The 144179-nt window shown below is 43.5% G+C and overlaps 6 protein-coding genes and 1 pseudogene across 9 annotated transcripts in view; 4 read left to right on the top strand and 3 right to left on the bottom strand.

The window, feature by feature from the left end:
* Positions 1–29410: 29410 nt before the first annotated feature.
* Positions 29411–32502, top strand: LOC139367623 (lysophosphatidic acid receptor 6-like). Its single transcript, XM_071105888.1, has one exon. It carries the CDS (start codon positions 29411–29413, stop codon positions 30545–30547), a length of 1137 nt encoding a protein of 378 aa, XP_070961989.1. The 3' UTR covers positions 30548–32502.
* On the bottom strand, positions 32245–36423 carry LOC139367313 (integrator complex subunit 11-like; annotated as a pseudogene).
* A 12833-nt stretch (positions 36424–49256) lies between these two features.
* LOC139368496 (ceramide-1-phosphate transfer protein-like) lies at positions 49257–58177 on the top strand. The gene is made up of 2 exons (XM_071107464.1): positions 49257–50371; positions 53754–58177. Exons 1-2 carry the CDS (start codon positions 50238–50240, stop codon positions 54274–54276), a joined length of 657 nt encoding a protein of 218 aa, XP_070963565.1. The 5' UTR covers positions 49257–50237; the 3' UTR covers positions 54277–58177.
* A 481-nt stretch (positions 58178–58658) lies between these two features.
* LOC139367624 (UBX domain-containing protein 10-like) lies at positions 58659–60036 on the top strand. The gene is made up of 2 exons (XM_071105889.1): positions 58659–58727; positions 59156–60036. Exon 2 carries the CDS (start codon positions 59194–59196, stop codon positions 60034–60036), a length of 843 nt encoding a protein of 280 aa, XP_070961990.1. The 5' UTR covers positions 58659–58727; positions 59156–59193.
* Positions 60037–60248: 212 nt separating this feature from the next.
* Positions 60249–65250, bottom strand: LOC139368498 (ATP-dependent RNA helicase DDX19A-like). 2 transcript variants are annotated; one of them, XM_071107466.1, is made up of 12 exons: positions 65013–65250; positions 64591–64660; positions 64435–64485; positions 64203–64338; positions 63910–64002; positions 63548–63650; positions 63159–63273; positions 62719–62896; positions 62248–62485; positions 61974–62136; positions 61625–61816; positions 60249–61532 (listed from the first exon to the last, which is right to left on the bottom strand). In XM_071107466.1, the coding sequence occupies exons 1-12, from the start codon at positions 65067–65069 to the stop codon at positions 61471–61473; spliced, it is 1458 nt and encodes a 485-aa protein (XP_070963567.1). In that variant the 5' UTR covers positions 65070–65250; the 3' UTR covers positions 60249–61470. The 2 variants fall into 2 exon arrangements, with proteins under 2 accessions (XP_070963567.1, XP_070963566.1); XM_071107465.1 differs by having other exon boundaries at positions 60251–61532; positions 63548–63674; positions 65013–65237.
* Positions 65251–70580: 5330 nt separating this feature from the next.
* Positions 70581–110649, top strand: LOC139367625 (von Willebrand factor A domain-containing protein 5B1-like). The gene is made up of 21 exons (XM_071105891.1): positions 70581–70764; positions 71015–71176; positions 71478–71700; positions 72037–72191; positions 73653–73784; positions 74977–75101; positions 80828–81004; positions 82559–82669; positions 83167–83369; positions 89362–89476; positions 89958–90143; positions 90465–90672; positions 90849–91051; positions 97705–97972; positions 98093–98401; positions 104117–104254; positions 105552–105674; positions 106899–106970; positions 107333–107402; positions 109690–109813; positions 109903–110649. Exons 1-21 carry the CDS (start codon positions 70581–70583, stop codon positions 110647–110649), a joined length of 4035 nt encoding a protein of 1344 aa, XP_070961992.1.
* A 32862-nt stretch (positions 110650–143511) lies between these two features.
* The window catches only part of LOC139367626 (mitochondrial ubiquitin ligase activator of NFKB 1-like), a 6990-nt gene continuing 6322 nt past the window's right edge, over positions 143512–144179 (bottom strand). For 2 of the 3 annotated variants that reach the window (XM_071105893.1, XM_071105892.1), the window contains exon 5: positions 143512–144179. This exon is cut by the window's right edge and continues 359 nt beyond it. In XM_071105893.1, the coding sequence (XP_070961994.1) occupies positions 144021–144179 (159 nt within the window). In that variant the 3' untranslated portion in view covers positions 143512–144020. The other variant, XM_071105894.1, reaches the window with a different exon arrangement.

The raw sequence follows: 144179 nt of genomic DNA on the forward strand, positions 1-144179 counted from the left end.
AAATACAATCCACCTGTGTGTAATCAAGTCTCCGTATAAATGCACCTGCAATGTGATAGTCTCAGAGGTCCGTCAAAAGCGCAGAGAGCATCATGAAGAACAAGGAACACACCAGGCAGGTCCGAGATACTGTTGTGAAGAAGTTTAAAGCCGGATTTGGATACAAAAAGATTTCCCAAGCTTTAAACATCCCAAGGAGCACTGTGCAAGCGATAATATTGAAATGGAAGGAGTATCAGACCACTGCAAATCTACCAAGACCTGGCCGTCCCTCTAAACTTTCAGCTCATACAAGGAAAAGACTGATCAGAGATGCAGCCAAGAGGCCCATGATCACTCTGGATGAACTGCAGAGATCTACAGCTGAGGTGGGAGACTCTGTCCATAGGACAACAATCAGTCGTATATTGCACAAATCTGGCCTTTATGGAAGAGTGACAAGAAGAAAGCCATTTCTTAAAGATATCCATAAAAAGTGTCGTTTAAAGTTTGCCACAAGCTACCTGGGAGACACACCAAACATGTGGAAGAAGGTGCTCTGGTCAGATGAAACCAAAATTGAACTTTTTGGCAACAATGCAAAACGTTATGTTTGGCGTAAAAGCAACACAGCTGAACACACCATCCCCACTGTCAAACATGGTGGTGGCAGCATCATGGTTCGGGCCTGCTTTTCTTCAGCAGGGACAGGGAAGATGGTTAAAATTGATGGGAAGATGGATGGAGCCAAATACAGGACCATTCTGGAAGAAAACCTGATGGAGTCTGCAAAAGACCTGAGACTGGGACGGAGATTTGTCTTCCAACAAGACAATGATCCAAAACATAAAGCAAAATCTACAATGGAATGGTTCAAAAATAAACATATCCAGGTGTTAGAATGGCCAAGTCAAAGTCCAGACCTGAATCCAATCGAGAATCTGTGGAAAGAACTAAAAACTGCTGTTCACAAATGCTCTCCATCCAACCTCACTGAGCTCAAGCTGTTTTGCAAGGAGGAATGGGAAAACATTTCAGTCTCTCGATGTGCAAAACTGATAGAGACATACCCCAAGCGACTTACAGCTGTAATCGCAGCAAAAGGTGGCGCTACAAAGTATTAACTTAAGGGGGCTGAATAATTTTGCACGCCCAATTTTTCAGTTTTTGATTTGTTAAAAAAGTTTGAAATATCCAATAAATGTCGTTCCACTTCATGATTGTGTCCCACTTGTTGTTGATTCTTCACAAAAAAATACAGTTTTATATCTTTATGTTTGAAGCCTGAAATGTGGCAAAAGGTCGCAAAGTTCAAGGAGGCCGAATACTTTCGCAAGGCACTGTACTTCCAAGAGAACAACATCTTAAATGGAATGCAATCAGGTTTTAGGTCTGGCCACAGCACTGTTTCAGCAACATTGAAGGTTTTAAATGACATCCACTGTGCTCTTGATAAGAAGTTACATTGTGTGTCTGTTTTTATTGACTTGTCGAAGGCTTTTGACACCGTGGACCATGCTGTGTTTGTACAAAGGTTAAAATGTTGTGGAATTACTGGTCATGCTCTAGATTGGTTTATAAATCACCTGTCAAATCATACACAATGTGTAATGGCAGATGGTTGTAAATCTGAGTCCATAGAGGTGTGCTCAGGTGTTCCGCAAGGTTCTATTTTGGGCCCACTATTGTTCATTTTGTATATCAACAACATTGGGGGTCTTATTGAAACAGAGGATGTGTCACGTTCTGACCTTAGTTCCTTTGTTTTGTCTTTTGTTTTAGTAGGGTGGTTATTTTCAGTCTTTGTGTGTCTGCACCAGACAGAACTGTTTCGGTTGTTTCTTTGTTGTTGGTTATTCAGTGTTCAGGTTTTTCATTAAATAAGATGAGCACTTACCACGCGGCGCTTTGGTCTTCACCTACTTCCCAAGACAGCCATTACAGAACCACCCACCAACAAAGGACCAAGCAGCGTGGTAACGGGCAACAGCAGCAGCAGCAGAGAGGTGGTCGGTCGACCCAGGGAGAGTGCCGGAGCCCGCCTGGGATTCTCTGGAACAATGTGAGGAGGGTTGCCGGAGAATGGAGTTGGCACGGCGGTCAAGGAAGCCCGAGAGGCAGAGACACGAGGAGTGTGGGAAGTCAGGTAGGAGACCTGCGCCAACTTCCCGTGCTTACCGGAGAGAGAGAGGGACCGGGCAGGCACTGTGTTATACCGTGAGGCGTACGGTGTCCCCGATGCGTGTGCATAGCCCGGTGCGGTACATTGCAGCACCTCATATCGGCCGGGCCAGAGTGGGCATCGAGCCAGGTGCCATGAAGCCGGCTCAGCGCATCTGGTCTCCAGTGCGTCTCCTCGACCCGGTGTACATGGCACCAGCCCTACGCATGATGTCCCGGGTTCGCCAGCACAGCCCAGTGCGGGCTATTCCACCTCGCCGCACTGGCCTGGCTACGAGGAGCATTCAACCAGGTAGGGTTGGGCAGGCTCGGTGCTCGAGATCTCCAGTGCGCCTCCACGGTCTGGTCTATCCGGTGCCGCCTCCACGCACCAGCCCTCCGGTGGCAGCCCCCCGCACCAGGCTGTCTCCTCCCTACAGGTGCTCCCGCCTGTCCAGCGCTGCCAGAGCCTTCCTCCTGCACAGCGCTGCCAGAGTCTCCCGTCTGTCCGGAGATGCCGTAGTCTCCCGTCTGTCCGGAGCTGCCGGAGTCTCCCGTCTGTCCCGAGCTGCCGGAGTTTCCCGCCTGTCCGGCGCTGCCGGAGTCTCCAGCCTGTCCGGCGCTGCCGGAGTCTCCCGCCTGTCCGGCGCTGCCGGAGTCCCCAGTCTGAGGGGGACCTGGTCCAGTCCCCAGTCCCCTGGGCCCCAGTCTGATGCTAGGGTCCCAAGCCCCCCGCACCAGGCTGTCTCCTCCCTACAGGTGCTCCCGCCTGTCCAGCGCTGCCAGAGCCTTCCTCCTGCCCAGCGCTGCCAGAGTCTCCCGTCTGTCCGGAGATGCCAGAGTCTCCCGTCTGTCCGGAGCTGCCGGAGTCCCTCGTCTCTCCGGAGCTGCCGGAGTCCCTCGTCTCTCCGGAGCTGCCGGAGTCTGTTACGTTCTGACCTTAGTTCCTTTGTTATGTCTTTGTTTTAGTATGGGCAGGGCGTGAGTTGGGTGGACTGTCTATGTTAGTTTGTCTATGATTTTCGATTTCTGTGTTTGGCCTGGTATGGTTCTCAATCAGAGGCAGCTGTCAATCCTTGTCCCTGATTGAGAACCATATTTAGGTAGCCTGTTTTCCATTGTGTTTTGTGGGTGGTTATTTTCAGTCTTTGTGTGTCTGCACCAGTCAGAACTGTTTCGGTTGCGTCTTTTGTTGTTTGTTATTCAGTGTTCAGTTTTTTCATTAAATAAGATGAACACTTACCACGCTGCGCTTTGGTCCTCACCTTCTTCCCAAGACAGCCGTTACAGGATGTTCATTTTTATGCAGATGATAGTGTTCTTTATTCAAGTGGTAGTAGTTTATCTTTAGCTTTTGAAAATGTCCAAAGAGCATTTAACATCATTCAACATAATCTGTTTGATTAAAAGCTGATTCTAAATTTGGGTAAAACAAAATGTATGGTATTTTCAAATGCCAGGCATGTTACAAATCATGTCATTGCTATATTGGCTGGACATACTATAGAGCAAGTTAAAGTGTACAAATATTTGGGTGTGTGGGTTGATGATGAGCTGAGATTTACTGTGCATGTAGAGAACATGATAAGGAAGCTCAAGCTGAAAATAGGATTTTATTACCGGCATGAGGCTTGTTTTTCTTTTGATGCCAAGAAGGAGCTGGTACGATGTACATTACTGTCGGTTTTAGATTTGAGTAATGTTATATATATGCAGGCCTCAGCCACTACCATGAGAGCACTTGATTCAGTGTATCGTGCAGCCCTCAGGTTCATTACAAATCAGAAACTTCTAACACATCATTGTGATCTCTACAGCGCTGTTGGCTGGTCGTCATTGACCCCTGCGTAGGCTTAAACACTGGTATACACTGATATTGGGTAAAATGCCATTTTATGTAATTGTCTTTAGGCCAGCTGTTTTTAGTCAAGATGTTTGTGTTTTTAATGTAATATGGGATTGTTGTACTGTATGTGCGTTTATAGTTTTGTTTAATGTTGTGTTAGTGTATGTAAGTTGTTTTTTCTGAAGCGTTGTTCCCCCTGCTGCTATTGGACCAGGTCTCTCTTGGAAAATAGATATTATCTCAATGAGAAAAACCTGTATAAATAAAGGTAAAATAAAAAAATATATATATTTTTAGGAGTTTCTCCCATTCTTCTCTGCAGATCCTTTCAAGCTCTGTCAGGTTGGATGGGGAGTTGCTGCACAGCTATTTTCAGGTCTCTCCAGAGATGTTCGATCGGATTCATCTCTGGCTGGGCCACTCAAGGACATTCAGAGACTTGTCCCGACGCCACTCCTGCGTTGTCTTGGCAATGTGGTTAGGGTCGTTGTCCTGTTGCAAGATGAATCTTCGCCCCAGTCTGGGGTCCTGAGCGCTCTGGACCAGGTTTTCATCAAGGATCTCTCTGTACTTTGCTTGGTTCTTCTTTCCTTCGATCCTGACTAGTCTCCCGGTCCCTGCCGCTGAAAAACATCCTCACAGCATGATCCTGCCACCACCATGCTTCACCATACAGATGGTGCCAGGTTTCCTCCAGACGTGAGGCTTGGCATTCAGGCCAAAGAGTTCAATCCTGGTTTCATCAGGCCAGATAATTTTGTTTCTCATGGTCTGAGAGTCCTTTAGGTGTCTCCAAGCGGGCTGCCATGTGTCTTTTACTGAGGAGTGGCTTCCGTCTGGCCACTCTACCATAAAGATCTGATTGGTGGAGTGTTTCAGAGATGAGTCTTGATGGTTCCAAAGTTCTTCCATTTAAGAATGATGGAGGCCACTGTGCTCGCTCTCGCTCCCGCTCTCTGTCTCTTGCAGTGCATGCTGGGAGATTTTTGGAGTTTGAGATTTGGTGTGGAGGGCTCCGTCCTAACTTGTTTTCTGGACTCTGTCTTGGACTTTTCTTTCAATTTTTATTTTATATGGTGGAGGGTTAATGCACTATTTGTTGTAGCGGTATCCACAATGTTTTTCAAAGTTAGGGTGGAAGAGGACAGAGTTAGTTTCCTGGGGTTTGGAAGGTGTGGTGTGCGCGATGGCTTCTAAGCCTAGCTCGGAGGAGACGCTGCCGTTATGGCATGTATTCAGGTGTGTTCCTGAGAATGGAGTTAAGGTGGAGGAGGTTCTACTCGCAGTCCGTGAACAGGTAGGAGCTGAATTTATACATTCCGCTTCCAGAATGAACAAAGCTGTCATTGTGGTCATGAAAAGAGCAAATTTGGTTGGTAGGCTAATTGCTAGTGGAATATTTGTAAGTGCTGTGTTGGTGCCAATTTCGCCTCTTTCTACCCCTTCGACATGGGTAGTAGTTGAAAATTGTCCTCCATTTAGTACGGATGATCAAATCAGGAAAGAGCTGAGTCGTTTTGTTAAGTTTGCTAGCGGTTTTCGTGTACCGTCGGCAGGTTTTCAGGCAGATGCCATTAAGCATGTTGTTTCATTCCAGAGGCAAGTGTTCATGTTTCTGAATAACAATGAGCAACAGCTAAATGTGCATTTTAAAGTGAAGCATGGAGAGGGGCTCTACTCAGGGTTTGCCACCACAGATAGTCTACGGTGTTTTGAGTGTGGGGATTTGGGGCATAAGAGCTTTGCATGCCCACATAAAGGCCGTAGACAAGGTGAGGGTACAAGCGCCAGTGGGGAAGATCGAGGTCAACGTGCAGGGGGAAATGAGACGCAGACAGCGGAGGCTGGGCCTAGTTATGCCAGGGATGGTGGTGTGGATGAGGCTGGGCCTAGTCATGCCAGAGATGGTGGGGTATCTGAGGCTAGGACCAGGCATGCCCGAGATGGTTTGGTAGCTGATGCTGGGCCTAGTCATGCTATGGATGGTGGTGTAGCTGAGGCTGGGACTAGTCAAGCTATAGATGGTGGGGTAGCTGAGGCTGGGCCTAGTCATGCTATGGAGGGTGGTGTAGATGAGACTGAGTCTAGTCAGGTTATGTTAGTGGATGAGGAGAGTATAGTGGGGAAGTGTAAGAGACTGGGGGGGAGTCAAGCTGAAAAGGAAAAAGGGGGAGAAGAAAGGAGGTGGGAGGGGAGAGGATTGTGTGGTCAAAGGCACCAAGGAACCTTTGCCTGGTGATGGGGGGGAGGCCCTGACCAGAGAGGAAGGGCAGGTGGTCAGGATGGGAGATGGAGATGAGGAGGAAAGTGAGTCTAAGGAAAAGCATGATGAGGAGGCTTTTTTCCCGACTACGCTTCAATGGGTCCGGAGCTGACAGCCAGTCAAGCAGAGAGGTCAAAGTACACATTGAGAGAACTGACAAGGTTCCTGAATGAGACCAAGGGGGAAAAAGTTAATCTTGAGCCTTTTTTCTGATCCGAGAAAGTTTGTAAGATCAGTACAACATGCTATGGAAAATGACAGGCATGGTGTTCTCTCACCCAGGAAACGGTTTAGGTTGAGGAAGTGGGTCACAACAGTGCGTATAGATCTACCTTCAGACACTGTTTAGATGTATAGTTTATTTTTGGGGCTTTTTGAGCTGTGCTATTGGTCTCTTTCTTTGTTGGCTTTTCTCCCACTTCTTATGGAGACTCTTCAGGTAGGCTCGCTCAATATAAATGGCGCCAGAGATGCGGAGAAAGAGGAGTGTGTTGGGTGAATATGTAAAACAAAAAAAAGTACAGGTGTTGTTTCTGCAGGAGATGCATAGTGATGTGGTGAATGAAGTCGATTGGGGGCTCTGGTGGAAAGTGGCAAGTATGTTGAGCCATGGGACAAATTTTAGTGCAGGGGTGGCAGTCATTTTTGTACCGGGTCTGTCTGTAAAAATCTGCTCCTCAAAGGAAGTGTGTAGGGCTAGGCTGCTTGTTGTAAAAGTAGAAATTAACAACATGGGTTTTGTCTTTATAAATGTGTATGCGCCTAAACAGGGAGAGAGACGGGTGTTCTGTTTGGGTGTCTTAGACAGGAACTCTCACATGTAGCGGCTGAGGAGATGCTGGTGGTAGGCGGGGACTGGAACTGTACAATGGATTTTACGAAAGACAGAAATGGGGAAGAGCCTCATTCAGGGTCAGTGGGAGTGTTAAGGGACATCATTAATCAGTTCGACTTAGTGGATGTTTGGAGAACAAAACATCCCAACACAAGACAGTATACATGGGTGAAGGTTTTGTCCAAGAATCAGAGCAAAAGGCTGTTGGGCGCTACCATTCTCCCTGTGGGTTTTGGGAGCACTTGTAAGAGCTAGGTTCTCCATGCTCAAGGAAATGGATGCTCCCAGCTCCTTCTTCTTTGGTTTGGAAAGACAGAGCGGTGAAGCCAAGGGTATGCATTGTCTACGGCTGTCTGATGGGCGGGTGACCTCTGTGGTGGGGGAGGTGCGAGAGTGAACTGTGGAGTTTTATACTGAGTTGTATAGGGCAGAAATGTGTAATCCTACGTGTGCTAAGGTCTTGTTCGCAGAACTCCCTAAGCTCTCTCTGGCACAGAGGGATATAATGGACATTCCACTGTTGTCCCATGAACTGGCAGAGGCCATAACCCAGATGTCCCCCGGTCGTGCACCGGGGGTCGATGGACTCCCAGTGAGGTTCTATAAAAAATGATGGGGAATAATTGGACTGGACTTCATTTGCGTGTTGCATGAATGCGTCGGGGTAGGAGAGTTGCCGATGAGCTGCCGTCGGGCGGCTTTGACTCTCCTGCCCAAAGAAGGGGACTTGTGTGAACTTAAGTACTGGAGGCCTGTGGCATTGCTCTGTGCGGACTGCAAGATATTGCCAAAGTCCTCTCTAACAGACTGAAGTTCCATCTGGACTCGATAGTACATAAGGATCTAACATACTGTGTACCGGGACGCTCAATCACGGATAACTTGTTCTTTATCAGGGACATGTTGGACTTGTCAAGAGGTTCTAATGTGAACTTTGGACTGGTCTCTTTAGATCAATAGAATGCTTTTGTTGGAGTGGACCATGAGTATCTGTTTAATGTGATGTCTTTGTTTGGGTTTGGGAAGAGTTTTTTGACCTGTGTGAAGATGTTGTATGCTGGGGCATCATGTATGGTCAAGGTGGGAGGGAGGCTCAGTAGGCCAGTCTGGGTGAGACGGGGCATTTAGACAAGGATGCCCTCTATCGGGGCAGTTATATACACTAGCCATTGAGCATGCAGGGAGTGTGCTGGACAGGCATGGGTGTATTGACAGGCATGTGCTTCCTGGGGGTTTGCAGTGGGGTTGTGAAGGGCTCAAAATGTTGGGGGTGTACCTGGGCTCGGAGAGGTGGGTCAGGAAGAACTGGGAGGGGCTGTCACCGGCAGTGGTGTCAAGACTGGCCAGGTGGAGGTGGCTCCTGTCCCAAGTGTCATATAGGGAGGAGCCTGGGTGTGGGAGGAGCCTATCTTCCAAAACCCAGCCATCCCTTTGAGATCGGTTCAGTCGGCCACCCTGCAGAGGCGACTGATGGCAGTGGGTTTACTAAGGCTGGGTGACCTGCGACTGCTGGGAGAGGAGGGGTGGAAAACCCTGGCAGTCCTGGCACAACAAACAGGAATAACGTCTCTTAGGCTGCTGGAGAGGTTCCTGGAGGAGGTCCAGGAGGCACTGGGGGTGTTTGAGCGGCCAAAGGGGGAGGGGCCACCAATGTTTCCGCCATTGCAGGTGACGGCAGAGACTGGGGACTGGCAAGGGGGTTTGGAGGACTTGTTCGATTTTAACACTCCGAGACTGGGGGAGTTTGAGGGGGTGGGAGGCAAAGCCCTCTACAACCTCTACGTTAAGGTGAGGAACATTAGGAGCCTAACAGGAGTGAATGTGGTTATGTGGGGAGGAGAGTATGGTGGGTTTTAGATGGAGGGAGCTCTACAAACCCCCAGCACCAAAGAGGTCAGGGGACTTCAGATGGAGGGATCTACATGTTGCCCTGGCCACTAACAGCTGGTTGGCACGGGTTGAACCGGGAGTCGGGCAGGGGTGTCTTTTCTGTGTTATGAGAGAAACTGTGATTCATGTGTTTTCTGTGTGCACCAGGTTAATGCCATTAATGTCTCGGTTGGAATGTCTGTGTGAGAGGTTGGGGGTGTTTTTTTTACTGTTGGGATGTTTATAATGGGGTACAGGTATTCAGGTAATCTCTCTCTCTCTCTCTCTCTCTCTCTCTCTCTCTCTCTCTCTCTCTCGCTGTTTCACGCTGATGGGAGGACACTAGGGTATGGAGAAAACCACATGAGTACATGCATTCATCATGCTGCTTGTCAACATTGCAGGCTGGTGGTTGTGTGATGGTGTGCGGTGTGTTTTCGTGGCACACATTGGGCCCCTTGATAAAAGTGGAGCAGCATTTGAATGCCACAGTATATCTGAAAATCACTGCCAATCAGGTGCATCCCTTCATGGCAGCAATGTTTCCATCTGTGAATGGATTTTTTCACCAGGAAAATGCCCCATTCCACAAGGCTAGGATTGTCTAGGAATGGTTCCACGAACATGACAGTGAATTCAGTTTACTGCAGTGGGCTGCCCAGTCACCAGATCTCAATCCAATTTATCATCAGTGGGATGAGATGAAACTAGCTATTCGGAGTAGAGATCCACTACCAGCCAACTTGACACAACCGTGGGAAGCATTGGAGTCAACATGGGTCAGCATCTCTGTGGAAGGCTTTTGACACTTTGTAGAGTCCATGCCCTGATGAATTGAGGCTGTTCTGGGGACAAAAGGGAGTGCATCTCAATATTAGGAAGGTGTTCCTAATGTTTTGTACACTCAGTGTAGATCCATAGGCCCTTCCTTAAAACAATGACAAATGATCAAAGTGAGCCGTCATTAGGTCCTTTTATTCAGACAATAGTAAGACAAAGTGGTCAAACATCAACCAGTTAAAGGCAGATATTCATCATGAAATCTTGGCCTCAGAGTGCGGTGGAAGACTGATACAGTATGTGCAAATGTCTAAGCATGGGTTGACTGCCACTAGCCTATACTGCCCTACTCATGACCTGTCCCCTGCTGCGTGGCATCCACCACAGAGAGTGCAGATGTAAAATGTCAGCCTCTGAATCGTGAGAAGAGGGTGTTGATGCTGTCGGCTCCGATTTCTGGGACAGCCCTTTCACGGCAAACACAAGCACTGCTGCAGAAGCGTGGAAATATCGGGAGAGGTGGGTCTCTAGGAAGGTGACCTAGTTTTGCTCCCTTCCACTTATCCTAGTATGCATTCCACTCTCTCCCTTTCTTGGTCTGCTGGTGCGAGGGGCGAGCTTCGAGTGAGTCACATCACTGAGCACAAAGCTGTAACATTATCCCATCTGACTGCTGTTGCAGGGGTTGACGAAGAACCTCTGGAGTGGCTCGGGTGTTGTTATGAACATTTCATATTATGTGTGTGTGTGTGTGTGTGTGTGTGTGTGTGTGTGTGTGTGTGTGTGTGTGTGTGTGTGTGTGTGTGTGTGTGTGTGTGTGTGTGTGTGTGTGTGTGTGTGTGTGTGTGTGTGCGTGCGTGCGTGCGTGCGCGTGCGTGCGCGTGTGTGTGTGTTCGCACTACTTCCCTACTCAAACATTTATTCCCCATTATGTCAGCTTTTTTACCTAACCGATTTTTATCTCCTACAGAGTGAAAGGGAGTGTGAAGAATAACGGAGTACTAAAATGATGATTGGCTGCCTTCATTATCCATTCACGGTTCATTGGAGCAGAGTAGACTCTAATTCCTCTTCAAGGAATAATGAGTCATTGTTTGACCTTTCAACTGTCAACTTTCAACTATCAAATGTCAAAACGGAAGTTTCCAAGTGCACCACAGTGTGAAGGATCAAGACACCATTGCATGCCAGATGTTACACTCTACTCTTTGCATAACAGAGGGAATCTCTCCAAGGACGATCAATGGCTGGAACGGAGCAAATGGAATGGCATTAACCACATGGAAACCGTGTGTTTGATGTATTTAAGACCATTCCACCTATTCCGCTCCAGCCATTACCTTGAACCCGTCCTCCCCAATTACGGTGCCACCAACCTCCTGTGCCTCAGACAGCCGACAGCATCTAGCTTGGTGAATGCTGTGTAAAACTTAATGGGGTTACTGAGGATGCTACAGATAATACATGTTGCTGTTCTAATGGGAGGTGCTTTCCCACTGGGCACAGACGTCAGCTCAACATACTCGTTTTTTTCACATTTGGTTGAGTTGTCAACTAACCATAGCCGCGGGAAGTAGTTTGGGGGTGGGGGTGCTACGATTTTTTTGCTGATGGGTAATGCAGAATTTTTTGTTGTTGCCTGAACTGAAGATGGCTATATCGGTCCACTAATACAGGACTAGTAAAGGCCCAGTGCACTACTTTTGTGATTTAAATAAAAAACTAAATATATTTTAGTGTTTACCAGCGTTTGTACCTTGAGTCTGATAATTATCTGTACAAAACAGTTCATCTGATAACACTTGTGGAATATAAAAATACTTGTCTGATATATGTTTTTCAGTTTCTTGAAATACTTTGCAAACAACTTATTCCTATGTGAAAACTGAAATGGTCTAGTCATTCCATTTCCATTTTTGAGGACGCTCTTATACAAAACAACTTACAGTAGTGAGTGTAAACATTTTCATACTGGTCCCCCATGGGAATCAAACCCACAACCAGAGCATTGCAAGTACCATGCTCTACCAACTGCGCCACATCATCACATCATATCATCACAAACCACTTGATGTCTCAGTGTACTTAATTACTGTATTGTGCATTGTTTTCCTTCATGTGATGGAAAATCTACAGGTACAAACCTAGATGACCACCCTATGTACAATACAGTAATGTATGTTTACATTAAGTGGTTTGTAAGGATGGTAAATTAATACTGCAACATTTTTATTTAAAAAAAACATGCTTTTTGATGTTTTGAGTCTTTGCTCATAACTTTGCACCTTTTGATGTAAATGTTTGAGGACAGGGTTTTGTTCTTTCTGGACTAAATTAGAATAACAATTGCAGAGAAAGGGTAACAAGTCTTACAATTCCAACTATTGAATCCTTATTTTATGAGGTAAGTTGACTGATAACACATTCTCATTCACAGCAACAACCTGGGGAATAGTTATAGGGGATGAATGAGCCAATTGGAAGCTAGGGATGACTAGGTGGCCATGATGGTATGAGGGCCAGATTGGGAACTTAACCAGGACACAGCGGTTAACACCCCTAGTCTTATGACAGGTGCCATGGGATCTTTAGTGACCACAGAGAGTCAGGACTCCAGTTCAACATCCCAACCAAAAGACAACACCCTACACAGGGCAATGTCCCCAACCACTCCCCTGGGATATTCTTTTTAGACCACAGGAAAGTGTACCTCCTACCGACCCTCTAACAGTACTTCCAGCAATAGCTAGACTCCCATCCAGGACCTACCCTGCTTAGCTTCAGAGGCAAGCCAGCAGTAGGATGCAGGGTGGTATGCTGCTGGTTCGTAATTCTACAATATATATATATATATATACAGTGGGGCAAAAAAGTATTTAGTCAGCCACCAATTGTGCAAGTTCTCCCACTTAAAAAGATGAGAGAGGCCTGTAATTTTCATCATAGGTACACTTCAACTATGACAGACAAAATGAGAAAAAAAATCCAGAAAATCACATTGTAGGATTTTAATGAATTTATTTGCAAATTATGGTGGAAAATAAGTATTTGGTCAATAACAAAAGTTTATCTCAATACTTTGTTATATACCCTTTGTTGGCAATGACAGATCAAACGTCAAAGTCTTCACAAGGTTTTCACACACTGTTGCTGGTATTTTGGCCCATTCCTCCATGCAGATCTCCTCTAGAGCAGTGATGTTTTGGGGCTGTTGCTGGGCAACACGGACTTTCAACTCTCTCCAAAGATTATCTATGGGGTTGAGATCTGGAGACTGGCTAGGCCACTCCAGGACCTTGAAATGCTTCTTACGAAGCCACTCCTTCATTGCCCGGGCGGTGTGTTTGGGATCATTGCCATGCTGAAAGACCCAGCCACGTTTCATCTTCAATGCCCTTGCTGATGGAAGGTTTTCACTCAAAACCTCACGATACATGGCCCCATTCACTCTTTCCTTTACACGGATCAGTCGTCCGGGTCCCTTTGCAGAAAAACAGCCCCAAAGCATGATGTTTCCACCCCCATGCTTCACAGTAGGTATGGAGTTCTTTGGATGCAACTCAGCATTATTTGTCCTCCTTAACACGACGAGTTGAGTTTTTACCAAAAAGTTATATTTTGGTTTCATCTGACCATATGACATTCTCCCAATCTTCTTCTGGATCATCCAAATGCTCTCTAGCAAACTTCAGAAGGGCCTGGACATGTACTGGCTTAAGCAGGGGGACACGTCTGGCACTGCAGTATTTGAGTCCCTGGCGGCGTAGTGTGTTACTGATGATAGGCTTTGTTACTTTGGTCCCAGCTCTCTGCAGGTCATTCACTAGGTCCCCCGTGTGGTTCTGGGATTTTTGCTCACCGTTCTTGTGATCATTTTGACCCCACGGGGTGAGATCTTGCGTGGAGCCCCAGATCGAGGGAAATTATCAGTTGTCTTGTATGTCTTCCATTTCCTAATAATTGCTCCCACAGTTGATTTCTTCAAACCAAGCTGCTTACCTATTGCAGATTCAGTCTTCCCAGCCTGGTGCAGATCTACAATTTTGTTTCTGGTGTCCTTTGACAGCTCTTTGGTCTTGGCCATAGTGGAGTTTGGAGTGTGACTGTTTGAGGTTGTATTTTATACTGATAACAAGTTCAAACACGTGCCATTAATACAGGTAACGAGTGGAGGACAGAGGAGCCTCTTAAAGAAGAAGTTACAGGTCTGTGAGAGCCAGAAATCTTGCTTGTTTGTAGGTGACCAAATACTTATGTTCCACCATAATTTGCAAATAAATTCATTAAAAATCCTACAATGTGATTTTCTGGAATTTTTTTCCTCATTTTGTCTGTCATAGTTGAAGTGTACCAATGATGAAAATTACAGGCCTCCCATCTTTTTAAGTGGGAGAACTTGCACAAATACTTTTTTGCCCCATTGTATATATATATATAAGTCTATATATATATATACACATACATACATACATACATACATACACATGTATGTATAAAAAAAATACTAAATTCCCTTAAGTTTACTTTTTGCAAATCCAATCAGTATCGGCATTGTTTCAACGTCATCACGTTTCTCCCGGTGGGTTCTTTGTAGTGGTTCATTATTTATCATCACACAATACAGTTACTCTGAAATTATAATGATTAGTGAGACTTTACTACGAAGACTCAGCATCCGACTACATTAGAGAATAACCTGAGAGTGAGCACCTTATCAATAATTGAAATGGTTCATGATAAACATCATCACACATACACATTGGGGTATACAACATTTGTACAAGATGTGTCTCATGCCCTCGTGGCCTTTGTAGGTCAAGCTCGTACGATGCTGTTTCCTTTGCCAGAGAGGTATGAGACCAGCCCGAGGCACTTAGCCAACATGCTAACAGCAGCCATGATTAATTCAAGAGCCCCTGTTAACGTTGATTACCAAGTCTTTCAGCCCCACTGCTCCCTCCATTCTATCTGCAGCCGAGGGCACTAGCTGTAGCATTGGCTACTGGAGGCAAGCCAGCAAAGAGCCTTCCCTATGCGAAGAATACGTATCTCACTGAGATACATCAAGGCCAGCATCTATAGGGACTAAATGAAAACATCAGACAACTTTGGGAATTGCTGGTCGTGTCTTATTGTGTGCTCTCTCAATTCCTGGGTGCTGCAATGAACTGACATGAAGCTATTTCTTGTGTGATCGATCTACACTACATCGCTACCGACACTGTAAGCTAGTACAAGGTAGTGCCAATCAAATGTGAAATCAATAAGTCGTGTTGAAGAGAGCGGGTGATAAATTATACTTTAGTTAGATTTCCGTCACGGTCCTTCATGTACATTTTATAATATGTTCACTCAGGCCTTTGCATTAAATATGACTCTGTCAAAACATGTTGATGATGTTGGGTGACAAGTAAATGTGATGATCATCTCGTGCGTGTGACTCATATGCAGTGCTGGTTCTGTAATGCCCTTCTTCGGGGTACATGTAATGTAGTGTCTCTTTAAATATATGTTTAAAGGGGCAATCTGCAGTTGCTACAGCCATATTTTTCAATATTTATTGAACTAGGCAAGTCAGTTAAGAACAAATTCTTATTTTCGATGAAGGCCTAGGAACAGTGGGTTAACTTCCTGTTCAGGGGCAGAACGACAGATTTGTACCTTGTCAGCTCAGGGGTTTGAACTTGCAACCTTCTGGTTACTAGTCCAACGCTCTAACCACTAGGCTACCCTGCCACCCATGAACGACATGTACCCATTGATTCTTGAAGAATATAACTTCTAAATGCCTCGTGCTTAGTTCCACTGTCGTACCCATTAATTAGCTTTTGTTTTTACTCCGTTTGCAAACCAAGTTAATTTAAAACAAACAATATTTAGCCTCAATACATGGTTCAACTGTCATTTTGATATCATGCATGGTAAGTCTCTGAATTTGAGAGTGGTTACATTTCTTCAGACCCATCCCTAGGCTTTTTACCGAAACAGGGGCAGGAAGAACGCTATGTTTTTGTTTCACCTGCTGCCCCTTTAAATGGATTTTCATCCATATATTTAACCTAGAAAGTAGTTTACATTATATAAACCCAGGGAGGGATCCAGACATTAATCACAACTCTGCTGAGGAGCCTTCAGTATGTCAACATTCATTAAGAAAAGTATGTAAAAGCAACCAGGCTTAAATATGTTCAGTAGTAAGAGTCATTCAAAGCTTTGACCTTGGCTCCATTGTGTGTTAATCGTGTTAGCCTGGGTAAGCCTAATTACTTAAAAAGCCTCGGACTGACAGTCAAAGCCAGGCAGGCAAAGCCTCTTTGCTTCCGACAAGGTCTTTGTGCTGTAGAGGAAGCACTGTTTCAAAGTCAATAGCAGCCTGAGTGCTGTCGTAATCATAATTGAAGTCTTCAGCCAAGACAACATGGCTGGCTAACATGAATCAGGGTCATAGTCAGACCCGCTGGTACAGGTACAAAGGAAAGTACTGTTCATATCAAACTGCCAGCTGCTCTGACTGAAGAAGAAGGATACAGAACATCAAACCCCAAGTGGAAGGTCTTGGAATGCCATTTTTTATGACACTGGAATGTAACAGTTCTTCACAAAATTTGATTATCATACTCAGAGATGGGCAAAACAACGAAATACAAGGACACACTGGGCTTTGTGAAAGTACATAGATATATAGCATTGAATGTATGATTTCTGGGACATTCTTAAGACCTGAACTAATAGTTAGTTGCTGAGCATCTTCCATGATACTGTAAACAAATCTTTCCTTATCTCTAGACCAGGGGTGTCAAAGTCAAATGGACGGAGGGCCAAATAAAAAAATCAGCTACAAGACGAGGGCCGGACTGTTCGAATGTTCATTGAAAAATTTTTAAATGACGCATATAGTCTAGTGAACCTAATTGAACCTACTGAAAACCTAACAAATATATTACAATATGATCAGATAAATAAAGCAATATTTTCTTATGGCTCTGTCAGTAATCTTTAATTTTCAACAGACACAAAAGACAAATTTCCTTTATATAAATATCCCCATAACATGAACATTAAATGAAAGAAACCGGTATTCAAGGCACCATCAGTAGACTATATTTTCTATTTTAGCAAAAGTGGGCTAAATTTACTTCAAAGAAAAAACAATAATAGCAATTTTCTATCATCCACTCAACTGAAATATTTTTAAAATATAATTGGATTGAAATACAAAAAAATAAAGTGCAAAAATCTATTAATCAAAAACAACACTTTGTTTAAGGAGAAGTAACATGCAGTGAAAACAAATATTAAATTTTAACTTTTAAACTTGAACTGAGTAAAAACTCTAAATATGTGATTGCACAGTAATGTTCACTTGTTTGAGGTTGAGGGTGATACTTGGTGGTGTCCCATCTTTTCCACAAGTTCATCAATGTTCGGGGTAAGGCTCTGAGCTGAAGAAATCCTCAGAATTGAGTGGAGGTGTTCAGCAGTAAGTCGACTTCTGTGTGATGTTTTGTTCAGGTTCATCAAAGAAAACAGTTGTTCACACAGGTATGTGCTGCCAAACATAGACAACGTTTGAGCAGCCTGGATGCGCAGCTGGGGCATTGTGCCGGGGAGGAAACGGGCGAACTCCGCAGCACCCACTGCCGCATATTTTGCCCTCAGTGCATCATTGCATTGGAGGTCAATCAACTCCATTTGGAGGTTTGGTGGTGAGCTTTCCACGTCAACAGCAAATGGGTTACCGAGCAGTTCCAACCTGCTTTTTTGTGCTTCAAAGTCAGCAAATCGGCGTCGAAAGTCAGCGGCAAGCATACCTATTTTATCAGCCAACTGTGTGCTCGGGAACGCACTGGTAGAGAGCTTCTCTTTCATGGTCTGGCAGCTGGGAAAGTGGCTCAAATTTTCTTTCCGCATCTGCGTCTCCCACAGAGTCAGTTTGGTTTTAAATGCCTTCACTGTACTGTACATATCAGAGATGACACGATCCCGACCCTGCAGCTGCAAGTTTATTGCATTCAGATGACTCGTAATGTCACACAGAAAAGCCATTTCACACAGAAACATTTCGTCTCGGAGTTGTGTTGTGTCTTTCCCTTTGCTGTCCAAGAACAGACAAATCTCCTCACGAAGCTCGAAACATCTTTGAAGCACCTTTCCCTGGCTTAGCCATCGCACCTCTGTGTGATAAGGCAAATCACCATGCTCCGTTTCTAACTCCGTCAGAAATGCCTTGAACTGGCGGTGATTCAAACCTTTGGCTCTGATAAAGTTAACTGTGCGCGTGATGATGCTCATTACATGCTCCATTTTCAAGGCTTTACCGCACAACGCTTCCTGGTGTATGATACAATGATAAGCTGTCAGCTCACCTGTCGCGTTTTCCTCTTGCATCTTTTCCCGTATCTTCGCCACCAGTCCGCTCCTGTGTCCACACATCGCAGGTGCTCCGTCGGTTGTCAAACCCACAAGTTTTTCCCAAGGCAGCTCCATCTCATTTACACATCTTGACACCTCTTCATACAAATCATGCCCCGTAGTTGTGCCATGCATAGGACGTAAAGCCAAAAACTCCTCTGTCACGCTTAGGTTGGAGTCCACTCCGCGGATGAAAATTGACAACTGGGCAATGTCAGAAATGTCGGTGCTCTCATCCACAGCCAAGGAATATGCAATAAAATCTTTTCCCTTTTTCACAAGCTGCTCTTTTAGATTGATGGACAACTGGTCTACTCTCTCGGCAATGGTGTTTCTGCTCAGACTCACATTTAAAAAGAGTTGCCTTTTTTCTGGGCAAACTTCGTCACAAACTTTAATCATGCAGTTTTTGATGAAATCCCCCTCCGTAAATGGCCGGGCTGATTTAGCGATCTCTTCTGCCAAAATAAAACTGGCCTTGACAGCAGCCTGGCCTTGTGATTTGGCTTTTTTGAACAGAGCCTGTCGAGATTTGAGGCCTCGTTTTAATTCCTCTGCCTTTTGTAGCCTTTGTTCCATGTCCATATTCTTGTTTTTGTCCGCGTGTTTCGTTTCATAATGTCGTCTCAGATTATACTCTTTCAGTACCGCCACACTTTCTCCACACAGAAGACACACAGGTTTTCCAGCTACCTTCGTGAACATATACTCCGACTCCCACCTTGTTTGAAACCCCCGGTTCTCAGTATCCACCTTCCGTTTTGCCATTTTTGATGGGTATCTGAAAGTTAATTTTACTGTGATGCTGACGACTGCTGTGCCAATAAATATTGAAATGAAGCAGCCTACTGCTCGGTGCGTTGTTGCATTGTGGGAAATGTAGTATTGGTGCGTGTAAAAGATCTGCGGGCTGCCGGCTTGCTGCGGGCCGGTTCTAATAATAAATCAAGATCATCCCAGGGGCCGTAAAAAACCTTCTTGCGGGCCGGATGTGGCCCGCGGGCCTTGACTCTGACATATGTGCTCTAGACCCTCCCCTCTATTTCTGAGCTAAAGCAGCACATTTCAAATGCACATGGCTCCTTTGACCAGGAAGTAGTATGCTGGCACGCTTTCTCCAAAGTAGGCTTGTCAAATTCCATGCTTGAATAGTCCCTTGAATAACTGAAAAGTACCAGTCATTTTCAGAAAGGACAATAAAAAAAAAATGAAATGAACATTCGCCAATAATACAAGGGAACTGCTCTGGGATGAGTGAGTGAAGCAGTGAAGATTAGCATTAAGCTGATTACCCAGGAAAGTGTTAACAAACATGAGAGAGTGAGTGCTTCATTGTGTGGACTCAAAGCTATCACTATAAGAGTTCTGAAAGCCATTGTCTCTGACTGTCAAGACATTACGTTTATTTCAATAATTCCGACTCAGATGATGAATGTATGTGATGCACTTAGTTTTTTTGGAAAGGTAGGGCAAGATGAGCTGCAGGCTTTACTCAGCTGCTAGTCTCCACCCCCTCAATCCTAACACATACACACTCCCCTGCGTATGTATTCGGACAATGAGGCTAAAACTATTAATTTGGCTCTATACTCCAGTATTTTGGATTTGAGATCAAATGTTCCATGAGGCTACAGTTGGGGAGAGTGGGGTAAGTTGAGCCATTTTTTACATTCAGCATCACTACGTCAAAGGAATTCTAGTATTCTTTACATTTTTTTTTTGGGGGGGGGGGTTGTTGTGTATCCCTGGAAATAATCAGAATTCATGTAAACATAACAGCTTTAAAAACATAGATTGTTCTCCGGTATGGGGTAAGTTGAGCGTCGGGGCAGGGTAAGTTGAGCCACCTTGGGGTAAGTGGGTGATGGTGTCCTGTGACAAGTGCTTGGTGGTGTCCTAAGACAGTGCTCGATGGTGTCCTGTGACAAGTGCTCGATGGTGTCCTGTGACAAGTGCTTGGTGGTGCTGGTAGGTCAAAGTTTAATTCATGGTATGGGGGTGTGGTATATTGTAATTTTAAATGTATGCCTACATTCAGATATACAGTGAGCTCCAAAAGTATTGGGACAGGGACAAATTTGTTGTTGTACTCCAGCACCTTGGATTTAAAATGATAAAATGACTATGAGGTAAAATTGCAGACTGTCAACTTTAATTTGAGGGTGTTTTCATTCATATCGGGTGAACCGTTTATGATATTTATGCCTCTGTAACTATCTCACTCATTAATATTTAAGATTCACTCAGTATTATTTGTAATCACGGAAACATCCACATTAATTTAGAAGTGTTTAGAAACATATGTAATCATTGTGTGCTAGGAATATGGGATGAAATAGTAAACATTTAATTACTTTAATACACATATACAGTACCATTCAAAATATTTGGACCCACATTCATATTCAAGGGTTTTTCTTTATTTTTTACTATTTTCTACATTGTAGAAGAATGGTGAAGACATCAAAACTATGAAACAACACATATGGAATCATGTAGTAACCCAAAAAGTGTTAAACAAATCAAAATATATTTTATATTTGAGATTCTTTTAAGTAGCCACCCTTTGCCTTGATGACAGCTTTGCACATGCTTTGCATTTTCTCAACCATCTTTACCTGGAATGCTTTTCCAACAGTCTTGAAAGAGTTCCCACATATGCTGAGCCCTTGATGGCTGCTTTAAAAAAAAAAAACTTTTTAGGTTACTACATGATTCCAAATGTTATTTCATAGTTTTGATGTCTTCACTATTATTCTACAATGTAGAAAATAGTAAAAATAAAGAAAAACCTTTGAATGTGTATGTGTGTCCAAATGTTGGACTGGTCCTGGATATGTGTATTAAAGTAATTAAATGTTTACTATAAAGCACTCTGTAGAGCTCTCTGTTCATTATCACTTACCCTTCTATTTCTGTCTGGGACAGGGATGTTGTTTCGATGTGCCACGTCATAGGCAAGTTCTCTGCATTTGAGGCTATTACGCCCATGAAACTGCTCTGTGAGATTCTTGCTATGTTTAGCAAGCTCAGACTCCACGGCTATCATAGCCTCTCATTCAAGCAGGTACATGTTCATTTTCTTTTATGTCAATGTACCCCTTCAGTGTCATTAACCATGTTTCCATCCAGTCATTTGTAAAGTGCATTCGGAAAGTATTCACACCCCTTGACTTTTTCAACCTTTTGTTACGTTACAGACAGAAATAACTCACCAATCTACACACAATACCCCATAATGACAAAGTAAAAGCAGGTTTGTAGGAATTTTTGCAAATGTAATTTAAAAAATATATAGAAATACCTTATTTACATAAGTATTCAGACCCTTTGCTACGAGATTCGAAATTGAGCTCAGGTGTATCCTGTTTCCATTGGTCATCCTTGAGAGGTTTCCACAACTTGATTGGAGTCCACATGTGGTAAATTCAATTGATTGGTCATGATTTGGAAAGGCACACACCTGTCTATATAAGGTCCCACAGTTGACAGTGCATGTCAGAGAAAAAAACAAGCCGTAGAGTTTTGAGACAGGATTGTGTCTAGGCACAGATTTGGGGAAGGGTACCAAAACATCGTCTGCAGCATTGAAGGTCCCCAAGAACACAGTGGCCTCCAACATTCTTAAATGGAAGAAATTTAGAACAACCAAGACTCTTCTTAGAGCTGACCGCCAGGCCAAACTGAGCAATCAGGGGAGAAATGCCTTGGTCAGGGATGTGACGTCTGGAGGAAACCTGGCACCATCCCTACGGTAAAGCATGATGGTGCAACATCATGCTGTGGGATATTTTTCGGCAACAGGGACTGGGAGACTAGTCAGGATCGAGGGAAAGATGAACGAAGCAATGTACAGAGAGATCAAGAAAATCTGCCCCAGAGCACTCAGGACCTCAGACTGGGGAGAAGGTTTACTTTCCAACAGGACAACGACCCTAAGCACACAGCAAAGACAATGCAGGAGTGGCTTCGGGACAAGTCTCTGAATGTCCTTGAGTGGCCCAGCCAGAACCCAGACTTGAACCTGATCGAACATCTCTGGAGAGACCTGAAAATAGTTGTGCAGCGATGCTCCCCATCCAACCTGATAGAGCTTGAGAGGATCTGCATAGAAGAATGTGAGAAACTCCCAAAATACAGGTGTGCCAAGCTTGTGGCTGTATTCGCTGCAAAAAGTGCTTCAACAAAGTACTGAGTAAAGGGTCTGAATACTTTTTTAAATGTGATATTAGTTATTCAATTAGATTTATACATTAGCAAAAAAAACTGTAAAAAAAAACGTTAAAAAAAACTGTTTTTGCCTTGTTATTATGTGTTATTGAGTGTAGATTGATGAGGGGAAAAACGATTTAATAAATTTTAGAATTAACGCTATAATTTAACAAAATGCGAAAAAAGTCAAGGGGTCTGAATACTTTCCAAATGCACTAAATTAATAAAAATCATGACAGCTATGATGGACACTTGAAGTTTCTGTACAATTTTATAAATGCCTACAGATAATTTGTTAGTTCGACATGGTGGAATCGTTTTGTCTCTTTAAAATGAATGTACGAGAAATTATGGTGGAAATGCCTTTATGCGCAAATATTGATAAAATAAGTAAACTTGGAGTGACGCGATGATATGGTGTGTGGTCCCCCGACACTCATGACACTATGCAGTTATTAGGCTACAGATTAAATAAATGATGAGGAATTTCACAGGGTGGTGAAAGTGCACGGTGATGAGCTTGATTCTCCTTTCCAATAAATATCAAGGGCCTTATTCTGGTGAGTGACATGATGATAGATGTTTGACTGCTGTTTGACAAATGAAAATGTTCTCGCTCTTATCAATAATAATCTCATGAAGTAGACTAGTCTACCCGCACGGTATTTGCGAGCTGTTAGAAACTGCGCACATACCAACACCAGAGGAGGCACATTTGCTTTGTAACGCAATGGTGTGCGGCAAAACTATCCGTAGAGTTGAAAATGCGATGGAAACACATTGATCTTTAGATTTTTATTCAGTACATGAAAACTTAATCGAAAAAGTACATTTTGTTGTGCACTGTCATCACACACTGATTTTTGTCTGCAACAACAAGAGTAACACCACTGGTGGGAAAATCCGCATATTTTCTTAATGCAGATTTTAGAATACTTGCAAGGAAAATCCGGACAATTGGATGGAAACCTAGCTATTCAGTCAATGTGTTTATCCTTTGCTGCTGCTCGAATGGACTTCTTCCCTTCTCTCACTTCCTTGTCTGCTCTCTCAAGAACTTTAAGGGGGGCAAGACTCAGTGGTGGGCCGTCAGGGCCAGCAAGGCCTTCTCTGCTGGCCTAAACGTCATCAGAATATAATTTTTTTTTAAATATATTTTCCCACAAATATGTATTAAATTATTCCCCAGAGTAAGAGTTATACTCTTCATTTCATAGCTTTCCTCTTGGTTGCACTGCTTCCAGCCCCAGGTTGAGATTTGGAGGGCTGGTCTTTATGTTAGATCTTTTATCCAATCATATTCAGCCATCATGTGTTGCCAGGGGTCTAAAATCTGCCCCCAGGCCTTCAGAATCAACAGTGCGGCGCTTGTAGCTTAAAGTGAATGGAAATTAAAATTTATTGTCAACCAATCAGCTTTAGAGTTGGCTATTGTACAGAGGCAGGTCCTATATGGGCAGGTCTATGCAGAACCTCAGAACTAGGAAACTGAATTTGATAAGCGAATTAATTTGCGTACTACTAAGCTGTTTTTTCAACCCACAATGGCGGAAGGAGGAGAAGATATCGATTTGGTCGAGGATATAATTATAACGCCATTCTCAAGACAAACTTTTCAAGAAAAGTTAGACATTGTCAGAAGAGGTCGCCCGACGCAGACGCTACAAATTTGCAAGTGATCGATTTGGTGTTTGGAGCCACACTGGCTTTGCAAACTTGAGTTGTCTAACCAAGGCAGCAACGAGACACCAAAGTACGGCTGGGCACTTACAAGCAATGGTGCTTTTGAAAACTTTTGGGGACACCCGAGTGGATCTAGAGCTCAACGAACAAGCGCGCGGGGCAACGGAGCTGCACAATGAAAAGGTATTGTACTCTTCCCCTGCAATTCTCTGAAAAAAAATGACAATTTCAAGGTGACGCAACGCCTGGTTATACTGCGTTTCTGTCTAAATGTATAGTGTCTAGAGCCATGGCATCATAATGATGGTAATAAGAGGTGGATTAATTCGGGTGGGACTGTGTAGGACCTCCCTGAAGGCCCAGGCCCCAGACCCACGGCACGCCACTGGCAAGACTGCTTGTTTTATGTTTGTATGCACAGGGCATGATGATGTCCGCTCTATAACAACAAAAATGCCCTATTTTGAGTTCATATGCATGACACATTGCAAAAATACTATACATATAATGCATAAACCGGACAAAATATAATCATAATTTCTATAGGTTTTTGTGGCCAATGGCTCAATTTACACCAAGGCAAAAATGTTTACTATAGTAGCCCACAGCTACAAGGATGCACTTTCATGCTCGTTTTAGGACTTCATGTTGAAGCATAGAAAGATCCCAACTGATTTATAGAACAATGTTAAAACTGTATAATTTGGTTTGGTAAAAGCATAATGAAACCTATAGCACACATTTGACTTGGTGAAAATCCGTTTTATGGACCTAACTTACTTACCTCTTTTTCCATGTGGTTTATTCCTTCGCAAACTCCATGAAATTATGACCTCTTCCTAAATATTTGGTCGCATTATTAATTTTGTATATGGTTTTGTAGAAACACTCTCCGCTACAGAATGTCCCCTTTTAATTTGAAGGTATTTTCAAACATATCTGTTTTACCGTTTAGAAATGAAAACACTATGTATCTAGGCCCCACATTTGAAGGTGTCAACTATTTGTACAAATTCACATTTTGCAGTCACTTTCATTGTAAATAAGAATACTTCTACATTAATGTGGATGCTACCATGACTACGGATACTCATGAATGAATCGTGAATAATAATGCGTTTGAAAGTAACAGATGCACAAAGATCATATCCTCAAAACACACTAACCTTTCGCCATTGGCAATAACAGGGAAGGTAAGCATTATACACTGTTCTTTGCTGATTATCTGTATTCATGGTAGCATCCACATGAATTTAGGTGTTCAGAAAAAAAATTGATTGTATTCTTATTTACAATAAAGTGACTCTAAAATGACACAATACATTATTTACCATTCATTTATATTGGGCACAACATAATCCACAACACAACCAAAACAAACTGCAAATGCATCCAGCAAGTTTGTGGTCACATGCTTGTTGTCATTGCGTGCTATGAATGTGGGACCAATTACTAAACTTTTGACAAATTGAATACACTATAAGTGAATTTGTCCAAATACTTATGGAGTAAAGAGCCAAATTAAACTTTTTTAGCTTCATGTCCAAATAAACACGTAGAGGAGTGTACATGCAGATACTGTCACGTTCTGACCTTAGTTCCTTTGTTTTGTCTTTGTTTTAGTATGGTCAGGGCGTGAGTTGGGGTGGGCAGTCTATGTCCTTTTTTTATAGTTTGGGATTTCTGTGTTTGGCCTGGTATGGTTCTCATTGTCCCTGATTGAGAACCATACTTAGGTAGCCTGGTTTCACCTTTGAGTTGTGGGTGATTATTTTCTGTTCTGTGTTTTGCTGCACCGTTCAGGACTGTTCGTTTTTTGTCGTTTTATTGTTTTTGTTCAAGTGTTCAGTATTCGTATTAAATACAATATGGACACCTACCACGCTGCGTATTGGTCCTCACCTTCTTCAACCCACGACAGCCGTTACAGATACAGTGTGATATGCAGATACAAATATTCATACCCCTTGACTTATTCCACATTTAGTTGTGTTACAGCCTGAATTCTAAATGGATTAAATATATTTGATTTCTCACCCATCTACACACAATACTCAAAAAATGACAGTGAAAACTTGTTTTTTGTTGATGTTGTGAACATGAAATACAGAAGTATCTAATTTACATAAGTATTCATACCCCTGAGTTTATACTTTGTAAATGCACCTTTGGCAATGATTACAGCTGTGAGTCTTTCTGGGTAAGTCTCTAAGAGCTTTCCACACCTGGATTGTGTAACATTTCCTATTATTATTTTTAAATTCTTCAAGCTCTGTCAAATTGGTTGTTGATCATTGCTAGACAACCATTTTCAGTTCTTGCCATAGATTTTCAAGCAGATTTAAGTCAAAACTGTAACTGGGTCACTTAGGAACATTCACTGTCTTCTTGGTAAGTAACTAATTGGGTAGATTTGGCCTTGTGTTTTAGGTTATTGTCCTTCTGAAAAGTGAATTAATCTCCCAGTGTCTGGTGGAAAGCAGACTGAACAAGGTTATCCTGTGCATTCCGTTAATTTTTTTATCCTGAAAAACTCCCGTCCTTAATTATTACAAACATACCCTTAACATGATGCAGCCATCACTATGCCTGAAAATATGAAGAGTGGTACTCAGTAATGTGTTGTATTGGATTTACACCAAACATAAAACTTTGTATTCAGGATAAAAGTGAATTTCTTGAAAAAAACTTTGCAGTATTACTTTAGTGCCTTGTCCCAAACAGGATGCATATTTTGGAAATGTTTATTTTGTACAGGAGTCTTTCTTTTCACTCTGTCATTCAGTTCTCCTATCACAGCTGTTAAACTCTAACTGTTTTCAAGTCATCATTGGCCTTATGGTACCATTTCCTGAGTGGTTTCCTTCCTCTCTGGCATCTGAGTTAGGAAGAACAACCTGTATCTTTCTAGTGACTGGGTGTATTGATACACCATCTAAAGTATAACTTCACCATGCTCAAAGGAAATACTCAATGTCAGTTTTTTCCCCCGCTCTTCTTTGTGAGGCATTGGAAAACCTCCCTGGTCTTTGTAGTTGAATCTGTGTTTGAAATTCACTGCTCGACTGAGGGTAGTACAGAGGGTAGGGTAGTACAGACTGTACAGATAATTGTATGTGTGGGGTACAGAGATGAGGTAAACATTAAAAATCATGTTAACACACTGTTATCGCACACAGAGTGAGTGCACATTTTTACTCCTGAACATATTTAGGATTGCCCTAACATATTGACTCAAGACATTTCAGCTTTTCATTTTGATTTAATTTGTCTCCTCACACCATCAGTAAATATGTATGGTTTCTGACCCTCATCTGAATGCAGAGATTCCATAGTAAGCACTACTTATCAGCTCTCAACCCACTTTTCACACGGGTTACTACTAATTACTAAACCCTCACATAGGCTACTTTAGACATATACACCGCTTGCTAAATTACAGTGTATGGAGTTACCATCAAATGAGCAGCTACAAAATCTCTCTTAGCCCTCGCTCGTGTCTTGTGGCTGTGGTAAAATGTGTCGAACACTGATAGAGGCAGTGCTCTTCCCACGGGCGCCGAAGACGTGGATGTCGATTAAGGCAGCCCCCTCGCACCTCTCTGATTCAGACGGGCTGGGTTAAATGCGGAAGACACATTTTCAGTGGAGTACATTCAGTTGGACAACTGACTAGGTATCCCCCTTTCTCTTTCCCTCCTCTCGGGGAGGCCGGGATTGGATGTTGTGAACGACTGGTGAGTACAGCAGCAGCGTTGCTAGGCAACAGCACAGCGGAGAGGGGGGGGGGGGGGGGGGCGGGCTGGAGACTGAGGGTAGGATGAGAGAGAGAGCTACTTCCTGGCTTCAGCCATCATCTAACTTGATTCTGTGACTTATCAGCCGTGCATTGTGGGTGTGACTGTGTGTGTCAGCCATCCATCATGCTGTGCTTGGCCAAGAAGACTACAGTACATCTGGCCGGTGATTGCTGCCTGTGTCCAACCGACTCTGGCTGTGTTGGATTCTCCCTGGTGGTGAGGGGGGGGGGGGGGGGGGGGTTCCCATCTGTTCTCATAACCAGGTCCAAACCAGTTGTCTACGGTTTTCAGGAATAGTTCACAACATGAACAGCACCTGATTATTCTCTTTGAACAACCCTTACAGTACAAATCAATAATGGATTTCAGTAACATTCCAGTCATCCAAGAGGATGAAAGATATGCATTGCTGGATATTCCATGATGATGGTATTGAATTGTTGTGTGTAATTTAGCATTATTCTTAGAGAATAACTCAAAAATAATGAACAAAATAATGATTTCAATGTCAACGTCAAAACATCCTATTTTGGATTAAAATTAAATATTAAATTTTGAATAACATATAAGCATCAGCACATTGACAAAGCCATGAAGCCCTCACAGCAAATATACGGATCAAAATCCCTTTCAATAATTATGCTTTTGAATTTTGCTTTACTGTCAGTGGTATGGCTTGTTGCTGTGCTGCAGACAATGATATGACCAGCAGTAAAGGACATTTGACTTGTGTTAAGCGCCCTCCAGTGTTGAAGAAGAGTCAAGACACCCAGAATAGCATATCAAATGCACTGACAAGTGCCACCAATTTGACAAGCTTAGCATCATTTAGTGAGGACACAACCCCCAGGGAAGTATCAAGGATCCATTAAACTATCATGCAAGTTAAGTAGAAGATTAAACAGTAGGTCAATTATAAAGTAAGTCAATCTTAAACTGACCTTGTGGCAATGGCATGGCTTGCTTGTGTTGACAGCTAGTCCTGTACTGTTATTAATGAGGTCTAACACCTTCAACTAAAAATAACGAGGCCACGACATGACAGGATGATAGGTGTCTGATACAACCCACCCACGGAGGAGCACAGTACATGCACTGAAGATTTCCTGTGTAGTTTGATATAGCACTGAGCACCACCCACTCACGCGACAGAGCTCACAAAGAAATTTCCATGGCCATGACACCAAGCTCATATGAAGGTGTGGGGGGGAAACAGACAATGCATTTGTTTAGTGCTCATGTTTATTAGCCTACTGTGTAATAATTAGCTGACTTTGTTTTGGTGGATTTGTGGATCCAGCGAGTGTTCTTCAGAAACGCAAGTACTTTTTTCTTTAAACATATTTTATCTTTCACCAACACAGTTTACTTGATTTAGTCATAGTTAAGAATTGTAGCCTATAGTCACAGAATACACACGGTGTTCATAAGTTGAAAAATATCTTGATAGTTTCAATTCGATGGCTAAAATGTAAATCGGATAAAGAAATTCAAACAGCAACTTTTTACAATGGAAGCTATGATTGTATTGGTGAACTACGGCATGATAAGTCAAGCAAAAGAAGGATAGGATGAGAAATATCTTCTGTAAAACATCAACAGTGATAATATCTGACTGTGAACACTTTCACCATAGGTTCCATAATCAGCAAAGGAAAGCAGAAGTAAACTCTCCCACTGGCTCTGTCACCTACAAGCTCATTTTTATTATCCAACCTGAAACAATGAATACATCTGTTGGAGATTTCCCTGGCAACTGCAGTACCCCAGCAGACTACCAGTTCTACCTCTTCCCAGCCGTCTACAGTCTGGTGATGGCACTGGGCCTGCCAGGAAACGTGGGAGCCCTCTACATGTTCATCTTCAAGATCACTCCCCGCACCTCATCTAACGTGTACGTGATCAACCTGGCCCTAGCCGATACCGCCATCCTCTGCACCCTGCCCTTCAAGATCCACTACTTCCTCAACAGAAACGACTGGGTATTCGGAGACATGGCTTGCCGCATTACAGGAACACTGTTCTTCGCCAACATCTACATCAGCATCGCCTTCATGACCTGTATCTGTGTGGATCGATACACGGCCGTCGCTCATCCTCACATCTATCTGAGGCTCCGGAACTCGTGTTATACTGTAGTGGTGAGCGTGGCGGTGTGGGTGGTGGCGGGGGTGGCTGTTCTGTCCTTCATCCGAGTGGGACCTCTGGACAGCAAACCTGGCGGAGGTCGCCCCCAGCGCCGTAGCTGCTTTGAGAACTTTTCAAAGCACGAGTGGGACAGGCGTGTGGCGCCGTACAGCTTATTCAGTCTCGTCTTCGGCTCGCTACTGCCCTCTGTGGTCATCCTGGTGTGTTACCCTCTGGTGGCACGGCGCATCGCTCTCATCCGGACCAACACGGCCCGCGGAGCCCTGAGGGTCATCTACACCATCCTGGCTATCACCCTGCTCTGCTTCCTGCCGTACCATGTGGTTCACTTCCTGCACCTGCTCCGCCGTCAAGGGGCCATCCATCACTGTCCCCATGCCAATGCCATCTACAATGCCCGGCAGGTGACCCTGGCTCTGGTCAGCCTCAACAGCTGTCTGGACCCCCTGCTCTACTACTTCACCACTAGTCGCTGTAAGTGGAGTCCCTCCATGGCCAGGTTCAGATGGATTTGGGCCAGGAGGAATAGGGGACTCTATACCATTGCTGTGGGACAGTGAATGGTTTGGATAAACTAGCTCCAACTGTATTCAATCAGCTAATGTAATTGTATGCTTTTTATATTCTACTCACAAACTCTGAAGCTAATTGATGAAGCAATTTTTTGCCATCGTAAACCACCAACCTTTGCATACATGTACAGTTGAAGTTGGACGGTTACATACACCTTGGCCAAATACATTTAAACTCAGTTTTTCACAATTCATGACATTTAATCCTAGTAGAATTCTCTGTCTTAGGTCAGTTAGGATCACCACTTTATTTTAAGAATGTGAACTGTCAGAATAATAGTAGAGAGAATGATTTATTTCAGATTTTCTTTCATCACATTCCCAGTGGGTCAGACGTTTACATGCACTCAATTAATTCCTCTTGACAGAGCTGGTGTAACTGAGGCAGGTTTGTAGACCTCCTTGCTCGCACTCGCTTTTTCAGTTCTGCCAACAAATTTTCTATAGGATTGAGGTCAGTGCTTTGTGATGGCCACTCCAATACCGTGTTCTTCGGCTTGCAAGCCTCCCCCTTTTTCCTCCAAACATAACGATGGTCATTATGGCCAAACAGTTATATTTTTGTTTCATCAGAACAGAGGACATTTCTCCAAAAATATCTTTGTCCCCATGTGCAGTTGCAAACCGTAGTCTGGCCTTTTTGAAGGTAGGCCTTGAAATACATCCACAGGTACACCTCTTATTGACTCAAATTATGTCAATTAGCCTATCAGAAGCTTCTAAAGCCATGACATAATTTTCTGGAATTTTCCAAGCTGTTTAAACGGACAGTCAACTTCTTGTATGTAAACTTCGCACTTATAATTCACTGTATCACAATTCCAGTGAATTATAAGTGAAATAATCTGTCTGTAAACAATTTTTGGAAAAAGTTATTGTGTCAAGCACAAAGTAGATGTCCTAACCGACTTGCCAAAACTATAGCTGGTTAGCAAGAAATTTGCGGAGTGGTTGAACAACGAGTTTTAATGACTCCAACGTAAGTGTATGTAAACTTCCGACTTCAACTGTATGTATTCAAGCTTTGTACAATAGACATAGAACCTTTACAGAAAGCTACACTGAACAATGGGATCATATTGAAGACAATCGCGATGGAAGTCCTTTCTTCAGCAGAGTAGACAGAAAGCTCCCCAGATCTTCATCTTACAAATAAAGCCAGGTTGACATCATTTGGATTGAAATAAACCCTCTGAGAATGTGATGGAGTAGTTTGACTTGTGATTAGTAAATCTGCTCTATCAGGAAACATACTATCCTAAAGTGTATTTTGATCATATCATTGACATTTACATAGTGTTTATCTAAAAAAGGGTTAGATTTGAAAAGGTTCTGGCTTGTGGTCGCTACATGTACTGCTGTAGCTAGATGTTTTTGGTCAAATTAAAAGAAGTGCGTCACAGGATATGGCGACGGTGACTCAAGTTATAGAAACCCCAGGACTCTTTAAGGTTGTGGGCTGCGCCATAATGTGTATAGTGCAACAGGGTTCAGTTAGCACCGTGAGCACACTCCAAAGCTTGAACTGCCTCCAGGTCACATCGCTTTTCAGTGGCGCAACTGGCTAGTACGTTGTCGAACAGACGGTCACGCGTGTTTGCGATGCAGACCCTGGTTCAAGCCATGCATGGACAGTGTACCCAGACATACTGCTAAGCAGACACTGTGGTCTGGCACAATAACTCTCATTTCCAACACCCGTCCTCCTTACCTGATAGCTCTTCAGCTGAAGAGCCTGGGAGGTGCTGGATGGTGTAACCTTTCAGTAGACTAGAACAGAGGCAATACAGAGAGAAATGGGAGAATGAATCATTCATATTAGTCCTCTTACTGTAACTTTTTTTTGTGATACATGTATACTTTTCTTTGCTCAAGACATAGAACAAACTTTGTACATTTTATGCCCAAGCTTTACCCAAATAAGAATAAAAATGGTCAACTTTGTCTTACTGTACCTATTGAGGTGTGTGTGGATCCTGATGAGGGTGTCGGGGTCACTGTGCGCGTCGTGGGGCTGCACTCGGCAAGTGAAGCGGAGCTGGTGCACGTTGAGGCCCAGCTCATTAAGAGCTTGCTCTGGAGAGACCAGCCGAAGACTCTACACCCAGGGAGAGCAGGGGAACAAATGGGGGAGAAGTAAACCAAGGGCAATAATAGGACAAAAACTTGCAAGGCTAAAGGCAGAGAATAAAACACCCTGAATTACAAACACTGGCAACTGGTCATCTAAATTGTTAAGGTTTTAAAAACAATAACAGTAATAAATGCAACATTCTTGGACAATGCATAAAGATACTCCAAACTATTCACATTTTTGTCATCTATCAGATATCGACTGAATTCTAGCACATAAAACATTTTACTGGTAAGTACAAATAATGAATGGAATTCAGTGATTCGGGTGGGAATTCAGGTATTCAATTCACTCTCAAATGTCACTTATTTTTGTCTTAGAATGCACTCATGTATACTTTTTCTTATTGAATCAGGTCTTTTTTGTGTGTGTGTTAAAAATCAGGATATTTGTGTCTCATCTGAAAAAATACATTGGTTCCTTTGCATATATGAATAAATTAACATAAAGGGGAGGAACATGGCTGCAAACACCAAACAACATTTGCTCTGTCTACACTACCTGCACTCGCATGTGCGGTCTAGACTGCCTCATTAATTACTGTTGTTGTCACATTCTCTTGCATAATTCAACAAGTGAGTCAATAACAGGATACCCTCCGATTAAAATTCAACACACGTGGCTCTAGGTTACACCTATCTAAACATATTTTACATTGTTTGTGAGATCAGACATAATATCACTATAATCCAAGTGTTCATTTTCGGACGTTTCATTTCAGTGCATCGACTGTATTAAATCACTTTTTACAAATCCACAAACAATGAACACCGCTCAAAATAAATGGATAATACCAGGGCTGTTCAGTGGGGAGAAAACCTTTTCAAATGGAGTACAACGAGGACGGTGGAAATGTGAACTTGTCTAATAAGAAGACTTGTTTTCTGTTGCAAAACATTTCGCTGTGCCCTACTACTAAACACTACCCAGAGCTCCTCAAACATGTGGCACACACTGCAATTCTATATCATTTTCTCTAAACCCCTGACATTCTTGATACAGGTAGGGTTACAAGGACATCCTGGTGTCACTCCCTGAACTGCTCGATCTTGAAGAACTTAATCTTCTTGGCTGGCCTCTCCGTGCACCAGCAGCATGTTGTGAGGCTCTGCCATGCGGAAGAGCTGCATGATGCCCTTAGCGTCTGCATGGGCGCTGAACGACATGTACTCCACCTGCAGGGGTCACAGGCAGAGGACAAACTCAGCAGGTTGGCTCACCGATCTCAATTTCAACGTATCCATTTGATATCTATTACTGCAGTAACATCATGATTATACATAAAGTTCAATATAATCTCATCTTGTATTACAGTTTGTCTATTTTCCATCTCCAGTTTATTTTGACCATTCAGGATCTTGTGTCGGTCTGATGGTGCCGTGCACACAATGTCCAGTCATGATGATCTGATAAACAGAAAATGAAAAGCAGGATTGTTTTTCTCCCCAACTTCGCAGAAATGGGTATTTACTTCAGCTCTGTAATCTACATCAAACTTCAATTAATAGCCCGGAATTGATTTGCTTAAATCCCTGAACACAACAGGAACTTGCTAGAGAGAGGCTTCTATTTCCTTAATGTGCACGGCTTTTTCTCCTTCGCGTAGTAATTATTTTAATTCCAGCATCCACTTCCAGCATTTTAATACATTTCTTCATATCCTGCACTAATGTGTTCTTTTTTTACACACTTTGTCATGTTTGTCTTAGTATGGCTAAAAAAAATAAAAACACTTTTCCATGACAGAAAATGGATTCTTTACTTTCACTGTGCATTTTTTGGCAGTTCTTACTTTTGCCAGTAGAGGGTGATTGGCCAATTTCTGGGGGTCTTTACTTCCCGAAATAGGCTTTTTGTGTTTGCCAGTTAGTTAGATCTGTCACTCATTGAAATCAAGTCTAAGAAGTGGTAGATCTGTTCAATGTGTGCTATGTCTATGCTTCCTGTTCTTAAGTTTCGGATTTGCATCTTTTACTTTCGGTTTTGTACACCAGCTTCAAACAAATTAATACAAATATATTTCACACCGGTGTAGATGGTACAATGATTCTCTACACTATACTTGCTAATTTTGTCACAAACTGAGATTAGACAAACTATTAGAATTTTTGCAACCAGGAAACGGCAGAGCAATTTCTGCATAAGGCACCTTTACTTTAATGTAACAAATCAAACATTAAACCAATTCATTGTAATTCATGATAACCTCGTAAACAATTAATTTAGACCCGGTGGCTATTTGAGACTCGCCATTTAATTGAAGTTATGGTATAGATCTTTTTATTTAAAAAAAAGTTTATTTTTCTCCCAAATTGTGGTATCCAATTGGTAGTTACAGTCTTGGCTCATCGCTGCAACTTCCGTACGGACTCGGAGAGGCGAAGGTCGAGAGCCATGTATCCGCCGAAACACGACCTAACCAAGCCGCACTGCTTCTTAACACAATGCCCGCTTAACCCGGAAGCCAGCCACGCCAATGTGTCGGAGGAAACACCGTACACCTGGCCCGCCACAGGAGTCGCTAGAGCGCAATGGGACAAGGACATCCCTACCAGCCAAACCCTCCCCTAACTCGGACTACGCTGGGCCAATTGTGGCCGCCACATGGGTCTCCCGGTTGTGGCCGGCTGTAACAGAGCCTGGACTCGAACCAGGATGGATCTCTAGTGGCACAGCTAGCACCTGCGATGCAGTGCCTTAGACCACTGCACCTCTCGGGAGGCTTATGGTATAGATCTTAAATGGGACTCTCCATATTCTTCTCGTTGCCAGCGCACTTCTTGAAAATCTGTAGAGACTGACCAGCATGCAACATTCCTGACCAGCATGGAACACACATTTTTCAGTAGTGATATTTCTATAATTTAATTTAGAAAGTCGCACACTATCTGCTCCAACACAATTTAATGGATAAACCTAATAATAACAGGTCTACAGTGACTATGTAGAATATTCACTGGGGTAAAAAGAATAGTATCTATAATGGACAAATTGGAATTGTCTGTATCTAAAACATATCAATGCCTAAACATACATTCAACTTTTGCAACTGTAAAGTAATGTTATAGTGGTAGCATACAAAAATATGATGTTTCTGCCTCATTTGGTCCTTGGTTGTCTGCGTAGGAGCGATCAAAAGGCCTTGACGTGTTTGAACTCAAACGTGTTTCTCTGTTCAAAGGTTTTTCTGATCGGTCCAGGTGATGAAGAGTTTGTAGAGGTGATTGGCTTTCTCTGTGAGCCCTGTGGAGAAGTAGATGGGGGGGCCTTCATGTTCATCCGCTCCCCTTGGAAGGAGAGGAGTGTTACTGCGAAATCATTTTCTGAATTGCCTAACGCCAAATCAACACAAAATTAATGGCATCTTAACAAATGGACACTATGGTCACAATACTAATTGAACTGGCAAATTAAACTCGGAATCAAAACCTTACCAGAATGTTTCCAATAGAATGCACAGTTCCTGAGCTCTTCCCAGGGCAAAGACTGGCATCAGAACCTGAGAGCACAACATTTCCTCCATTAGTTCTAGAGAGACAGAATTAGCTAAAGGGACAGAAGAAACCTGTGTGGTGGTCCTCACCTTTCCTCCTCTCTCCACTGTCTCATGTACTTTCTTCAGGAAATCCCTTTCCCGGAGTCACGGGAGGTGGTGGCGTAGGTAGACTGAGATGAGGATGTCAGGCCGACCCTTATCAAACCACGCAGCCCTATGACAACACATAAGCATGGATCTAAATCATTTGAGCAAAACCAAACCTCATTTACAGTACCACACGTTTAGTTGACTAATTGTGTTTAAAATGGGAAATGAGAATGTTGTAAAATGTTGTTGACCTTGAAAACATAACTTCAGAATGATTAAATTACTAATATGTTGTTGATTTACAATTTTAGGAACTGTTGAAAAACATCCTCTACCAGTCGGTTGAGTTGCCCATTAATGGAATGCTATTAAGTCAAAGCTAGAGATAACGGACAATGGAGAAATATTATGGGATTTTATAAAATCTGTGCAAATCCCAAAATCCTTTCAAATCCATATCATTATTCACTGTATGACTGTTATCTTCCATATGTTTCATAATATAATTCAGTACATGTAATTGTACTGGTACTTTAAGCATATAAACTGTAAACATTAATTTACATGCATGCTAATATTCATATTTTTACACGTATCATATTTGATTAATATTTGATAGTCCTAACTTCCATTGTAAGTTAATGAAGCAGACAATGTATAATTTTTTAGATGACTGAAAAAATCTATGCAAATTTCAGTACAAAATTAGTTTACGCTAATTGGGCAACAACTGGCTGGTTGAGATGTTTGTGATGCATTATCAAAGTTTAAATCATGCACATAAACATCTAAATGTATGGCCTATATTGAGGCTACATACAAATTGACGAAAAATACATTATTGGTGTGCCAGTTAAAGGTTAAACAGCCATTTTTTAAAAACAGTTTATCCATTAAAAATGTAAGAAAAAAATTCACAATGCAGAATAAAGGTCCTATTATGTATGTATGACCACTAGGGCAGGGCAGGGCCAGGCACCGCCTCCAGCCTTTTAGAGGCCCTAAGCGAGATTTGACGGTGGATAATATTTTTTTTTAAAGTTCATTCAAAAAATGTCAGTCAAAAACGTGGTTCTCTTGTGTTTTGTACAATGTATTTGGAAAGTATTCAGACTCCTAGAATTATCCAACATTTTGGTACATTAGACTTATTTTAAAATGGACTACATACAATTTTTTCCTAATCAAAAACATGTTTTCAGAACTTAAAAAAAACAACAGAAATACCTTATTTACATAAGTATTCAGACCCTTTGCTATGAGATGTTTCTACAACTTGATTGGAGTCTACATGGTAAATTGAATTGATTGGGCATTATTTGGAAAACCACACACCTGTCTATATAAGGTCCCACAGTTGACAGTGCATGTCAGAGCAAAAACCAAGCCATGAGGTCGAAGGAAACATCTGTAGAGCTCCGAGACAGGATTGTGTCAAGGCACAGATCTGGGGAAGGGTACCAAAAAAATGTCTGCAGCATTGAAGGTCCCCAAGACCACAGTGGCCTACATCATTCTTAAATGTAAGAAGTTTGGAACCACCAAGACTCTCCCTAGAGCCGGTTGCCCGGCCAAACTGAGAAATTGGGGGAGAATGGCCTTGGTCAGGGAGGTAACCAAGAACCCGACGGTCACTCTGACAGAGCTCCAGAGTTCCTCTGAGGAGATGGGAAAACCTTCCAGAACCCCCTCTGCAGCACTCCATCAATCAGGCCTTTATGGTAGAGTGGCCAGATGGAAGCTATTCCTCAGAAAAAAGGCACATTATAGCCCGCTTGGAGTTTGCCTAAAGGCACCTAAAGGACTCTCAGACCATGAGAAACAAGGTTCTCCAGTCTGATGAAACTAAGATTGAACTCTTTGGCCTGAATGCCAAGCGTCAGGTCTGGAGGAAATCTGTTACCATCCCTATGTTGAAGCATGGTGGTGGCAGCATCATGCTGTGGGGATGTTTTTCAGCGGCAGGGACTGGGCGACTAGTCAGGATCGAGGCAAAGATGAACAGAGCAAAGTACAGAAAGATCCTTCATGAAAACCTGCTACAGAGCACTCAGGACCTCAGATTGGGGCAAAGGTTCACCTTCGGGACAAGTCTCAATATCCTTGAGTGGCCTAGCCAGAGCCCGGACTGGAACCCTAGCTAACATCTCTGGAGAGACCTGAAAAATAGCTGTGTAGCGACGCTCCCAATCCAACCTGACAGAGCTTGAGAGGATCTGCAGAGAAGAATGGGAGAAACCCCCCAAATGCAGGTGTGCCCAGAAGACTCAAGGCTGTAATCGCTGCCAAAAGTGCTTCAACAAATACTGAGTAAAGGGTCTGAATGGGGTATTGTGTTTAGATGGATTAAATCGTTTTTTTCTTATCAATTTTACGATAAGGCTGTAACGTAACAAAATGTGGAAAAAGTCAAGGGGTCTGTATACTTTCTGAATGCACTGTATTCCATATTTTGTTATAGCCTGAATTAAAAAAATGTACTTAAAAAAAATAATCCACCAGCCATCTACACACAATACCCCACAATGTCAAAGTGAAAACATCTTTTAGAAAAAATAATATTTTTGTATTGAAAGTTAAATACAGAAATCTCTACATTTACATAAGCATTCATACCCCTGAGTCAACACGTGCTAGAATCACCTTTGGCAGCGATTACAGCTGTGAGTATTTGTGGGTAAGTCTAAGAGCTGGGCTGTACAATATTTGCACATTCTTAAAATAATTATTCAAACTCTGTCTAGTTGGTAGTTAATCATTGCAACACAGCCATTTAAGTCTTGCTATAGATTTTCAAACCGTTTGAAGTCAAAACTGTAATTAGGCCACTCAGATACATTCAATGTCATCTTGGTAAGCAACTCCAGTGTATATTTGGCATTGTGTTTTAGGTTATTGTCCTTCGGAAATGTGAATTTGTCTCCCAGTGTGTTGGTAAGCAGACAACCAGGTTTTCCTCTAGGATTTTGCCTATGTTTAACTCTATTCCGTATATATTTTTAACCCCCACAAAAACCCAGTTCCTCCGATTGACAAGCACACCCCTAACATGATGCAGCTACCATCATGCTTGAAAATATGAAGAGTAATACTCAGTGACGTGTTGTGTTGGATTTGCCCCAAACATAACACTTTGTATTCAGGAAATAAAGTTAATTTCTTTGCCACATTCTTTGCAGTTAACTTTTAGTGCCGTATTGCAAACAAGTTCTGGAACATTTGTATTATGTACAGACTTCCTTCTTTTCACTGTGTCATTTATACTGAACAAAAATATAAACACAACATGTAAAATGTTGGTCCCATGTTTCATGAGCTGAAGTAAAGATCCCATACAAAAATAATATTTCTCGCAAATTTTAACAAATTTGTTTACATCCCTGTTATTGAGCATTTCTCCTTTGCCAAGACAATTCACCCACCTGACAGGTGTGGTACAGGGACTTGCAAAAGTATTCTCCCCCTCTGCATTGTTCCTATTTTGTTGCCTTACAACCTGTTTAACAAATTAAAATAGATTTGTGGGGGGTTTGAATCATTTCATGTACACGACATGCCTACCACTTTGAAGACGCACATTTTGGGGGGGGGTGAAACAAACAAGAAATAAGACAAGACAGAAAACTTGTGTGTACAGCTTAAAGTGGTCCTATGGACAGATACTCCAATCTCCGCTGTGGAGCTTTGCAGCTCAGGGTTATCTTTGGTCTCTTTGTTGCCTCTCTGATTAATGCCCTCCTTGCCTGGTATGTGAGTTTTGGTGGGCGGCCCTCTCAAACATAAGAGGAAATTTTTTTTTTTTTTTTTTTTAAAACAATAGAACTGAAAGACTAAAAAAGCACCCTAAGGAAAAGCAAAGCTAAAAAGTTGTTTTAAGAGCCATTTTAAATATGTCCACAGTTTCTGTCCCACTCAGGTTCTCTGGCAGACTATTCCAGAGTCTGGGTGCATAGTAATTAAAGGCTGTCTCTCCATGCCTCTTTGTCCTAGGCTTTTAGATAGTTAGAAGGCCAGTGCCAAAGGACTTGAAGGACCTACTGGGTACATAACTCAAAAGCATGTCTGATATGTATTGGGGTGCACAATCGTGGATTGATTTAAAAACCAATGGATGAATCTTAATTTAAAATGTACTCTAGAACTCACAGGCAGCCAGTGCAGAGACTTTAAAACAAATGTAATGTGTGTTCTTTGTATGGTCTTGGCCAGTACCCGTGCTGCAACATTCAGTATGTTTTGCAGTTGACCAATGGCTTTCTTGGGTAGACCAGACAGGAGAGCATTAAAGTAGTCAAGTCTGCTTGTAATAAAAGTGTGGATGAGTCCCTCTGTATCAGCCTGAGAGAGAAACATCCGCACCTTGGCAATGTTCATCAGGTGGTAAAAAGCTATTTTGGTCACATTCCTAATGTGTCTTATCACACACACACACACACACATCCCTGCCCACGAAGGTTCTGGACAGAGGCTGGCAACACGATAACACCAATAGGAGGAACAGACTCAGCTCTTGCCTAGCAACAGCGACTGATTGTATTTCTAGGATAAACAAGGACTCCGCCTAATTGGAAGGTATAAACATATGCTTGTGTGAATTGTGTGTCTGCTTTTCTAGCTGCAACACTCCAACACAGTGTGGTGAATAAATCTACACTGAACTTTGCAGCTCAGACTCTCCTAAGGGAGGTGATTCCATAATGGCAGAATCAATGTTGTCATACTATCAGAAAATGACCCATGCCTTGCAGTGTGTGTATTCACAGGTAAAAGTAGCACACGAGCAACGGAACCCCAGGAGATAACCGCGAGCACGGCCTGAGTCTGGGGGACCGAGTGTACATCAAAGTCCACCAAGCCGGTGTGTTTGGAGAATAAACGCTGGTCCGGACCCCAAACGGTACCCCTCACCGCGCCTACAGAGGTGAAAACCACAGCCTCTCCCTGGTGGATCCATACTTCTCATGTGAAATGAGATCCGTTCTGACTAATGGGTAAGCTGGAAGATGAGCTGGAGAAAAGGAGACTGGAGAGTAGGCGTTATGTTAAGAAAAGTGTTGTCCTAATAGCATCCGTGTGGTGATAACCGTATTCCTAGCAGTAGTGATTTAGGGGAACAATGATAATGACTGCATTTCAATGCCAGTACAATGGATAGGAGAGTGGACAGATGAGAGGGTGCATTGGGTGAGAAGTGCTGTTAATGTCACAGGTGCAAAGCAGAACATTAATCACTGTGGACATGTGGGTTGTTCTAGGAGAGTGAAAAACAAACCAGAACTCCAAGGGTGGGTTCTGCCCCGGGTGGAGTAATTGTGTTGCAGAAATGGATCTGAAGAGAGCAGAACGGCACTTCATGTCTGAAGAACTAGATGAGACCGTCCCTCCTACTGTACCTGCTGCAACAACGCCCTGGTGTGGAGGAAGCGGTGAAAATGACACTCTTGAAACTATATGCTTTCACATCCTCCCAGAGAGAAGGGCGCAGGAAACCCACCCCAGACATGTCATAGATGTTCAGCCTTCTGAGAGTAGCTCAGGGCTGAGTAGTCAAAAGAATGTTTGTTCCTCAAATGCAGATACTTTATCAAGTTAAAGATGGAAACAGACTCTTTGGGGGGGGGGAAAGCTTCTCCTACCCAATAAAATTCTGTGCTGGGATAACAACTCTAAGAAACATGTTAACCGAGCAATACGCTAACAAAACTACAATTGTAGTGAAACTCGTTGATCAAATCAAATCAAGTTTTATTAGTCACATGCACCGAATACAACAGGTGTAGTCGTTACAATGAAATGTTTACTTTCGAGCCGCTAAACAATCCCCTTACGAGCCCCTAAATTGACCAATATGTGCGAGCAAAACACTACTGGCAGCATCATTTTGGAACAGACGGTTATCTAATGGAAGAGCCTACAAGCAGATAAACAATCTTATGGGGTGTTAGACTCAGACACGGGTGAACAGGCGATAACAGCACCTTCCAACCATGAAGTGTTCATCAAGGCACTAGTGGTGAATGACACACCTATAAGAGAAGTGAATGTCACTCAAATGGAATTCATTACGAGTTTCGACTAGCAGCGTGAATAGATTCACTGTGTCATTGATAGTGACTGCAGTTGTGGAGGGTGGAAGTGTAAAAAGGATAGCCAAATCTGTTCGAGATGCAGTAGTAACCACATGGTCATGGACTAAGGGACAAATTATGTGGATAGTTGAATATACAGCTTGGGCAATGCTAGACAAAATTGTTATCTTAATGGAAGGGGCCTTATTTTTACCATGCCATCAAAACCTTAATGTTAAAGCCATACATATGGCTTCCCGGACTACATGTTGCAATTAAGTAATTACAAAGCTCGTAGTTTGCTATGACATCCAAGTACGCGAACGAAGGAGAGGGAGCGAGTGTGTTCTCTCTGATGATCTGAAGGGAAGTCTGTGGTAACGTGTGAGGGAAAGCAATAGAGTCCCATTTTCACAGAGCCCAGCAGAAGATCTAACATCCCATTGGCATGGAACAGATCGGGTAGGTGGTCCTTGCCCCAAACTAATTCTCATCAAGGGTGGTGTGAAATTATTAACACGCATTTTCTTTCTGTGCTCAAGTCATTGTGTTTTATAGGTGGTGTGGAACATGAGTGATCACTGGTCCAGAGGGAGGACCTTTGAGCCTGTTTTAAGTCGGGTGTACGCTACGTGATTTTGGCCCTGGTTTCGCTGTCCCAGACAAGTTTTGGGGTATTGTGGGAGCAAAAATCATGACTATGATTAATGAAAATAATGTACTTTTTACTCCACACATTTTCCCTGACACTCAAAAGTACTCGTTACATTTTGAACGCTTAGCAGGACATAAATGGTCCAATTCACACACTTACCAAGAGAACATCCCTGGTCATCCCTACTGCCTCTGACCTTGCAGACTCACTAAACACACGTTTCGTTTGTTTATTATGTCTGAGTGTTGGTGTGTGCCCCTGTCGATCCGGAAGAAAAAGAATAGTGCAAATCCTGTCTCTAACAGATGGTTCACAAGTTAGAATATTTACTCAGAGAATTTAACTTCAAAAAGAAACTGACAAGCTAGCTAGTGGCTGCAGGTTCCTGTGTGATAACATTGGGTTAATCTAAATTAAATCTGCAGAATACAAAACAAATTGGGTCTATGTATTTATTGATTTATAAAGCTAAACAGACTGAATTTCCATATCTACCCTCCCCGAAGACAATCGGTCTAGTTGATTGGTCCAAACTGTGGAAACGCCTCATAATGTTACTACCTCCCAATGCCGAAAATGGAAGAGATACAACCAAGAGCAGGGCAGTTTAAACTACCAACGGTCACAACAAACTTAGGTTCTTATTTCACTCAACACTCTTAAGTACAAGCATATTAAGGTTATAAAATGGTAGAGAAGAATCTAATGACTAGTTGAATGTGATTCATAATGACATAGGGCAATGAAAACTACGTTTAGACATTCATTTATTAGCACCCTCTTGAATTTACCAGTATTTCACTACATTCTAAAGCAGTGAGTGAACTCCTTTTATATTCATATTTCTAAAGGAAGTAGATAAAGAGCCAAAGTCGACTCTCAGTTCCTGGTAAGGTCAGGCGATTTTCTGTGGAACTATGGCAAAGAGAGACGTGGAGGTGAGGACAAAGTTGGAGAAGAAACCTCTGAGAGGGGGGCTAGAGGTGTCCATCCCAACAATACTCAAACTGAGGTCTTCTCATACACACATCCCTGCCCATGAAGGTTCTGGACTCAGGTTGGCCCACGATAACACCAATAGGAGGAACAGACTCAGTTCTTGCCTACCAACAGAGACGGATTGTTTATCCTAGAAATACAAGGTGACTCCGCCACATTGGAAGGTATAAATATATGCTTGTGTGAATTGTATGTGTGTTTTTGCAGCTGCAAAACCCAGTGTGGCGAATAAATCTATACTGAACCAAAACGATTTAACTGAGTTACAGTTCACGTAAGGAAATCAGTCAATTGAATTAAATTAGCCCTAATTTATGGATTTCACATGACTGGGAATAGCGATATGAATCTGTTGGTCAAAGTTACCTTAGAAAAAAGGTCAATGGATCAGAAAACCAGACAGTATCTGGTGTGATCACCATTTGCCTCATGCAGTGTGACATCTCCTTTGAACAGAGTTGATCAGGCTGTTGATTGTGGCCTGTGGAATGTTATCCGACTCCTCTTCAACGGCTATGCGAAGTTGCTGGATATTGCCGGGAACTGGAACACGCTGTAGTACACATCGATCCAGAGCATCCCAAACAGGCTTAATGGGTGACATGTCTGGTGAGTATACGGGCCATGGAAGAACTGGGACATTTTCAGCTTCCAGGAATTGTGTACACATCTTTGCTACATGGGGCCGTGCATGCGACCGTGCATTATCATGCTGTCCTTGTGTTATGTAGAAATCTGGGAATCGTCTCTGGAAAGACAACAATGGCACAATGGAACATCATAAGGACCAAAAGATTATCTGAATTACACAATGGGACAGTGACATTGAGAATCATGCAGCTACTTACATCATTGAAACCCATGTGCATCCCACAATCAAGCATAATATTTTTTCCCCCAATCGAGACAAGGATGCAGCCGCGGCCAACATCTTGTCCAGCACCTGTGTAGGGACAGATGAACAAGGTACAAACATCTCATCCATAATGTTACTGATTTCTTAAACGTGATGGCAACTGACCTTTAAGATTGAAAGCCCAGAGCACATGCATCGGATAATCTGCACTACGAACCAAAATTAGCAGTTATTGCATTTTAGTACACCAGAGGTACATTCATTTCCAGTGGAACGTTGCATTTGCCTTGCAGCATTGCATTGCAGAGGCAGTTGCATTGAGTTCTGTGTGGTGCATATGTTGGATTTGTTGAATGTATGCGTCAACCTGCACGTGAATGTTGAACTTCTGTTGCACTTATCCAGATAATGCTGCGTACCATTTTGCACAAGACACTGTAGGTGTGATCAAGGCAAAAGGAATGTAAACTCCATGTGCATCCAATGCATGCTTAAGGACCAAAGCTAGCGAGCTCTAGCCAGAGAGGAAGAGGCTTCAAGCCTCGATCACACCGACAGTGCGATCACACCGACAGTGTTTTTGCAGAAAGTGGTACACAGCATCTGTATGTGTGCAAGAAAAGTTACACATTCACCTTCTGCTACCATTTCTGTCAAGCCATCTATGCATATGTTCAATACATCCAATCTGTGCACCACACAAGACGTACTGCAACTGCCTCTGCAACATTCAATTGGAAATGGATGTACTTCTGGTGTACCAAAATGCAATAACACTGTCGGTACTTAGGTAAAAAAAATACTTTAAAGTACTCATTTTTTGGGGGGGGGTATTTATTATTGACTACTTTTACTTCACTACATTCCTGAAGAAAAGGTGTATATTGAACTTTTGTTGCACACATATATAGATTATGCAAAGTACTCTTTTGCGAAAAGACACTGTTGGCATGGTGTAACTGGATCCACAATTGGTCTTCTCCAGCAGGTTGCGTTTTTTTTTTCCGCACACCAAGTTTTTGTATGGAGCTCAATGAGAGTTGTTTGGATGTTAAATGACGAGACAAGTCTGAAAGATTAGTGGAATCTGTGTGGGTAGCTGGACAGGTAGGATGACTGACAGTGAAAGTGAACAGGTGGTCACGTGTCAGGACTGGATGAGACTGAGGCAGGAACTCCTTTAACCATAAAGTTGTATATTTACTGAGTAGTAAAAAAAAAAACCCACATGCATCCAATCAAATTCAAAATCAAAGATCAAAATCATATCATTCATTCATTCTTACCATAATTTAGGGAGTGCAACAGTCCAGTTCATTAAGTCAATAGTAATCATCCGTGAGTCATTTAGGCTCGTAACTATTTATCATAAATCATTTAACACAAGCAGTGAATGGTTATTCAATCTATAATCCCCATTATCAAAGTCGATCAGTTAGCAAACAATGACGTTTCTCATTTCACTCTTTCAATTGTCTTCGTGTACATATATTTAATTTCAATACATATGAACTATATCGATTGCATAATTGGCCTATGAGGATCCGTAGGGCCGTGATCATTGACAATTCACATTACACAATGTTTGAAGCGTGCGCTCCAAGCCGCGGTCCGCGGTAATAACTATAAACAATAACTGATGGCCCATCTCCGGATCGCAGCAGATAGTTCAGATGAAGGTAACAGAGTCGGTGGACTTACGTGGATTAATGGACGCACAGAACTTCTGGATCAGATGGAATTAAGGAAGAGAAGGCAGCGAGATCAGGCGATGGCAATTTCCTCCTTTTATGGAGTTGAGATCTGTCGGCCATTTCCACCTGACCGAATTAAAGCGCCCCTGGCCCAGCTGAGTAAATGGCAATGAATTAAAGGATTATTCCACCAACTCCATGGGCCTTTCTACAGAGTTATTGATGACAGTAACCAGTCATGTTCGTGCCATCTTACACCCATAACAAGTGTCTAATTTAGTTTTAAAAAAATATGGAATGGCTTATTTGCTCGAATATAACTTTTGTAACGATTTGGTTGTTAGGAGTGTACGGATATAAGTAGGACACGCCTCTCGTCGGCTAGAATGGTCCCACCTGATCTGTTTTTGAAGAAATGTATTTCCATTGTTAGAGCGGCCTCTGGGACTGCATGAAGCGAGACGGTGGATGGAAGAGCGCGCTTTGAAATGGAAAAGTGTTGCGGTAGCTTTTGATAAAGAATAACATCAAGCGTGATGCAGTGTTGAGCGCCACATCCCGAGGGGTTCGAGCTGATTGTGACAGACTGTTAAATGGCGTCCCTCGAGAAGACAATAACAATATGTATGTCAGAAGTGCAGTATAATCATAAGGAGAAGTATACTTGGATTACGGAGGAGGAATGGAGGTCTAAGAGAGAGAGTATGAGTCTGTTAAAAATGGCAGAAAAAAGGGAGATGGTTTGTGAAAATAGAATGGTAGAAAGCCTTCTTATTTCTCGCATGGAATAGCCTTCATTCCTCAGCACAAGAATAGACTGACGAGTTTCAGAAGAAAGGTCTTTGTTTCTGGCCATTTTGAGCATGTAATCGAACCCACAAATGCTGATGCTCCAGATACTCAACTAGTCTAAAGAAGGCCAGTTTTATTGCTTCTTTAATCAGGACAACAGTTTTCAGCTATGCTAACATAATTGTAAAGGGTTTTCTAATGACCAATTAGCCTTTTAAAATGATAAACTTGGATTAGCTAACACAATGTGCCATTGGAACACAGGAGTGATGGTTGCTGATAATGGACCTCTGTATGCCCACCCGACTAGCACCATTAACCTGGACGGCTCTGACTTAGAATATGTGGACAACTACAAATACCTAGGTGTCTGGCTAGACTGTAAACTCTCCTTCCAGACTCATATTAAACATCTCCAATCCAAAATTAAATCTAGAATCGGCTTCCTATTTCGCAAACAAAGCCTCCTTCACTCACGCCGCCAAACATACCCTCGTAAAACTGACTATCCTATCGATCCTTGACTTCAGCGATGTCATTTACAAAATAGCTTCCAATACTCAGCAAACTGGATGCAATCTATCACAATGCCATCTTTTTTGTCACCAAAGCCCCTTATACCACCCACCACTGTGACCTGTATGCTCTAGTCGACTGGCCCTCGCTACATATTCGTCGCCACTGGCTCCACCCACTGGCTCCAGGTCATCTATAAATCTATGCTAGGTAAAGCTCCGCCTTATCTCAGCTCACTGGTCATGATAACAACACCGCCCTGCAGCACGCGCTCTAGCAGGTATATCTCACTGGTCATCCCCAAAGCCAGCCTTTCCTTCCAGTTCTTTGCTGCCAATGACTGGAACGAATTGCAAAAATTGCTGAAGCTGGAGACTTATATTTCCCTCACTAACTTTAAACATCAGCTATCTGAGCAGCTAACCGATCGCTGCAGCTGTACATTGCCCATCTGTAAATAGCCCACCCAATCTACCTACCTCATCCCCATATTGTTTTTATTTACTTTTCTGTTCTTTTGCACACCAGTATTTCTACTTGCACATCACCATCTGCTCATCTATCACCCCAATGTTCATTTGCTAAATTGTAATTACTTCGCTACTATGGCCTATTTATTGCCTTACCTCCTCAAGCCATTTGCACACACTGTATATAGACTTTCTTTTTTCTATTGTGTTGTGTACGCTTGTTTATTCCATGTGTAACTTTGTGTTGTTGTTTGTGTCGCACTGCTTTGCTTTATCTTGGCCAGGTGGCAGTTGTAAATGAGAACTTGTTCTCAACTAGCTTACCTGGTTAAATAAAGAATAACTAAAAATGTAGATATTCCATTAAAAAATCAGCTGTTTCCAGCTACAATAGTAATTTACAACATTAACAATGTATACACTCTATTTCTGATCAATTTGATGTTATTTTGATGGACAAAAATTTGCTTTTCTTTCAAAAACAAGGACATTTCTAAGTGACCCCAAACTTTTGAACGGTGGTGTATGTTTCAGTAAGATTGGATTTTTAGCATTTATAGCAATGGTTATCAACTGTAATGCAAGGATGGAACATTAGTCGTAGAACATTGAGGTTGTGGTGCGAGCTGCCGAGAGGTATTTGGTCATGTGAGACTTCACATCAGAAGACTTACAGGGTGTGTTAAGTGGTGGTCCCATCCTTTCAGGTTGTTGGCCTGAGGTAGGACTAAATATATTTAAATAGTGTATTAGGGTGGTGTAATTTTGTATTTTTTTGTGAGTAGTGTTAGATGGTAGGGTATTTACTTATTTTTTCATTCAAAGTATAAGGGAGTTGTACTCCAGTCTAACAGGTGGCGGTAATGCAACATTTTATTGGATGCCAACCGCTGTTAAACCTCAGCTAAGAAGTAGAGAGCGGCCACTAGAGTATCTGGTCAATATAAAATATTAACTGTGTTGTAGCAGATGTCTCTTTCGAATGAGTGTGAAATCAAAGACGGCTTAGAAACGCTGGTGGAATCACAGGCTGTAGGAGAGTTAGCTAATCTAGCGGTAAACAACGTGCTCCAAAGTTCGTAGTTAGCTACATTTCTGTATTTTGAAGAATTTTCGATTTACCCAGTGGTGTCACTTATCTTAGGCATCCTGGCTCGGTGTTCAAACTAGAATGGGTCGAAAAGTAGCTGACTAGCTACCTAATGTAGACTGATTTGCCAGCTAGTAGTTAACCCTAGCGCCTAAATTATGATGGACAAAGCTTTCCCTGCAAAAAAAGTATTTAGCTCGCTAGATGGCTGCAAAGCAGTTTTGTTTTAGAAAGATGGGTTAGCAGCGTGTGTTGTTGCTAGCTAGCAGTGGCCCTTACACCAAAGATGGTCTCATTAGCTTATCTGTGTTTATACTGTTTGTTCCAACGCGCTTCACCCATCATTATCGACACCAATTGACGAGGATGTGCAACTGCACTGTAGTACTCACGAACTTCGGACCTGCGCAGGGCCGTTCGCAGTGTTTTAGTCTTCAATAGCTTCATAAACCCCGCAAATTATTACAATTTCTCTTTTTAAAATGTGATTTTAATCCTAACCCTAAGCACACTGCTAACCGTATACTTTGTTTTTTTTATTGCATTTTTTGGCTGTGGAATCTGACTTTGTTGCTAGAAGCTAGTGGAAACCTAGCTAGTAACGTTACTTCCGTGGGACGACAGAGTTCGCAAGTACGATATTATCAGAATGCAGTTAATTTGTTAGCAATTCTAATAATAACAGGTTATTAAGGATGCCCACAGGTTGAATATAAAACATTCATATGAAGATCTGTATTAGCAAGTAAACAATATTGTAGAATTGCTGCACTCATTCATATCATTTTTCGACGTATAGTAAGTACTTCCGTGTAGCCATGGCCGATTCTGTAGCAGTAGAGGACCCGAAATTCACTTTACAAGAGGTTCTTGACACCTTTAAGTCATGCCTATCTGAAAACAAAGAAGTATTCCTCGAACATTATGTAGCAGGATGGCTTGGTCTTGTAAGGTAAGTCGTTTAAATCTATGCTAGCCTAGATTCTTAGCTAACTAGGTAGCCCTGGGCTAACATTAAACAAACAGCTGGCAAATCATTGAGTGCACATAATCTAGTTATATGTACTAAAAACAAATCTGCTATGTACATTACAGGGATTAACATTAAAGTTGGAATCCTTAGTTGAAACAATAACAAAGCGTTACCCCACCTTTGTTTTGATAAAAAGCTGAGAGATTGGCCTGGAGAAATGTTACCACAATCAAATTCGTAGAAAGAGCTATTTATGCAAGGACTGACCATCCCTGATATCAAAATTATAGTTTGAACTATGTTTTGGGCCTATAGCTACAGTGTTTGTTTACACTGTTTACAAATAAATTAAAACTAGCTCATGTTTAGGTTCTGATGGCGTACAACAGTTGAACTAAAGCTCAGGAGGCATTTATACGTTATATTCTTCAAGAATCAATGGGTATATATCGTAAATTAATTATATATTTACAAAAAAAAATGGATGTAGCAACTAAGGACTCTAGCTTTAAGTGTTGCCCTATTGCCTGGGGCAAGTGAAGGGAGTAGTCGCACAAGTTGAGCCTGCTCTGAGATTGCACCATTGTGCATGTTAATTTTTTAAAAGACCAAACTGCAAAGAATTCCATTAGCCTAAAACTGATCTTTCTGGACCCTCACCATTGTTTAAGTGAAAGACAGACAATGTATGGTATTTATAGACAGGTTGGTTGTAACAGACGGGGTTGGCGTAGACTTGATAACATGTAAACTGTATTTAGTCTCCAAATGTTTATTGAAAACACACATTTTGACAATGAGCAGTTGTTTCTCAAATATATCTTTACAGTTGTTGGTTAGCTAGCTAGCAAATTTGAGCCATATTGGCATATACATGACATCAGTCAAAACAAGACATGGTATCAATAATAAGCTACGAGCTGAAATGAGCCATCAACGATTTCCCACATGGCAGCTTTTTGTCATTGATGCTTGCTATCTGACCATTCAGAATCATAAGAACGCATGCCACATCAATGTGCACGCATCATTTTCGTGATGTCAGCCAACCCGGGCAAGTTGAGCCTGCACTGAGATTTTTTTTATTTACTGATAGCAACACAAATACAACATCCCAGTACTGATCTTAATGGTTCCTTGATGTCAACCCCTGAAATTATTCTGGTTGTCTCAATATGAGGATAGGAAACACTGTCACCACTGATAAATCCACTATAATTGAGAATTTCAATAAGCATTTTACTACGGCTGGCCATGCTTTCCACCTGACTACCCCTACCCCGGTCAACAGCACTGCACCCCCCACAGCAACTCACCCAAGCCTTCTCCCAAATCCAGTCAGCTGATGTTCTGAAAGAGCTGAAAAATCTGGACACCTACAAATCAGCCGGGCTAGACAATCTGGACCCTTTCTTTCTAAAAATGATCTGCCGAAATTGTTGCAACCCCTATTTACTAGCCTGTTCAACCTCTCTTTCGTGTCTGAGATTCCCAAAGATTGGAAAGCAGCTGCGGTCATCCCCCTCTTCAAAGGGGGGGACACTCTTGACCCAAACTGCTTACAGACCTATATCTATCCTACCCTGCCTTTCTAAGGTCTTCGAAAGCCAAGTCAACAAACAGATTACCTCACCATTTCGAATCCCACCATACCTTCTATGCTATGCAATCTGGTTTCAGAGCTGGTCATGGGTGCACCTCAGCCACGCTCAAGGTCCTAAACGATATCTTAACCGCCATAGATAAGAAACAATACTGTGCAGCCGTATTCATTGACCTGGCCAAGGCTTTCGACTCTGTCAATCACCACATCCTCATCGGCAGACTCGATAGCCTTGGTTTCTCAAATGATTGCCTCGCCTGGTTCACCAACTATTTCTCTGATAGAGTTCAGTGTGTCAAGTCGGAGGGCCTGTTGTCCGGGCCTCTGGCAGTTTCTATGGGGGTACCACAGGGTTCAATTTTTGGACCGACTCTCTTCTCTGTATACATCAATGATGTTGCTCTTGCTGCTGGTGAGTCTCTGATCCACCTCTACGCAGATGACACCATTCTGTATACTTCTGGCCATTCTTTGGACTCTGTGTTAACAACCCTCCAGACGAGCTTCAATGCCATACAACTCTCCTTCCGTGGCCTCCAATTGCTCTTATATACAAGTAAAACTATGTGCATGCTCTTCAACCAATCGCTGCCTGCACCTGCCCGCCCGTCCAACATCACTACTCTGGATGGTTCTGACTTAGAATATGTGGACAACTACAAATACCTAGGTGTCTGGTTAGACTGGTTAGTCCTTCCAGACTCACATCAAACATCTCCAATCCAAAGTTAAATCTAGAATTGGCTTAATATTTCGCAACAAAGCCTCCTTCACTCATGCTGCCAAACATACCCTTGTAAAACTGACCATCCTACCGATCCTCGACTTCGGCGACGTCATTTACAAAATAGCCTCCAATACCCTACTCAATAAATTGGATGCAGTCTATCACAGTGCCATCTGTTTTGTCACCAAAGCCCCATATACTACCCACCACTGCGATCTGTACGCTCTCGTTGGCTGGCCCTCGCTTCATACTCGTCGCCAAACCCAGTGGCTCCAGGTCATCTACAAGACCCTGCTAGGTGAAGTCCCCCCTTATCTCACCTCGCTGGTCACCATAGCAGCACCCACCTGTAGCACGCGCTCCAGCAGGTATATCTCTCTGGTCACTCCCAAAACCAATTCTTACTTTGGCCGCCTCTCCTTCCAGTTCTCTGCTGGAACGAACTGAAAAAATCTCTGAAACTGGAAACACTTATCCCCCTCACTAGCTTTAAGCACCAGCTGTCAGAGCAGCTCACAGATTACTGCACCTGTACATAGCCCATCTATAATTTAGCCCAAACAACTATTACTCCCCCTACTGTATTGATTTATTTTGCTCCTTTGCACCCCATTATTTCTATCTCTACTTTGCACATTCTTCCAATGCAAATCTACGAATTTGTGTTTATTTATTTTTTTACTTGCTACATTGTATTTACTACGCCACCATGGCCTTTTTTGCCTTTACCTCCCTTATCTCACCTCATTTGCTCACATTGTATATAGACTTATTTTTCTACTGTATTATTGACTGTATGTTTGTTTTACTCCATGTGTAACTCTGTGTTGTTGTACCTGTCAAACTGCTTTGCTTTATCTTGGCCAGGTTGCAATTGTAAATTAGAACTTGTTCTCAACTTGCCTACCTGGTTAAATAAAGGTAAAATAAAAAAATATATAGAGCCATTTAGTATAATGAAATATTTGAAGACTCTTCCAATAAAAAAAACTTGTGTTGTATTAAATGTGTTTATTGTCCTTTGTATCCAGATTCATGAACAGCCTGGGGAGTGTGTTCTCCTTCATCGCCAAGGATGCTGTCAACAAGATCCAAATCCTGATCAACCATCTGAACGGTGAGAATGGGGCCCACTACGTCACCGTCCAGTCTATGGTCAAATACGAACTGGACAACCAGCTGGTGGACCTGACTAAGAGAAGCAGCTTCCCAGAGTCCGGCTGCCGCACCCTTCTGAGGCTGCACCGTGCCCTGCGCTGGCTGGAGCTCTTTCTCGAACGGCTGCGCACCAGCACTGAGGAAAGCAAGACCTCTGTCATGTGCTCTGAGGCCTATAATGAGTCCCTCTCCCAACACCATGCATGGATCATCCGCAAGGCTGCCGGTACAGCTTTCTGGGCTCTCCCAGGGCGTGCTACGTTCTTTGATGTGATGAATGTAGGTACCCCAGAGCAGGTAGTGGCCATGCTAGGGGATGCCCTGCCGCTCATTTCTGAGGTGTACCAAGTGACAGAGGACCTCTATGCCCAGAACAATATATTGGACTTGCCCTAGTAGGCAGGAAGTACTGTAGTAGTAGTTGCCTGGTGGTCCCAGATCTGTGTGTGTCATCTTGCCAACTCCAATGGAATTGTTTATAAGAGTTGGCAAGACAGCATAAATAGATTGGAGACCACCAGGCTACTGTAGGCCTCGTAGTCCAACCAGCACATCAATGCTGGCAAGCCGTGCTGCTCCTTATTGTTTCTTAGTGACAATTTCTGGTGTATAGAGATGGGTGTATTACTGTATGTACATTGCATTATTATGTAATAAGGCAGCATTACCCATATATTTATTTCGAATTAGAATTGTGAAATGGGATTTCTATGGCATTCAGTGCTGTTTTTGTGCAATACATCTCTTTGCATTTCAGTCTCTCCTTAATTTGTTTAAGCATGCATCAGTTTTTAGCGCCGAAAGTAGATTTTGTATTACGGGAAGAGTATGATTTCATTGCAAATGCAATAGCATATTTTTAGGTTGTATGTCGGTCTTGTCTAATCTAAAGATATACATGTCCTTAATTGTCGCCCCACAATGAAATTGGGGAGAGGACGGTGGATCTGTCTCTGTCCGTTAGTACGTTCGTTCTTCACACGTGATATCTCGGACCGCACTGGCCCAATTTTGGCAAATTGACAGCAATTTTGTGGAATGATGCGTCTTGCCATAGAAATCAGGCATTTACAAAATTACACTGATTATCCAGATGGCGTGTGACAAAGGAACTGCAGCCCATTGTTCAAATGGGTTAAATGGAAACTGAAAACCTGAGACTGACTGTAGGTCTATAACCTTTCACGTAGTCTTAATATTAACCCCTGCAGAATTAAGCATTTCTTGAAGTAAACTGATACACCAAGTGTACACTTTGACTCGGGAACAGGAGTGGAGAAATATGATTGGTTTAGTTCAGCATCTTGAGAGAATGCAAATGTGAAGTCTGTAGTCTGAAGTCTGATCTTTATCAGCATCATAAAAGCTGATGGATGTATATTTTATGTGGTTGAAATACTAAGTCGAATGGAAATCTTATCAGAAACATGTTGGGTTGTTTTCACAGCTTTCTATTTCCTTACAACTGGTTAAACTGATGTCATTTGGACATTCTGCACAGTAAATATTTCCCATTTTCTTTGTTCTTGCATTTTCTCCCCGGTCCCTAAATGTCTTTGCTCTGTGAAAGAAGCAGAGATGACAGGGAGAACTTTACCGTTGTCAACTAAATTCAAGCAATCATTCTATAATTTATACAATTCTGGTGAGCAAGGGTTTATTTAGGGTGTGTTTGTAAATTCACTGGCAGTGCCAGAGTGCGATCTTAAATTCAGAGCATTGTCAGATAGTCGGTTCACAAATTCAGAGCGCTTCCCTCTCGGAGTGTTCAGAGTGCACACTGAACGCTCTGGCCGAGAAGTAGGGTTGATCCAAGCATTCTGACCTCACAACGGCACCCAATCTAACTGGCTAAAGTTGGTTAGCTTGCTAGCTACTTCCAGACACAAATGACAACACCTCACTCTGACCATTTTACTTAGCCCTTGAAGAGCTGGTTGGGCTGTTTTCATGTTATCTAGAGCATTGGTGACTAACTGTGATGCTGGCAACAATTTCATTACGTTTGTTTTGCTGACGTTTACTGACACCCCTTACAAAAAAAGATTGCCGTATAACTGCAGTATGTTGCAAATACTGCGTCCAAAATAACTTTGTTTATAACTGCAGTGTATCTGCAGTTATTACTGCATCCAAAATACCACAGTCAGCTAGTTACTACGCTTTTACTGCAGTTTCAAAACTGTAATCTTTATTTGGAAGAGACCGATCATATTCATTGTGCATTCTTAAAGTCATCAGTTATTCTGCACTAAGGCATACTCAGAGTAGTGCTCTGAAATCTTAGTAGATAGCCAGGGTGAATTTACCAACTCACCCTTAGTGTTCTAGGGCAACATATAATGACAGAAGAGAGGTTGCATGTAGGCCTATCTAAATATAGACAAGTTACCTAACAAATAGCCTACCAAAATGTCTGAAATTATAAGCAGGAACATAACTAAATTAGGCACACAAAAAAATCCTCCACCTCCTGTCAAAAACGTATTCTGCGGTCTGACTGTAGCTTACAGGGCATCTTCTATATTTGCTGCTTAGGGTCGGGTGCAGGCCTCAGATTTTCACTTTAACACACATAGCCAGTGGTTGCAGATGGGTTATTAGCAATTGTGGGTAGGTACGTAAACAGGTGAACAAACTTCTGAATCGTGCACCACTATCAGTACCACTGGCTGATTTTTGAGGAAACGGGTGAATGATGAGTCTTTCCCAGTGGCGGTCAGTGCCGTTTAAGATGAGGGAGTACAAATGTTTTTCATGAGCATGGCCTTATTTCTATTACAGGATTTTGGATGACTAATTCATATTCCATTCACCTAGTTCAATGTAACAGCGATAGGTTTAGACTACTATATGATACTCAAATTGTCCCTATACCATCATGAGGTTGCTACAACCTAGCCTATGAATGAAAGTTTACAAAGTAGGTGCACACAGGTCGAGAGACATAGGGTGTTATAATTAGTCCAACAGTTGCAAACGAGTTTCTATTGGACAAACTCAGGTATGTTTATCCCTGTTTGTTCCATTTGCTTCCATTTAAGAAACGTTTTTCAACATAATTGGCTGAATGAATACATGATAATGATAATGTGTAAACACTTCACTTTCATAACAGCCACGTTGTATTCCTTCTCGCATCTCCTCCTCTCACCTCTTCCATTTGTTGTGGACTTCAATGCACAACACATCAGCTGTATGTGACCAGGCGGAAAAAAACCTTTCCAAGCCAAACCGCTACACACAGCCTACATCATTGTCACCATATTAGCTGAAGTAATGTCATAGTCTGCATAGATAATAGAACTAACGCGTTAGTAAACCCGCTAGAGTCAGGCAGTAATGCTACACTGTACGGTCAGTGAGCAGTTACGTCGACGAGGCCCCGATGGCAATAAATTAGTAATACCAAAAGCTTACCTTGGAGAAAAAATAATAAAAACAACTTGGAGGAGTTCCAGTGTTAGGTTGGAAAGTCATAGCCAGCTAGCTAACATAGCATCACTCTGTTTGAGCAGGGTGTTTCAGTAGGCTAAACTAGCCTGCTGCATTTGCTAGCTAAGTAAGTGATTCTGAAAGTGGGGAAAAATAACAATCTCTATTTCTCTCTTGCTTCCCCTTAATTTGATCAAAACTGTTCCAACTATTGTCTTTCTCTCTCTTTGAGTTAATTACTCACCCCATTGTATACACTGCTTTCAGTACTAGATTAATTATCTGATCCTTTGATTGGGTGGACAACATGTCAGTTCATGCTGCAAGAGCTCTGATAGGCTGGTGGACGTCCTCTGGGAGTTGTCATAATTACTGTGTAAATCTATGGAAGGGGATGAGAACCATGAGCCTCCTAGGTTTTGTACTGAAGTCAATGTACCCCGAGGAGCACGGAAGCTAGCTGTCCCCCGGCTACACCATGGTACTATCCTACAGAGTACTGTTGAGGCTACTGTAGACCTTTGCAAAATAATGTTTTAATCAATTATTTGGTGATGTGATTATATTTAGTATAGTTTAATCTAAAAATGATAACTTTTTAAATGTTTTACAATTTACATTTTTCTGAAATTCACTGAGGATGATGGTCCTCCTGTTCATCCACTGAGGAGCCTCCTCTGGTTTTGCCTTATAAGTCTGTTATTTACACTGATTGGCCCAGGGGGGCTGCATCATTCCTGGTGGATGACATGTTTACTGTTGCCTTGTTTATTGTTTAAAATATGTACCACTTAATCTTACAGTTTTGCATTTTTTTCTGTTGACTCTGAATGAAATTATAAATTAAACATGGATAAGTCTAGACTGTCTTTGTTCTATTTCTGCAATGATTTATGTATCTTCATAATTGTGTCATGGTGTTATATAACCTAAGAATGAAGATGGATATTAGCGTTAAATCTGGTGCAATGTTTCAAATACAATTTGCATAATGCAAAACATCTCTGTCTGGAGTACAGTTCCAAAATTACAGGAACTTTCAATAAATTATCTGGTATTCCCAAAGTCTCGGTTGGAGGATTCCCTGAATCAGGAGGGAATAAACAGGAAATACGGAATCAGGATCGTCTACTCAGGATTTACGAGAACCAGGGAATTTATTGAAAGTTCCTGAAATCTTGCAACCCTAGTCTGGAGTAGTGTGATTAGAAATGGAAAACATACGACTGATGCTGCACGCTCCTTGACTTGCACCAGGGGGCAGCTTTGTTGCTGTGTGAGGCTAGCAGCGTTGTCAAGGTAACCATAGCTGTATCGGTAACTTGAGTTACGCTGCCTGCTGAAAAAGCTTGAAAACTTCCCTCGAGTGTTGACAAGCAAAAAAGAGACTGATCTATCAGCTGAAATGCAAGGTATGCTGCATATGCTTGTTAGTATTCTTATCGTGCACTATCTGTAATTCTAGTGGCAAGTATGTCCCCTCTTTGTCACCTACTTGGATCGGACAGCTTAGTTACCTAACGTTAATTTGGTAACGTTAACTGGTCAACAAGGAAATCAAATGGAAGACATTTTCTGTCATTGGCATGTCAAGATTAGTAAACTTTCAAGCTGGCCAGTGCTCTCAAAAAGGGTTAACAGCTACTGGGCATGAAGACTTCTGAGCCAACCCTGATGAGCAGACAGTAACAGAACTTTCAGCAGTGATGTAACAAAAACCTGCACACCCAAAGGCTCTCAGCAAGAATGCCATTCACAGTGTGACTATGATGAGACAGAGAATGTCACAGAATAGCTATTATATTTATATTTCAGTTCTCTCTTATCTCCCATCTTTTAGAGTTGAGTCACATCTAAAACATTTGACTGCTGTGGAGAATGCATTTGACCAGGCCAAAGTCCTCGAAAGGGCGTAGTCGACCCAACCTGAGCCACACGCCAAACATGGATGTGGCTGACAGCTTCCACAACACACCACTGATCCCGAAGCCTCCTTCAATGGGCTACGACAGGTCAGATCGTTGCCTCCGCTCCCGCTCTCAATCCCTCTTCAGGCAGAGCAGCCAGCTGAGCGTGAAACAAGACCCAGACTACCTAGATACTGTTCCCAAGGTACCCTCTCTTCCCTTCCCTTGGAACAAATACAAGCCCCTCCCCTCTATTGAGAAGAAGACGTCAGAGGAGGGTGTCCCTTTGAGGGGCATGGAGGAGAAGACATCCAAGCTCAGTCTGTCCGACAGCCTCATTGTCCAGGCTCGGCAAGGGCACGGGGAGCATCAGCTGTCCTCAGTGAGGACCCGAGCAGAATCCCGGAGCAACCCGGAGATAGGTAACGTGTCAGAGGTGCTTTGCAAGGTCTGCCCCACTCCCAACCTCAGCGTGATGGCTACAACCCCAGAGGCAGAAAGCCCACCAGTATTCTCCCCTGGCACTCCTGATCCTTTGAGCTTACTCCTTGCCATCCGGGCTCCGTGTGGTAGGAGGTTTGAGTACCACTTCCTACCCACAGACACCCTACTGACGGTGCTTGCCAGTGCAGAGGCCAGGTATGGGGCCAGATATGAGCATGGTTACATTGAGATCGTGGATGGCTATGGTAAGAGTGTTGTGGATAGACCCCTCCGAAGGACATTCACAGACCTGAACATGACTTTGGCCCAATGTGGCATCTTAAATAGATCAGTACTGTGCATCTTTCAGGAGGATATGGACTCTGCCTGAACTCAAGATGGATGACACAGTATAACAAACATTAAAGTTATGACAAGTAGGCCTATATATTATATTAACAATGAAGCCATATGTTTTTAGAGGAAAGAGTGCTTGTTTCCATTGTAAAGAGGAGCTTAGGAAGGTGTGTTTTGCATTTAAGGTTAAAAAAAAACTAGCCTTTTCTCACAGCCACTGTGCCACAGAATAAGCCCAGACAGACATACTTTAGGTAAGTAATCTTTATTACAACCACCATTTAGAAATGACAAAACCAAAAAAAGTGCAGAAAGTATAAGAGAAGAGATTCAGCAGAGGCTATTTTAGCTTTCATAGCCAAGGTAAACACTCTAAACTCTGTTTAGTTCAAGCAGTCCAAATATAAATCATATTCACTGGAGGTAGAAAATAAAACAATTCAATGGTGTTTTGCTCAATAAAGCTTTTTCTCTTGAAATAGATCTAATATTTATTCCTAACAACTTAGGTATATTCCATACAATATTATTTTACTTGGTAAAAGTGACCAACTTCTGTCAGGTGACAGAATAAGCTTGAATGTGACTGAACAAAACTTGTTTCCACTGAAACAACCTCCCGCAATAGAGATTTGCAGAACCTATTGGGGGAAAAAATAAAATAGAGGGAGCAACTGCTCCAATACTTGCAGTATTACTACAATGGAATCTTTGGATTATTGTGAGGCACACATCTAAACAATCAAGAATGTATTTCGTGTTGTGATCCTGAAATGCTTTATATCACTTGAGGATTGTTAGTCTAGACTGATCATGAGTTGCCTGCCTTCTCATTAATAAGGAATGGACATTTCTCCAGTTTGGGTACTACTTCCCATTTGCTCAACTTCAAATCACATTACCTTCCACTAGTATTATTCTATAAGAAAAGGGTTTTTAAGACCAATCAGCACAGCAAACTTCACCCATTCTAACAATTGCAGTCTTGTTTGATTCAATATATTGTATATTGCTAACAACCAATGGCTACCTATACATGCCTCAGAAAGACTTCAAGATCTAGAGGGTAAAATATTAGTTTAGTGCAACCACTCAATAAAAAAAATATATATATATATAGCAACTGAACACCAACCATAATGCTAATAGTATCAATGAAGGTATCCTGCTTTTGTCAGATTTTACTTTTCATTGCAGGTTATGAGAATTAGGTTAAGGTTAGGAAAAGGGTTAGGGTTCGCTAAAATACAAAAAATGTCAACTTTTGACATCCCTCCTAGCCATGACCTCTCTTTGGTATGAACTATTGTCCTGAAAATGCTTTGCATTTAAGGCATGGCTAACATCTGTAATTTAATGTAAACATTCAAATAAATCCTTAAAGTGACAAGTCCAAAAGCCCAAATGAGTTAGTCCAAACTGCATAAATAGTTGCATTAAATGATTAAGTGATCAAGGTTAGCAGCATCTAGTTGCTGATTTTCTCGATTTCATCGAGATCATCAGTGTCAAGCTTGTTGATCTTCTTATCTATGGAAAAAAAACCAGGAAATTATTAGAACATTGTCTTATAGATCAAAATGTGCAACCTTGTGAAGATTTCTAGAAACAGAGTGACGTACTGAAATGTTCCTCGATTTGGTTGAGAATGTTCATGCTGTGTTTGCTGTCAATCATATTGACTGCAAGGCCCCTCTTGCCGAAACGTCCTGTGCGACCAATCCGGTGAAGGTATGTCTCGTTGTCAGCGTTTCCGTCTTTGTCCATGGGCAGGTCAAAATTGATCACCACAGAAACTTGCTCAACATCAATGCCTATCAATAGAAAAAGAGAGAAAAAAACATGCCTGCCCTTAGGCCTATTCAATGTAAAAAGATATATATAATTAAAAATGAATTAAACACTCATCCTCACCCTCCTACTTGGGATAAATGGTACCATTAATCTAGCTTTCAATTACAGTCTTTATACCTCTGGAGCATACGTTGGTGGTCACCAGGACTTTCTCCTTGCCCTCCCTGAAGCGTTCGATGATGGTCGCTCTCTGTTCCACAGTCATCTCCCCACTCAGCAGCGCCACCACATGGCCCTCCTTGGTCAGCTCTGCAGCCAGCCAGCCAGCTGTCCTTCGGGTCTAGAGGCAAAGAAGTCTACTTTATTTCTTTACTTCATTAGTTTATGTACCGTATCAAATCAAATCCCTCAGAGAATTCCTTCAATCCTAGGATAAGTTGAGGATACTCACGTGACAGAAGATCATAGCTTGGGCGATGGTGATGGCGCCGTAGATATTACAGAGTGCTGTAAACTTTTCCTCCTTGTCGCTGCAAAGCACGTAATACTGCTTGATGGTGTCCAGAGTCTCCTCTTCACGTTTCAGCTTGATGATGTTGGGGTCTGGCACAACCCTCTCTGCAAACTTCCACACAGAGTCCTCAAAGGTGGCAGAGAACAGCAGCATCTGACATTCCTTTGGCAACATTCTGAATGGGGGAAAGAAATGTCCTTAGATAACTAGACTGTTACGCTGTTATTGAGTCGAATAGCATCTGAAAATCATCAGCGGTCATTAAGAGCCCTTTTACAGGTGTCTGTAAACAAAGTTAAATGGCAGCACTCGTGATTACTGGCCTGCAAGACGAACTTGTCTCGCATCACTTAAGTTCTGCTAGATGAGAGTACTGTGCATTTACAACTTTCTATATGGAGAACTCACCTTTGGATCCGGATGCTCTGGTCCTGGTGACCCTGTGTGGCGATCATGACATCAGCCTCGTCCAGGACAAAGACGCTGATCTTCTTGGGGTTGATGATCTTCAGTTTGGAGCACCAGTCCAAGACCGTGCCAGGTGTCCCGATGACAATCTGCTCCTGAAGCTTTGCCCCTCGGTCCACTGCTCAACACCCAGAGACAAACAGGACAGTTAATGATATTGTTACAATGATGCTTTTCATCAGCATCTTATATTTACAGAACATCAACTCTATAATACACGTGTGGCATTTTCTTCATTGACAGTTATGCTTTCGACATGAAATTTGTGAGAGCATTGGCAGTGACAGCATAGGCCTACCATTTCCCCAGTGAAATTAGGCACCCAAACATTACAGGTTGTATTCAAAATAAATACAAAGTAGGAATGTTTTGAGACTTACATTTATTGCCACGAATGGCATATGCCAATTTGACCTCAGGATAGAATTTCCCCATCTGCTCAATGACTTTACCAGTCTGCAAAGCTAGCTCGTACGTTGGGGCAATGCAAAGACACTGAGGGGGCAAAATAAGACGTTTCAGTAATAAGAGGCTTCCATCTACAAAATCAACAAAAGCAACACATTGTGATAGATGTTCTCTAAACTAAGACAATTTCCTGTAACTCTGATCTGTAGGTGCTCTTAATAAAACAACCCATAAACATCCACCTAAAGAGCAAACTCTTTCTGACCTTACTGATTACCTGACCTCTTGAGGTCTAACCTCTCTCATAGCCTGACTAATGCTAATGGACCATAGCATTGCTGAAGATGGAGATGCCACTCACCTGTGCCCATTTGTTAGTTGGGTCGACATGGCTGAGCATGGCCAGCACGAAGGCAGCTGTTTTACCTGTACCGGACTGTGATTGGGCAATCAGGTTCTGAGGTCTGGAACCAGAGGGATAATACACGCTGAAGAGAGATTAATGGGGGACTAAAAGAAGGTAGATTCCATTAATTTCACATAAAAAATGTAATCAAACAACTATATTACTGTGTACATAGACAATGGTTAACAACTAGCTTGACTACATCTGACTGAAAGTGGAAATGAAATGTGTAACCTCAGAACACACATCACAACAACACCTTCGTATGTCCAGAATATCTAGGCTATTTCCTCTGTTATTGATAAATGGGTACTCACGGCTCTGCCAGCATCATGGGCAGGGCATTCTCCTGGATCTTAGAGGGTCTGTTGAAGCCCATGTCATACACTCCCTTCAGCAGCTTATCTTTCCTGAGATGGATGTACAATAAAAAATAAAAAAAGCATTGAGGCCACGAAAAGGACAACGTATAATAAAAAGGCTGACCAAACAACACCACACACAAAAAAAAATTTTTTTGCAGATCCTAACTCGGGTTGAAATGCACTGTATAATCTAGGCTTCGTGTGAGGTGTAAGCAATGGTGAATTTGAAATCAGATATCACTTACAGCCTCAGCTCTTCAAATGTCTTGACCGAGTAAAGAGGAGAGTTGGGATCCCTCTGAAGAACCTCTACTTGATTGGTAGTGTTCACAAGGCTGGTGTGGATCATCTTATTCAGCAATGACTGGGCCGCTTTGTCCTCTAAAAGACAAGAGTGACAGGTGAATGACCTGTCCGACGACACTAATTGAATGGAGACATGACAGGGAGATGAGAATAAACGCTAAGAATTCACACCTTTTTCCTCTCCTTCTACGTTGGTGCCATTCTCCACTTGCTTTGTGGTACCTGACAGAAAAACAAACTCATCACATAATTTTATCACAAAAATGAAATGGACAATACATGGAAGAATATCAAGAGCAAATGTTTGATTGGCATCCGTGGTTTTACCCTTTTTTGCCTTATTAGGTGCAGCATCACCTCCACCTCGAGGTAGAGATCTTATCACCAAGGAGCCGAACTGGTAAGAGAAAAAAAAATGTTTTATTAGTACGCAAATATCTCGTCTCAGAATGAAAGCTTGCCCTCATAAAATCTTGGCAAGCAAGTGTCAAATTCTACCAACAACAAAGCCATGACAAAAACAGCTACAGTCAATGGCAGTGCTTTCAAAAGGTGTGTCAGTAAGTGGAACACCACCAGCACATGGTATGCTAAAGTAATAATTCGGCCACAAATTGCCCCAGTTGCAGTTGGCTGGGCTCGCAAATTAGCAGCATAAAGTTAGATACTTTTCGTAAAGCTGAGAATATAGCTGTCTAGCTAATTGTACCAAGCTAGCTAAACTTGCTAGCCTATACATTTAAACTTACTGAGTCAGTCGTAGCTTCCTGTTTATCGACAGCAAGGGCCCAGGAGTCAGTAGCCATGATTAACCTTTAATGTATATTATTTTAGACCAAGTTTCCGAAGTTTTAGCTACACAAACGATGCAATCAAGCTGGGCGTCGAAAGAGATGCTGCCTGCCAAGCCAAAGAAGCTACCGCTGAAGCGCACCGGCTCTAGCTAGCTTAGCTGCACTCATTCCGATGGAAACTCGGAAGTGGAATTCTGAGTTCCAATCAACTTTGTTTTACCCCAAAATGTGTTTGTGTAGGAGGTGGTTTAAAATGAGCAACACCACAGACTATATTGGAATAATACAATCTTTATCAAATAAGCAAGGTTGGCTATTTTTTACTTGTCAGTTTAAACTATTGTTTGTTAATCGTTAACATATCACAGCTATAAATTATATGTCATTTCTATCTAATTTGATATGGTTTATTCTTTTTGATTCGTCATCTGGACCCAGACAATTTGAGTAGGAGGAGAAGAGACTATGGATGTCCTGATCGGTCCTAATGAAAGTGACCCAGCCAGGTAGGGACCTGACAGTCCACATCACTCTCTCTCTCTCGCTCTCTCTCTCTCACACACACACACACACACACACACACACACACACACACACACACACACACACACACACACACACACACAGAGATTAAAAGAGGAAAGAGAGAGGGGGGTTATGGCCAGCATAATGCTAATTTAATTGAGGAGCGGATGCAGCTTCAGCCAATACCCTCCACCCACACAACCCCCTCCCTCATGCCAACCAAAATGTCTTTTAAGATGCCAGTAGAACTCTATATTGATTGTCATGGTTACCTCCTCAGTGGAAAAAAAATAATAGGTGGATCAGACTAACAGTGGCCACAATGCAGACAGCTAAACTCCCACTACCCACATTAGAATAAAAACATTATAGGCTTTCCAATAAACTAGAGACAGAGCACTTGTCAGCGATGGTGAGTGGGAAGGTTTGATGCCTGCCCTGGGTGGAGGCAAGAGAGACATGCTTTATGCCCCCCCCCCCCCCACTAGTCCTCCATGCCTGGTGCTGCATTTCATCTATCTAGTCTGATCCCCCAGCTATCAAAAAGGATCCATAAATGGGGTCTCGCATCAACGATTGCAGGGAAGGAGAGTGATGGTGCTGATGCTATAAATGCAAAGAGGAGAGGTAGTAGGGGAAAGGGATGCTAATCTGTTGCAAAGGACTGTCTGTCTCTCTCTTTCTCTCTCTCTCTCTCTCTCTCTCTCTCGCTCTCTCTCTCTCCGTTAGCGAAAGCCTCTAACTCCAGCCACAAGGAGGGAGGACAGCGACTGAGCTGAGAGATACTTTTTATAACCACATGTTGCTGTGCTGACTGAATTGCTGCCACGGTTGCTGCCTGTCAACTGTCCTTCTTTGATTTGTTTAGTCCCTCTGTGAAAAGCCAGAGCCATTTAATTAATAGTTTCTCTGCCCACCTGTGACAGCTGGCATTTCCTCTACGCCACATACTGTAGAGGCAAGAAAAAAAGGAGGGAAGAGAAATAGAAGGGAAAGGACATCTTTCATGAAAAGTGGGCATCCAAAAGACAGACATAATTTCACTCCCAGTTGACACAAATGAAAGGTAAGAAGACGTGTTGATATCAGATGATGTCAGTGATTGCATGCCATGATGCTGCTTCCATTCTCTACATTCTAAATATGATTTGTTTATTTGAAAAGTTGCTAAATATTGTGCATGTATATTGTATAACGGCATTGATATTTTTTCAATTAAATGAGTCTGCAATGAAATCGAGCAATAGCAATCAACAGGTGTTTTTTTCAGACCTGTTTCTTTGGAAAGCTGTTGTTATTGTGATGTTATTATGACTGTACTGTATTAAATGATGGCTTCTGGTATATTTATAGTGGATGAAATTAGGTTATGTTCGGATGAACCTTTCTGGAGATTTCAGGATGATTCATACGACAAGGAGGGGGGTCTCATGGGGTCTATCACTTGGACACAATCAATATCATGACCCGTCAGACTGAAAAAGGAAACTCCCATTAAAAGAGAAACGCTAATAGATTGCCTTATGACCACTGGACATAAATAATTGGAGCAAGTTTCTGGCATTATTGAAAGGGGATAGTTTTGTGCATAAGATAAATCGACTTAATTGTGAACATTTTATGTGAACATTCCCCCTCAATTTGAGTTCCTGTTCTCATATATATATATATATATATATATACACACTTTTTTCTATAGCCATGCTAAGCAATCATGGTGGGGGGAAAAGAAGAAGAAAAACATTATATATATATATATATCTTTTTTTTCTTCTTTTCCCCCACCATGATTGCTTAGCATGGCTATAAAAAAAAAGTGGATTCAGTTTATTAATCATGTTTGCATTATAACTGTACATCAATATGAGGCCATCTGATTTCACAATGGATTTCTGTGTTGTCATAGCTAAAACAGTTTACAGTCCGGTTATGCTGTTCAATTTGTTTTTAGAATAAAATAAGAATAATGGCATCAATGTACTATGAGAGATGTTGAGTCGTACAGGAACAAGACACTGCATCTCTACAACATCAATATTAGTAATATAATTAAATATAATACTATATCAATATTCCCAGCTTGTGCCCCTTAGGACACATGGTGGCATGGTTGACACTGATTGCAGAACAGAGCAGAGCAGACGTGAGCAATGTTGATGCATCTGTCTGACCTTTTCCTTTTCAATAAATGACAATGCTGTGCCGGCCAGCCAAAACCTCCTTTTGATTAAGTAGTACGAGGAGGGGGAACGCATTTTGTCAATGAATTATGGATCCTGTAAAGTGTGGCTGCATTATGACAACAGACAGTAGTCTGGTCTGTTAAATGTTGTCATCTTATCGAGTCCAGGGAGCCAGGGAGAGCAACAATCTTGAGCTCCATCATGTAGATAATTAAGATCTTGAGGTTTCACAGAAAATACTCTTTGTCTGAAGAAGTAGGTAGAGTTGTTCACTATGTGGAGGTATTGTAATCTGTGTAGTCTTATAGCCACTAATACTGGTATATTAGGCAGGCAGCCTCTCAGTTTCTATGGAAATTGCTTTCCTCACAACACCTCACATAAAGCCAGTGTTAGACGCTCAGGCAATGGCTCTCTGGACAGACCCAGAACACCACACACAGTACCAGTCAAAAATGTGGAAAAACCTACTAATTCAAGGGTTTTTCTTTATTTTTACTATTTTCTACATTATAGAATAATAGTGAATACATCAAAACTATGAAATAACACATATGGAACCATGTAATAACCCAAAAAGTGTTAACCAAATCAAAATATATCTATTTTATTTTAGATTATTTTTTATTTTTGCCTTGATGATAGCTTTGCACACTCTTGGCATTCTCTCAACCAGCTTCACCTGGAATGCTTTTTCAACAGTCTTGAAGGAGTTCCCACATATGCTAAGCATTTGTTGGCTGCTTTTCCTTCACTCTGCGGTCCAACTCATCCCAAACCATCTCAATTGGGTTGAGGTCGGGTGATTGTGGAGGCCAGGTCATCTGTAGAAGCACTCCCATCACTCTCCTTCTTGGTCAAATAGCACTTACACATCCTGGAAATGTGTGTTGGGTCATTGTCCTGTTGAAAAACAAATGATAGTCCTATTAAGCACCAGCCTGAAGGGATGGCATATTGCTGCAGAATGCTGTGGGAGCCATGCTGGTTAAGTGTGCCTTGAATTCTAAATAAATCATAGACAGTGTCACCAGCAAATCACCCCCACACCATCACACCTCCTCCATGCTTCACGGTGGGAACTACACATGCAGAGGTTATCTGTTCACCTACTCTGCGTCTCACAAAGACACAGCGGTTGCAACCAAAAATCTCAAATGTGGACTCATCAGACCAAAGGACAGATTTCCACCGGTCTAATGTAATTTGCTTGTGTTTCTTGGCCCAAGCAAGCATCTTCTTCTTATTGTTGTCCTTCAGTAGTGGATTCTTTGCAGCAATTCGACCATGAAGGCCTCCTCTGAACAGTTGATGTTGAGATGTGTCTCTGCGAAGCATTTATTTGGGCTGCAGTTTCTGAGGCTGGTAACTCTAATGAACTTATCCTCTGCAGCAGAGGTAACTCTGGATCTTCCTTTCCTGTGGCGGTCCTCATGAGAGCCAGTTTCATCATAGCGCTTGACAGTTTTTGTGAATGCACTTGAAGAAACTTTCAAAGTTCTTGAAATGTTGCGGATTGACTGACCTACATGTCTTAAAGTAATGATGCTCTGTTGTTTCTCTTTGCTTATTTGAGCTGTTCTTGACATAATATAGACTTGGTCTTTTACCAAATAGGGCTATCTTCTGTATTCCACCCCTACCTTGTCACAACACAACTGATTGGCTAAAATGCATTAAGAAGGAAAGAAATTCCACAAATTAACTTTTAATTGAAATGTAATTCCTGGTTACTACCTCATGAAGCTGGTTGAGAGAATGCCAAGAGTGTACAAAGCTGTCATCAAGGCAAAGTGTGGCTACTTTGAAAAATCTCAAATATATATTTATATAACACTTTTTTGGTTACTACATGATTCCATATGCGTTATTTCCTAGTTTATGTCTTCACTATTATTCTACAATGTAGAAAACAAATCAAAGAAAAACAAAGAAAATCCCTTGAATGAGTAGGTGTGTCCAAACTTTTGACTGGTAATAAAGGTTGAGCTGCCATGTCACATGACATTTGCATGAAAATATTGGCCATAAGCATTGTCCACTTCTCATAGCCACGTCTCATCTCACACACTCATTCATGCAATATTCTACCAGACCAGTGCAACTTTGATGTTGATCCTCTGTTTGTTGGATGAGTCATGCTTTTTCTATAGTGGGAACTTGAAATGTGTCCTGAATATAACCTTGGACAAATGTGTTGTATTGTTTTTTGCTGCCTTTGCTTTACATGTAGATCAGAGACCCCCACTCATGTCATACTACAGTAAAAAAACATGATCTCTCTATCTCTAATGTTTTCATTTTCATTTTCAATCACTTTTGTAGTCTAAGCATGCATGTACTGAACTGATAGTTTTAATTTCCCTGTGGTTTTACTGTCTGGGCCTGCCTGCATGGATGTAATGTTTTGGGCTCCTGAGTGGCGCAGCGGTCTAAGGCACTGCATCTCAGTGCTAGAGGCATCACTACAGACACCCTGGTTCGAATCCAGGCTGTATTACACCAGGCTGTGATTGGAAGTCCCATAGGGCGGCGCACAATTGGCCCAGCGTCGTCCGGGTTTGGACGGTGTACGCCGTCATTGTAAATAAGAATTAGTTCTTAACTGACTTGCCTAGTTAAAGAAAGTTTTAAATGATTTCAAAGGCATTAATAAGGCCCGCTCTGTTTTCTTTGATGTTATCGCTGGATAACAATACAAGGGAGAGGATATCAGAGCTTATAATGAAAACTGTTTGTTTGTATAGTTTTTTTAGTTTTTTATTTCTGAGTTATTAAAAATGTGTCTGAACAATTTGTTATTTACCCCCAGTCTATGATTGGTAATGAAAAGAAACTCAAACATAAAAGAAGCATCACCATGCCAGGCCTGATCAACAAGGAGAGACAGAATGCTCTGCCTCTCAGTGTCTCCGAGATCACTTCCTGTGTCAGAGGTTACACTCTAGCCCTGACAGCATCCATGACCTACAACAACTTCGAGGACCATCCTATTGAAGGTGAGGTCCTCATTTGTTAGCATATACAACAAAGTAAGATCATTACTACAAGTGATCATGAACATTCCCTGGGGGTCTTATACAAGTGTGCTTAAAATTATTATTCTGAATTTACTTCCCTTGTCTCCTAGGTAGCCTCTAGAGCTTCCACAATGTTTCTCAATGTAAACATTTACATAGGCACTGTCCAGGGGCTGTATTGACATAATTGCGTTAGTTTGACTTAATTACCTGTCTTCATTTGATGCAGGTATCTTCATTTACCCACTGGAAGAATGCTCTACTGTTGTGGGATTCGAGGCTATGATCTCCAGCCAAATAATAACAGTGCAAATCAAAGACAAGTCCAAGATGGATGACTGTTACTTTGATTGCTGCACTACAGCTAATGGAGCCCTTCAGAGTGGCAGTGGTAAGAATGTGTCTCACGCCATGTCACCTCTAAAGGTTAGGGGAATCGTCACACACTGTCATGAAGTGGTCAGTGGTTCTGTAGCCTGGCCACAGATCTCTTTGTGCCATCTTGCCAACTCCTATGGTCATTTGTGTGACAATGACAATTGGAGATGGTAAGACAGTCCAAACAGGGACCAGTCTAGTGGTTTTGGTTCCAACTACGTATCTAGAATATAATCCAGTGAATAATGATAATATTGCTCAGAAAAATACCAAACATTACCATTTATGTGAGTTGTTCTGCTATGGTATTCCAGGACAGATAGTGCTGGACGAGGACTTGGAGAGGACGGTGTTGGTGGTGAATCTGGGGGTCATCCCACCTCTGGAGACGGTCAACGTGCTGGTCAGCACCTCCTCTGAGCTGCCCACCTTGCCGGATGGGGGAATCCGTGTCACGTCACCCTCCGTGTGCACCCCGAGGGTCCAGAGGACCATCAACGAGGAGCAGGGACTCTCCCCTAACTTCCAGAACAGAACGTAAGAATGCTGTGACAATGTGTTATCATCATAACCACAACTGAATGTCAATGCTGTCTTGTCCAAATATAAAATGTATAGTGCCATTTTGATCTTTAAAGAAAACTTGATCTTTATTTATTTTTTCCACCCCTTTTTCTGCCCAATTTTGTGGTATCCAATTGGTAGTTACAGTCTTGTAACTCTTGAAGTATCCCTTTGACTGTGAACTTAGAAGTTAAGTTATTCACAACCTCCCGGTATTAGACATAAATTATTTTAAATGTTCTAGACAGAGAAAGAGCTGACTCGTGGACAAGACATGATATGATTTTGTTTTGTGGTATTTTTGCACAGGAGGGACAGGCATAATTGTGCCCTGGGTCAACATGACCAGACGCCCATAAATCCCCAGCTGTGCATGGCCCTGCTACTGGAGGAAGAGGCCATCAACTCCATCGACTATGAGTTTAGCTTCCAGCTGGAGATCAGAGCCCCCTATCTCCTTGCAGGTCAGAGACACAACACACAACCATCTACATATTGCAGTTCATTTGTATAATAATAAATGCAATTTATGTTCCTGACCAACAGTGACTTGCATACCGATATAGACATCCTTCCACTATGAGTAAAAAGCTACCTCCACACACAAACAGGATTTATTTGAGTATTTTTGTGATACACCACATGACCAAAAGTATGTGGACACCTGCTTGTCGAACATCTCATTACAAAATCACGGGCATTAATATGGAGTTGGTCCCCCCATTGCTGCTATAACAGCCTCCACTCTTCTTGGAAAGCATTGGAACATTGCTGCGGGGACTTCCATTCAGCCATAAGAGCATTAGTGTGGTCAGGCACTGATGTTGGGCGATTAGACCTGGCTCGCAGTCGGCATTCCAATTCATCCCAAAGGGGTTTGATGGGGTTTCGGTCAGGGCTCTGTGCAGGCCAGTCAAGATCTTCCACACTGATCTTGACAAACCATTTCTGTATGGACCTCGCTTTGTGCATTGTCATGCTGAAACAGGAAAGAGCCTTCCCCAAACTGTTGCAACAAAATTGGAAGCACAGAATCATCTAGAATGTAATTGTATGCTGTATCGTTAAGGTTTCCCTTCACTGGAACTAAGGGGCCTAGCCCGAACTATGAAAAATAGCCCCAGAGCATTATTCCTCCTCCACCAAACTTTACAGTTGGCACTATGCATTCTGGCAGGTAGTGTTCTCCTGGCATCCGCCAATCCCAGATTAGTCTGTCGGACTACCAGATGGGGAAGTGTGATTCACCACTCCAGAGAATGCGTTTCCACAGCGCCAGAGTCCAATGGTGGCAGCTTTACACCACTCCAGCTGACGCTTGGCATTGCGCATGGTGATCTTAGGCTTGTGTGCGGCTGCTTGGCCATGGAAACCCATTTCATGAAGCTCCCGATGAACAGTTCTTGTGCTGACATTGCTTCCAGAGGCAGTTTGGAACTCGGTAGTGAGTGTTGCAAACAAGGACAGACGATTTCTACACGCTTCAGCACCCAGCAGTCCCATTATGTGAGCTTGTTTGGCCTATCACTTTGTGGCTGAGCCGTTGTAGCTCCTAGAGGTTTCCACTTCACAATAACAGCACTTACAGTTGACTGGGGCAGCTCTAGCAGGGCAGAAATATGATGAACTGACTTGTTGGAAATGTGGCATCCTATGACGGTGCCACGTTGAAAGTAACGGAGCTCTTCAGTAAGGCCATTCTACTGCTAATGTTTGTTTATGGAGATTGCATGGCTGTGTGCTCGATTTTATACACCTGTCAGCAACGGGTGTGGCTGAAATAGCCAAATCCACTAGTTTGAAGGGTGTCCACATACTATTGTATATAGCTTATGTCTTTGTCAAGTAAAATCACAGTGGATGCCACTGTTTATACTACACTGTAGATTCTACACTGTAGATACTTTAGAGGTGTTTTTGTGCAGGTGTGGAGAGCCCCTCTCATGCGATCCGGGCCGACGCAGACCCCCTGGCCCGCTCAGCCACCAGCGTTGTCATCACCCTGGCTGACAAATACACCTACGACTGCCCTGTGGAGATCCTCATCTACCCCAGCGGTGGGTACTGCACTTTAGGAGACACACCATCCACCACCCACCACTCAGCCTGGCAGACACAACAATTACTCACTCCTCTTCAAAATACAGTATCACATACCCAGAATAGACCAGTGTTTACCTATCCTCGGTGTTAAATCATTGACTATCTGCAGCAAACCATTCATTTAGATAATGCCCTGTTATTTATATGAGGACAGTTAATCAGATCACATGGGGGGAATCATCAGCCTCTCTCTCTCTCTGCATATCTGTTCACCCTCAGCCCCTCCCCTCCATCGACCCTCCACCTTGTGCAAATGTATGAGCTATCCTCGGGCTTACCCAGCCACCCACTCTCTCTCTCTCTGCATATCTGTTCACCCTCAGCCCCTCCACTCCATCCACCCTCCACCTTGTGCAAATGTATGAGCTGTCCTCGGGCTTACCCAGCCACCCACTCTCTCTCTCGCTCACTCTCACTCTCTGTCTCCCTCCCTTTCTCTCTCGCTCTCTCTATCTCTCCCCCCTCTTGCTCTCTTTCCCTGTCTATCTATCCTCTTCTGGTTGTCTTGACCTCTGCATGGACCAGTTGTCTCCCAGAGGCAATAATAAATCCCCAGATTTCTTATTCAACAGGCGCTAAGAGATGGCTTTGTCTACAAACAGACCTGGGGCCAGTTGCTCGCTGTGCAATTCAATTCAGCCCGATGTGGTGCTGGGGTTTCAATCTCATCAAGGAAATTGCTGAGCTCAACCAAATGGATGGCACAGCGGTCTAACTGACTTGCCTAGTTAAATAAAGGTGAAACAAAAATAGAGCGATGAATGGAGTGCTTGCCGGTTTTTCGTCCGTATTGGTATAGCTAAATTAACTTGAATGATTTTGAAAAATGATTGTCGGTTTTCAAAGAAAACGCCATTGATTTGGTAAACGGTCAATAAAAACAGCTCGCCGTAAAGTTCACTGCAGAGAGATGTTTTGAGAGATGCCTGTGGAGAGCAGAATTTGAGCAGGAAATAACAGTAATGGGACTATCATTTTGACTGCGACATCATTACAACTTGGAAATCTAAATCCAAGACGGACTTCTGTGACAGAAAAAATCTGTACTATATCTAGCCACTATCTAGCTCATACTGAAACATGCTGGTTGTCTAGGTGATACCGTATCACATTAGTCTAATGGCCACAATCTCCTCTTTTGTCTAGATCCTCATCTGCCACATGTGCTGATTGAGGAGGGAGACATGACTCTGGAGGAGTACGATGATCACCTCGCGGGGAAGAGTGACTTCATCAAGGCCACCAAGAAGGACTCCAGCAATGAAAAGAAAGTGAGTGCTGCATCAGATCTGATATGCATCTTACACAGCAGCCTTAATGAGAGACAGAAACAGCTGTCAGAAAATGACTTTTAGATTAAACAGGCTTTGTAAAATGTCAAGATGCTGCTTATAATTAAAGAAGAAAAGTGTGTAGCATAATAAATATTCAAATATACTCATCAGACAATAAGACCTTCTGCAAATATTTGTATGTGTATTGATTTGGACCCCAGCAGCTACACTTCCTGGAGTCCAAACGCATTAATGCACTTGCATTACACATAAAACAAATAATAAAACAGTACATCATATAACATTATTACACCACTACATATCTACAATACAAAATGTCCCCGCTGTTCCATAAGGTGTATTTTTATCATTAAAAAAAAATTTGGATTCTACTGCTTGCATCAGTTACCTGACGTGGAATAGAGTTCCTTGTAGTCGAGGCTTTATGTAGTACTGTGCACCTCCCATAGTCTGTTCTGGACTTGGGGATTGTGAAGAGACCTCTGGTGTCATGTCTTGTGGGGTGTGCATGGGTGTCCAGCAGTGCTAGTAGTTTAAACAGACAGCCCAGTGCATTCAGCTTGTCAACACTTCTTACAAAAACAAGTAGAGATGAAGTCAATCCCTCCTCCACTTTAAACCATGAGACATTGACATACATAATTATTGTTAATGTTAGCTCTCCGTGTACATTTAAGTGCTGCCCTGTTCTGAGCCAATTGTAATTTTCTTATGTCCCTCTTTGTGGCACCTGACCGCATGACTGAACAGTAGTCAGTGTGATAAAATTAGGGCCTGTAGGCCTGCCTTGTTGATAGTGTTGTTAAGCAAAGAGCGCAGCGTTTTATTATGGACAGACTTCTCACCATATTAGCTACTGTTGTATCAACATCCAGGGTTATTCCACGCAGTTTAGTCACCTCAACTTGTTAATGTCCACATTATTTATTACACGATTTGGTTGAGGTTTAAGGTTTAGTGAATGATTTGTCCCAAATACAATGCTTTTCGTTTTTGAAATATTTAGGACTAATGTATTCCTTGCCACCAGTTCTGAAACTAACTGCAGCTCATTGCGGCAGTCATTTCAGTTGCTGTAGTAGCTGAAGTGTATAGTGTTGAGTCATCTGCATACATAGACATAGACACACTGACTTTACTCAAAGCCAGTGATTAGCCACTCAAAGCCATGTCATTAATAAAGATTGAAAGAATAAGGGGCCTAGACAGCTGCCCTGGGAAATTCCTGATTCAACCTGGATTATGTTGGATTGGCTTCCATTAAAGAACACCCTCTGTGTTCTGTTAGACAGGTAACTCTTTATCCACAATATAGCATGGTGTAACACATATGTTTTTCCAACACCTTCAGTGCTTGATTGTCTCCACCAATTCTGTCCCCAAATAATTAGATTTTCTGATTTTAAGCATTCAATTAAAAAAATATATATCTTTTTTGACTGTTGCTGGGTGTTATCATCCACCATCAGCACCGGCCTGTACCCTAGCTGCCCTAAGCTCTTTCCTGGCCCCTTACACTAAGTCTGAATTTGTCCTGCTAGGTGACCTAAACTGGGACATGCATAAACCACCTGACCAGGTCCTAAAGCAATGGGACTCCCTAAATCTTTCTCAGATTATTACCAATCCCAAAAGGTATGACTCCAAACACCCAGAAAAGGCTACACTCCTTGATGTTATCCTCACAAATAATCCTGATAGGTATCAGTCGTGTGTTTTTTGTAATGACCTAAGTGATCACTGTTTAACAGCCTGTGTTCGTAATGGCTGCTCAGCAAAACGACCTGTCCTTATTTGTCATAGACGCCTGCTAAAAACCTTTAATGAGCAAGCCTTCCTTCATGACCTGGCCTCTGTAAATTTCTATAGAATCAGCTTAATCCCTTCTGTCGAAGACACTTGGAACTTATTTTTTAATATTTTCTGTGGTATTGTTAACAAACACGCCCCATAAAGAAAATGTGTTATTAAAAACAGGTTCAGCCCCTGGATCGACCGTGATCTGGCAAAGGTCCTCCTCCACCTCAAGAATTCCATTTGGTGAAAGGCTTGGCACATGCATAATCAGGCTGACTGGCTCTCATTCAGGAAAATGAAAAATAAGTGGACTCAGGCTATCCGGAAGGCCAAAGTTAGTTATTGAAGGAGCAGTTCTCGCTCTGTGGGTCTAAGAACATCTGGAAAATGGTTAAAGACCTGGAGAATAAACCCTCCTCCTCACAGCTGCCCATGTCCCTTAATGTTGATGTGGTTTTTACTGACAAGGATGGCTGTGCTCTTTTATCACCATTAAGTTAGGAATCCTATTTGACTCAGCCATGCCTCCTTGCCCGTCCAACATTTCCTCATCTCCCACCCCTTCTAATGCGATTAGCCCTGATGCTCCTCCCTTTTTTTCCGCCTGCCCCGCTACAAAGTTGCTCCCTGCAGGTGGTCACTGAGTCTGAGGTGCTAAAAGAGCTCCTTAAACTTGACCCCCCAAAAACATCTGGGTCAGATGGTTTAGACCCTCTCTTCTTTAAGATAGCAGCCCCTATCATCGCCAAGCCTATCTCTGACCTTTTTAACCTGTGTGACAATAATACTAGTATGAACTCGGACCCAGGCGCAGAGAAACACAGCAGGCAGAGGTAAGGGTAAATCCAGAACATTTACTAAGGTCTTCACAGAACGAAACAAAGCAATAGCACACTAATCAAAACATGAGACCTAAGCAAAGATCCCTGCCCACAGAGGAACCTAAATAGCCAGGCAACATGTGAACTGAGAATCAATCAACCACAGGTGAATCAAACACAGGGCAATCAACCACAGGTGAAACCAATAATAACAATCAGGGGAACCTGGACACAAGAAACAAAGTAAGGTGCCCTCCAGCGGTAACCTAAGGGAGCACACTCAAAAATGAAACAGAACTTTGACAACCTGTCTCTCCTCTCTGGGGAGGTTCCCATTGCTTGGAAGGCAGCCACATGAGTCCTTTATTTAAAGTGGGAGATAAAGCTGATCCTAACTGTTATAGGCCAATTTCTATTTTGCCCTGTTTATCAAAAGTGTTGGAAAAACTTTTCAATAATCAACTGACCGACTTTCTTGATGTCTATAGTATTCTCTCTGGTTTGCAATCTTTTTTCCGCTCAGGTTATGGATGTGTCACTGCAACCTTAATGGTGCCAAATGATTTCCCCTTTGCCCTTGATTCTAAGCAATGTTGTGTTGCTATTTTAATTGACTTGGCCAAAGCTTTTGATACAGTAGACAATTCGGTTCTTGTGGGCCTGCTAAGGAGTTTGCTAACTATCTCTCTCAAAGAGTGCAGTGCATAAAGTCAGAACATCTGCTGTCTCAGCCACTGCCTGTCACCAAAGGAGTACCCCAAGGCTCGATCCTAGGCCCCACGCTCTTCTCAATTTACATCTACAACATAGCTCAGGCAATAGGAAGCACTCTCATCCATTTATATGCAGATGATACAGTCATACTCAGCTGGCACCTCCGCGGATTTTTGGAGGTGCTCTACAACAAAGTTTTCTCTACAACAAACGCTCTACAACAAATCTTTTCTTCGTGTTCATCAAGCTTTCGCTGGCCTTAACTTGCCCCTCTCCCCACCGGTGTGATTACTACCTCTGAGGGTTTAGAGCTTGAGGTAGTCACCTCATACAAGTACTCGGGAGTATGGCTAGACAGTACACTGTCTTTCTCTCAGCACATATCAAATCTGCAGGCTAATGTTCAATCTCTATCATATTTGCTCCTCTTTCACCCCAGCTGCCAAACTAACCCTGATTCAGATGACCATCCTACCCATGCTAGATTACAGAGATTTAATTTATAGATCGGCAGGTAAGGGTGCTCTCGAGCTGCTAGATATTCTCTACCATTCGGCCATCAGATTTGCCACCTTATAGGACATCACTGCACTCTATACTCTGTAAACTGGTCATCTCTGTATACTTGTTCTGGTGGAGGCTTATTTATAAAACCCTCTTAGGCCTCACTCCCCCCTATCTGAGATACCTATTGCAGCCCTCATCCTCCACATACAACACCCGTTCTGCCAGTCACATTCTGTTAAAGGTCCCCAAAGCACACACATCTCTGGGTCGCTCCTCTTTTCAGCTCTCTGCAGCTAGCGACTGGAACGAGCTGCAAAAAACTCTCAATCTCTTGATTCAAAGACTAAATCATGGACACTTACTGAAAGTTGTGGTTGCTTCGCCTGATGTTTTGTTGTTTCTACCTTTTTGCCCTTTGTGCTGTTGTCTGTGCCCAATAATGTTTGTACCATGTTTTGTGCTGCTACCATATTGTACTGCTGCCATGTTGTGTTGCTATTATGCTGTGTTGTCATGTGTTGCTGCCATGCTATGTGGTTGTCTTAGGTCTCTCTTTATGTAGTGTTGTGGTATCTCTCTTGTCGTGATGTGTGTTTTGTCCTATATTTTTATTTTTAATCCCAGCCCCCGTCCCTGAAGGAGGCATTTTGCCTTTTGGTAGGCCATTGTAAAAAATAATTTACACTCCAGGACCTTGAGATGCTTCTTACGGAGCCAGTCCTTAGTTGCCCTGGCTGTGTGTTTCGGGTCGTTGTCATGCTGGAATCAGTTCTTTAAAAATAAATTTTCAGAAGTTCCGAGCTAGCCTTCCTAATGTCGTTTGACCCCACATGGACTATGACAGCGTCAGCTCCCAGAATTTGTTGTAGAACGGTCGGAAGCAGCCCTGTAATGTCCTGTACTCGTGCTCCAGAATAGCACAGGGTTTTTGCCCCCATACCTTTTGCAAGTTTTGCATGATTCAGGTATTTTACATAATTCCTGTGTCCATTATTATTACATAAAAGTGTTTGATTTATTTCCACCTCTCTGAAATTATTGTTAAACCACATATGACACACATTGGAGCTACGGTATGTTATTTAAATGGTGAGTTTATAATTTTTCTTGAGGTGAAATCATGTGTCAGTACAGATTGTACCTTATTCTCCACATGTCAGAATGGCACAACAGTGGTAGACACACATACATCCTCAGTGACCAGTAGACCTAAACGGGAGGGAGAGAGAAAACACTTACGCCCTAAAATGGTGTGTGTGTGATTAAAAAGGCGTTACTATGGAAACAATGAATGGTCCTCAGCCTTCTGCTTGGATCTACCTGAAAGAACACATGCACCAGTTGATCGAGTGCCCTTTCTTTCTCAAATAATGTGTCTCTTAAAGAAAAGAAAATCCTTGAATTATGAAATATTTTTATTTAAAGAAGCATAGCTGTAATTCAGTTTATCAAAAACATTCCACGTGGAGAATATTTAACTGTTAGATCTATGTATTTCATGCACCTTTTTGCATTAAGGAAACAGCTGTGTTGTAGTTTAGATTAAGGGAACACTGTTTTGTTAAGAGCTAGCTCTTTTTAATGCTGATCTTATCAGATGTGATTTGTAAGATAACTATATTTAAAAACAAATGCATGTACAAAGTTATTCCAATATGTGGATATGGCTCTCATTCAAAGCTTGCATGATGTCATTTTGATCTCATTTTCTTTCGTTCACCCTTCTCTTACTGTATCCTGTTGACCATGTGTAGACTAGATATCAAGCACTTCACTCACCATGTTATCCTCTGGACCATGTGTAGACTAGATCTCAAGCACTTCACTCACCATGTTATCCTCTGGTCACATGGCCATATGTAGGTGGATATCATTCGTAAGCGTCTCCACAAGGACATCCTTCACAACCCTGTGGTCATGCTCAACTTCTGCCCAGACCTCAAGTCCATGACCTCTGACCTGAGGAAGGTGCATGGAGAGTACATCTTCCTCATTGACCGCAGTGGGAGCATGAGCGGGGTCAACATCAGCCGTGTCAAGGTACTGTATGAGACTTCATAATAACCCATACATAACACATTCATAGGAAATGCATATAGTAAGCATAATTAACTACATTCTAAACTTGTTAATTCAGGGCAAAGAAAAATAAATTAATGAGAAAGGAATGATGTAGTATACTAATTAGGTGTCTTAAGTGCGGTTATACACAAATAGGTGTGCTATTAATGACTCAATGACTCACTGCTCATAGAAAGTAGTCTTTACAAAAATGGAGTGAAGCTGCCACACCTTTAAATGGAATGGTCAATGGAAACTCAGCCCAGCTCAGACTTTATTTCCAGTGCATCTGACCTGAATTACCTGAATGGGCCAGGCTGAGTGATGTTTGACTAACCTCTCTCAGTCTGTGATGCACTTCGGGCCAGGAGGGATGGGCCTCCTCTTCCTTTGACACTCTCTGATACCCCAAAGTCTGGCTTAAAGGCTGGTCAAATCGATGCAACCATTCCTCGTCTGTTTCTTTGAACAGCCAGGAACTCCCCTAAAATGCCAGGCCCCAATTTTATATCACCTTTGACTGAATATAAAGAGAATGAGAAATGTAAACATCTATTTGATACCACCTCTTAAAATACGGAGGGAAAAAGAGGAGGAGATTATGTGGTTGATCTCTAGTTTTCCGGAACAGAACCATTATTGTCAAATCTTGAGAACCAATAAATCATTTTATTTTTAGCTCCAAAAATATGACTCATGTCTAGTATATAATTATGCAATTTGGTGAAGTTATAATGCTAGTGATAGGCTAAACACATTCCAATTCACATCATGTCATGATATTTCAGTTCTTCAAGCCAAGCCCCCTCCATTTCTACCCCTCTCTCTCGCTCTCTCCCCACCCGTGAAATTTCTGTCTCATTTCGTGCCTGCACCATTCAAACATGTAAACAACTATCTTACCCGATCCACAGCAAGCTGCTCTATCTGCAGTAATTGGGGAAGTAAATTAATGAGCTAAATGTAAAAACTAAGTTGATTTCAGAGGTTACTGCACAATACTAATACTGCACAATTTAAACACTTGCACCCAAATCCGCCCTTCCCTGATACATAAATGTAATGAATTTACTACAAACTTCCTGTATTATACATATGCTAAAATGTCTATTCTACTAAGCCATTTACTTTCTGTTCATATTCTTATCTTTTCTTATTTCTTATTGTTGTTTCATTATCAAGAAGGAACCTGTAAGTAAGCATTTTGTTGGACAGTGTATACCATGTGTATCCTGTACATACAACTAATAACACTTTAAACTTTAAACCGTTTGTAATAACTAGCCTGATGCCAGAGAAGACCGTGTTAGAGGAGCTGTAATCTGGTCGTACTGCTGCAGCCAAAAATGTTTTAACAATTTTCCTCATATAGGTAAAGAACACTTGCAGCAGGTGAACAAGGTTGATTGTTAGACAATGACTTAAAAATTGACTGCCTGGTCTGCCTGTCTTGTTTCTTTTCTTTTTGCTCTCTTCCTCACTCTTTCCCACTTTTCTCATTCTGCTCTTCGACCATGTCTGTTCTGTTTCCAGGATGCCATGGTGGTGATTCTGAAGAGCCTTGTGCCTGCCAGCCTCTTCAACATCATTGGCTTCGGCTCCACATTCAAAACACTGTTTACTACCAGTCAGAGCTATGATGAGGTATGAGGCTGACAGGACATGTAGTGTTTCTGCTTTCAGGTCAATATTAATTAACTGCATGTCATTGATAAAATCTCTATTAGTAAGTCCTTAATCTCATGGGCCAGATTTGACAACTACAGGTAATCGAAGTGTGAGTCAGAGACACATTTGTCTATTGAGAGATCACTTTATTGGTCAATTGCATACAATATCCAACCGAAATTTGACTTCCACTTTTAACCCAACCCATAGGAGAGGTGCAGGGGCTGCCACACTGAGCACCCGAAGCGCTGTTGTTTTGGGGTGTTAAGTGTCTTGCTCAAGGGCACAACTGCAGGCAATAGCGTCTAGAATTTGATACAAGCAACCCTCTGGTTGCCAGCTCACTTGCCACCAGATTTTTCCAGTCAGACCTGGGATTTGAACTGGCAACCCTCCGGTTGCAGGCTAGCCTTTCTAACTGCTAGGCTATTAAATACTACTATGCTTTTTCTCTTGCTTTCTACATTTTTCAGGAAACAGTAACCATGGCTTGTGAGTACATCAAGAAGATCCGAGCTGACATGGGCGGCACCAACATCCTGGCACCGCTCAAATGGATCCTGAGGCAACCAATGCACGCAGGTCATCCTCGCATGCTCTTCCTGCTCACGGACGGGGCTGTCAACAACACAGGGAAGGTCATCGAGCTGGTCCGCAGCCATGCCCGCTACACCAGGTAAACAGACAATCCACATGTACCTGTCCTTCACTTCCTCTTCTTACAGGCATTGGGGGAATCAATCAGTATGCAAACCCACTTTACACCATGGTGTAAAGTGGTTTATGGGTATTGTTAAATTGCTGTTCGTTTTGCCCTAGCTGGAGGCTTCTAATCTAAACCCGTTACAAAGTGCCCCATTTGATACCACGTGTGAATCAGACGGCCTCGGGCACCACTTTAAGAGTTGTAATGGAATTGGACACAAGAACAATAGCAGCACAACACTAACTAGCACAGTAGTCATATTAAATCTGATTGAGCTTGCTAATGCATTATGCACAAAGCAAATAAACAACATACCATTCAGACATGTAATCAAGTCTAGGGGATTGGAGGGGGCGTTATTGCAAAACCTTCCCAGCTAGCACATTTGGTTCCTTGGAAGTTCACATTGGTTGTGGGAACGAAGCCGTTTCCTGACTGGTATCTTTCTTTAAATGATCTGAGAACAGAAGTGAAAATTTCACCTTTTCTGGGAATGTAAACTTTTAGAGAGGTTCTGAGAATGTTCTGGGAGGTTTTATTCATGAGAAATGATAGGTTTTTATTTTTTATTTTAAATAACTTCCACTGAATATTTCATTAAGACAGCTAGCTTATTGTGGCTTAGCACAGATAGGACACATGGACATTTATTTCCTTAGGCAGTAATCATGCAAACACAATTATTTTTTTATTGTGACAAGGCATCAGTAAGATTTGAGTCTATAATCTTCTGTTCTCTATCCATGGAATTAGTCCACTGCGCCACCAGGATGGTGCTAGCATGCGCTTCCTTTTTTTTTTTTTTTTTACACATGCAAAACTGTTAATATTCGTCTATTCAAACAGGCCTCATTTCAAACGAATCAAGCACTCATTAAGATCAGGTGTGGCCAATAAGTGGGCGTGGCCAACACACCTGAACACACTTAACAAGGAAGAGGATAGAGAGTTTTGTTGATGCTGACAACGGAATGTATATGTTTTTAAATAACATTCTTAGAACGTTCTCTCAAAGTGTTCATGGATAGTTTTCTTAACGTTCTCGGAACAACTAACCCTTCGCTAAGCCCCTCAAGAATTTGTCCAATGGATAAAAACTGTCGTCGAGTCCTACACCTCAGACAAGCTCAAGTTTAAAACACATTAAATTTAGTTTTCTTTAAAAAAAATACAGTGTTTAAATGGTTAAATAATTTAACAGTGCACCAGGGGTACTTGCTACTGATTCCTGAAATGCAGAGCCTGATGGAGTATTTTTCGAATCTGAAATTATACTTTTGTTACATTGTTTGCTAGCTCAGCTGGTTAGCCAGCTCTCAGTCTCATTGGCCACCAAATGTTGCTAATGCTAGCAAGCCACTTAATATAACTTGCTTTTTGAAATGTATATTAGCTAGCTAAGTTAGTCATGTTATTAATACAACTGCCATCTGCTGTCGACATCAAGATTTGAAAGCAGTAACTAGTTAGCTCCAAAAGTGGTTAGTAGCATTTCCTGCATGCTGACAGTGAATTGCTAATAACCCATACGCAACCTTCCGACTATACAGTGCCTTCTGGAAGTATTCAGACCCCTTGACTTGTTCCACATTTTGTTACGTTACAGCCTTATTCTAAAATGTATTATATAAAATAAATAAAAATCCTCAGCAATCTACACAACACTCCATAATGACAGAGCAAAAACAGGTTTTTAGATTTTTGGGGGGATTGTATTACAAAAAAAATAATATATATATATATATATATATATATATCTTATTTACATAAATATTCAGAACCTTTGCTATGAGACTCAAAATTGAGCTCAGGTGCATCCTGTTTCCATTGATTATCCTCGAGATGTTTCTAAAACTTGTTTGAACATTATTTCAATTAATTGTACATTATTTGGGAAGGCACACACCTGTCTATATAATGTCCCATAGTTTACAGTGCATGTCCAAGCAAAAAACATATCGTTAGGTCAAAGGAATTGTCCGTAGAGCTCAGAGACAGGATTGTGTCGAGGCACAGATCTGGGGAAGGGTACCACAACATTTCTGCAGCATTGAAGGTCCCATCGGGGGGGAAGGGCCTTGGTCAGAGAGGTGACCAAGAACCCAATGGTCATTCTGACATAGCTCATAGCTTCCTCTGTGGAGATGGGAGAACCCTCCAGAAGGACAACCATCTCTGCAGCACTCCACCAATCAGGCCTTTATGGTAGAGTGGCCAGACGGAAGCCACTCCTCAGTAAAAGTCAAATGACAGCCCGCTTGGTGTTTGCCAAAAGGCACCATGTGAGAAACAAGATTCTCTGGTCTGATGAAACCAAGATTGAACTCTTTGGCCTGAATGCCAAGCGTCACACCTGGAGGAGACCTGGCACCACCCCCCCGGTAAAGCATGGTGGTGGCAGCATCATGCTGTGGGGATGTGTTTCAGCGGCAGGGATTGGGAGACTAGTTAGGATCAAGGGAAAGATGAACGGAGCAAAGTGCAGAAACATCCTTGATGAAAACCTGCTCCAGAGCTTTCCGAAGGCACTATGTGTGGTAAAGTGAAAATCTGAGGCCCACACCCAACCCTAACCTAATAATATAGAAAATGCATTCTAGGCTAGTCAGAGATGATGGAATAATTTGACAGGGGGTGCAGGATTATTTTTTTTGTTGCCTGATTTTAGTTATTTCTGCTTATCATTTCCGAAATTTTGGTAGGATGTTTGTTAGTCAACTTGTCTATAATTACAGTATATACATACAGCTTCTCTTCTGTCAGTAGGCCTATATGTTGCCCTAGAAGACTGAATAAACCCTTACTTATCAGAATGTCATAAATCTATAGAATTAATTCTTCAATCTAGTTGACTTCGGTAAAGTTTTCCATGTGATTTCTGCTTCTTTCTCCGACCAAAGAAGTTTAGAGACCGGGGAGAAAAAAAAATGGGAAATATTTTCTGTGCAAAATTTCCAAATCACATCTGTTTGACCTGTTGTAAGAAATAGAAAGCTATGAAAAACGACCAAACAGCTATGAAAATGACCATATTTTATGTAGTTGAAATAGGCTACTATCAGCTTTTAAAGATAGCAACACTACAGATGGAACTGCATTCACATTCTCTCAAGATGCTGAAAGGAATAAATCATATTTCTCCACTCCTGTTCCCGAGTCAACATTTTGCCTACATTTGGTGTATCATTTTATTGCAAGAAATGCTTAATTCTGCAAGAGTTAATATAAAGGTCATGTAAGATGTTATAGACCTGCAGTGTCCAGAGTTCAGCTTCCAATTAAGCCATCTAAACAGTAGGCTACAGTTTCCTTGAGGTGCCATACGCCTATTTGAAGTCAGTCTTGCGACTATCCAATTGGTATAGTATCCATAGTTTCCAAACATTACTTTTCTGGCCCTCCCATTTCTTTATTTTCAACTTCGCATTTCGCAGCTTTTCGCTTATTGACTTAAGGATGCGCTATGCGGAAATCACTCCTCCATTTCCTGGTTGCTACAATTCTAATAGTCCCCTAATTTCAGTTTACGTGACAAAACAAGCAAGTATAGTGTAGAGAATCATTGCACCATCTAAACCATTGTGAAATATATTTTACATAATGAAAAATATTGTATTTTCAGCTGTTTGAAGCTGGTGTACAAAACCGAAAATAAAAGATGCAAAAACGAAACGTAAGAACGGAAAGCATAGAAATAGGGCACATAAAACAGATCTACTGCTTCTTCGACTTGCTTTCAATTAGAATGACCGATCTATAACACAAATGTTTATGTGAATTTGGTAAGGTCACCCAAAAAGTTACATATATTGCAGCTTTAAATTCCAACATTGTCCTTTTCGCCTCCATGGACAGACATTAACATTTACTGACCGATCCCAAAAGCATTTGTCGATTAGCGTGTAGGCTGTTTGGCATTCATACAGTTTGGCTTATAAAGTTTAGGCTTATACGCAAATGCCAGAGCATAAAATGATGAAATAAAAATGCCAATGTAGCCTATAGATATAAATTGCACAAGAATGATAGGCTACATTTATGGATTTAAGGTATTGTTTTCTCTTTATTCAACACGCCCGCCACCACCCGCCCTTAATCCACACAATATTTCATGGCTCTAAACCCGCCCCGCGCGGACTGCTGGTTATGAATCAACCCGCGCAACATTATTGGGTATGGTAAAGTCAAAGCAAATCACAGTGTCAACAAAGTCATATGGTAATATACTAATATTTTCAAACACTGCAACATCTGAACATGGGGAGATGCTCTGAACATGCCCCTGAAGAATCAAAACACCAGCTGTTGATAGACCAAGACCGCCAATAACACAATACTGTCTGCAGGGAATTGGTTATTGTTTCACTTTGGTTGTTGCATCTCCAATCCCAGTCCGCAGTCATCCTTTCTTGAACTACAACTGATGTAATTAACTTAAAATATTCCCCTTTTTAAAGGATGAATAACCCCTAGATGATTGGATTAGATACACAGTGGTCTGGCCAATCCGGCCGCGCGTCCAGAATCATTATTGCTCCACACTCACAAATCAGCACATCCCCGGTCAGTGGACAGCGAAAATACTAATGAACCTCTGCTACCAGGTTTGCATCACAAATGGCACCCTATTTCCTACATAGTGTCAAAAGTAGTGCACTATGGGCCCTGGTCAAAAGTAGTGCACTGTATAGGGAATAGGGTGCCATTTGGGACACAGACCACGTCAGACATGTAGTTATGCTAAAGGTTGCGCCTCCTTTTTAATCCCCGCTGTTTGCCCTCAACAACTATGCAGAGTGGCCATCACTGGTGCATCGGCTGATGCTGAGATGGAGATTGACATCTCTAATTTGTACTCAGTGTGACATGTGAAATGAAATTGACAAACCTAATGGGGAAAACTGATAAGGAGACATGGCATTTGGCTGCATGATGATGAAAATTGACCATCAAATTGACCATCAACAGAGTTCGATCAACAGAGTCCGTCTCACTCTCGGTCCTCATCAGGCTAGTGATGGGTAGTTCTGCTCTTTTTACTGACTCTGATATTTTCGACTAATTTAGTCAAAAGAGCGAATCTTTAGACTAATTTCATTCATTTGACTCAATAATGGCCAGAGCCACTAGGACCCCCTATCCATTTTTATTTACAGACGAACGATGAACTGAAAACTCAAAAAGAGTCATGAATGATTCTACAAGCCTCTTGTTCACATGTACCGCATTCAAAACAACTGGGAACTCAGATCTGGGAGATCTCCTACTTCTGACTTCAGGGTGTTCAAGACAACTGGGAACTCAGAAGAAAACAAGCTCCAACTGGGTAAATTTGTTTTGAAGGTTCATAAAACTCAGAATTCCTACTCGGATCTCTTTCATTGACTTCATGATTCGTCCTCGTTTTTTTCAGAGTTCCCCGTTGTCTTGAAAGCACCAATGTTGTTCACCATAGGGGGTTTATTGGAGCTGTCATTTGTGACTGAGACTTGTAAGCGTGTGCTTTAAACGATGTACATTTGTTGATTGCTAGGCATACAGATTCATATTTCTTGATACATTTGAATCGAGGTCTAGTTAGTGAACTACTCCTGGCGCAATACATTCATTGACTGCTTTGGGGGTGCCTGACGACACACTAAGTTCTTCCACTGCTCTGTCATTTGCTACATACTTCTCATTGCAGAGAATTAACTACATTTCGCATCATCTAGTTTTCTGCTGCTATGTGCAGCAAATTACATGGACTTATAAACCAAAAACTTTGTGGGGGAGGGAGGGATGTAATATACCACCACAACTTTAAACTACTGGACCATCTCAAGAGGTCTCTGTGAGGGAATAAATGTCTATGAGAAATAGGGTGTCTGACGCTTATGCGACTCCGATACCTACAGACATTTTCAGGCCGCTGGTCTTTCCAGGCCACTAAGCCACTGAGATGTGAATCTTGTTTTGGCAGGTGCTACACCTTCGGCATCGGTCAGAGTGCTTGCAGGAGACTGATGACAGGACTGGCAGCCGTTTCCAAAGGAACGGCAGAGTTCTTGGCAGAAGGGGAGAGACTGCAGCCCAAGGTCCTCATTTCCAATGACATGTTTATCCTCCTCTTTGCGACAACCAGCTATTCTGAATGTCATAGAGGAGGGCCATTATGCAGAGGATGCAAATTGTTCAGACAGAGTGCTCTCCACTGTTAGCAATTAACAATTCATTTTGTTGAATAAAACGCCCATTAGAATCAGTCTAATTCACAGCATATGTTATGTTTTAAAAGGGTCCTTTATTATTCCATTCTCACAGGCTTACAGCCTCTAGTCTTGTTTTCACAAAACAAATTGCATTGTACAGATGGAGGGAATGTCATAATTTCAGTAGACAATGCGATATTCTAGGAATCCGCGTTTCACCTCTATAATGCTGGCACTCAAGGAAGGCAATGTCCTCTGCATCTCTGCCCGTACTCTCCCAGATCACTGAAACTCATAAGAATAACTTCAATAGATCTCTGTTTCTATTCTATTTCAACTGCATCTCTCTATCTGTATATTCTCCCAGATTATTAAGTCGCTGAAGAAGACCATGGCCCCAGTGCTGAGTGACATAGCCATCGACTGGTTGTTCCCTGACACCAAGGAGGTGTTGCTCTCCCCAGTGGGCTCCACATTCCTGTTCCCTGGGGACTGTTTGATTGGCTACAGCGTGGTGTGCGACACCACGCGCTACCATCCCAATCCCAGATCTGTAAGTAGGCCTACACCTTGACATAAAGTGGCTATGTAATATGTATTCATATTTCTTAGTGTGATTAAGATCCCTCACTCCTGAACGAGAATCAAACACATTATCTGTTTCCCTCTATTTCAATTCAATAGAACGTCTCTATGTTAAGTGATTCAAGTGAAGGATGTGGATTATTTTTTGAAGGCTAAAATATCCTCTCTGATGAAAGGTGTCGAAAAGCTATATCTTGAAATGAATGTCTCGGTCAGCAACTATCAATTACACTCCCAAGTGGTGTAGAGATGCAGCACTCAGACATTTCTCTTTCAACTCTTCCGCCAGGATAAAAGGAGGCGATACAGTATGATGCATTCCAATGTGTCAGCTAGCTCAGTGTTTTACCACTCCCAAGAGGAGGACCCAGAGACGACTACAGGCTTCTCTGACGGTCCAGGAATGCACAGGGACATACACTCCAGCCTGCCGTTGGACTCCTATCTGGACTCCATGTCAGAAAGCAGCCCTGGCCCCACAGAACACAAAGCCATGGGTAAGAATCTAGAGGTCTGAGATCATCTCTTCCTTTCCACTGGTTCAAATGCCATTTTTGTTTAGTTGGTCCAATTCATGCGGTAACAATCACTTGGTCAGACATGATCACACATTCAGACATGAAAACGTGTATTTGTGCACACAAATGAATGTGATCTTTTCACAAACCCATAGGAATAGAGAGCAAAACGTCACCTAGAAGACGTGTGTATAGCACCAGCCAGATAGTGGAATACAACCAAAACATGAAGAAGACCTGCACTCCCAGTGACCCCAGCTCTGTAGAGGGGAAGAACCCACTGAGGAGAGCTAAAGTCCAGGAGCTGAATGGACAGACCAGCCCTGACTATGGAGCACAATGGAAGACTGAATACCACGTGAGTGCAGTGTCTGTGATCTTGTGGCACTGCCAACAGATCTGGGTCTCGACCCTGGAGACTGCAGTTCGATTCCTATGTCCCCTCTTTCTACTGTGTCTCTGTCCTCATCTATCTCACACTCTACTTATAACCTGAAGAAAAATGACTATGAGGAGAATTGTTCAAAAAGAAAAACATGTATAGAAATCATTAGAAACATGTCTTAATATGATACATATGGTTCATTGATTTCAATCTTCAAATAGAATCGTTTAAGTGACAATCCAATTTATTCTTTGTTCATAACCACACAAAAGCAATTTAAGAAACACCACAGAATACCTAAGACATTGGTGCAAAATGAATAGGCTTTCATGGTAAAAGTAAAAACCATTATTCTGGAAAATATCGTTTTTTACAGGTTGATCTTGCAGCATATGGCATTTTGTACACAAACATGGAAACCCCAAATCTCTTTCGGACAATTATATTGTCTTTTCGATAAGATATGCCAGGAAGTCAGTGTTGAAATTGCAGTGATGTTGGATGAGTAATAATGGCGTGGGAGAAAGCGATCTGACCCTGGGCTGAGTTGGAGTGTAATCACGAATACAAAAGAGGAATGTTCTCTCATCACTAATGAGGGCCACCATCATTTCATGAATGATAATGGACTGTCTGAAAGTTGCCCAGAGTGCATTGGCATAATGAGGCAAGGCTCACCTGTCATTCCATGGTTTCTGCCCTTGTACAAATGATATACTTGGAATTTGACTTTGATCTGCATAGTGTGATAGTTAATAGTGCACGCAAGACTTGGTTCTGAGTGCAGAAATTATTAATCTGCTTATTAAGACAAAACAGGTTTTATGGTCATCAACAAAAAGCGTATAAAGAAATATAAGAAAACATTTTATACAAATTGGCATCAGCTAATTCAAATTGTGGCATAACCCATGTCATAAAAGGCGTTGTCCTTGATTTAGTGCAGGTATTCCCAAGCAATGCCGTCGGGGGTATGCCAAATAAAAATGTGATGACATATTTTCTCGCCTGAGTAGCCTCAGTGTTCAGCGAAATAACAACACAATGTCAAATACAGGTAGCCTTGTCAAATAATTAACATCCAATCACATTAACCGTTACTCTCTCGCGGGAAACGTAGGTGCTGGTCATGTTGGTATTTTGAGTTAAAATACTGATGGCGCAAAAGCCATGACAGGGAGACATAGTAGAGTGGTAACCCGCGTGCAAGTAGTTGCTCCTGGGAAGCGCCTTGGGTACACTGCAGCATCCACCGAGAGGCTCTTGCTGCTAAGGGAATGCCTGACAGCTTGAAAGACATTTTGGACACTACAGTAAAAAAATTTAACTTTGTTAAAGCAAGGCCCCTAAACTCTCGTGTATTTTCTGCAATATGCAATGACGTATCCGGGTGATGTTTTTTATCGCCTGTGTAATGGGTCCTATGTGTAGTTGGTGTAGAGAGTCTGGCGCAGGACAGCAGATATAAGTAATCAACATACTTTTACTCAAAATGTAAAATATACAAAGTAACAAATACACACACACCATGACAGACCGAAAATACAATATACAATCACTCACAAAAACCCATGGGGGTTTTGTAATTGTGGGATTGAATCAGGTGTGTAAAACAAAGACAAAACAAATGGAAAATGAAAAGTGGATCGGCGGTGGATAGAAAGCCGGTGATGTCGATCAACGAATGCCGCCCGAACAAGGAGAGGTGGCAGAGGTGATAGCGACTTCGGGGATGACTCAGAGGACGATGCGCAGGGCGATTCTGATGGAGACGGTGGAAATCCCGCAGCAACGAAGGGTCCAGGACGTCCTCCACCGGCACCCAGCATCTCTCCTCCGGACCGTACCCCTCCCACTCTACGAGGTACTGAAGCCCAACACCTCGAGTCCAGGATAGCTCGAACAGCATATGCCGGGGCCCTTCGATGTCCAGAGGGGGCGGAGGAACCTCCCGCACCTTAGCTTCCTGGAGTGGACCAGCCACCACCGGCCTGAGGAGAGACACATGGAACGAGGGATTAATAAAATAATCTGGGGGAAGCTGTAACGTGTAGCATACCTTGTTCAGTCTCAACAGGACTTTAAATGTCCCCACAAACCACTGACCCAGCTTCCGGCAGGGCAGGAGGAGGGGCAGGTTTCAGGTCGAGAGCCAGACCCGGTCCTCCAGTGCGAACACCGGGGCCTCGCTGCAGTGGCGGTCAGCGCCCTCTTTTTGCCGCCTAAAGGCCCGTTGTAGGTGCCCATGGGCGGCGTCCCAGGTCTCTTCCGAGTGCTTGAACAATTCATCCACCGCAGGAGCTTCGATCTGGCTCTGATGCCACGGTGCCAGAACTGGCTGATACCCCAGTACTCACTGGAAAGGAGAGAGGTTAGTGGAGGAGTGGCGGAGTGAGTTTCGAGCCATCTCTGCCCAGGGGATGAATGCCGCCGACTCCCCCGGCCGGTCCTGACAATATGTCCGCAGAAACCTACCCATATCCTGGTTTATTCTCTCCACCTGCCCGTTACTCTCGGGTTGAAAATCTAAGGTGAGGCTGACCGAGACCGCCAGACGTTCCATGAACGCACTCCAGACCCTGGGCGTGAACTGGGGACCTCGATCAGAGACTATGTCCTCAGGCACCCCGTTGTGCCGGAAGGCATGAGTGAACAGGGCCTCCGCAGTCTGTAGGGCCGTAGGGAGACCGGGCAAAGGGAGGAGACGGCATGTCTTAGAAAACCGATCCATAGCGACCAGTTGCCCTGTGAGGGAGGAAGAACCGTCAGGAAGTCCACCGACAGGTGTGAACACGGCCGTTGTAATTTTCCTCTGGGCAGGTGCCTGGGAGCCTTGCACTGGGCGCACACCGAGCAGGAGGAAACATAAACCTTCATGTCCTTGGCCAAGGTGGGCCACCTGTACTTCCCACAAAGGCAACACACCGTCCGCCCGATGCCAGGATGACCAGAGGAGGGTGACGTATGGGCCCAATAGATCAAACGGTCGCGGACAGCAGACGGAACGTACAGGCGCCCAGCTGGACATTGGGGGGGAGTGGGCTCTGTGCGTAACGCCCGCTCGATGTCCGCGTCCAGCTCCCGTACCACCGATGCCACCAGGCAAGAGGCCGCAAGGATGGGAGTGTGATCCATAGACCGCTCCTCTATGTCATACATCCGGGATAGTGTGCCTGCCTTAGCATTTTGGGAACCTGGTCTGTAGGATAGGGTGAAAACAAAACGGGTAAAGAACATAGCCCACCTTGCCTGGCGAGGGTTCAGTCTCCTCGCCGCCCGGATGTACTCCAGATTGCGGTGGTCAGTCCAGATGAGAAAAGGGTGTTTAGCACCCTCAAGCCAATGTCTCCATGCCTTCAGAGCCTTGACAACAGCCAACATCTCCCGGTCGCCCACATCATAGTTTCGCTCCGCCGGGCTGAGCCTCTTTGAAAAGAAGGCACAGGAGCGGAGCTTTGGTGGCGTGCCCGAGTGCTGAGAGAGCACGGCTCCTATCCCAGCCTCGGACGCATCCACCTCCACTATGAACGCCAAAGAGGGATCCGGATAAGCCAGCACGGGAGCAGAGGTAAACAGAGCCTTCAGGTGACCAAAAGCCCTGTCCGCCTCAGCCGACCACTGCAGCCGCACCTGTCCTCCCTTCAGCAGTGAGGTAATGGGAGCTGCTACCTGACCAAACTTCCGGTAGTAGTTGGCAAACCCTAAAAATCACTGCACTTCCTTTACCGTGGTGGGAGTCGGCCATTTACACACGGCTGAAATGCAATCACTCTCAACTCCACCCGACGTGGAAATGCGGTACCCTAAGAAGGAGACAGACTGTTGGAAGAACAAACATTTCTCAGCCTTGACGTACAGGTCATGCTCCAACAGTCGACCAAGCACCCTGCGCACCAGGAACACATGCTCGGCGCATGTAGCGGAGTATATCAGAATGTCATCAATATACACCACTACACCCTGCCCGCGCAGGCCCTGGAAAATCTTGTCAACAAAAACCTGGAAGACTGATGGAGCATTCATAAACCCGTACGGCATGACGAGGTACTCATAGTGCCCTGAGGTGGTACTAAATGCCGTCTTCCACTCGTCCCCCTCCCGGATACGCACCAGGTTGTAAGCGCTCTTGAGAAGCGCGCCCTGTGCATTGACTCGATCGCACTGGCGATGAGAAGCAGCAGGTAGCTGTACCTCACAGTGATCTGATTGATCCCTCGATAGTCAATACACGGGCGCAGACCACCATCCTTCTTCTTCACAAAAAAGAAACTTGAGGAGGCAGGTGAAGTGGAGGGCCGAATGTATCCCTGCCCCAGGGATTCGGAGACATATGTTTCCATAAACACTGTCTCCTCCTGTGACAGAGGATACACGTGACTTCCTGGGAAGTGCTGCGCCCACAACGAGATTTATCGCACAATCCCCCTGTCGATGAGGTGGTCATTTAGTCGCCAAATCGGCATATCCTGAGGGGATGTGCACGGTGGAGACCTGGTCTGGACTTTCCACCGTAGTCGCACCGATTGAAACCCCCACACACATCCCTGAGCACTCTCGTGACCACCCCTTGAATGCCCTATGTTGCCACGAAATAGTGGGGTCATGATAGGCCAACCAGGGTAAGCCCAGCACCCCTAAACTATGAGCAAATGAACGGTCAATAAAATTCCCAGCTCTGCCTGAATCTACTAGTGCCTTATGCTGGGAATGCGGGCAAAACTTAGGAAATTAAATAAACACATACATGTGAGCAACAGGGGGCTCTGGGTGAGTCTGGTGCCGACTCACTTGGGGTGACACGATAGTGCCCTGCCTGCTGCCTCGACTCTCTGAGGAACCCCTCCAGCACCGACCAGCAGTGTGCCCTCTGCGGCCACAGATGCTGCAGGGAATGGCCCCTCCTCCGGTCGCCCTAAGTGCAGCACCTCCCAGCTCCATGGGCGTCGGAGCGGAGGTGCTGGGGGATGGAACTGACAGGTCCCAATCCGGACGTCCACAGGCAGTCAGCAGGTTGTCCAGCCGGATGGACAGGTCCACCAGCTGGTCCAATGTGAAGGTGGTGTATCGGCAGGCGAACTCCCGATGGACGTCCTCGCACAGACTGCACCTGTAGTGATCGATCAGGGCCCTATCGTTCCATCCCGCGCTGGCCGCAGGGACCGGAAGTCCAAGGCAAAATCTTGCGCGCTCCTCGTCCCCTGCCTCAGGTGGAACGAACACTGTCCGACAGCGGCGGGTGAACTCTGCGTAATGATATAACGCCGCATCTCCTTCACACCATACGGCGTTGGCCCACTCCAGGGCTTTGCCTGAGAGGCAGGAGATGAGGGCGGACACACTCGCACGTCCTGAAGGAGCCGGGTGGACGGTCGCCAGGCATCCGGCAACCGTCCCATCATACTCCCTCGGGAGCGCGAGACGAATCCCGCTGGGACCAGGGGAAAGAGGGGTGGACAGTGGGACCTGTTGTAGTGGGGCTGGTGGAGGCGCTGAAAAACCTCCTCTCTCTAAACGATCCATAGTCTGCAGCACGCGATCCATGGCAGTGCCCAGACGTTGCAACATGGTCGCGTACTGCTGAACACGCTCCTCCACTGGAACAGGGAGGGCGTCTGCTCCTGCTGACTCCATTCTTCGGGTGAGTGATTCTGTAATGGGTCCTATGTGTAGCTGGTGTAGAGAGTCTAGCGCAGGACAGCAGATATGAGTAATCAACGTACTTTTACTCAAAATGTCAAATATACAAAGTAACAAATACACGCACACCATGACAGACCGAAAATACAATAAACAATCACTCACAAAACCCATGGGGGAACAAAGGGTTAAATAATGAAACAGTAATTGTGGGATTGAAATCAGGTGTGTAAAACAAAGAAAAAACAAATGGAAAATGAAAGTGGATCGGCCGTGGCTAGAAAGCCGGTGACGTCGACTGCCGAACGCCGCTCGAACAAGGAGAGGGACCGACTTCGGAGGAAGTCGTGACAGCCTGAATGATCTGAATCTAGGATTACAAGGACTTTCCGCAACTATATTCAATGTGCGGGACAAAATTGAGGCTATGATTAAGAAGTTGGAGCTCTTCTGTCTGCATTAACAAGGACAACACACAGCTCTTTGTCACTTCTGACGATCTGGGTTGTGACAAAAACTCACACTCATTCTTATGTTTAATTAATGTATTGTATAGTGTGTGTGTGTGTGTGTGTGGCAGGATTACAATGATGGCAAAAAAACAACATTTGAGAGTGCGCTGACCTTGGTGCTAGTAGAGGGGGTACGCAGCTGGAGGTTGAATGTTTGAAGGGGTACGGGACTATAAAAAGTTTTGGAACCACTGTAATCAGTGGAATGGGCAAAAACACGTTGCTCTGATGACTGAGTCTGTCATTACTGCATGCACAATGCCATCACTGTAATGGTCCTTATTAACACTTAAGTGAGCTTCTTGCCTGAATGGGCATGGTCGCAATTAGTCTATGGTCGGTTCACATTCGTGGGGAGTAAGTCAGTGGATGTATTGCAATTATTCTGGACTTAAATTAACATTGTAATAAAGTTTAATAACATCTTTGGTCATAGTATTTAGCTAAACATGTATCTTTATGTTTAACCCCTGACAGCCACAGCTAGTGAACCTGTGTGCCACATCTGCCACGGGTTCCAGGGAGCGCCCTGCCAACGGCGCTTCTCACACACCCTCCCCCCATCTGGAGTGGGCTCCCCAAGAGGTGGACCCAGAGCAGGCCCAGCCCCCCGGCTCCAACCTGCAGGCCGAAACCACCAGGAGCAGGGCTGACCCAGAGCACGCTCCAGGGGGAACCAGGAGCACCGGTTGGGAGGACTGCTCCTCCTCCACTGACCCTTCTGTCGGCAGCTTAGGAGACGCAGGTGCGTCCACAACCACAGCCCTCCCACTCACCCTAACATTGAGCAATAGTAGACACACTAATCGATCAAATAACTGATATCCCAGACAAGACGTCTAACTTCTCATTGTTGTGTTACCAGACTGCTACCCCAATCAGCTGTGTGAGATAGAAACCCCCCAGGAGCCTCCAGCCACGACAGATCTGAACACCACCCCAGACTGTCAAGAGGTGGTGAAGGGGGACTGTAAGGCCGTGGTGTCGGGCCTGCTCTGCGGGAAGCCAGTCAAGTGGGAGGTGACCTTTGACATAAACCCCTACCTGAAGGGCAGAGAGCGGGAAGAGAAAGTTCACGAGGAACTGTGGAACGAAACGTTCCATCATCTGGCTGGACGTTCCATTATTCAGGATTTTGAAAACATGGCAGATAAGGAGTGTGAGATTGAGCATGGTGCGTAAGACATGGGTAATATCTCATTGCTCAAATGTGACCGGATTCAGGATCGGGGTGTTTGATGTGATTTCCTACATCACAGTAGGGGTGTTAAATGTAAAAAAAATATTATTATTTTTTGTTGTTGCAGAAATGCCTTCTTGAACATGTTAACTTTCATATGCCTTAACTACAAACTTGTATGGGATCTGTAAATATGAAGAAAAAAATCTCAAAATTAGTTTAGCCCAGTCGAAAGCACTGAGCTATATAGGGAGAAAGGCAGGATCCATGATTGGCTGAGATAAGGGAGGGGGATAACAGAGAGACTACATTCTGGAGGAGAATGTCATGCTGACTCATGCGTTTACATATGAATTCTTAGAGATGGGTGGGTCTAAGGCTTAAGTTGTGAACATTGCTAAATGGTAGTAAAAATAATTGAATGGCATTTTTCTCCTACTTATCTCCAAAGTTATATAACATATTGTAGCACGTCACCAAGTTCAATAACAAAACATACACCAGTAGCACAACTAGAATGCAAATGGAAAGTTATTAGGGATATTTTTACACTGGGGAAGAAGTGGGAATTCACCAATTACTTCACAGGCCACAAGCCATTCTCGTTGCATGTTCCGTTCTCCAGGGGTAATCCTAAAACTCGGGTCCTCAGCCAATCCAGTTCAGTACACAAGGGGGTTAATCCGACAATCTAGGTCACAACGGGTAATCTCAGATATGATTCTCTCTTCTCCCACTCTTCATAACGCACGTTGGTCTCCTTACTCTGCCCCTTTGTGCAGGTTGCTTCCTCCTTTATCCCCAAGCACTCCCTTGCTTAGCGATCTACAGCCTTGCCTCGTTGGGGCAGGAAGTCCATATAAGGCTCAGGGGTGGAGCCAGTGGGCTGCAAGATATCTCCCCTCAATAACCACCCCTCCCTGCCATCTGCCACAGACCCCACCCCTCAGCTCTGACCAGGACGGTCCAGGGCGGTCCAGCTCCCTAGGGCATCGGCATTTCCATGGGCTGCACCTGATCTGTGGACGACAGAGAAAGTAGAGGGCTGTAAGGTTAGGAACCAGCCGGTGACGCGGGCGTTACTGTCCTTATTCCATGACATCCGAACCAGTGGTGCATGGTCTGTTACGAGGGTGAAGGGCCATCCCAATAAGTAATACTTCAGTGTTTCCAGCGCCCACTTGATCGCTAGACAGTCTTTCTCCACAGTGGAATATCTTTGTTTCCGCGGCAACAGCTTCCGGCCAATGTACATGACTGTGATAGGATGGCATCCACCCCTATTTCGGACACATCGGTCTGTACCACCAGTGGTTTGGAGAAGTCCGGTGTCACCAGCACGGGTCCAGAACACAGTGCTCCCTTTAGGTCCTGGAAGGCTTTCTCCGTCTCCTCGGTCCACATCACCTGGGCTGGTAGATGGCTCCTGGTCAGTTCTGTCAGGGGGCTGGCTAGGGAGGCAAAGTGTGGAATAAGTCTCCGGTAGTAACTAGTCAACCCCGCAAACGTGCGTACTTGCTTCTTGGTGAAGGGGCGGGGGAAGTCCCAAATCGCCTCCACTTTCTTCACCTGGGGTTTGACACATCCCCTCCCGATCATGTACCCCAGGTACTCAGCCTCCCGCAAGCCGAGCCAATATTTATTTGGGTTCGCTGTTAGCCCTGCCTCCCGTAAGGCCTGCAATACCGCACTTACTTGGTTTAGATGTGTCTCCCACTCGCTCCCCTGGATCACAATATCGTTAATGTATGCCGCCGCGTACTACCAATGGGGTCGGAGAACCCAGTCCATCAACCTCTTGAAGGTGGCCGGGGACCCGTGCAGCTTCTTATAATGGAACAGTCCGTCCAGGGTGACAAAAGCAGTTTTCTCCCATGCCTCGAGAGCTAAGGGCACCTGCCAATAACCCTTTGTCAGGTCGAGCATGCTGATAAATCGGGCAGTCCCTAGCCGTTCGATTAATTCATCAATTCGGGGCATGGGGTGGGCGTTGGACATTGAGATTTAATTTACCTTTCTAAAATCATTACAGAATCGAAAGGTGCCATCTGGTTTCGGCACCAACACTATGGGGCTGCACCACTCACTATTTGACTCTTCGATTATATCAGCTTCCAACATCGTTTTTACCTCGGTCTTGACAGCCTCTCTCCTTGCTTCCGGTAGGGTCTCAACTTCACCTTTTTCCTGGGTTTGGTGATGATGCTGTGCTGTACCAGATCGGGGTATCCTGGTTCACTGGAGAACACATCTTGGTTCCGGCCGACCAACTCCCTCAGCTCCTGCTTCTGGGCATGGCTCAGCTGCTTCCCCATTGGCACCTCCATCGGCTCAGTCTCTGTGGTAGCCTTCTTCCGGAAAATAGAGTAGAGTACATCACATGCATTCCATTTCTTTCGCAAATTCACATAGTAAATCTGGGTCAGATGCCTACGTACCGGCTGTTTGACCCTATAGTTAACTACACCCACCTTCTCAATGACATTGCATGGCATGCTCCATCGGGCCAAAAACATACATTCTGCTGTGTTGACAAACACTTGGTCTCCTGGCTGAAAGTCCCTTCGTTGTGCTCCTCTGTTGTACACCCGCGCTTGGGCCTCCATCATATGTTCCCGTACTAGGGGCCACAGGGTTGCCATACGGTTGCTGTTCCCAGGCTTCTTTAGCCACGTCCAGCAGCCCTCTGTGTTATCTCCCGTACAGGAGTTCGAAGGGAGAGAATCCTGTTGAAGCTAGGAGAACTTCTCAGATTGAGAACATCAGGTAGGGTAGCAGCTGGTCCCAATTCTTTCCGTCAGCCTCCATCAACTTCTTTTTCATCTGCTTCAGGGTTTGATTGAATCTTTCCACCAATCCATCTGTCTGAGGGTGATACACTGAGGTGCGCAACTGGGTTATTTTCATTAGCTTGCATAGATTCTTCATGATCCGTGACATGAACGGGGAGCCCTGGTCGGTCAATCTCTCGTCAGGAATGCCTACCCGGGAGAACAGCATGACCAACTCACATGCAATTCCCTTGGTGGCCATGGTGCGCAGGGGAATGGCTTCTGGGTACCTGGTGCATAATTCAGAATCACCCGAATGTATTGGTGCCCTCAGTTGCTCTTCTGGTTGAGGTCCCACCAGGTCCATTGCAGCCCTGCTGAAAGGAACTGAAATAATGGGTAGGGCTATTAAGGGACTGGGAAAATGGGGTTTTGGCACCACCTGTGGGCACTCGGTGCAACTACAGCAGTATTCTTCCAATGCTTTCTTCACTCCTGGCCAGTAAAATCATGCCTTGATCCTGTCTAAGGTCTTCTCCACCCCTAGGTGAGCCCCAAGAAGATGTGAGTGTGCCAACTTCAGGACAGATGTTACAAAGGGACGAGGCACCAACAACAACTCCAGACATTCATCATTCTTCTTCACGGCCTGATATAGCAACTTCTTTATAGAGAAATGGGGGTAGGTTATTTGACTTACCCCCTCCACGGGCTTTCTGTCCACCACGGTCACCTGCTGGAGAGCACTGGCCAAGTTGGGATCCTCCAGCTGGGCCGTGCCGAACCGGCCCGCTAGAGAGGCGGGCTCTGGTGCCAACTCATGGTCCATTGGGAACATGTCTTCCAGACTCGCCACCTCTCCCTCCAGTCTGGCTTACAAAGCCACCTGTTGGCCTTCCACCAGTACTACCAGCTGATCTGCGGGTTAGCTTGGCTGGCTAACTATGTAGCTTTGAACGGGAGAGAGCGTATCAGTTTATCTATGACCACTTTCGATGGTCGTGAGCGTCAGGGGTTTAGCAGTTAGCCTGCTCTTGGCCAACCCAATTAGATCATGCATTTGTGATCGGCGGGATGCTGTAAAATCATACGCCCAATCATGGAATCTTTGTGTCCTGCTAATCAAGGTGTAACCATACCGGTGCAGGATTTCCTTTTTCAGCACCCTGTAATGCATCACCTGGTCAACCGTCAGATCCTGATAGGTCTTCTGTGTCGCGCCCGACAGGAAGGGTGCAGGTAGGCTGGCCCATTGCTCATGGGGCCATTTCTCCTTAGCTGCCGTCCTCTCGAAAGCATGTAGGTAAGCCTCAATGTCATCAGCCTCTGTCAGCTTCAGTATAAACCTACTGGGTTTGGGACAAGAGACTGCTGCGCCTGACGCTATGCAGGCCTGGGCGGCTGTCAGCTGGCTGAGTTCAGCTTGCAGGAGAGCATTCAAATCAAATCAAAATGTTTTATATAACCCTTCGTACATCAGCTGATATCTCAAAGTGCTGTACAGAAACCCAGCCTAAAACCCCAAACAGCAAGCAATGCAGGTGTAGAAGCACGGTGGCTAGGAAAAACTCCCTAGAAAGGCCAAAACCTAGGAAGAAACCTAGAGAGGAACCAGGCTATGTGGGGTGGCCAGTCCTCTTCTGGCTGTGCCGGGTGGCGGTTATAACATGGCCAAGATGTTCAAATGTTCATAAATGACCAGCATGGTCAAATAATAATAAGGCAGAACAGTTGAAACTGGAGCAGCAACACGGCCAGGTGGACTGGGGACAGCAAGGAGTCATCATGTCAGGTAGTCCTGAGGCATGGTCCTAGGGCTCAGGTCCTCCGAGAGAGAGAAAGAAAGAGAGAAAGAGAGAGAGGACACTTAAATTCACACAGGACACCGAATAGGACAGGAGAAGTACTCCAGATATAACAAACTGACCCTAGCCCCCCGACACACTACTGCAGCATAAATACTGGAGGCTGAGACAGGAGGGGTCAGGAGACACTGTGGCCCCATCCGAGGACACCCCCGGACAGGGCCAAACAGGAAGGACATTCTGGTGACGCTGTTCCGCCAGCAGCTCCTGATGCATAGCCTGCTGTGCTATGTTCGCCTCCACTAGCTGTTTCACCAATTCTTCCATTGTGCTTTGTGTCTGTTTCGTTATTGAGCTTGGTTTGGCCTCTCCACATTCTCCACCATATGTAGCACGCTCAAGGGTGTGGGGTTTCCACATCACCAAGTTCAATAACAAAACATACACCAGTAGCACAACTAGAATGTAAATGGGAAGTTCTTAGGGATTTTTGTACACTGGGGAAGAAGGGGGAATTCACCAATTACTTCACAGTCCACAAGCCATTCTCGTTGTCTGTTCCGTTCTCCAGGGGTAATCCTAAAACTTGGGTCCTCAGCCAATGCAGTACACAAGTGGGGTAATCCGACAGTCCAGGTCACAACGGGTAGTCTCACAGATATTATTCTCTCTTCTCCCACTCTTCATAATGCACGTTGCTCTTTCCTTACTCTGACCCTTTGTGCAGGCTGCTTCCTCCTTTATCCCCAAGCAATCCCTGGCTTAACGATCTACAGCCTTGTCTATTTGGGGCAGGAAGTCCATATAAGGCTCAGGGGTGGAGCCAGTGGGCTGCAAGATATCTCCCCTCAATAACCACTCCCCTCACCTCTCCCTGCCGTCTGCCACAACGTTTATCACATTCCCATGTTTCCCCTAACTGCAGTGTATGATACACCATTTTGAAGCTCTGAATCTGTAGAAAAAGCTAACCTTGAAAATTTGACACAACCTGAATTCAGTCATAAATGGTATCCTTCGGAGTGATTGTCTTTTGTTGTTTTGTTTTGGTAATAGTTTACTCCTTCAAATCAGTTTTATAATGGAATTTATGTAAATCAAAGATGATAAGGTGACAACATGTTATTTTCCAGGTTCTGGCAGAAGATGCCAGTTGTATGCCATCCACACCAGCAAGGCCTGTAACATTCTCAGTAAATACACTGCATTTGTCCCTGTTGATCTGGACACTAATGAATATCTACAGACCTTAATCGACTACATCAACCCAGGTGAGACACTCCTGTTCATTTTTATTTAACCAGGTAGGCCAGTTGAGAACAAGTTCTCATTTACAACTGTGACCTGGCCAAGATAAAGCAGAGCAGTGCGACAAAAACAACAACACAGAGTTAAAGCTGAAGCTCGTCTGGAGGTTTGTTAACATAGTGTCCAAAGAAGGGTCAGATGTAAACCGAATGGTGTCGTCTGCATAGAGGTGGATCAGAGAATCACCAGCAGCAAGAGCGACATCATTGATATTTACAGAGAAAAGAGTCTGCCCGAGAATTGAACCCTTTGGCCTCCCCATATAGACTGCCAGAGGTCCGGACAATAGGCCCTCCGATTTGACACACTGAACTCTGTCTGAGAAGTAGTTGGTGAAACGGGCAAGGCAGTCATTTGAGAAACCAAGGCTATTGAGTCTGCCGATAAGAATGCGATGATTGACAGAGTTGAAAGCCTTGGCCAGGTCGATGAAGACGGCTGCACAGAACGGTCTTTTATCGATGGCGGTTATGATATCATTTAGGACCTTGAGCATGGCTGAGGTGCACCCATGACCAGCTCAGAAACCAGATTGCGTAGTGGAGAAGGTACGGTGGGATTCAAAATGGTCGGTGATCTGTTTGTTAACTTGTCTTTTGAAGATTTTAGAAATGCAGAGCAGGATGGATATAGGTCTAACAGTTTGGGTCTAGAGCATCTCCCCCTTTGAAGAGGGGGATGACCGCGGCAGCTTTCCAATCTTTGGGGATCTCAGACGATACGAACGAGAGGTTGAACAGGCTAGTAATAGGGTTTGCAACAATTTTGGCTGATAATTTTAGAAAGAGAGGGTCCAGATTGTCTAGCCCAGCTGATTTGTAGGGATCCAGAATTTGCAGCTCTTTCGGAACATCAGCTGGGGGGGGGGGGGGGGGTTCAGAGCTGTTGGCCGAGGTAGGGGTAGCCAGGTGGAAAGCATGGCCAGCCGTAGAAAATGCTTATTGAAATTAGCGATTATCGTAGATTTATCGGTGGTGACAGTGTTTCCTAGCCTCAGTGCAGTGGGCAGCTGGGAGGAGTTGCTCTTATTCTCCATGGAGAAAGTTATTCTCCAAAACTTTTTAGAATTCTTGGTATGCATACGTTCACATTGAATGGATGGGAGTTTTTTTAATGCTTATTTTAACCATTGACTCTTCTTCAGACCTTTATTAAAAATCAAGGTAACTTTGTCCTTTAATACCACAAATGTGAACAGTTCTAAGACTGCTGTCATCCTTAAGGTTAGGAAATACACTGTGTCTCTGTTGGATGTTTCAGGTGAGGGTCTGAAGTGGGGCTCTCGCTCGGGGAGCAGGAAGAACCAGGTTTACTCCATCGGACTGGGCCGCTCCCAGTCTGGCTGCATGTCAGAGGAGGCTGAGGACGGGCATCTGCACCCCAGTAAGACCTTTACCGTACTGCTTAGTAGAAGAATGTGTGAAAATGTGTGACAGGTGATAGTTTGAAGAGGTCATACACCTGCCAAACAGACAGATCTGACAGGTTTTTAGTGTTGATGATTGAATTACAGGAGAGTGAGACCAAATCATGGACGCTGGACAGAGTGGATTTCAGTTGTAACAAAAAGGCAGTTTATTGGTCAAAGATATCTTGTCCTGCAGTTTAACGTGCACGGACCTGATTCATATAGCTCAAAAGGAGTTAGTTGAAAAAGGGACCTAGACAAAGGTTGTAGCAGATTATATACATGGAATAATGTAGGTGGAGTCTTGTCGTGGTGGTCTTCTGACTGGTCCCGAAGAGTTGGAGGCGGGCCTGCTCCAGCCAGAGCAGGAGCCCCAATGGTGCACAGCAGAGTCCTCTGCTCTTGGCACCCGACCAGTAGAGGGGGGTGGAGTGTGTGTGTGTGTCCAGGTGTCGTGAGATAAGGGGAACTGAAACTGGCAGTTTATGGCTGGGGGTAGGGTGCTTCCTGTTTGGACAGGGGTGCGTGCAATGACTTGAGTCAGGCGGCTTAATATATGTGCTTGATATATGAGCTATGTATATGAATATGTGTATATATGACATTAGTCATTTCTATATGAAAAGCTTCATTCCAAAACACTATTTTCAGAAATGTTGAAATTAGCTTTTATTGTTTAAAGAAGTTATGAAATAGGTTGTGTGTTTTTTGACTATCTAATCGTGGCATGGGGTTGTGCAATGACAGACATGTACTTGTTCGAAATCTATCAATTGATGGTTTCATTTCAGAGGGATAAATAATCATGTTTTTAGGCAAAACGCTATACGCCTCACTCTCAGAAAAAACAAGTAGTACTGCTAGGTTTTAAACAGTCAAATGTAACAAATAACTACATTAAATTTAAAAAAAACTGTACAAAGAATACATCTGTGAACAATATTTTTGAATCAATACAGTAATGTGAGATCTGTATGTAAAACATTTACATTTTAAATTTGAGTAATTAAGCAGATGATCTTATCCAGAGCAACTTACAGTTAGTGCATTCATATTAACATAGCTATGTGAGACAACCACATATCACAGTCAAATGAATGAATATGCTTTTGAGTGTTTTACCTGTGTAGTATACTATTCATGTTGTCCACAGTGAAACTTTTCAAATGACATTGACCTATCTTTTTGCTGGGTTTTAGGTGTGGAAGATGGGGCCTCTCCATGCAGCACCCCCTCATCCTCTGGCTGGGAAAGAAGCAGCTTTACAAATGGTGAGTTTTTATCTGGCCTGTTTTGCTTTCAAGGAAAATCACTGGCTCGCAAATAATATTAATGTCTTCATTAAAAAGCCCATTTGTTTTCTTATGGTCTACATTGATAGCGTCTAAACATGCACGCTCACACGCACAAACACACACAAACACACACACACACACACACACACACACACACAGCTGCTAGATTGTGTTTGTCCTCTGCTGTGGCTTCCAACCTTCTGTGGGTGTCTTATCTGTGTACTGTGTGGTGGTGTCATGTGGAGTGTAGTCGTGATGCTCAGGGTAGAGAGGAGAGAGAGCTAAATGGAAAACTAACTTGCCCTGACTGACTGTCTTTCTCTCTCTGTCTCTCTCAGCCCCCCAGAGGAGCCCGTCTGTGACCTCAGACCAATCACAGAAGTTGGTGGAGAGCCTCTTCTCAGCCAGGTGGGTGATGGAGAGGGCCAGGGTGGAGAATAAAATACTAACTAGACTGCAAGTGCTGTCTCATTGCCAACTGATAGTTGTTACTTCCGGTTACTCTATAGTCTGAGGGCACCTGCTAGATCTAGTGACTCGAGCTAGGACTGACCCCATTTAGTCGACTGGTTGATTGTTTGGTCGATAGGCGGTTGTTTGACCAATATTTTTTTAGTAGAGCAGTGGCAAATGGAGTGCGTTTGGAAAGTATTCAGACCCTTTGACGTTTTCCACATTTTGTTACGTTACAGCCTTATTCTAAAATGTATTAAATAGTTTTTCCCCCTCATGACAAAGTGAAAACAGGTTTACATATTTTTGCACATTAGTATTCAGAGAATGATGAGGGAAACATTTTAATTTAATCCATTTTAGAATAAGTCTGTAACATAACAACATTTGGGGAAAAAAAACATTTTGGCTCATGAGACGTCTGATTCACGCCTGTCTGAGTGGACTAATCCATTGAATAGGCCATATGGATGGCACACCAGTATCACCAGTAGTATATTTAGCCTATCATTAATTTCCATCATTTCTCATCTACAATGTTTGTTTGGTTAAGGTCATTTCTGTTAATACATTCAATATATTAACTGATACAGTCTTACTAGGCTACACGTGTTTTTGCTTATTTCATTCCATTTACGAGTTGTTCATTTATTAATTGTCTTTTTCTTGGAGCGCTCCTGTCAATTTTGAGTAAGGACACCCATCTGATTACGTGTAGAAGTAGGCCTGGGCTACCTGGCCTGGGTGCAAATGTAGGCCTATAAATGTGCCCATTTTGGGATCTGCTACTATTTCTGATTGTCATAACTCACCATTACTGTGGAGCTTCCCAAGGTATTTTTTTTATTTTGCCTCAAACAGCAAGTAAACAAAGTCTGTTTTTACATCCATTGAGAGTGACAATAGTTCCTCAACATAGCCTATTTAAAAATCTTTCCAGATTTCTCCCTTTCGATAACCACTCAGCATGAAAGGGGACAAAATGTCATGTGTTATTTTTTCTTTAACTAGAAATGCAAATTGATTTCTGATTCGAATAATATTATTTGACAGATCATACACGTAAAGTTAGCTAGTGAGCCAGAAAGCTAACGTTTGTTGGCTAACTAACAGAACGCTTTAACTTGCAATAAAAACTATTTTCTCACTAAATTAGAAACGTTAGAAACGTATCTGAAAATGTAGCTAGACTCTTACCTGTATACATGGATGAACATTTCACGGCAGACTGGAACCATTTAACTATGCTTTATTTGTAGCTACATCTTGTTTGGCCGATTGTTGTGTCAAGTCACTCCGGTTCACACTGACCGTGGCGTGTCAAGAAAGTAGTACATCACTTTTTCCAACTGAACTGTTGATAGCACCTGCTAAATTCAGGGCATCAATGTTGTCGAGAAAACTTTTGTAGTTCTCGATGGCTAACGTTTAATTTTTTTTAAATGGCGCGGTAGAAAGGACTAGCAACACATACTGAACAGCTCACGTTACAAACAGAAGCATGCTACATGGCAGACCAATCCAAACTCATCTCCCGACATGTCCAGCCCATTCAGCCAATCATGGCTAGCGGTAAAATTCCTGTCTTTTTCCGTGACTTAACCAACTAGGCTCGGAATTTCAAAAATGTATTTATATTTATGGATGGAATACAAGTTTGTTATTAAGGCACGTGAAAGTTCAGATGTTTCAGAAGGCATTTCTACCAAAAAAAAACATTTTGATAAGAAAATAAATGTTTCTGTTCACATCCCTCTCCTCTGAAGTAGTGACGTGCGACATTTGCCTAGTTTCCTTAAACAAATCACATATATGGAAAAGTACACGTTTTAACATTTTGTAAGATTAGTTTTAGTTGGGGACATCCCTACTTCAAGTACATAGTTTTTTGTGTGATGTAATGTCACCTTTCTCCATTTCATCCTCATCTCACCCAGTCTTATCTCTCAGGCACACATTACCACTCAGTCGCCTTTTTCCGCTATGCATCATTTGTGCATTTCCCAGTGTTGGAAAAATGTCCCTTTCCCCTCCATTCTCAAAATGAAAACAATTTCACTTATGTTGAACTATAGGTATGTGCTGAGAATGGCAGGGTTATGCTAGGAGCAGGAAATAAGGGCTGCGTATGCTTCGTTATGTCACAGAGAAAATCCAGTGTATGTATTTGTGCTTACAAATGGCAATGAATGAAACTTGAAGTTGATCTTGAGATGCTGCATCTCTCTCCTGTCCTCTACAGGCTGACTCTCAGCCGGACAAGACTCCTGACCCGGGCTGCCAGGGGCTTCATGTTTGGCTCACACAGCAAAACCAGCAACTCTGTAGGGGAGAGCGAGAATGAAAAAAAAGACTACATTCCTCTGGTGCGTGGTCAGTGGTGACAAAACGCCACCTTTTTGAAAATATAAATGTTTATCTTTTTACACCTTACATCTCCCTCTCTCTGGTACAGGTGTCCTTACAGTTGGCGTGTGGTGCGTTCTGCCTGGACAGCGCTCTGTGTGAGGCCATCAATGTGCACATGGACAAGCTGAAGTGGACATCTCCCTTCACCAGCCACCGGGTCAGTCTGAGTCACCACGTCTCCCACTCAGCCAGTTGCCGCTCAGACAGCAGCACTGCAGAGGACAGCCACAAGTCCACCTCTCCGTCTCCATTTGAGAGATCAGCTAAGGTAACAGAGACCAGTCTGGCAGGCCACCACCAGACTGGAGACCTGGCTGTCAGCAGCCACAGCCAGACGGGCCACAGCCCCTCACACCTGGCCAGGAGTCTCCGGATGGAGGGTGGGCCAGGATCTTCTCTTTTCTTCCTGGGCGGCCCCTCCACCCCTACCACCTACGCCGAGCCCCCTCTCTACCCTCATTCCCTGACTGACGGCGGACGGGGCTCGGAGTCGGAGAGTGTGGAAACCCCCCCAGCAGCGCCCCTTGGGTCTGAGAAGAGGCTGGATACGGAGGGCATGGTGTGGGCCACGGCTGTAGCCCTGGCCTGGCTGGAGCACAGCTCGGCCAGCTACTTCATAGAGTGGGAGCTGATAGCAGCTAAGGCTAGCATGTGGCTCAGTGCCCAAAGCATCCCTGAAGGAAAGGACTTAGCCTCGGTCAAGTCTGCTGCCAACCAGCTCTTTATCATCCTCAGACACTGGGACGAGAACCTGCAGCTCAACATGCTCTGCTACAACCCCAACAGTGTCTGACACTGATCGCATCGCATGCACCGTCCTCCACCCCGACATATCCAACTATGCTAACTGACTAACGCTTTACAAACAAAAAAATTGTATTTGCTGTTCTGATGATTTTGTTAGTGAGGTTGTTGTGAGCATTGTGTAGTTGGATTAATCTTGTTGTGATAACTTCTAAACACGTCAGAAGCTTCTCAGAGGCATGCTTGTTGTCTCCATGTGGATGGATATAGACCATGCATTCACTAGCAATGGGTCAGTGAAAGAAATCCGAAGTGTTCGCGTAAACATGCTGTAAAGTTACTTGCTGACTGTTTACATATTTGAGAGAAAATATATGTTTTGTTTGTGTTTAATATGTCCATCATATTGATGTCCAATGATGAGAGAATCTGCCAAAACAATACCAATTATTAATATTGCATCTAATGTGTTTGATCGTCACCATCATTTCAAAACCCATATTGTGATATAAAAATGAGCCTGGTAGCAGATCTGTTTGTGCCGTTTTGCCAACTTTGCGAACTCTTCTTCTCATGTTTAATGTGTTTTTATTGTATTTTCATCAGCCATAAGTGCCTAACAATGATCCAACACAAACAACGATTGCTTATCTGGAATACATATTTGGATGTTTTGCTGATGTCATGCATTGTCCATTCGTCAACATGTTGTTTGAAATACTGTATTAATTGTGTTTCCTTGTAAGAAAATGCTCAGCATGTTTTCTTTGTAGATGTTTTCGTAGTTCTGAATAATTTGATATATAAACGTTTTCCTTGGTCCTTGTTATCTTTTACAAGGCATTGTACTTTGCTCTCATATTTACTCATAAACTTGTGTTGTTTTACTCAGGTAATATTATTTTCCTCAGGCTTTGACATTGCATCCATCCCGCTGCATGGAAACCAGGTGTTTGTGTTTTAAAAGATGTATCAACAGTTGGAGCAAAGCAATTCCCCCACAGTCAACCTATTCTGCTGCATTTGGCTGTTGGAGATGAGATCTATGGTGTGTCTTAAATGTCTCCCTATTCCCTTATAGTGCACTATTTTTGACCAGGGCTCTGGTCAAAAGTATCTCACTGCATAGGGGATAAGGTGCCATTTGGGACGCATCTCTAGAAATGTCATAATGTAATTGTGATCTGTATAAGCTTATAGTAGTTGTGGTGGCTGGCTTTACTTGTGAGAAGTTGTATTTTTCATGTTTCGAGGTCAAACATACTCTACATGACCAAAAGTATGTGGACACCTCCTTGTCTAACATTTCATTCCAAAATCATGGGCATTAATATGGAGTCGATACCCCCTTTGCTGCTATAACAGCTTTCACTGTTCTGGGAAGGCTTTCCACTAGATCATTGCAGCTGAGACTTGCTTCCATTCAGCCACAATAGCATTAGTGAGGTCGGACACTGATGTTGGGCAATTAGGCCTGGCTTGCAATCGGCTTTCCAATTAATCTCAAAGGTATTCGTTGGAGTTGAGGTCAGGGCTCTGTGCAGGCCAGTCAAGTTCTTGTACATGGCATTGTCATGCTGAAACAGGAAAGGGCCTTCCCAAAACTGTTGCCACAAAATTGGAAGCACAGAATCGTCTGGAATGTCATTGGATGATGTATCGTTAAGATTTCCCTTCACTGGAACTAATGGGCCTAGCCCGAACCATGAAAAACAGCCCCAGACCATTATTCCTCCTCTACCAAAATTGAGTTTGCACTATGGTAGCATTCTCCTGGCATCCGCCAAACCCAGATTCGTCCGTCGAACTGCCAGATGGTGAAGCGTGATTCATCACTCCAGAGAACGCGTTCCCACTGCAGACAATTTTTATGTGTTACGCGCTTCAGCACTTGGCGGTCCCGTTCTGTGAGCTTGTGTGGCCTACCACTTCGCGGCTGAGCCGTTGTTGCTCCTAGACTTTTCCACTTCACCATAACAGCACTTACAGTTGACCGGGGCAGCTCTAGCAGGGCAGAAATTTGACGAACTGACTTGTTGGAAAGGTGGCATCCTATGACGGTGCCACATTGAAAGTCACTGAGCTCTTAGGCCATTCTACTGACAATGTTTGTCTATAGAGATTGCATGGTGGTGTGCTCAATTTTATCCACCTGTCAGCAATGGGTGTTGCTGAAATAGCCGAATCCCCTCATTTGAAAAGGTGTACACATACTTTTCTATATATGTAGTGTACCTCGCCATTGCTGCTGTGTGTTTTGAAAATATTGTTGACTGTTTGTTTGGGGGCTGCATGAAATAAAATGTGTTTACTCATAAAGCCGTAAAAGTTTGTATTGAGACAAAGCAAAAACTATTGGTCCCATTGGTCACACAAACAATATAACGAACGTTACCCTGAATGGTGCAGTAGTGGTTTATGTCCAGTTTTATGTTCAGTTAATGACGTTTGGCATTTAAAAAGAATTGCTCCGAAAGGCAGTACAGTCGTGGCCAAATGTTTTGAGAATGACACAAATATGAATTTTCACAAAGTCTGCTTTGTGAATAGCAATTTGCATATACTCCAGAATATTATGAAGAGTGATCAGTTGAATTGCAATTAATTGCAAAGTCCCTCTTTGCGATGCAAAAAAACCCAAAAACATTTACACTGCATTTCAGCCCTGCCACAAAAGGACCAGCTGACATCATGTCAGTGATTCTCTCGTTAACACAGGTGTGAGTGTTGACGAGGACAATGCTGGAGATCACTCTGTCATGCTGATTGAGTTTGAATAACAGACTGGAAGCTTCAAAAGGAGGGTGGTGCTTGGAATCATTGTTCTTCCTCTGTCAACCATGATTGCCTGCAAGGAAACACGTGCCGTCATCATTGCTTTGCACAAAAAGGGCTTCACAGTCAAGGATATTGCTGCCAGTAAGATTGCACATAAATCAACCATTTATCGGATCATCAAGAACTTCAAGGAGAGTGGTTCAATTGTTGTGAAGAAGGCTTCAGGGCGCCCAAGAAAGTTCAGCAAGTGCCAGGACCGTCTCCTAAAGATGATTCAGCTGCGGGATCGGGGCACCACCAGTACAGAGCTTGCTCAGGAATGGCAGCAGGCAAGTGTGAGTGCATCTGCACGCACAGTGAGGCGAATACTTTTGGAGGATGGCCTGGTGTCAAGAAGGGCAGCAAAGAAGCCACTTCTCTCCCGGAAAAACATCAGAGACAGACTAATATTCTGCAAAAGGTACAGGGATTTGACTGCTGAGGACTGGGGAAAAGTCATTTTCTCTGATGAATTCCCTTTCCAATTGTTTGAGGAAAAAATATTGTCCAGAGAAGACAAGGTGAGCGCTACCATCAGTCCTGTGTCATGCCAACAGTAAAGCATCCTGAGACCATTCATGTGTGGGGTTGCTTCTCAGCCAAGGGAGTGGGCTCACTCACAATTTTGCCTAAGAACACAGCCATGAATATAGAATGGTACCAACACATCCTCCGAGAGCAACTTCTCCCAACCATCCAGGAACAGTTTGGTGACGAACAATGCCTTTTCCAGCATGATGGAGCACCTTGTCATAAGGCAAAAGTGATTACTAAGTGGCTCGGGGGAACAAAACATCGATATTTTGGGTCCATGGCCAGGAAACTCCCTAGACATTAATCCCATTGAGAACTTGTGGTCAATCCTCAAGAGGCGAGTGGACAAACAAAAACCCACAAATTCTGACAAACTCCAAGCATTGATTATGCAAGAATGGGCTGCCATCAGTCAGGATGTGGCCCAGAAGTTAATTGACAGCATGCCAGGGTGGATTGCAGAGGTCTTGACAAAGAAGGGTCAACACTGCAAATATTGACTCTTTGCATCAACTTCATGTAATTGTCAATAAAAGCCTTTAACACTTATGAAATGCTTGTAATTATACTTCAGTATTCCATAGTAACATCTGATAAAAAATATCTAAAGACACTGAAACAGCAAACTTTGTGGAAATTAATATTTGTGTCATTCTCAAAACTTTTGGCCACAACTACTATTCATAGTCAGTGGATGTTGCGCCACAATTTGAAAACTATGTACACGGAATAAAAATATAAACGCAACGCGCAACAATTTCAAAGTTGTTACTGTTACAGTTCATATAAGGAAATCTGTCAATTCAAATAAATCCATTAGGCCCTAATCTTTGGCTTTCACATGACTGGGAATACAGATAACTTTCAAACAAAAGTATGGGCGTGTACCAGAAAACCAGTCAGTATCTGGTGTGACCACCAATTGCCTCATGCAATTCACATAGAATTGATCAGGCTGTTGATTATGGCCTGTGGAATGTTGTACCAATCCTTTTCAATGGCTGTGCAAAGTTGCCGGATATTGGCGGGGAACTAGAACACGTTGACGTACACGTAGATCCAGAGCATCTCAAACATGCACAATGGATGATATGTCTGGTGAGTATGCAGGCCATGGAAGAACTGGGACATTTTCAGCTTCCAGGAATTCTGTACAGATCCTTGCCACATGGGGCCGTGCATTATCATGCTGAAGCATGAGGTGATCCATAAAATGCAAATGTGTTCATTGTTCATAGCTTATGCCTGCCCACACCATAACCCCACTGCCACCATGGGGCACTCTGTTCACAACATTGACATAAGCAAACCACTCGCCCACACAATGCTATACACACTGTCAGCCATCTGCCTGGTACAGTTGAAACCGAGATTCATCCAGGAAGAGCACACTTCTCCAGCATGCCAGTGGCCATCAAAGGTGATTATTTCCCACTGAAGTTGGTGAGGATGATGAGCACGCAGATGAGCTTCCCTGAGATGGTTTCTAACAGTTTGTGCAGAAACACTTTGGTTGTGCAAACCCACAGTTTCATCAGCTGTCCTGTTGGCTGTCTCAGACAATCCCGCAGGTGAAGAAGCTGGATGTGGTGGTCCCGAGCTGGCGTGGTTACACGTGGTCTGCTGTTGTGAGGCCGGTTGGACGTACTGCCAAATTCTCGAAAATTACATTGGAGGCGGCTTATGGTAGAGAAATTAACATTTAATTTTCAGGCAACAGCTCTGGTGGACATTCCTGCAGTTAGCATGCCAATTGCACATTCCCTAAAAACTTGAGAAATCTGTGGCATTGTGTTGTGTGACACAACTGCACATTTTAGAGTGGCCTTTTATTGTCCCCAGCACAAGATGCCCCTGTGTAATGATCATGTTTAATCAGCTTCTTGATATGCCACACCTGTCAGGTGGATAGATTATCTTGGCAAAGTAGAAATGCTCACTAACAGGGATGTAAAGAAGCGTTTATATTTTTGTTCAGTATAGTTAAAATGCGAAGTTCTCTCATGCAACTGTATAGAATGTCTGTACCAAAAGGCCACTATGTTCACTGAAATGAAAATATGTTTTCATATTTTACAGGATCACTCACTAACGACTGCTTGTCAACTCGGTCAGGTAAGCTAGACCTGACTCATTAACAACAAGTGTAGGAAGGAGCCATGACTTGAGAAAATCAAAGAGCTCATTAGGATAACAACCCATTGGGCAAAAACGGTTTGAATCAATGTTGTTTCCACGTCATTTCAACCCCAGAAATCTATGTACTGACGTTGAATCAACGTGGAAAACTGATTGGATTTGCAAAAAGTCATCAACGTAAGGGCATTTCGTCTTTTGACCTCGTGCAATTTTTTGTTGATTTCATGTTGAATTCACATTAGTTGAAAACTCAACCAAATGTCAATCAAAACTAGACGTTGACCTGACGTCTGTGTCCAGTGGAAAGGATCTGGTCATGCTACCAACACCACGACCTGGTGAAGCACATACCTCTACATAGAGAGAGAGGTGAAGGTAGGGGGAGAGAGAGCGGGGGGAGAGAGAGGGATAGCGATAGAAAGAGAGGGATAGATGGAGGTAGACGGGAGAGAGAGTGTGGGAGAGAGAAAGAGAATAGGAGAGAGATATGGAGAGAGAGAGTGTGAATAAAGATGAAGCAAGGCTCATTAGTGTAAAGACAGGCGATGCAACAGAAGTCCATCTTGACCATTTCTTTATGAAGATCAAACACAGAGCTACAGCTGGTCCTGTTGCTGGTACACATGGTACACACTACACGCTGCTTTGAAGAGCTACCCTCCAAAGCCAGTGCAGGGGATGGAAATGTGCCCTTCAATTTGAGATATCTACTGCAGCCCTCATCCTCCACATACAACACCCGTTCTGCCAGTCACATTCTGTTGAAGGTCCCCAAAGCACACACACACCTGGGTCACTCGTCTTTTAAGTTCGCTGCAGCTACCGACTGGAGCGAGCTGCAACAAACAGTCAAACTGGACAGTTTTATCTCAATCTCTTTATTCAAAGACTCAATCATGGACACTCTTACTGACAGTTGTGGCTGCTTTGCATGATATATTGTTGTCTCTACCTTCTTGCCCCTTGTGCTGTTGTCTGTGCCCAATACTGTTTGTACGATGTTTTGTGCTGCTACCATGTTGTGCTGCTGCCATGTGGTGTTGCTACCATGTTGTTGTCATGTTGGGTTGCTACCATGTTGTTGTCATGTGTTGCTGCCATGATATGTTGTTGTCTTAGGTCTCTCTTTATGTAGTGTTGTCTCTCTTGTCGTGATGTGTGTTTTGTCCTGAATTTTTAAATTTTTTGTATTTTTTAATCCCAGCTCCCGTCCCTGCAGGAGGCCCTTTGTCTTTTGGTAGGCTATCATTGTAAATAAGAATTTGTTCTTAACTGACTTGCGTAGTTAAATAAAGGTTCAATACATTTTTGTACATTTTAGTCATTTAGCGGAAGCCCTCATCCAGAAAAAATCAAGTGCGAGTGTTAGTTCAGAAAAGGTCGGGGTGAGGAGGGTTTGCAGGCGGTGCTGTGGTTTTATTTAAGATACTCTTTGAAGAGGTAGGGTCTGGGATTCTTTCAGAAGAAGGGCAGGGACCCTGCTAACCTAGCTTCAGGCGGAAGCTAGTTCCACCATTGGGGTACCAGGATAGAGAAGAGTTTGGACTGGGCTGAGCGGGAGCTGCACTCCCGTACAGGTGGGGGTGGACAAGAGATCAAAGATGTCAGAACGGAGTGCTTGGGTTGGGATGTAGGTAGTGTGGAAGGACCACCAGAGGGCAGGCTGCTCCCACGGACAGTAGCCCAGCCCGGCATGTGAGTCAAGGTGATCAGAGGCAGTTAAGCACAGCTGACGGTACTAATGAGCTATTCTCTTTCCCCGACAAGAGAGAGGAGGGAACCAGCAGAGAGGGGAGAAAAGAGTGTTTGTTTCTACAAAGGAGAGGACATACCTTTCAGAAGGGAGAAGGGGACACACCACCTCTTGGGGATGGTCACCATGGATCCGGACGACCACCTGAAGGGAGCTCTCCACGGACTGATCGTGAAGGCGGTGACACACCCGTGATTTATGTTATAGTTTAAAGATACTCACCTGTGTTCCTTGTTCTTGTGAAGATTTGTGTTTTCCTTGGGATATCATCCTTGGGATATCATCCTTTATTGTGTTGAAGTGTTTGAGAAGGGGAAAAAAATACCTCAATAGAGAACTTGGTTTAACTAATAAAACCTGCTCCTGAATCGTTTATTCCACCTTTCCGCTGTAGAGCAACCTCCAAGTACTTGGTCCGCTCACAGTAGGGAAGTTCAGTTCCTCTTGCTGCTCCGCAGGCAAGTACCATGGTCTTGAAGTGGATGCGAGCTTCGACTGGAAGCCAGTGGCATGTGCAGAGGAGCGGGGTGACATGGGAGAACTTGAGAAGGTTGAACACCAGGCGGGCTACAATGTTCTGAGAGATTTGCAGGGGTTTAATGGCACAAAGTGGGGAGCCCAACCAACAGCAAGTTGCAGTAGTCCAGGAATAGGACCTGTGCCGGCTTCCTGTATGAGATAGGGTCATACTCTACGGATGTTGTAGAGTGGGGTACTCATTTCTTACCCTATGAAGTCTGTAGCCAACTGGTTTTCTGTTCTACCTGATAATTAATTGCACATAGAGTTGAGTTTGAGGTTTGTAGGGAACTAACCTGCAGGAGAGAGTCACTGTTTTGATGTTTGCAGAGAACGACAGGGTGTTGTCAGGGTCACGTCAAGGTTATTTGCACTCTGGGAGGGGTACACCGTGGAGTTGTCAACTGTGATGGAGAGGTCTTGGAGCGGGTAGGCCTTTCCCTGGAGGAAGAGCATCTCTGTCTTGTTGAGCTTGAGGTGGTGTTCCGACATCCAAGCTAAGATATCTGCCAGGCATGCAGATATAGTGTCGCCGTCGGGGGGGGTAGTTGAGTGTCATCCGCATAGCAATGATAGGATAGACCATGTGAGGGTATGACAGAGCCAAGTGACTTGTTGTATCGAGAGGAGAGGGCCTAGAATCGAGAGTGTGAGTATGTGGTGCAGACACAGATCCTCTCCACGTCACCTGATAGGAGCGGCCTGCCAGGTAGGATGCAATCCAAGAGAGTGCAGAGCCTGAGACGCCCAGTCCTGAGAGGGTGGAGAGAAGGAACTGACGGTTCACTGTGTCAAAGGCAGAGGATAGATCTTGGAGGATGAGGAGAAATAGAGAGTCAGGTTTGGCAGTGTGGAAAGCCCCAGTGACAAAGAATAGAGCAGTCTTGGTTGAGTGACCCATCTTGAAACCTGACTGGTTAGGGTCAAGAAGATCGTTCTGAGAGAGATGGTGAGAGAGTTGGTCATAGACAGCGCAATCGAGTGTTTTGCAAAGAAAATAACAGGTACTGGTCTGTAGTTTTTGACATCAGAGGAGTCGAGTGTTGGTTTCTTAAGGAGGGGAGCAACTCTGCCATTTTGAAGTCACAGGGGATGCAGCCACTGGTCAGAAATGAGTTAATGGGGGATGCGAGGAATGGAGAAGGTCTCCAGAGATGGTCTGGAGAAGGGAGGAAGGGATGGGGTTGAGTTTAGCTTTCTTCCATTTTCGCTCGGCTTACCGCAGCCCTGTTCTGTAAGCTCGCAAAGAGTCACTCAGACACGGAGCAGGAAGGGAGAGCCGGCCGGGAGGAAAGGGGACAGTGCGAGTCATAGGATGCGGAATGGGAGGAGAGTAGGGTCGAAGAAGCAGAATCAGGAGACGGGAGGTAGAAGGATTTAGCAGAAGGGAGAGATGATAGGATAGAAGAGGACAGAACAGTGGGAGAGAGAGAGCAAAGATTGCAATGGCTCATGACCATCTGGGTAGGGGCTGAGTGGCTAGGGTTGGAGGAGACGGGGACAGAAAAGGAAACAACGTAGTGATTTGAGACCTGGAGTGGGGTTGCAGTGAGATCGTAAAGATGAGGTCAAGAGTATTGCCTGCCTTGTGAGTGGACTGGGAAAGGGTGAGGTCAAAGGAGGCAAAAGAGTTAGAAATAAATTAATTGAAGGCAGCAGTCGGGAGGTTGAAGTCTCCATGTACAAAGAGCATTGAGCCATCGTCAGGAAAATGAGCTCTAAAGGCAACCTCAGCAACCCTTCAACTATGATGGAGTGAGACAGGATTTTTCTGCAAGCCACAGACAGTGGCACCAGGGATTGCCATGAAATTAGATTGTACTCTTTCATTCTCTGACATTAGTGTGCCAAGAGTGTGCAAAGCTGACATCAAGGCAAAGGGTGGCTACTTTGAAGAATCTAAAATATATTTTGATTTGTATAACACTTTTTTTGGTTATTACATGATTCCATATGGGTTATTTCATAGTTTTGATGTCTTCACTATTATTCTAAAATGTAGGAAATAGTCAAAATAAAGAAAAACCATGGAATGAGTAGGTGTGTCCAAACTTTTGACTGGTAGTGTATATATATTCTTCAAAGAACTTTGAGGATCTTAGAACTCTTGTTGAACCCTTATTTTTTATTTTATTTTTTAGTGTAGCCCCCCTCCGTTATGCATATTATTATTATTATTAATAACAACAATAACACACTATAATTTTAGTGGCAAAAAAATGAAATATGAGGTAAACTCCCAGCAGAGCCCCAAGTCCAATGGGTATATCCTCTGGCGTGTTGATGTTAATGTGTTGATGTTCTCCATATTCATAGCCAGAATGATTTTGCAGTGCATGGTGATAGCACAGGTTTCCTGTTATCAAAAAAAAAGGAGGACCAAGGCACTCTTCATATAATGAATTAAAATGCCTTTATTTGTATGGCATGTTCAATAGAAACGTATTATCTTCTTACAAAAGTCCACAAGATTCTTGAAAACCACCCCAGGCAGACCTGTCATTAGTGGTAATGAAAGTCTGACAGAACCCATCTCTAAGTACATTGATTACTTTACTAAGCCTTTTCTGACGTCACTCCCAGTCTATCTTCAAGATACCACAGACGTGTTGAACAAAATAAAGGAATTGAACAATATAGGTACAGCTTCCTTTTTAGTCCCCATGGATGTGGAGTCTCTATACACCACCATTGAGCATGAACAAAGATTGGCAGCAATGCACCATTTTGAGTACCCGACTTGAGACTGAGATGCCTCCTCCAGAATTCATTGTCTCACTGACTGAATGGACTCTTAATAATAACATCTGTCTTTCAGGACCATATTTTTAAACAAGTCAAAGGATGTGCCATGGGATCTTGCTTACAGCCCTTCCTATGCTGGTTTGTACTTGGGTAAATGGGAAAATTACATCATTTTGGGATCCTTCTAATAACCATTTCTTTGACCGGATTATATGGTGGGGACGCAATATTGATGATGTTTTCCTGTTCTGGTCCGGCTCAGAAGATGAACTTATTTCCTTCCACCAATACCTTAACAGTATTAACCCTAACATCAAACTAACTATGGAGTACAGCAAGGATAATTCATTTTTTGGACCTTGACATCAGTAAAAAAGGACAAAGATTGTTTGCACACATCAATCCTTAGGAAGCCTACAGATGGTAATACCATTCTAAGGGCAGACAGATTTCACCCCAAAAGGCTAAAAGAGAACATTCCATATGGCCAATTCCAAAGAGTCCGCAGAATTTTCGATCAGGAAACAGACTGCAGTGTCAAATCTGCTGAATTGGAGAATCGCTTCTTGAATCGGGGCTAGGTCCTGAAAGATGCAGGTACTTGACAGAGAGACCTTGACAGAGAGACCTTGTTGCGAAGGGGAGAGCCTCGTGGTACATCAGAGAGTGTACTTTGTTAGAAAATACAGCACTGAAGCAGAGAAAATTAAAATGATCATTCAAAATAATTGGGGGAATCATCCAAAGTGATACGCTACTACGCCAAGTCTTTCCTGAGCAACCAGTCATAAGCTTTAAGAGATGTCCTACCCTAAATGACAAATTAGTCCAGAGTTATCTTCCGGGTGACTCTCAAAACACTTAGCTAGACCACAAACCCAAGGGCTCTTTTAAATGCAACCATCGCAACCATTGCAGAAATATTGCACAGAAGAAGTATTTTGTTGACACAGCTTCTAAAATGGAGTATCACGTCAAGCATTTCATTAACTGCAAAACCACTCATGTCATCTACAGATTGGAATGTCCACAGTGCAAGGTGTTCTACATTGGACGGACAAAGAGACGCCTTCAAGAACGCTTAGTGGAACACAAGTATGCCATACGGGTAGGCAATGAAGACTACCCCATGGCAACTACAAGTCCTACAAGTCCCTACACCATGGCAACCCTGCCTCCCTACAAGCTATGGGTATTGATCATGTTCCGGCCTCAATTAGAAAAGGGGACCGTCTTAAACAGCTAAACCAAAGGGAACGTTTTGGGATTTACAAACTACAGGCCACTAAGTACCCTGGTTTAAATGAAGATATGGATTTCTCACCTTTTCTGTAGGGTTGTGATAGGTCTATTTGCTGTCATCTAGTGGACATTTTGCTCTTTTGCCCTCAGCTATGTTCAGACTGTTGTTGTCCATGTTTGCTGTGTACTATGGAATATATTGCTTTCCTTTTCTTGGTAAATCAAATCAAATTTTATTTGTTACATACAAATGGTTAGCAGATGTTAATGCGAGTGAAGCGAAATGCTTGTTCTTCTAGTTCAGACAATCCAGTAATAACCAACGAGTAATCTAACCTAACAATTCCAAAACTACTACCTTATACACACAAGTGTAAAGGGATAAAGAATATGTGCATAAAGATATATGAGTGAGTGATGGTACAGAACGGCATAGGCAAGATGCAGTAGATGGTATCGAGTACAGTATATACATATGAGATGAGTAATGTAGGGTATGTAAACAAAGTGGCATAGTTTAAAGTGGCTAGTGATACATGTATTACATAAAGATGCAGTAGATGATATAGAGTACAGTATATACATATACATATGAGATGAGTAATGTAGGGTATGTAAACATTATATTAAGTAGCATTGTGTAAAGTGGCTAGTGATGTATTTTTACATCAATTTCCATTGTTAAAGTGGCTGGAGTTGAGTCAGTGTGTTGGCAGCAGCCACTCAATGTTAGTGGTGGCTTTTTAACAGTCATATTTAAGGTTAGAACTACCTTTCTAGGCGTTCTGATGCTTCTAGCTTGGAGTAAAACATTTTGATAACATGTCTACAGTATTTCACTTTTTAATGTGTATAATATGACTTACTAGGGTGTTGTTCAATCAATTTTGTAACAGCTCCCTCTTCTAATTAGGGCTGATTGGAAAAAGCTGTTCAAAAGAGGACATTGTATTATCATTTCTTTGTACTCCCTGACTTTGTCTCTATTGAACAAATTAAGGCATTGTAATTAATTATATGAAGAGTGCCTTGGTCCTCCTTTCTTTTTGATAACCAATTTACCCCTTTTACCAAAGAACACCTTCTGTCTACCAAAATCTACTATTGTGTACCTTAGCAGCCCTTCCCTTCCTCCTCCTTTTTTCCCTACAGGTTTCCTGTTATATTCATCAGGGGTATAGGGAGGGTGAAGTCTGTGAATCCAAATGTTTTTAATTGTACATATTTTTAACAAAACATGCACATGACATTATTGTTTTTTGTGGTAAATGTGAATGTAAATAACTGTTTTGATTATGGTTTTCCTACACATACCTTGTCCATAATGTAGAGGCCTATGGGATGTTCATCGAAGAGGTAAGGGAGGAGGATGGTACATGTGATCTGCATAACATACCAATTGACAGTATACCTACAGACACAGACACAAAAGTGAGCAGTTCAGTCATCTGCAACCAATACAGCTAGCCTCCAACATATTCTTAGAGCATTGTCACGTTCTGACCTTAGTTCCTTTGTGATGTCTTTGTTTTAGGATGGTCAGGGCGTGAGTTGGGTGGTCAGTCTATGTTATTTTTTCTATGATTTGGTATTTCTGTGTTTGGCCTGGTATGGTTCTCAATCAGAGGCAGCTGTCAATCGTTGTCCCTGATTGAGAACCATACTTAGGCACCCTGTTTTCACCCTTGAGTTGTGGGTGATTATATTTTCTGTTTTGTGTCTGCACCAGACAGAACTGTTTCGGTTTCATTTCGGTCTCGTTGTTGTTTTATTCTTTAGTGTTCTGAGTTATAATAAATATCATGAACACTTACCACGCTGCACATTGGTCCCCGATCCTTCCTACTACTCCTCCTCGTCAACCGTTACAAGCATACATATTCTTAATAAACTTTTTGGGACAATTTTCAGTCCCAATAACCCTAAGGTTTTTCAAATAATTTTTTGGGGGGGATGTAGCCAGTGTGTGGACGTCCGGAGATACGAAACTTGTTTATTTAAAGAATGGTCAATTACCGTGAGTCCGGCAGTCTTTTGCATGACTATAACCGGTTGACAAAATTTCATGACCGCCACAGTCCTAGCTGCTTGGCTATATTGATGAAAAACAGATTCCATATGGTCTGGAATGGCGGGCTTTTACACAGATGGGGCTCCATCCATCACGGGGTGGCAGGCAGGACTCTGCACTACAGTTGTGAAAAGAGCACAGAAAGTCAACCAAATCTGTTTATTTTACATCCATTGCGAATGACAACAGTTCCTCTCTCAATGTGAAAAATCTTTCCAACGCTCGCCCTTGATAACCACCATGCATCGGTGTGAAATAGAACATATGTCTACAGTACTTCCCACGGAGGCTTGGTGGTTACTGAGGGGGAGTGTTGGAAAGATTTTTCGCATTGAGAGAGGAACTGTTGTTATTCACAATAGATGTAAAAAAAACACACAAAAAACAGACTTGGTTGACTTTCTGTGTAATGAAAAGAAAATAACAGAAAACAGCATCAGGAAGTGTCCGGCACGAGTGATGACTGCTCACCTCCAACGCTTGGAAGAGCACTTTGGGACGGACCTACTTCCCAATCCTTTTGACTGTGATCCTGGCTCAGTTGACATGGTAAGTGAAATCGAACAGTTGATTGAGCTGTCATGTGACCAAATGCTGCATACAACGCATTCACACGTCACTATGATGGAGTTTTGGTTCCTAAAAGGCTCTGCATGGTTGGTCTGACATCTGCAATGGCTGTACAGCGTTTACTGCAAAGCGGCCTCTGCAGAAGTCAGAGTAAACATATTTTTTGCACTTTGCAGAGCTACCATCAACCAATCATTTCAAGGTGGAGCTATACAGAGCCCTGTGCATTGTTACAAAATTTGAGAGGTGAAAGACAATGCAGTAACGGAGCTTGATTTGGTCACCGCATGCCCCCGGAGGCTCCGCAATTGCATCACACTCTCCATACAAAGCCTCCGACCACATTTTCGGATGAAGCATAAATTGGCTTTGACTCAAAGGGAATACCCTGCCAACTCCCTTTGAGCATTAATGCAGCATTCAAAACAACTGGGAACTCGGACCTGGGAACTCAGAAGTCACCGACTTCTGACTTCAGTGCGTTCAAGACAACTAGGATCTTGGAAAGAAACAAGCTCCGACAGTCATAGGGTTGTGGCGGTCAAGAAGGTGATTGTCAAGCAAATAACTGCCGATCACACGGGAATTGACCATTAATTAACATAAACCTATTTGGCATCTCCCGGCTTCCAAGGCATAGCCTACAAGCCACTGATTGAGGCCTTTGGAACATCTACAGTTTAAAAAGTCTAATATATCCATGTAATATAAGGTACACCTTCACAATAAATCCATTATTTATTTTAGACAAGTCTAAAGAAACATGATATGAAGAAAATGTAGTCTATTTCAGAAGAACAGAATAGCATACTCTGAGTTGTGGTATGTTAGGCCCTGATCTGGCAATTCCATATGGCTGTGGGCTACACTAGTTCATTTAGGAGACAAGATTTGCTTAGAATTCCATGGCATTATTTTACACTATTTTATAGTATGAAGAATACAATTGAACATAGCTGAATAAAATAAAATGTGTGCACATGAGGCTATTCTGTGTTGAACAGTTAACAAAGAGTTAACTCAGTTATGTATGTAACTTTAGTTGTGATACAAATGTTGGGCTATATGTTTTGATTTGCAATACATTCTAAGGCTACATGATGTGACTCTAATGATAATTTGAAAAAAGTTGCATGAAAGGCATGAGCTCTGCTTTCTTTTTTTTGCGCAGGCTGTACACACTTCATCAGTCTCTCATTCACAATTTGACAAGCACTTGATAATGCTCTGAATTACCTGACTGCAACCCGTTTGTGTGCCAGTAATGCACCCTAAAAAAATCCATGTTTTTTTGTGGCCAGTGGCCGTTGTGCCCGTGGGCTGAATGTACTAATTATAATTATCTTCTCCCGCTGCATGCAGAAGCACCTCTCACTCACATGGCTCTAGGGTTGGGTCTTTCTCACAAGCTACAAGTGAAGACAGACACATCGGGGATGCAACTGCATGTATCCTTATCTAATTCCGAGGAGCATATTGAAGATATTGGTAGAATTGTCCACATTTAATTTTCGTCAGTCAACAAGATGAGTAGGCCCAACGAACAGCAAAAGCACTAGCCTATGTCAATCTACTATCCTCCATGTTGAGACACTATTAGACTATTTATTTAGATGACAAGCGCAACAATGCGCACACGGCAGTAGGCTATAAGCGCGACAGTTCCATTAGAAGGAAAATACCATCCACTAAAGTGACCACAAAAAGTCACCCAAGTCATAGACTGTTCTCTCTGCTACCGCACGGCAAGCGGTGCCGGAGCGCCAAGTCTAGGTCCAAAAGGCTCTTTAACAGCTTACACCCCCAAGCCATAAGAATGCTGAACAATGAATCAAATGGCCACCCAGACTATTTGCATTGACCCCCCCCCCCCCCCCCTTTGTTTTTACACTGCTGCTACTCACTGTTTATTATCTATGCAAAGTCACTTTACAAATTACTTCGACTAAATGACTAAATCAACTGTGTATAGCCTCATTATTGTTATTATGTTGTGTTCCTTCTTTTGTTGTTGTTGTTTTTTACTTAGTTTATTTAGTAAATGTTTTCTTAATTCTAGTTTCTTCAAAAAACATAGTTGGTTAAGGACTTGTAAGTAAGCATTACACGCTAAGGTTGTATTCGGCGCATGTGACAAATAAATTAGCCTTGATTTGAAATGTGATTATCAATGTAATTATTTTATTATAAAGGTCCATTTTTATTGTGAAAATGATCTTCCCCAAACTTGAAAATCATGTGCTGCGCATGTATGCCAGTTAGGCTAAGAACTTATTTGGCAACTTTAGTTGTGATACAAACCTTATCAATTTTTATGGAATGGTCTGCCTACCCATGTAAGAGACGCAGACTCGGTCTCAATGTCACGTTCTGACCTCTATTTCCTTTGTTTTTGTATTTATTTAGTATGGTCAGGGCGTGAGTTGGGTGGGCAGTCTATGTTTGTTTTTCTATGTTTTGGGGCAGTTCTATGTTTTCGGCCTAGTATGGTTCTCAATCAGAGGCAGGTGTCATTAGTTGTCTCTGATTGAGAATCATACTTAGGTAGCCTGGGTTTCACTGTTTGTTTGTGGGTGATTGTTCCTGTTTTTGTGTTTTGCACCAGACAGGGCTGTTTTGAGTTCTCACGTTTCTTGTTTTGTTTTCGTTAGTTTGTTCATGTATAGTTTCGTCAATAAATAAAATGAACAACCACCACGCTGCGCTTTGGTCCGCCTTTACTTCACAAGAGGAGAATCGTTACAGAATCACCCACCACAACAGGACCAAGCGGTGTGGTAATGGGCAAAGGAAAAAGCAGCAGCAGGAGCAGCGCGAGGAGGTATGGACATGGGAGGACGAACTAGACGGTAAAGGACCTTGGGCTCAGCCAGGAGAGTATCGCCGCCCCAAGGAAGAACGGGAGGCGGCGAAAGCGGAGAGGCGCTGGTATGAGGAGGCAGCGCGGCGTCGTGGATGGAAGCCCGGGAGTCAGCCCCAAAAATTTCTTGGGGGGGGGCTAACAGGGAGTATGGCTACGCCAGGTAGGAGACCTGAGCCAACTTCCTGTGGTTACCGGGGGGCTAGAGAGACCGGGCAGGCACCGTGTTATGCAGTGGTGCGCACGGTGTCTCCAGTGCGGGTGCATAGCCCGGTGCGGTATATTCCAGCTCGCGTGTCGGCCGGGCTAGATTGAGCTTCGAGCCTAATGCCATGAGGCCGGCTCTACGCAGCTGGTCCCCAGTGCGTCTCCTTGGGCCGGCTTACATGGCACCAGCCTTGCTCTCGGTGTCTCCGGTTCGCCTGCATAGCCCAGTGCGGGCTATTCCACCACGCCGCACTGGCAGGGCGACCGTGAGCATTCAACCAGGTAAGGTTGGGCAGGCTCGGTGCTCAAGAGCTCCAGTGCGCCTGCACGGTCCGGTCTTTCCAGTACCACCTCCACACCCCAGCCCTCCGGTAGCAGCTCCCCGCACAAGGCTTCCTGTGCGTGTCCTCGGCCCAGTACCACCAGTGCCAGCACCACGCATCAGGCCTACAGTGCGCCTCGCCTGTCCAGCACTACCAGAGCCTTCCTCCTCTCCAGCGCTGCCGGAGTCTCCCGCCTGTTCGGCGCTAGGAGAGCTACTCAGCCCAGCGCCGCCAGCGCCGCCCGTTTGCCCAGCGCCATCTGAGCCGCCCGTTTGCCCAGCGCCATCTGAGCCGCCCGTCTGCCCAACGCCGCCAGCGCCGCCCGTCTGCCCAGCGCCGCCAGTGCCGCCCGTCTGCCCAGCGCCGCCAGTGCCGCCCGTCTGCCCAGCGCCGCCAGTGCCGCCCGTCTGCCCAGCGCCGCCAGTGCCGCCCGTCTGCCCAGCGCCGCCAGTGCCGCCCGTCTGCCCAGCGCCGCCAGTGCCGCCCGTCTGCCAGGAGCCGCCAATGCCGCCCGTCAGCCAGGAGCCGCCAGTGCCGCCCGTCAGCCAGGGGCCGCCAGTGCCGCCCGTCAGCCAGGGGCCGCCAGTGCCGCCAGTCAGCCAGGGGCCGCCAGTGCCGCCAGTCAGCCAGGGGCCGCCAGTGCCGCCAGTCAGCCAGGGGCCGCCAGTGCCGCCAGTCAGCCAGGGGCCGCCAGTGCCGCCAGTCAGCCAGGGGCCGCCAGTGCCGCCAGTCAGCCAGGGGCCGCCAGTGCCGCCAGTCAGCCAGGGGCCGCTAGAGCCCCTCCGCCCGGAGCAGCTTCCCCTCTGTCCCGAGCAGCTGTCCCTCTGTCCCGAGCAGCTGTCCCTCTGTCCCGAGCAGCTGTCCCTCTGTCCCGAGCAGCTGTCCCTCTGTCCCGAGCAGCTGTCCCTCTGTCCCGAGCAGCTGCTTCACCTCTGTCCCGAGCTGCCCCTCTGTCCCAAGCAGCCCCTCTGTCCAGTGGGGTCATTGAGAGGGGTGGGCATGGTGAGTAAGCCACGGAGGCGGACAATAAGGCGGACTGAGACAATGGCGAAGTGGGGTCCGCGTCCCGCGCCAGAGCCGCCACCGCGGACAGACGCCCACCCAGACCCTCCCCTATAGGTCAAGGTTTTGCGGCCGGAGTCCGCACCTTTGGGGGGGGGGTACTGTCACGTTCTGACCTCTATTTCCTTTGTTTTTGTATTTATTTAGTATGGTCAGGGCGTGAGTTGGGTGGGCAGTCTATGTTTGTTTTTCTATGTTTTGGGGCAGTTCTATGTTTTCGGCCTAGTATGGTTCTCAATCAGAGGCAGGTGTCATTAGTTGTCTCTGATTGAGAATCATACTTAGGTAGCCTGGGTTTCACTGTTTGTTTGTGGGTGATTGTTCCTGTTTTTGTGTTTTGCACCAGACAGGGCTGTTTTGAGTTCTCACGTTTCTTGTTTTGTTTTCGTTAGTTTGTTCATGTATAGTTTCGTCAATAAATAAAATGAACAACCACCACGCTGCGCTTTGGTCCGCCTTTACTTCACAAGAGGAGAATCGTTACACTCAACCTTTAAGTCTTTACTGAAGACTCATCTCTTTAGTGCGTCATATGATTGAGTGTAGTCTGGCCCAGGAGTGTGAAGGTGAACGGAAAAGCTCTGGAGCAACGAACTGCCCTTGCTGTCTCTGCCTGGCCGGTTCCCCTCTTTCCAGTGGGATTCTCTGCCTCTAACCCTATTACAGGGGCTGAGTCACTGGCTTACTTACTGGTGCTCTTTCATGCCGTCCCTAGGAGGGGTGCGTCACTTGAGTGGGTTGAGTCACTGAAGACAACCCCCTTGGGTTGTGACGTGGCAGAGATCTTTGTGGGCTATACTCGGCCTTGTCTCAGGATGGTAAGTTGGTGGTTGAAGATATCCCTCTAGTGGTGTGGGGGCTGTGCTTTGGCAAAGTGGGTGGGGTTATATCCTTCCTGTTTGGCCCTGTCCGGGGGTATCATCGGATGGGGCCACAGTGTCTCCTGACCCCTCCTGTCTCAGCCTCCAGTATTTATGCTGCAGTAGTTTATGTGTCGGGGGTCTAGGGTCAGTTTGTTATATCTGGAGTACTTCTCCTGTCTTATCTGGTGTCCTGTGTGAATTTAAGTATGCTCTCTCTAATTCTCTCTTTCTCTCTTTCTTTCTCTCTCTCGGAGGACCTGAGCCCCAGGACCATGCCTCAGGACTACCTGGCATGATGACTCCTTGCTGTCCCCAGTCCACCTGGCCGTGCTGCTGCTCCAGTTTCAACTGTTCTGCTTGCGGCTATGGAATCCTGACCTGTTCACCTGTCCCAGACCTGCTGTTTTCAACTCTCTAGAGACAGCAGGAGTGGTAGAGATAGTCTTAATGATGAGCTATGAAAAGCCAACTGACATTTACTCCTGAGGGGCTGACTTGCTGCACCCTCGACAACTACTGTGATTATTATTATTTGACCATGCTGGTCATTTATGAACATTTGAACATCTTGGCCATGTTCTGTTATAATCTCCACCCGGCACAGCCAGAAGAGGACTGGCGACCCCTCATAGCCTGGTTCCTCTCTAGGTTTCTTCCTAGGTTTTGGCCTTTCTAGGGAGTTTTTCCTAGCCACAGTGCTTCTACACCTGCATTGCTTGCTGTTTGGGGTTTTAGGCTGGGTTTCTGTACAGCACTTTGAGATATCAGCTGATGTACGAAGGGCTATATTAAATACATTTGATTTGATTTGAAGAGCATTAGTGAGGTCGAGCAATGATGTTGGGCGTTTAGACTTGGCTCGCAGTCAGCATTCCAATTCATCCCAAAGGTGTTCGATGGGGTTGAGGCTAAAACTCCCTGCAAGCCACCAAGTATTGGCGTTGAGGGGAAATGGCAAACTAAAATGCTGCGCAAGCCACCAAACAATTATAGTGAGGAGGACCCTTCAAAAAAGTGAGCCAACCCCATTGGTATTCTAGTTGTACCAAGAATTGACATGATGTTGTCCAATATTTTACTGCAGAGAATCTTGAGCCTTCGTTCTCCAGAGATGGGTCATGTGGGAGACAGCGGTCTCCTTCTCCCTCACCAAATCGCTGCAACGGCTCAGACCTTATTTCTATGTCTGAAGCAAGTATGACACTTCCTTTTTAAACCATTTTGAATGATATTCAAATTAGGCTGTGACATTAGGAAGTGAACAAATGTAAAACTGCTTTGTTTCAGAAATGTAAAAAAAAGAGTCCTATATCTCCTTTGTGACATCTGTGACCTTTTTAAAGGACAGTCGCCCAAGTCCGGAAGATTTATTAAAGATGGAAGAGCAGCTAATGGGGAATGATTTTCAAAATATTTGGTGAGAAATTAAATGTTTTATTGGTATGAGTTGAATGACATATTGCCATGTAGTACTGGATGGGAAAATCCTGTCCCCGTGTAATGCATTATTTTCCTTTTGTAAAATTACAGATCTCTCAGAGCTGGGGGGGAGACATCCCAGACTGGGAGAAGAGAGCAATGCACCAGTAAACTATTACCATATTTGTTTCACTTTTAAATGAGGTCATGGTGTGTTGCTTGTAAAGTACATATTTTGTGTTCTATATAGAACCCTGACAAATGGTCTCATGTCAGTGAGGAATATGAATGGAAACAAGGGCCGGCCTTTGAGGACTCCAACTTTTGCATCGTCATTATAGGTACAGTGGAGTCCAAGTCATGACATTTGGATACCTTTTCTAGCTAATATTGGCTTGTACATCTATTTTGGGGTGCAATAAATTGATTTAAACCGTCCTTGACTTTGACAAAAATAAATAGCATAACAGTTTTTACATGGATAAAAGGTTTACACAATGCTGTTTCAAGTTACTGCTCTCATTGTGTTACACGGAATGACAATAGCCAACAGTAGTATAGACCCTATGTCTGGAAAATACATTTTGCACCATGAGAAGAATTGGAGTCGGCATACGCTACATGGCCAAGTATATGGACACCTGCTTGTCGAACATCTCATTCCAATATTATGGGCATTTAATATGGAGTTAGTGTCCCCTAGGCTGCTATAACAGCCTCCACTCTTCTGGGAAGGCTTCCAACTAGATGTTGGAACATTGCTGCGGGGACTTGCTTCCATTCAGCCACGAGCATTAGTGAGGTCAGGCACTGATGTCGGGCGACTATGCCTGGCTCGCAGTTGGCGTGGGGTTGAGATCAGAGCTCTGTTCAGGCCAGTCAAGTTCTCCCACAACGATCTTGACAAATCATTTCTGTATGGACCTTGCTTTGTGCACAGGGGCATTGTCCTTCTGAAACAAGAAAGGGCCTTCCCCAAACTGTGTGTGGCTGAAATAGCCATGTAGAATGTCATTGTACGCTGTAGCATTAACATTTCCCTTCACTGGAAATAAGGGGCCGAGCCCAAATCATGAAAAACAGCCCCAGACCATTATTCCTCCTCCACCAAACTTTACAGTTGGCTACTAGGTAGCGTCTACCTGGCATCTGCCAAACCCAGATTCGTCCATCGGACTGCCAGATGGTGAAATGTGATTCAGCACTTCAGAGAACACATTTCCACTGTTCCAGAGTTTTACACCACTCCAGCCAATGCTTGGCATTGCGAATGGCAATCTTAGTCTTGTGTGCGGCTGGTCGGCCATGGAAACCCATTTCATGAAGCTCCTGATGAACAGTTATTGTGCTGATGTTGCTTCCAGAGGCAGTTTGGAACTCGTTGTGAGTATTGCAACCGAGGACAGACAATTTTTACACGCTTCAGCACACGGCGATCCCGTTCTGTGAGCTTGTGTGGCCTACCACTTCATGGTTGAGCCGTTGTTGCTCCTAGACTTTCCACTTCACCATAACAGCACTTACAGTTGACCGAGGCAGCTCTAGCAGGGCAGAAATTTGACAAACTGACTTTTTGGAAAGGTGGCATCCTATGACAGTGGAGTACGGGCCATTCTACTGCCAATGTTTTTGTATTGAGATTGCATGGCTGTGTGCTCGATTGTATACACCTGTCAGCAACTGGTGTGGCTAAAATAGCCAAATCCACAAATTTTAAGGGGTGTCCACGTACTTTTGGCCATGTGTATGTCGGATGGTCCAATGTGCATTTCTGATTCTAATGTTTGTTTGAGGGCTGTCTATATCTGCCCTTGCATGGAATAGTCAGAACAGAAGTGTCTCAGTGGTAAAACAAACTTTAAAAAACAAATTGGCATACATATTGTTTGGAACCTGGAACACAGACTACTGAATATTGTGTATGCACTCTTTTCAATGAACAAAATAGGGCAAAAAAAAAAATTGTGAAATTGAGTTCTCTACTGTGTTTTTCTTTACCCTGGCTGACCCTGAGTCTCTTCGCACTATCCTACAACCAAACAAGCCATTTACCACATATAACCATTATAGCTACCCTGAGACCCTTTTTGTTCACAGCACTCTCCATCAGAGGAGGTATTAACTGACAGTGGTGCTCTCTGAGGACCCCAGACTATTCTCAGGTAATCAAGCAAGATGAACCTAATGGCCCTCCTCTCACTGGTAATCCTTTTATGATGACCTAAAAGTGCACATCACAGCTACTTGGGCAACTTCACTGATTCACTCCCTCCTTGAAGACCTATTGTTTTTACCATCTCAGTGTGGCTCGGTGTTGTACCTAGACCAACCTTATATTTGAATAGAAATGTTCTGTTTAATGCAGAATCACCCTTTGGTGTCTCTCTCACTACTACGGGGTTAAAGATTGTTACAGAACAAAAGATTCACTTGAATATACACTACTGCTCCAGTAATCGTTTGTAGCCTTTCAAAGCTACTATTACAAGGCCCAATCGGTCTGACAGAGGTGCAGAGTAACTACACACCGGTGAATTCAATTAGCAAGCAGGCAAGGCCCAGGCCTCAAGGAGAAAGACAAAGGTATAATCTGGGCTAGTAGAAAATATAGTACAGAGACGGGTATGCGTACTAGTATCGTTACGGTATAGGTTACAATCGTAAATGACCAGCGATGATTAGTATCCTGATTTGTATCTGCAATTATTGTATATAGCTGCATTAGCTTTGAATTGGGGGCATATTTAATGACAACGGATATGACTCCTATTTAGAATGGTGTCTATCCTTACCGCTATAGGAGGGGCAATATTATAAATGATCACGAGGTTGATAAAAGCGGAACCATTTTCGTGTATAATTAATCAATTATATTTCTCATTTTCCTCATGGTTGAGTTGTATTATCTTATGCAGGCAGGTGGACTTCCACGAATACATAATACACTTCATTTGTTTTCATAAAACAAACAACACTGTCATTGCTCAGTGTGTTTGTCTCAATAGCTCTGTTTGGCCAGTAGGAAATGCCAGGCGCAATAGATAGATCATTTGAAATCATGGTTTGGGATGTAAGGACGACATCAATGATATTCAGCTCGATACAGAAGAGCCCACTATGAGCAACTCTACCATATATTACAGTGATTCCACCCGGCACACATAATCCATGACATATATTTGAACCCAGTATCATGTCATGGGCATATTTGTTATTCCAGCACTGTACGCCTGATTCAATGAATCAAGAGCTTGATGATTAGGTCCGTTGGCTACTTGAATCAGGAGTGCTTGTGTTGGAATAGAACACATTTGTGGAATGACGAGGGCTCCCCAAGGAAGGGAGTCAACATGTCATTTTGAAAGATCGTCCTTAACTGACGTGATTGAGGAACAAAACACACAACGCTTAATCAAAACAACACCTCACTTTCAAACATCTAATATGCAGCCCATAGTAAATGTGCATTATTAATCAGAAGGACTTGAAGTGTGTGTGTTACAGAGTCAGAAGATGGGGAAAAGAAAAACTCACAATCCCTGTTTTATACTGAAGGTACATGTTGCCGATGAAAAGATCTGCTGAATTATTTTTGTCTGCAAAGGAGCCATTTACCAACATTATAGGATGTAGACTCATTTATCTGGAAGCTTGTTTCTCAGGTTTCAATTCACAGCACATGACAGTAGATTAAAATGCTTCACCAGCATGGTCTCACATTGCTTTTCAGATGATCAGGATGCTGCGTTTCTCCATCATGTCAATATAATGAGTGAATTAATTACTGATAAAAATGTGACACATACGACAGGGCAATGAGGCAATTGTGCTGTGTTTACACAGGCAGCCCAATTTGTCTCTTTTGCCACTAATTAACCAATCAAAACAGATCTTTTGCAAATAATTTGGCAAAGGTTCAGAATTGAGCTGCCTGTGTAAATGCAGCCTTAGTGATCCATACTGTTGAAAAACAGTGCACACCATGCATTACATTGTGTGAGACTTTAGCCTTACACTGTCTGGTTGTTGGCTTAATTGAAGTTTCTAACTCCTGCTGATATCATTCAAATGTGATAGGAATCATCATGTTAGACACCCTGGGGTACAGCAATTTCCTCAGGAAACTGTGATAACACATGGCGGCACTCTTGGTATGACAACTGTGAGCTGAGAAAACGTAACACATAACACACACCACACAGACTGCCAGCACCAGGTCAGTTGCCTTGGCAACTGCTGGAAGCCTCCAGCTCCGTCTCCCAGTGCAGTTGTTGCTTCAATGTTGAGACTAGGTAGGATTTATTTTTATAGATCTGCACCATGATGCATCTCTATGGACTGCTGTGTGGAGCTAGACCTTGTAATTACTTGTGTTTGCTCAGTGTGTGTGTGCGTGTGTGTGGTGGTGGTGGGGGGTGGACGTTAAGGTGTTATGATATAATGGACTATTATATTGCATATCTGTCTACATATCACCACAGACCAATGTTGGTACTAAAACCGCGCTCAGTGAGCTGTATACCGCCATAAGCAAACAGGAAAACAGGAAAACGCTCATCCAGAGGTACAAAGCTCTCGCTCGCCCTACATTTAGGCAAATCTGACCATAATTCTATCCTCCTGATTCCAGTTTACAAACAAAAATTTAAGCAGGAAGCACCAGTGACTCGGTCTACAAAAAAAGTGGTCAGATGAAGCAGATGCTAAGCTACAGGACTGTTTTGCTAACACAGACTGGAATATGTTCCGGGATTCTTCCGATGGCATTGAGGAGTACACCACATCAGTCACTGGCTTTATCAATAAGTGCATTGACGACTTCGTCCCCACAGAGCCTGTACGTACATACCCCAACCAGAAGCTATAGATTACAGGCAACATTCGCACTGAGCTAAATGGTAGAGCTGACGCTTTGAAGGAGCGGGACTCTAACCCGGAAGCTTATAAGAAATCCCGCTATGCCCTTCGACGAACCATCAAACAGGCAAAGCGTCAATACAGGACTAAGATCGAAACGTATTACACCGGCTCCGACGCTTGTCGGATGTGGCAGGGCTTGCAAACTATTATAGACTACAAAGGGAAGCACAATCGAGATCATGCTCAGGGCCACAAGCCTATCAGACGAGCTAAATAACTTCTATACTCGCTTCGAGGCAAGTAACACTGAAACATTCATGAGAGCATCAGCTGTTCCGAACGACTGTTTGATTACGCTCTCCGCAGCCGATGTGAGTAAGACCTTCAAACTGGTCAACACTCACAAGGTCGCAGGAACAGACGGATTACCAGGGCGTGTACTCCGAGCATGTGCTGACCAATTGGCAAGTGTCTTCACTGACATTTTCAACCTCTCCCTGTCTGAGTCTGTAATACCAACATGTTTCAAGCAGACCACCAAAGTCCTTGGGCCCAAGAACACTAAGGTAACCTGCCTAAATGACTACCGACCCGTAGCACTCACGTCTGTAGTCATGAAAGGCTTTAAAAGGGCTGGCCATGGCTCACATCAACACCATATTCCCAGAAACCCTAGACTCACTCCAATGTGCATACTGCACAAAACAGATGATGCAATCTCCATTGCCCTCAAAGCTCATTACTAAGCTAAGGACCATAGGACTAAACACCTCCCTCTGCAACTGGATCCTGGACATCCTGACGGGCTGCCCCCAGGTTATAAGGGTAGGTAACAACACATCCACCACACTGATTCTCAACACGGGGGCCCCTCAGGGGTGAGTGCTCAGTCCCCTACTGTAGTCCCTGTTCACTCATGACTGCATGACCAGGCATGATTCCAACACCATCATTAAGTTTGCTGATGACACAACAGTGGTAGGCCTGATCACTGACAACGAGGCGACAGCATATAGGGAGGAGGTCAGAGACATGACTGTGTGGTGCAAGGACAACAACCTCTCCCTCAACGTGATCAAGACAAAGGAGATGATTGTGGACTACAGGAAAAGGAGGATCGAGCACACCCCGGTTCTCATTGACGGGGCTGTAGTGGAGCAGGTCGAGAGCTTCAAGTTCCTTGGCGTCCACATCACCAACAAACTAACATGGTCCAAGCACACCAAGACAGTTGTGAAGAGGGCACGATAAAACCTATTCCCCCTCAGGAGACTGAAAAGATTTAGCATGGGTCCTCAGGTCTCAAAAGGTTATTCAGCTGCACCATCGAGAGCATCTTGATGGGTTGCATCACTGTCTGGTATGGCTACTGCTTGGCCTCCGACCGTAGATCTCTAGAGAGGGTAGTACTGGGGCCAAGCTTCCTGCCATCCATGACCTCTATACCAGGCGGTATTAGAGGAAGGCCCTAAAAATGCTCAAGGACCCCAGCCACCCTAGTCATAGACTGTTCTCTCTATGCTACCGCAAGGCAAGAGGTACCGGAGCACCAAGTCTAGGTCCAAGAGGCTCCTAAGCAGCTTCCACCCCCAAGCCATAAGACTCCTGAACAGCTAATCAAATGGCTACCCAGAGCATTTAGCATCAAATTAATCTATAGTATGCGTGGGCATAACTTTTCAAGCTGACATAGCAAACCAGTTTATGCCTTTAAAAATCATCTGATGTATAGGAACGTTGCATATTCCATTAAGTTTGAAAATTCACACACCAGTCCTATTTGAACTGGGCATACTGTAACCACTGAAAAGGTCACCAAGCTGTACCAAATGAGGAGGTGAATGGTGCTCATTAACTCTAATAGAGAACTGTACTGCATCTGCCCTTTGCCCGTGAAAAGCGCAATAACTGTAGCCAGGCCCTTGAACCCAGTATTGCTTACATGGCATCTTATATAACTGCCACTGAGCCACTACTGTCCTGGTGACAGTCACTCAGCAGCAAGGACATCTGATCCTCCGTTATGTAAACCATGTCTGTGGAGCAAAAAAGAAAGAAAAGAAAGAAAATACATGATACGAAAGAAAAGAAAGGGAGAATATCATACTACCCTTTCCTGATGGTGTGCCTCCTGCCTGTGTTTGGGTGGTTTTCCCTGGATCTTTTCAATAACCCTGTCCGACTGTGACATTAGCATCCGCTGCCACTCAATGAGATGGCTTGTCGCTCTCTGGGCTCGAGCGGAGGTTATGTTGAGTCTCTGTTGGTATATAATGAATAGTAAATGTTCACATCAAACCTAGTCCCCATTGTCTGCCAGCTGAGCATTTAAACCTTTGATAAATTGACAGGCAGGGATTGTGTTTGTAGCAAACCATGAAAGAGGAAGGTTTTCAATTTAAACTCATATTGGAAAATGCTTCAGAAGAGCTATAAGCAACACAATACAGTGCATTCGGAAAGTATTCAGACCCCTTGACCTTTTCCACATTTTGTTACATTAAAGCCTTGATTATATTGTTTTTCTCAATATACATACAATACCCCATAATGACAAAGCAAAAACAGGTTTAGACATTTTTGCAAATATTATATCACATTTACATAAGTTTTCACACCATTTAATCAGTACTTTGTTGAAGCACCTTTGGCAGTGATTACTGCCTCAAGTCTTCTTGGTTATGACGCTAAGCTTGGCACACCTGTATTTGGGGAGTTTGTCCGATTCTTCTCTGCAGATCCTTTCAAGCTTTGTTATGTTGGAAGGGGAGTGTCGCTACACAGCTAATTTCAGGTCTCTCCAGAGATGTTAGATCGGGTTCAAGTCCAGGCTCTGGCTGGGCCACTCAAAGACATTCAGAGACTTGTCCCGAAGCCACTCCTGTATTGTCTTGGCTGTGTGCTTAGGGTTGTTGTCCTATTGGAAGGTGAACCTTTGCCCCAGTCTGAGGTCCTGAGCACTCTGGAGCAGGTTTTCATCAAGGATCTCTCTTGTGCATTGCCTGTTCATCTTTCCCTCGATCCAGACTAGTGTCCCAGTCCCTGCTGCTGAAAAACATCCCCACAGTATGATGCTGCCACCACCATGCTTCACTGCAGAGATGGTGCCAGGTTTCCTCCAGATGTGACGCTTGGAATTCAGGCCAAAGAGTTCAATCTTGGTGTCATCAGACAAGAGAATCTTGTTTATCATGGTCTGAGAGTTCTTTAGGTGCCTTTGGCAAACTCCAAGAGGGCTGTCATGTGCCTTTTACTGAGGATTGGCTTCCGTCTGACCACTCTACCATAAAGGTCTGATTGGTGGAGCGCTGCAGAGATGGTTGTCCTTCTGGAAGATTCTCCCATCTCCACAGAGGAACTCTAGAGCTCTGTCAGAGTGACCTTGGGTTCTTGGTCACATCCCTGACCAAGGCCCTTCTCCCCCAATTGCTCTGTATGACTGGGAAGCCAGCTCTAGGAAGAGTCTTGGTGGTTCCAAACTTCTTTCATTTAAAAATTATGGAGGCCACTGTGTTCTTCGGGACCTTCAATAGTGAAGAACATTTTTGGTACCCTTCCCCAGATCTGTGCCTCAACACAGTCTCGGAGCTCTACGGACAATTCCTTCGACCTTATGGCTTGGTTTTTGCAAGTTGTAGAAACAACTCAAGGATGATCAATAGAATATTTATGTAAATAAGGTAGTTCTGTTATTTTATTTGCTTTGTCATTATGGGGTATTATGTGTAGATTGATGAGGGAAATGTTTTATTTAATCCATTTTAGATTAAGGCACTGTATATACAAAAGTATGTGGACACCCCTTCAAATTAGTGTTTCCCGGCTATTTCAGTCACACACAGATTGGGGAAGGCCTTTTCCTGTTTCAGCATGACAATGCCCCCTTGCACAAAGCATGGTCCATATAGAAATGGTTTGTCGAGATCAGTGTGGAAGAACTTGACTGGCCTGCACAGAGCCCTGACCTCAACCCCATTGAACACCTTTGGGATGAATTGGAACACCGACTGTGAGCCAGGCCTAATCGTCCAACATAAGTGCCTGACCTAACTAATGCTCGTGGCTGAAGCAAGTCCCTGCAGCAATGTTCCAACATCTAGTGGAAAGCCTTCCAATTAGAGTGGGGGCTGTTATAGCAGCAAAGGGGGGGAACTAACTCCATATTAATGCGCATGATTTTGGAAGGAGATGTTCGACAAGCAGCTGTCCACATACATTTGGTGATGTAGTGTATCACTGAGAATAAATTAATGTGCTGGCATCATCTGAGATATTTGGAACAGTTGTGACCTGTTGTGACCCTAGGACAGCACAATACTATCAAATGTGTTGACTGTTACAATCACAAAAACATGATTTTTCTTTTTTTTATTTCACCTTTATTTAACCAGGTAGGTTAAATACCTTTTTTATTTCACCTTTATTTAACCAGTTGTGAACAAGTTCTCATTTACAACTGCGACCTGGCCAAGATAAAGCAAAGCAGTGCGACAAAAACAACAACACAGAGTTACACATGGGATAAACAATCGTACAGTCAATAACACAATAGAAAATCTGTGTACAGCATGTGCAAATCAAGTAAGGAGGTAAGGCAATAAATAGGCCATAGTGGCGAAGGAATAACAATTTAGCAATTAACACTGGAGTGATAGATGCACAGATGAGGATGTGCAAGTATAAATACTGGTGTGCAAAAGAGCAGAAATTTTTAAAAACAAATATGGGGATGAGGTAGGTAGTTGGTTGGATGGGCTATTTACAGATGGGCTGTGTACAGTTGCAGCGAATTGTAAGCTCCTCTGACAGCCAATGTTTGAAGTTAGTGAGGGAGATATGTCTCCAACTTAAGTGATTTTTGCAATTCGTTCCAGTCATTGGCAGCAGAGAACTGGAAAGAAAGGTGTTGGCTTTGGGGATTACCATAGAAATATACCGGCTGGAGTGCGTGCTACGGGTGGGTGTTGCTATGGTGACCAGTGAGCTGAGATAAGGCAGAGCTTCACCTAGCAAAGACTTATAGATGACCTGGAGCCAGTGGGTTTGGCAACGACTATGTAGCGAGGACCAGCCAACGAGAGCATACATGTTGCAATGGTGGTTAGTATATGGGGCTTTGGTGACTAAATGGATGGCACTGTGATAGACTGCATCCAATTTGCTAAGTAGGATGTTGGAGGCTATTTTGTAAATGACATCGCCAAAGTCATTCTAGTTGTTTGTTGTTTCATAGGTAGCTGCCTGATACAAAAATAAATGTTCACATTAGAATGAGCCGGCAGTTCAGAGCAATGGCATAAGTACAACTAGGAACAGCAACAAGTGCATGATTAATACAAATGGTATTCCTTCAATTGTCATTCTGTAAAAAACAAGTGGTTCAGTATTTCATCACTGCAAAAAGGTAGGGTGACCACGTCTCGGATTGTGCGGGACAGTGTTGCATTTTGTCCCTTCGCCCCGCAACCAAACAATCATATCCCTCATTTTATCAACAAATTCAAACACCACCAATTTAGAAAGGTTGATTTGTCCCGTATTTCAGTCAGACATTCCAACCTGTCTTGCAGTCATGTTGTGCTTATGAAAAAAAATGTATATATAAGGATGTGGTAGCCTAAGCTTACTGGTGATGCTAAACACTTCTCCAATCATTGTTGAGATCTGATGTCACAGGCCTATCATCAACCAATCAAATTGCTCAAGTACTTTTTGTGGGGTCTACATCTCAAGCTAAACTTGGAGGAAAAGTTGCTGAGGATTACAATACCATAACACTCCAAATGGTTTATTTGTTGAGCAAGGAGGGTAGGGTAGGCCTATATTTGATCTTCCAACCATCTTTTGGGTTATTTTAGACACCAGCAGTTGTTCTTTTTGTTGGGTCTTTCAGCTCATCATCTATTCTGTCATCTTCAATAACAACTGCGGATAAGAGAACGCAATTGTGAGAATTCAGTCAGATTCTGATTCAGGATGCAGGCAAGCATCAACTACGAGATGGTGGATTTCAACTCAGCCTTTATCTATTCATGGGAAAGTTAATTTTACATGCTGTGTCCAGTAATGCCACAAGCATTTCGCTACACTCGCATTAACATCTGCTAACCATGTGTATGTGAAAAATAAAAATTTGATTTGATAAATATGAACACATTTTCCAATAAGAGGCCGACTGTATTTTTGGACACACACACTAGGCCTTTGTCCTATTTCCAAAAGTGTTTATTGCCTTTACTGTAATGATTTAGAGATGTCCTATGGCTGACAATAGTCTCTCACCTCTTTCACTTCTCCCAATCTGTCAGAGTTGAGGTGTTTTTTTTTAGTCTGTGAAGTAGGCTACAATAGAAGTTGTTGGCATCCTGCAAGGAGACCGGTGATGGAGACCTGTCGCCATCAGCACCATAATGAGTTTTTCTCATTGTAAGGCAATACTTTCCGACATGTCTTCACAATAAAAGCTTAGTCAATAATCGATACTGAAAGACGTCAGTGAAAAAGATGATTTGATAATCAACTGAACATTATACTGTAGCCTATGATATCGCTTGCATAAAACACATTTTATCCAAAATGTTCCATCCGCTTTACGAATAAATGAGTATTTTATCGATGGAATAGTCATTTACAGAATAAAAGACTGATGGAGAGAAATGCAAATAGTCTAGGAGAGCGATGCAAAACAATCCCTAGCAGAATTGGCAGAAGATCCGTCACCGACTGAGGTAGCTTTTTCCTGGTGCATTCACTTGTCTTGTCACGACACGCTCGTGATATTGTATTTATTCTTTACTTTCTCGGTTCAATGGACATCCCGTAACAGTCAACACTTCATGAATAAGTTATTAACACCATTGTGTATTGCTCCTTCTTTTATGATAACTTACTGATTGTCACTTAAAAAACTTGATACTTTATCAAATGTTTTTAAATTTGCAAATACCTTTATTTTGTACATGATTTCTGTGCCTTTTCTGCTTAGAGCAAATGCAATGGTTTATCTAAATCATAAAATACGATGTACTCTTTCTTCCCTGTTGAAAAGGTATGCAAGGCAGACATCACCCTCTCCTGGCAGCCATAAACATTTACATAAATGTGTGTGGATAGTATAGGGCCAACAGATTTGTAAAATAGGTTGAGGATATATTTATTTTGTTTGTCTTTATTTACTCAAAATCGCTTTGATGTGTGCTTTGGAGAAACATTGAGGTGAAAACATTCAAGTTCTGAGTTGATTCTACAACTAAGAAGGATCCTGGATATGACATGTTTTCATTTCAACTGATATAACTCAAATCAAGCTACAAGTCAGCTTGATCTTTCAATTAAACATTATAAAAGCAAAGAAAACAGAAAAATAAGCCGACAATCCTTTTTTCAGTGACATTAGATCAGTCCATTTACAATGGCCATCCAAATGGCATTGTCCATTAGCTGTTATAAAGAGGCACTACCCTCTCTATCGTCGCCCTGCAGATAGGGCACTTCTTTGGCTTTGGCAGTGCCTGGTAGCACCGGTCACAAGCACAGACATGCCCACACTCCAGGAACACACAGGAACGCTCCTGGCTCAAACACACTGTACAGGC

Source organism: Oncorhynchus clarkii, chromosome 16 (assembly GCF_045791955.1).
Source record: "Oncorhynchus clarkii lewisi isolate Uvic-CL-2024 chromosome 16, UVic_Ocla_1.0, whole genome shotgun sequence".
NCBI lineage: Eukaryota > Metazoa > Chordata > Actinopteri > Salmoniformes > Salmonidae > Oncorhynchus > Oncorhynchus clarkii.

Coding starts and splice junctions, on each gene's coding strand:
- LOC139367623 (XM_071105888.1), top strand. CDS start 29,411: ATGAGAAATATCTTCTGTAAAACATCAACAGTGATAATATCTGACTGT.
- LOC139368496 (XM_071107464.1), top strand. CDS start 50,238: ATGGCCGATTCTGTAGCAGTAGAGGACCCGAAATTCACTTTACAAGAG. Junction 50,372..53,753: donor GGATGGCTTGGTCTTGTAAG/GTAAGTCGTTTA, acceptor CTTTGTATCCAG/ATTCATGAACAGCCTGGGGA.
- LOC139367624 (XM_071105889.1), top strand. CDS start 59,194: ATGCATTTGACCAGGCCAAAGTCCTCGAAAGGGCGTAGTCGACCCAAC.
- LOC139368498 (XM_071107465.1), bottom strand. CDS start 65,069: ATGGCTACTGACTCCTGGGCCCTTGCTGTCGATAAACAGGAAGCTACG. Junction 64,003..64,202: donor ACATTTGAAGAGCTGAGGCT/GTAAGTGATATC, acceptor CATCCATCTCAG/GAAAGATAAGCTGCTGAAGG. Junction 63,274..63,547: donor CAACTAACAAATGGGCACAG/GTGAGTGGCATC, acceptor TTGCCCCCTCAG/TGTCTTTGCATTGCCCCAAC.
- LOC139367625 (XM_071105891.1), top strand. CDS start 70,581: ATGATTGGTAATGAAAAGAAACTCAAACATAAAAGAAGCATCACCATG. Junction 70,765..71,014: donor CGAGGACCATCCTATTGAAG/GTGAGGTCCTCA, acceptor CATTTGATGCAG/GTATCTTCATTTACCCACTG. Junction 107,403..109,689: donor GAGAGCCTCTTCTCAGCCAG/GTGGGTGATGGA, acceptor TGTCCTCTACAG/GCTGACTCTCAGCCGGACAA.